The 142,545-nt window shown below is 46.7% G+C and overlaps 3 protein-coding genes and 1 pseudogene across 7 annotated transcripts; 3 read left to right on the forward strand and 1 right to left on the reverse strand.

Annotated features, from left to right (window-relative positions):
- The first annotated feature begins 51,968 nt into the window (after positions 1–51,968).
- NFE2L3 (nuclear factor, erythroid 2 like 3) lies at positions 51,969–78,877 on the forward strand. Its single transcript, XM_043965342.1, has 3 exons — positions 51,969–52,748; positions 72,187–72,270; positions 75,533–78,877. The coding sequence occupies exons 1-3, from the start codon at positions 52,167–52,169 to the stop codon at positions 76,781–76,783; spliced, it is 1,917 nt and encodes a 638-aa protein (XP_043821277.1). The 5' UTR covers positions 51,969–52,166; the 3' UTR covers positions 76,784–78,877.
- Positions 78,878–81,366: 2,489 nt separating this feature from the next.
- HNRNPA2B1 (heterogeneous nuclear ribonucleoprotein A2/B1) lies at positions 81,367–91,375 on the reverse strand. 4 transcript variants are annotated; one of them, XM_043965926.1, is made up of 12 exons: positions 90,467–90,668; positions 88,183–88,293; positions 87,734–87,880; positions 87,266–87,476; positions 86,997–87,098; positions 86,837–86,917; positions 86,202–86,264; positions 84,839–84,958; positions 84,484–84,606; positions 83,732–83,816; positions 82,255–82,327; positions 81,367–81,686 (listed from the first exon to the last, which is right to left on the reverse strand). In XM_043965926.1, exons 1-10 carry the CDS (start codon positions 90,518–90,520, stop codon positions 83,755–83,757), a joined length of 1,074 nt encoding a protein of 357 aa, XP_043821861.1. In that variant the 5' UTR covers positions 90,521–90,668; the 3' UTR covers positions 81,367–81,686; positions 82,255–82,327; positions 83,732–83,754. The 4 variants fall into 4 exon arrangements, with proteins under 4 accessions (XP_043821861.1, XP_043821860.1, XP_043821862.1 ...); XM_043965925.1 differs by having other exon boundaries at positions 82,247–82,327; XM_043965927.1 differs by lacking the exons at positions 81,367–81,686; positions 82,255–82,327; positions 90,467–90,668 and adding exons at positions 83,058–83,569; positions 91,047–91,375.
- Positions 91,376–91,871: 496 nt separating this feature from the next.
- Positions 91,872–104,891, forward strand: CBX3 (chromobox 3). 2 transcript variants are annotated; one of them, XM_043966610.1, is made up of 6 exons: positions 91,872–92,020; positions 93,343–93,394; positions 96,374–96,516; positions 101,103–101,265; positions 102,270–102,364; positions 103,480–104,891. In XM_043966610.1, exons 2-6 carry the CDS (start codon positions 93,371–93,373, stop codon positions 103,604–103,606), a joined length of 552 nt encoding a protein of 183 aa, XP_043822545.1. In that variant the 5' UTR covers positions 91,872–92,020; positions 93,343–93,370; the 3' UTR covers positions 103,607–104,891. The 2 variants fall into 2 exon arrangements, with proteins under 2 accessions (XP_043822545.1, XP_043822543.1); XM_043966608.1 differs by lacking the exon at positions 91,872–92,020 and adding an exon at positions 92,331–92,493.
- A 2,120-nt stretch (positions 104,892–107,011) lies between these two features.
- LOC122729158 lies at positions 107,012–107,840 on the forward strand (annotated as a pseudogene).
- Positions 107,841–142,545: the final 34,705 nt, after the last annotated feature.

The following is a 142,545-nucleotide window of genomic DNA, read 5'->3' on the forward strand; positions in this document are numbered from 1 at the left end:
AAACAAAAAGGAGGGGGAGGGGAGCTTTCTTAACCCAACAATAGTACTGCCTATCTAGGGAACCAGCCAGAAAGACTGAACTACCTCAGACACACGTTGGCCATGTGATTCTGTGAAGGTGTCAACTTCTCAATGGTGCCAGAGTCAGAAAGAAACAAAGGCCTCCAAACCCATACCTAAGGATTCCTGCAGGCTCATATTGACTTAGAAAGCACTGAGATATTAACATTATCTATGTTCTATCCTATTTTGCTTATTTTGTTCATTATTTCCCATTACATTTTTTTGTTTGTTTGTTTGTTTTTGCAGGCAATGGGGGTTAAGTGACTTGCCCAGGGTCACACAGCTAGTAAGTGTCAAGTGTCTGAGGCCGGATTTGAACTCAGGTACTCCTGAATTCAGGGCCGGTGCTTTAACCACTGCGCCATCTAGCTGCCCCTCCCATTACATTTTAATCTATTTCCATCTGCACTCAGGAGAGTTGGGGACAAAATACCTCTTCAGGGCTAGGAGGTTGACACCTCTGCTCTAAACAAACAGGACACTAAGTCTACAATTTGGAGAGAAGGGGCTGATCTATAATGGTAGAGGGACTTCCCTCACCTGAGAGTCCCCTCCACTATTTTTTTTGCAAGGCAATGAGGATTAAGTGACTTGCCCAGAGCCGCACAGCTAGTAAGTGTCAAGTGCCTGAGGCCAGATTTGAACTCAGGTCCTCCTGAATCCAGGGTCAGTGCCTTATCCACTGTGCCACCAGCTGCCCCCCCCCACTAATTTCAGCACAGATCCAAACCATACCTTTATCCTTAAAATATAAAGTTGCTCATTGAGATGGAAACATCCCATTTCTTTTACAAAGCTTTGGCCTTTTTAAACATTGAAAATACTCTCTCAATACTGGTAAGAGATGTACCCCCAGGACATTTTACAATATGCAGGTCTAGATCATTGTATCACATACATGGTAGTTGAGAGATATTTATAAAGAGTGAAGATTCTCCTGGAAGGGTTCCAAGGAATGGTGTGTCTACACATAGCACTGGTTTGAAGGAAAGATGAGTTAAAGAAGAATGTAAATCCCCTGAGGGCAGGGAATCTTGCGTTTTTTTCTTCATATCCCAGTCAAACATAGTGCCTGGTACATTATGGGTGTTTAATAAATGCTTATTGCTTGCTTGCTTGAAGGGTTTCAGAGTTGCAATACACCTCAAAGACCATATAGCTCAGTTTTCAAGATTATTTGGGAAAAGAGTCCCAAGGGGGAAGTGACTTGCCCAAGATTTCACAGACAATTAAAAATACAAAACAAACAAAAAAACCAAAGCAAGCATTCAAACTCAGGCCCCCATTCCAAATCTAATTCTCTGTCCATGGTGCTACACTGCCTCTTCAGGCTGAGAGAGGCAACACACCTCAATATTGGTCATCAGATTATCCCTGGGATCTTCAGTCCAAACCCACACAGAACTAGGCAGAATCCTGTGACCTCAGGTCTCCACTGCAGTCTGCAAACACAAGTCTTAAGCCAAGTGGCTCATTTCCTCCATTAGCCCCTGGCTATGAGGACAAGCCCAGCATCCTCCCCTTTTCAGGAGCACTGATTAGGGCCTCAGTTTCCCTGACTCAGCAGAACATGCTTTAATAATGCAATCCCATTCTTCCACATTTTTCCTAATGTTATTTGAGTACTCTAATATAATTTGGTAAGCTATTAGAGTTGTTACAGCTGCTTGTTTTGCCCTCACTGCTGATTTCACTTATGACCTCAGTCAGAATAAGATTTAAAAGTTTGAGATGATGTAAGTGAATAAGGATTATTAGATTTATTCATATAGCAATTTAAATAAGAAACTGCCTGGCCTAGAATAAGTGGTAAATGAAAAATGCCTGTGATTTATAGACCTGTCCATTCAAAAGATTTATACGCCGTGTAGGATGATTAAGTAAGAGACAGACCTGATTATATGAAATATGTAATTTTTGTAATGCAATTTTGGAAGCAAGCTGCTAACCAGCCCTGGCATACCAAGCCAATGTGAAGCCATTCTTATAACCCCTGCCTTATACCACTGCTTGCTAGGTGGACTCAGGCTAGAAGTGGATACAGAGTTTTCTCCCCATTTCCCTTTTATTGAGACCAGTGGTAGTACATCCCTGGGCAATTACTTGAACTTCATTCAGATCAAATCAGTCACTGGGGCACGGGGGCAGACTCACAGTTACAAAGCCAAATTGAGAACCACACAGCCCTAGATCAATCCCTTTTTCCAGAAACAATTTGACTCCCCTCCCTTCGGGTCTTAACACCCCAATTTGTAAAACAGAGATGACCATCCATCCTTCTTTAATGGTACCATTTGGGGGAAGAAAGCCATCAAAAAGAGAAATGGGGAGACCCTCAGACCACCTCGCCTCCCCCAATCTCACCTCCATCCATCTCTCAGAAACTGTAAGATCCAAGAAGGGCTTGGCTGTTTTTCATTTTCCCTTTCCCTTTACGATCACCACAGAATTCTGCCAGGCATCTAGGCAATGGATATTAAATCCCTTGTCTTTTCACAGGGCTCCAGAATCAGCTGAAAACATGGCTGTTTAGGAAAGAGGGAGGTTCAGTTCAACTTAAGCATTTATTAAGTGGCATCTATGTACCAAGCATTGCACTATGCAATGGAGATACAAAGACAATACCTGAAAATGGTCTCAGCCATTAGGGACCTTATATTCTACTGAAAAAATTAACAAAGAGCATTTACTATGTGCCAGGAGAGACAGCAGGAAGTAATGTTCAAAGGGCTGGCTTCAGACAAGAAAGACCTGAATGCAAGACCCACCTCTCACATGTGCTGGCTGTATGTCCCTGGGTAAGTCCCTCCACCCCTCGGTGTCCCCAGGCAATGCTCTAAGGCTCCAGAAGGTGCTGACTTACATTCAAAAGAGATTCCCCATACAGGAGTTCCTTGTATCAAGGAAGGCACAAGCCCGATTCCCAGCCCCGTCCTCCCTTTCAGATGATGTGCTGGGGACACCAATACTAAACCAATCTGTCCAGGCCCTCTACCAAGGGAGATTGGGTCTGGGAAGTCCCAGGGATAGTGAGAGAAACAATAGGACAAGTAGCAATGGGAAGGTTCATTGGATAATGTGATAAATTATTATAACATGATGGTGTTTAGTTGTTTTTTCAGTCATATCTGATTCTTCATGACCCCATCTGACGTTTTCTTGGCAAAGATACTGAAGTAGTTTTCCATGTCCTTCTCCAGCTCATTTTACAGATGAGGGAATTGAGGCAGCCAGGGTTAAGTGATTTGCCCAGGGTCACACAGCTAGTAAGTGTCTGAATCCAGATTTGAACTCAGGTCTTCCTGACTCCAGGCCTGATGCTGTATCTACTGCACCACCTATAACATCACAATTACCTATATTTAGGAGTGGAGAGGAACTGGAGGGTTGGGGTGGGGAGAGAGTGCCCAGGCTGAAACATGGTAGGATGTCTTTGAAGCAGTCAGGTTTCCCTGTTCATTCCTTCATTCTACTGGGAGAAATAACATGAACCCAGAGAAATAAATAGCAAATATGTATGAAAGAAATCAATCAGCTATAACAACAGCAAGAGACAGAGACAGAGAGAAAGGGAGAGAGGGAGAGGGAGAGGGAGAGAGAGAGAGACAAAGACAGAGACAGAGACCAAGAGACACAGAGAGAGACACAGAGAGACAGAGAGACAGAGAGAGAGAGAGAGAGAGAGAGAGAGAGAGAGAGAGAGAGAGAGAGAGAAGCCTCCTGGGAAAGCAAGACTTGAGCAGACCCTCTAATGAGCTCAGGATCCTGAGAGACACAGAAGAGAGGAGGGAAGACAGTCTAGGCATAAGGAATGATTTAGGCTACATTCATCATTTCTTTTAAGAGGTGTGGGGATTTTCTTATCCTATCACTGTGTTCTAGTGACAAAAGCACTGTACTATGAGCTAAAAGATCTGGGTTCCCGGGCTATCTCCACCATTAATTAGCTGTGAGACTTTTTGCAAGGAAGTCATTTAACCTTCCTGAGTAGTTTCCTAATATGTAAAGGGGAAATACCAGTCCCCCTTAGCTTGCCTTCCAGGCTTGTGAGGAGCAAATGAGCTCATCTCTCCTTCTGGTTACAGAACAGACTCATCTTTTCACCCCTGGTTTGTCTAAAAGCTGAGGAGCCTGTGAATGCTCTGGGTCAATTAGTATTCTGGTAGCCCACAAATGCTCTTAGTAAGAAAATGACAGGGGCAGCTAGATGGCGCAGTGGATAGAGCACCAGCCCTGGAGTCAGGAGTACCTGAGTTCAGGTCCAGCCTCAGACACTTAACACTTACTAGCTGTGTGACCCTGGGCAAGTCACTTAACCCCAATTGCCTCACTAAAATTAAAAAAAAAAATAAGAAAATGACAGCAAAAGGGACAAAGATGAGAACAGTGATTTTTTTTTAAAAAGAGAATGAAATACCTTTATTGAAATAGAAAGAAATACTACCCCCCAAACTTGACACAACTGATCATTTTGTACAATTATTTTCAACACCGCCTAGTGTCCCTTTTGCTCCCGTCCCAGGTAGCCATTCTATATAACAAGAAGAAGGGAAAAAATCAGCAAAATTGAGCAGCACATAGGAGAAGTCTGAAAATATGAGAAATGTACCATGCTCACAGCCCTCCCATCTCTGCAAAGTGGTGGGTGTTTGGGGGTGGGGGAGTGCCTTCTCATAACCCTCCATTGGAGCCTGGCTTGTACCTTGTAATTTTGCAAAGAAAACAATTTTTGTACCTTCATGGTTGTTCTTTCTGTTTATATCACTGGTCATTTTGTCCATTGCTTCCTTGGCTCTGCTGACTTACCCTTGCATCAGTTGATCCAAGTCTATTCCTACTTCCCTGTTTTCATCATATTCATTGTTTCTTTTTTTTCTTTTTTTATTGTTTCTTAAAGCAGAGAATTATTTCATTACATTCAGGTAACCACAGTTTGTTTAACCATTCCCCAATCAACAGGCATCTACTTTGGGCAATTATTTTTCCAGGGTCTACTTGTATTTTTTTCTTCCTTTCAAAAGAGATCTCATTTAGGGTTTGGCCTTATATTTGGGCCAACACAGCATGTGAAAGCATTTTGAAAACTGTAGAATATTATATACATTATTGTTATTATTATTATTACTTAAGGGGATCATCAGAAAGAAAATATGAAGAGAAATCCTACATCTAGACCCATTAGGAGCAGAGGTGAAATAGATGGCTCTCTATACCATGGGAGGAGAGGGAAGGGAAGAAATATAAGTATTTATTAAGCACCTACTATGTGCCAGGCACTGTGCTAAGTGCTGTACAACCGTTATCTCTCATTTGATAGTCACACCAACCCCGGGAGGTAGGCACCATTATGTTTCCCATTTCACAGTTGAGGAAACCAAGGCATGCAGAGGTGAGGTGTTCTGCCCAAAGTCACACAGCTTTGATTTGAACTTAGATCTTCCTGACTCCAGGTACCAGCTGGTTGCCTCTTGGGAAAGAGGAAGATGACCTGGTCTCTAAGGTACACATCAGCCACTCATTTTGTCACAGGACAAATGTAACCCTCAAAATAGCCTGGAGAACTCAGCCAACAGTCTGCCAAAATGGAACCAGGATCACAAACAGACTCTTGGACAGAACACTGAAGAGCTTTTACAAAGATGTCACCATCCCAAACGCTCATAACCTGGAAGCTGCATGGAACAAAAGTCTTCCAAAAATCAGGAGAAAGCACACGTCCTCCCCTTCCTCCTGTCTGCTCTGGAGTCATCCCCAGGATTCCCACAGCCATCCACAGAGAGAGGAGCAGTTAATAATCCCAATTTGAATTCTTTTACCAAAAGCAGCCACTTTACCCCACCCTCACCCCCCATGCAACAGTCCGAAGAACATTTTATTAAAAAAATAATAGAGGGGTGGACAATTGTCTCAGAACCATTTCTAGATGACCTTCTCTGGACAAGGTGAGAAAGATGTTTTCCAATAATAATGATGGAAGAAATTAAAACCACATGGAAACGGGACAAGGGACTGTCCACCAGGGAAAGAAGAACACTAAAAACCAAAGAGATGAGGAAAGACCAAGAAAAGGAGGAGGCTTTAGAGCTGAGCCTTGGGAAGAGGTAGGGATTCCAAGAGAAAACTGTGAGGAGAGAGAGAGAGACAGAGAGAGAGAGAGAGAGAGAGAGAGAGAGAGAGAGAGAGAGAGAGAGAGAGAGAGAGAGAGAGAGGGAGGGAGAGAGCACATTGAGGCAGGTATGTGGTACAGTGCATAGAGCACTGGGCCTGGAATTAGGAAGACCTGAGTTCAAATCTGGCCTCAGACACTTACCAGCTCTGTGATCTAAGCAAGTCACTGAACTGCTGTTTGCCTCAGTTCCCTCATCTGTAAAATGAGGATAAAAATATCACCTTTAAGGGGGCAGCTAGGTGGCGCAGTCAATAAAGCACTGGCCCTGGATTCAGGAGGACCTGAGTTCAAATCCAGCCTCAGACACTTGACACTTAGTAGCTGTGTGACCCTGGGCAAGTCACTTAACCCTCATTGCCCCCCCCCAAAAAAAATTAGCACCTATGTCCCAGAGTTGGTGTGAGGATCAAATGAGATAATAATTGCATAGTACCTAGTATATAGTAAGCACTGTATAAATGTTGTTGTTCAGTCATTTCAGTCATGTCTGATTCTCTATGACCATTTCCTTCTATGGCCATTTTCTTCTCTAGTTCATTTAACAGATGAGGAAACTGAGGCAAAGAGGATGAAGTGACTTGCCCAGGGTCACACAGCTAGTAAGTGTCTGAAGTTAGACTTCACTCAGTTGAGTTCACTCAGATGAGTCTTCCTGACTCCAGGCCCAGCCTAGAGCCATTGTGACTCCACCTAGCTTCCCACAACATATAACATAACCCATAAATGTTAACTATTAGTATTAGCTATTTTTCCAGGCATGGAGAACAGCCCACCTCTATACAAAGGCATGGAGGAGGAAAATGTAACATGTATAGGGAGAACAGCAAGTAAGTCCATTTGGCCAGAGTGGAGAGAAAGAAAATAATGTGAAATCTGTTAGGAAAGATAGATTGGAGCCAGATTGGGACAGGCTTTGAACACCAAAATGCTTCAGCGACTTGCCTATGATCACACTATCAGCATATGTCGGAAGAAGGACTTGAATCTACACCTCTCTTCTTAGCCCAGAATCTCGCTGCTTTTCATGATCACGTACTTTTGAAAACCTCTTAATGGGGGCAGCTAGGTGGCACAGTGGATAAAACACCAGCCCTGGATTCAGGAGGACCTGAGTTCAAATCTGGCCTCAGACACATGATACATACTAGCTGTGTGACCTCAGGCAAGTCACTTAACCCTCATTGCCCCTCAATTATAGACTCCTTAAGGGGCAGCTAGGTGGTGTGGTGGATAAAGCACCAGCCCTGGATTCAGGAGTACCTGAGATCAAATCTGGCCTCAGGGGGGCAGCTAGGTGGTGCAGTAGATAGAGCAAAGGCCCTGGATTCAGGAGGACCTGAGTTCAAATCTGGCCTCAGACACATGATACATACTAGCTGTGTGACCTCAGGCAAGTCACTTAACCCTCATTGCCCCCCACACACACACACACAAACCCATCAACATTCTCAAAAACAAGATTTAATAATCCTGGTGCTTTTTTTTTTCGTATTCAGATATTAAATTTTTTCTCTGTCCAAGTGTCTTGGTTTGCCTATTGTGGTTTCTACAACAATCTTATTGCCCATCTTGATTAATATGACAGTTTAAAGTAATCCTTACAGACTCCCCCCCACTTGTGATAAATGGGTCATATTTTTGGTAACGCTTAATCCTGGTCCCTTTTAATCACTCCACAGCCTTGCCAAGAAGAGAGACAGACCCACTCCAGGACACCTAACAAATCGTGGCTCTTTGCAGTCAGAGAAGAGAAAAATATCGCAGGCACTAAATGGGTACATTTGCCATGATGCTGATTGGCTCGTCAAGAGACAGAAGAGTCCGTTAAACTATGGGATGCATCCGCTGACCAGAATGAGAATGCCTGTTTGTGTTTACAAGACCGGACCAACGGGAGCAGAATTCCAATGTGCTGCTCGCTAGCGACGGAATTGTCAAAGGCGCTAATCCCATCTACATCCGTTTTGATGAATCGATTGACAAAGGGATCGCAGTGTGGGACAGCTTTTTAGATGCCGTTTGATGTGGATCCCTTCTATAAAAAGCTCTCTGAGTGGACACCTGGAATCCCAGTACGAAAGCTTCGGACATTGCCAGCTGAGAAATATAATGACTCCTTTGAGTCAGCTTGCGATGGCAAAAAGCCCCTCGAAAGGGTGCCCCTCCCTCAAGCTCGGTGACAGTGGAAGTCATCCCCCTGAATGCCATGTGACCGCAGAGGCAGAGGTAGGTAATGACCTAGAAATAAGTTACATGAATTAGGAGGGAAGAACAGGTGGCAGCAGCAGACTCTGGGCACCTCGTGATGATGTAACATTGCAGGCACCGGCCACTTTCTCTCTTGGTCATGGGCTGACTCCTGGAAAGGAAACTGAGGCACAGAGAGGTTAAGGGGTTTGCATAGTGCCTGAAGCAGGACTGGAACTCTGGTCTTCCTGACTCCAAAGCCCCAGCATTATGGAAATGCTTTTTTCTTTCATAAATTTAAAATAAAATAATTTTTAAAAAATAAAACCACCCACTCAAAAGAGATGCTCATATCTTACCCCCAGCACACACACACACACACACACACACACACACACACACACACACACATTCCTAGCCCCAAAGCCTACATTTCAGTTTCCAGAGGCAGCAAGCAGCTGTTTTCTAGCTTCACACCAAGAATTATGGAAAGGACACGTCAACCCATGATGAACGTGAGGTTTATGTTAGTGACAGGACCGTCTTAGTCTGGCCATGAAAGAACCTTGCCTGCCACTGACTGAGAGAAGCCAGAGATCGTGGATCTAACAGGCATAGAACATCAAAAAGGATGTTTGTCCCCAAGGGACTAGAGGTTACCATGCTTTGGAAGCCTGTCCTAACTGTTGGCTGGGAGGCACATTGATTGGATAGAGTGCTGGGCCTGAACTCAGGAAGATCTGAGTTCAAATGCTGCCTCAGATTCTTACTAGCTGTGTGACCCTGGGCAAGTCACTCAACCGTGGTCTGCCTCAGGCTCATCAACTGTAAAATGGGCATAAGACAGCACCTCCCCCACCTCAAGGTTTATTTATAGACTCTTTAGGACAGTGCTAGTTCTCTTCCCTTCCCCCTTCAACAAGCTTAGTGTTACATCACCCAGTAAAAAGGAATTCCTGAGTGTGTCCAAAGGTTGCCAAAATTACAGGGTCCGGCTGGCTGTATATTTTGCCTGTGACCCTGACAATAGCAATAATATTTTGGCTGATGAGAGGAAGTAATGCCTCTCAATCCAAGTAGAACTTCTTTTTAATTGTGCCTCTGCATTTCTCCAGAGCCACAACTAAGGCAGGGCTGCTAGACCATTGCCATAGGGCACTGAAAGGTAGAGGGGGCTGGTAGCACTTACTCTCCTTCAGTATTGTAGAAACAACAGAGCCCATTGCTTAGCAAGAATAATTAGTTAAAATAGAAAGCTACCAGGGAGTTTCCTCCCTGCAATCATCCCACCATAGACTCCCTAACTCTATGATTTTATGGTTATGATGAAGCTTAAAAAAAAAAAGGCAGAGGGGCAGCTAAATGGCACAGTGGATTGAGCACCAGCCCTGGAGTCAGGAGTACCTGAGTTCAAATCCAGCCTCAGACACTTAATACTTACTAGCTGTGTGACCCTGGGCAAGTCACTTAACCCCAATTGCCTCACTTAAAAAAAAAAAAAGGCAGATCCCCTCTTCTTACCCAGAACTCCCTCTGAAAATCACTTCAAAGCCACTAGGAACTATTTGTAACTAAGACTATGGAATAGAGTCTATAATACCCAATACATTCTCTAATTCCTGAACTACTCCAACATAATTTCCAACCACCAAGATGTCACAGCAGAGATTTCAATGTGCTCACCTTCTGTGTTTCTTTCTGTTTTTTAAAAATTCCAATTTAACTCAATTGTGTTCAACAGAAAAATAACGTTTCAAAGGAAATGTACTTGAAGTGCTTATATTCTGCCAATGGAAACATATATTAGATACAAAATATGCCCAAAAATCATATGAGAGAAGTTTTTGGTAGATAGTGAGTGCTGTTTGATGGAGACAAGGGGCTTCAAGAGGCAGAGATGAGGAGGAGGGGGATGGCTTGTGTGAAAGAATCTCAAGAAGACCAGGAGGGTGCATGATGAGGAATCATTTGTGGCAAGTCTGGAAAGGTAGGTCTTTATCTTTTTTTTTTTTTAAGTGAGGCAATTGGGGTTAGGTGACTTGCCCAGGGTCACACAGCTAGTAAGTGTTAAGTGTCTGAGGCTGGATTTGAACTCAGGTCCTCCTGAAACCAGGGCCAGTGCTCTATCCACTGCGCCACCTAGCTGCCCGGTCTTTATCTTTTAAGTGATAACACACACTGAGTTCTCCTCTTCCTCTGCACAGCCAACTATGATACTCATTTTCCAAGTGCTGCTGACATCTTGGATCATCATTTCCTCCCTCCATATACTTTCCCTGCTTTGAATCCCTTTCCTTTTCTCTTTCATGGAGCCAAAATTGCAGTAACACATTCAGCAAAACTGAATTTCAGCTCTTCAGCTAATGACATCGTAACCCATCCTGAACTGATTGATCGAGCACGCTCGTGGTGCCACCTGCCAATGTAGCAGGCAGCCAGGGTCACAGAGAACATAAATAATGGAACAGATGAGAGACCCAATAGCAGGCACTCCAGGCATGCCAGACCACATGCTATGTCAGACAAAGAATCAGAGATCCCCAAACCACATGGGGAAAAATCCTCATCATTATTACATGACTTCCTCTATTGTACTGAACACCCACAACCACGACTAGTCCATTTGGCACCTGGGAGGAGGGGTACATCAAACAGATCTTCCGATCAATACCTTAAAACCAATTCAGTTAAGCGGGGGCGGGGCGGGGGCAGGGGAGACACCCTGGGACACCACCAGGGCTGGGGAGATAGAGACCCTAGCACCCTCTAAGGCTGCTGGGAAGGAGGAAGAGAGGTGGACATGGCCAGGTGTGGGATGAACTCACCTTGGGTGCAGCCCCCTGGAGGTGAGGCAGGGGAGAGAAAGTCTTCCATCTGATTGCTTCCTCTTTAAGACGGTTGTGAATGGTGATCCATCCACAGGGATAGAGTCATTTGTGGCTGCCGTCTCTGCTGTTCTCATTTGTATCAGGCAAGTCACTCAGAGTATTGGGGATCTTTTTGGAAAAGGAGGCAGGGGATGCTAAGAATCATCATTTTGGACAGTCTGTAAACATTAACTTAGTTGTGGCTGGTTTCCCATTTTAACTAATTTTTCCTGCTGACTAAACTCAATTTTTAAATACCACATAAAGATCTTAGTCATAGATTAAGACCTGGAAGGACCCTCAGAGGTCATCTAATCCAATCCCCCCATTTTATGGATGAGGAAACTGAGACCCAGAGAGATTTAGGAAGTTCAAATGCTGTCAGCACTAGCTAAATTTTAGTGCCGGGGCAAAGTGCCAGAAGCCTTGGCCTAATTATAGCTCAGTAGCCACAACTAACCACCATCCTAAATTAGGATTCTCAGGCCCTTATGAGAACACCAACTCCATTAACCAGCCAACCAGTTGAGGTAAGTAGAAAAATACTCCAAGTTATTTAGGATTTTAGAACCCCAGATCCTGGATTCAAATCCTTATTACCTGTGTGACTTTGGGTGAGTCACTAAATCTCTGTCTAGCTTTCAATCTATTATCCTGTGATCTAATGAATTTACATGATGGAGGGGGAGGGATTTTTAATTAGGGCTGAACAAAGACAACACAGATTCCTTTTTTAAGATTCATAGAAAGGAGAATGGATTGGGGGAGGCAATAGTCAGAAGCAAAACACTTTTGAAGAGGGACAGGGTGAAAGGAGTGAGAGAATAGAATTAAGGGGGCAGGGGAAAGAAATAGGATGGAGGGAATACTGGTAGCATAACTGTGAAAAAAATTTTGAAGCAAGTTTCTCTGATGAAGGCCCCATTTCTCAACTATATAAAGAACTGAGTCAAATTTATATAAATAAGAGCCATTCCTCAATTGATAAATGTTCAAAAGATATGAACAGTTTTCAGATGAAGTCATCAAAGCTATCTATAGCTACAAGAAAAAATGCTCTAAATCACTATTGACTGGAGAAATGCAAATCAAAACAATTCTGGAGTACTACCTCATACCTATTAGATTGGCTAAAAGAACAAATATTGAGAGGATGTGGGGAAAATGAGACATTAATACACTGTTGGTGGAGCTGTGAACTGATCCACCCATTCTGGAGAGCAATTTGGAACTATACCCAAAGGGATTTAAAACCATATATACCCTTTGACCCAGCAATACCACTACTAGATCTGTATCCAAAAAGAGAGAAAAAGCAAAAAGGTAAAGGACCTATAAGTGCAAAAATATTTATAGCAGCTCTTTTTGTGGTGGCAAAGAATTGGAAATTGAGGGGATATCCATCAATTGGGGAATGACTGGACAAATTGTGCTAGGTATGTGACTGTGGTGGAATATTATTGTGCTATAAGAAATGATAAGGGCAGCTAGGTGGCACAGTGGATAGAGCACTGGCCCTGGATTCAGGAGGACCTGAGTTCAAATCCAGCCTCAGACCCTTGACACTTACTAGCTGTGTGACCCTGGGCAAGTCACTTAACCCCAATTGCCTCACCAAAAAAAAAAAAAAGAAAAAGAAAAAGAAAAAAAAGAAATGATGAGCAGGATGCTCTCAGAAAAACCTGGAAAGACTTATATGAGCTGATGCAAAGTGGAATCACTGTGTACAAAGTAACAGCAATATTGTAAGATGATCAGCTATGAGTCACTTGGCTATTTACAGCAATACAATGATCCAGGGCAACTCTGAAGGACTTAGGATGAAAAATGCTATCCATCCCCAGAGAAAGAACTGATGGTATCTGAATACAGATTGAAGCATACTTTTTTTACTTTATTTTTCTTGAGGTTTTGTTGTTGTTGTTCTGTTTTCTTTCACCACATGACCTAATATGGTAATAGTTTTTGTATGACAACACATGTATAATCTATGTTGAATTGCTTGCCTTCTTGATGAGGGAGATGGGGAGGGAAGAAGGGAGGGTATTTTGAATTAAAATTTTTAAATGAATTTTAAAAATTGTTTTTACATGTAATTGGGGAAAATAAAATACTAGATAATTTTTAAAATTAAAAATTCATAGAAGGGGGCAGCTAGGTGGTACAGTGGATAGAGCACCGGCCCTGGATTCAGGAGTACCTGAGTTCAAATCCACTTCAGACACTTAACACTTACTAGCTGTGTGACCCTGGGCAAGTCACTTAACCCCAATTGCCTCACTAAAAAAAAAAAAAAATGACACAGCACAGTATACATTTATATTAAATGTCTTCTATGTGGAAGGTGGATAGCTGTACCAAATCTGAAGCTCTACTATAAAGCAGTAGTCAGCAAAACTATTTGGTACTGGCTAAGAAATAGAGTGGAGGATCAATGGAATAGGCTAGACACAGAAGACACAGTAGTAAATGACTTTAATGATGTACTGTTTGATAAACCCAAAGACTCCAGCTTCTGGGATAGGAACTCAGTATTTGACAAAAACTGCTGGGAAAACTGAGAGATAGTATGGCCGAAACTAGGCATAAACCAACATCTTACACCTTATACTAAAATAAAGTCAAAATGGGTACATGATTTAGACATAAAAGGTGATACCATAGGTAAATTAGGAGAGGAAGGAATAGTTTACCTTTCAGATCTTTGGAAAGGAGAACAGTTTATGACCAAAAAAGAGATAGAGAATATTATGAAATGCAAAATGGATGATTTTGATTACATTAAATTTAAAAGTTTTTGTACAAACAGAAGCAATGTATCCAAAATTAGAAGGGAGGCAGAAAGCTGGGAAACAATTTTTATGGCCAGTACTTCTGATAAAGGCCTTATTTCTAAAATATATCAGGAACCAAATCAGATTTATAAGAATCCAAGTCATTCCCCAATTGAGAATTACTAGCTGTGTGACCCTGGGCAAGTCACTTCACCCTCATTGTCTTGCCAAAAAAAGAATGGCTGGAACAGTTCATGGTTCCACCATCAATGTGCCTACTTTCCTATAACCCTTCCAGAATTATTCATTTTCCTTTTGTGTCAACTTTACCAATCTGATTACATCAAATCTCAAAGTTGATTTAATTAAGGAAATTCCTCTTATTTCTATAAATATGAATGTTTCATGTGTATGTGTTTATTGATATGTTTATTATGTCATGTTTATGTTTGACATATATTTATATAGACACTGACATATATTTTTGTTTAAATTATGCACCCGTTTGGAGCTTATGCTGGTATACAGTGTGAGATGTTGATCTATACCTAGTTTCTGCCAGACTACTTTCCAATTTTTCCAAAAGTTTTTTTTTTTAATATTGAGTTCTTACCTCAACATCTGTGATCTTTGGATTTATCAAACACTAGGATATTGGCAACAACAACAACAAAAATTGTGTACCTAATCCATTCCATTGATCAACCTCTCAATTTCTTAACCAGTACTAGAACATTTTCATGATTATTACTTTGTAGTACTGTTTAAAATCTGGTTCTGCCATTGTACACAGTATCATCAACATTGAGTGTTGATCTACTGTGATGGACTATATTCTTCTCACCAGTGCAATGGTACAGAAGAGTTCCAGGGAACTCATGATAGAAGAGGATCTCCAAATCCAAGAAAAAAAAATAAAAAGAACTGTGGAGTATAGATGCTGAATGAACCATACTATTTCTTTTGGTTTTGGTGCTGTTGTTTTTTTTTTCTATTTTGAGGTTTTTCATCATTGTTCTGATCTTTTCTCTTATAACAAGACTAATGCAGAAATAGGATTAATGTTATTATGTGTATATATATATATGTGTGTATAGATATATCTATGTAGATATATAGATATAACCTATATCAGATTACCTGCTGTCTAGGGGCGGGGGGAGGGAGGGGAGGGAGGGAGAAAAATCTGAAATTGTAAAGCTTGTATAAACAAAAGTTGAGAACTATCTTTACATGTAACGGAAAAAATAAAATACCTTATATGTAAAAAAAAAAAGAAACAATTAAAAAAAAATCTGGTTCTGCTAGGCCCCCTTCCTGCCCACTTAGCTAGATATTCAATATTTATATTTATAGTTTTAAAATGTCAAGGACTACAAAAACATAGCTATAGGCTGAACTGATTGGAGATAAGCACAGCATTTCCAGAGAAATTAAAAAGTACTTCATCCAGTTCATTGGTGCTGGGTGGTTCTCCAAGATCTCACATACAACTTACCCATTTATCCATCCAAAAATAAGCCTTGTGACTGTGGAAGGAATTTTCTCTGGGAAAATTCCAGCGAGTGCCCATGAATACAAGCCAGAAAGTAAAAACCTCTCTTGTTCATTTTAATTCATTATTTCTTAAATGTGCCCCTACCTCAAATTCTACCTCAGACTATCACAGTTAGTGAAGTTTCCTTTTTGTGTCAAAAGATTTATAGGTTTTTCCTCTGATTGTTTTTTTCTTTCCTCTATAACATTTTTTAAAATTTTGTTTCATTGATGATTTTTGCATTTTTCTAGACTTTTTTATTTTAAGAAATGTATTTAATTTAAAACAATTACTATTTCTCTCATTGCCCCCTCTTTCAATTGAAGAATACAAAGAAAATGCTCATAACAAATTTTCAAAGGCCAGAAAAAAACAATTTCCCCATTGGCCATATCCAAAAATGTGTCTTATTCTCCATTTTTAGTCCCTTGGCTCTCAGATATTTCTTCTCAGTCCTCTAGCCTCATGGTTGATCATTGTATCAATCAGACTTCTAAAGTTTTTCAGGGTTGTTTTTCATGTATAAAATCATTGAAAAAATTGTTTTATTGGTTCTGCTCATTCATGATTCTTCTCACTCTGTATCAGTTCACATGGGTCTTCCCAGTTTTCTCTGAAACTGTCCATTTCAATTGGAACACTAATGCATTGTTGGTGGAGTTGTGAACTGATCTAACCATTCTGGAGAGCAATTTGGAACCATGCCTAAAGAGCTATAAAACTGTGCATACCCTTTGACCCAGCAATACCACTAATAGGTCTATATCCCAAAAAGATCATAAAAGAGGAAAAAGGACACACATGTACAAAAATATTTGCAGCAGTTCTTTCTGTGGTGGCAAAGAATTGGAAATTGAGGGGATGCCCATCAATTGGGGAATGGCTAAAAAAAATGGTGGTTTATGAATGTAATAGAATTTTATTGTGCTATAAGAAATGATGAGGTGGATAGTTTGAGAAAAAATCTGGAAACACTGAGATGAACTGATGCAGAACCAAGAGAACATTATACATAGTAACAGCAACATTAAGTGATGATCAACTGTGATAGACTTAGCTCTTCTCAGCAATATAGTGGTCCAAGACAACTCCAAAAGACTCATGATGGAAAATGTTCTCCATATCCAGAGAAGGAACTATGGAGTGTGAATGCACATCAAGGCATACTATTTTCACTTTTGTTGTTGTTTTTTGTTTGTTTATTTCTTCTTTCTTGTGGTTTTTCCCTTTTGTTCTGATTCTTCTCTCACAACATGACTAATGTGGAAATATGTTTAACATGATTGTAATGTATAACCTATATCAGATTGCTTAATGTCTTGGAGAGAGGGGAGGGAAGGGAGGGAGGGAGAAAAATTTGGAACTCAAAATCTTACAAAAATAAATGGTGAAAACTATCTTTACATGTAATTAGAAAAAATAAAATACTACAAAGCAAAAAAAGACCCTGTCCATTTCATCATTTCTTCTGGTACAATAATATTCCATTCTATTCATCTACCATGATCTGCTTAGCCATTCACCCTTAGGCTTTGTGCTGCTATGAAAAGAACTAACATCAATATGTTCCCATAAGTGGGTCCTTTCCCCCTTCTTTGATCTCTTTGAGGGTCTAGGATGCCTTTTATTTTTAATCCCAAAGTAATTTCTGCATACAGAATTCTGGAATTCTTTGTCATTTTCCTTTTTTTTTTGTCAGCTCCACCAATCTGATGAGTATGAGGTCAAACTCAAGTCCTTAGAAGGAGTAAAACAAGTGAGCAAAAACTGTAGTGATGATAACAAACAGGGTATACAGCATGTTCCCCCATAGTCCCCCACCTCTCTGCTAAGAGGATGGAACATGTTTCATTATGTGGACTAGGGTGCAGACTGACCATTATAACTTAGAATTCGGGTCTTTTAAGACCTGAAGTTACACAGGAGGAAGAGGGGAGAATATGCATTTATGTAGCACCCACTATGGGGCAGCTAAGTGGCGTAGCGTATGGGTGTCAAGAGAGCCTGAGTTCCAATGTGGCCTCAGATACTTACAAGCTGTTAACCCTGTTTGCCTCAGTTTCCTCATCTGTCAAATGAGCCAAAGAAGGAAATGGCAAACCCCTCCAGTGTCACTCCTGAGAAAACCCCCAATGGGGCCACAGAGAGTCTGACAGGACTGAACAACAAAAACACCCACTATGCCCCCAGCACCGTGCTAAGTGCTTTCCTCGGATTATATCACCCTTGTAGGGATATCGCAGACCCAAGTTGCTCCCCCACTAGCAATTTTTCTGCTCTCCTGGGCGGCTTCCCTCCCTCGCCTTCCTGTTCTTATGCCCTGATGGAGTTCCTAGGCTCGTAGGCCTGCAAGCAGCAAGCACCAGGCCCAGAGAGCCACAGGCTTCCATCTTGGGCCTTCAAAGCCCTACAAGAGCAAAGACACCAACCTGCCGGCAGATGTCGCTGCGTCGTCCTGAATGACTCAGGTCTACATTGCACAACCACCCCCACCCCCCTCCCACTTTCCCAGCAGGGGCCCCACCATCTGCTCACAGATGCCCGGAGGCTGCCCTCCTCCCACCAACGGCAGGTGGGGAAATCCTGGTGGAGACTCGGAAAGCCGAGTCCTTCTCTCATCTGCCCACGTCTGCTTTTTAAAAAACAAAAAACCTCTTTTTAAAGAATCCGAATGGGCTTCTCTCGGCACGGCAGACCGGATGTGAGCCTGGGCCCTCTTGGGCTGACTCAATTAGCTTAAGAGGATGGGGTTTTAACTGGCAGAGAATTTGAATCCTAGGCCCCAAGGTAGCAACTTCCCCATGGACCCTTTGTTAATGTCCAGAGAACTGGCTGTGCCAGAGGTGGGGCCCCAGCCTCCTGATACTGGGGCTGCTTGAGCTGGATGGAGGGGGTGGTGTCTGTCTAACCACTCATCCGCTGAACCAGGAAATCCCTTCCCTGCTTCCTCAGTGGGCCTTCTCACTTCACAGAATCACAGGTTTGCAGAAACACAGAGCTTCAAAGAACCCCAGAGGCCCCTAGTCCAACCCACACCAGACCAAGAATCCTCTGTCCCGAATACACGCTGCCAGGCTCTGCTTGGATACCCCGGGAGAAAAGAAACCCATCATCTCCCACATTTGCCCGCTGCACTTTGGAGGGCCTCCAAGAGGCCTCCGCAGTTTAAACTAGTGCTGTTATTAAGAAGAGAAATCTACTGTGCTTTAATCCCCGACCTGGAAAAAACAGGGGGTGGGGGGCCTCAGCAGTTTGAGATGCAGTCATGTGTGTGCTGGGAAGCATCCTTCCCATGATTCAAAGGTCCCAGTTCTTCCTTAGCTCTCCTTTGTGTCAGGGTTCAATGGGCACAGGAATGGCTCCCACAGGGGAAACTGGCTGCCAGGCCCTTCTCACAGGTGGGAAATACCAAAGGACCAAAACTCTGCCTTTTACTAAACATGTGAGTCTCCCGCTGAGTGCTGCCATAGGAATACACATTCCAGCACTGAGCAACAAGCAAAAAACTGCAGTTTACTATTTTTTCCACCTATCAATCAAGTCAAATTGATTTTTCTTTTTGATGAGGCAATTGAGGTTAAGTGACTTGCCTAGGGTCATACAGCTAGTAAGTGTTAAGTGTCTGAGGCCACATTTGAACTCAGGTCCTCCTGAATCCAGGGCCGATGCTCTATCCACTGCACCACCCAGCTGCCCCCTCAAATCAATTTTTTTTTAAATTAACTACCTACTGCATGCTAGGCACCGTGCTAAGCATTAGAAATATAAAGGAGGGAGGAGGAGAAGAAGGAGAAGGAGGAGGCGAAGAAGAAGAAGAAGAAGAAGAAGAAGAAGAAGAAGAAGAAGAAGAAGAAGAAGAAGAAGAAGAAGAAGAAGAAGAAGAAGAGAAGAAGAAGAAGAAGAAGAAGAAGAAGAAGAGAAGAAGAAGAAGAAGAAGAAGAAGAAGAAGAAGAGAAGAAGAAGAAGAAGAAGAAGAAGAAGAAGAAGAAGAAGAAGAAGAAGAAGAAGAAGAAGAAGAAGAAGAAGAAGAAGAAGAAGAAGAAGAAGAAGAAGAAGAGCAAAAATACAGTCCTGTCCTCCAGGAGCTTACAGTCTAATGAAGGAGACCAGGTGTAAATAATGGGAACACACAAAATATATACACTGTAGACAGAAAGTAATCTGAAAGGGGAAGACCCTAGAAATGCTGGAAACCACTAGGCAATGCAGTGGATGGAGTTCTGAGCCTGGAGTAAGGAAGACTTGATTTCAAACCTGACCTTGGATACTTACTAGCTGTGTGGCCCTGGGTATGTCATTTAACCTCTGTTTGCCTCAGTTTCCTCATCTCTAAAAGGGGATTAATAATAGCACATACCTCCCAGGGTTCATGTAAGAATAAATAAGATAATATTGGTAACAAGATCAGAGTAAATGCTTATTAGAGGTCTATTCCCTTTCTCCCTCTTGGCAAAAGATAGCATCTGAGTTGCATCTTGATAGTGGGCAGATATGCTAAGAGGAAGAGGTGAAGAGAGAGGGCCTTCTGAGCCTGGAGCACGTTCAATGAAAAAGGGTAGAGGGGGTGGCTAGGTGGTGAAGTGGATAAAGCACTGGCCCTGGATTCAGGAGGACCTGAGTTCAAAATCCGGCCTCAAACACTTGACACTTACTAGCTGTGTGACCCTGGGCAAGTCACTTAACCCCCATTGCCCCACCCTCCCCCCCAAAAAAAGCATAGAGAAGGAAGGAGAAGGGTCATGTTAGGTTTTATTTTGGGGGGTGCAAGATGTGGAGGGGGGGTCATGTTCTAAAAAGGAACAAAACCCCAGGTTTTGTACAGAGCTGAACAGGGCAGCACTTTTTTCCTGAGTAAAAATGTTAACATTTTCTTTTTTTTCCACTTACATGTAAAAACAATTTTTCAGATTCATGTTTCAAACGTTTGAATTCCAAATTCTCTCTCCCCCTCCTTAAGAAGGGGAGCCATCTCGGGGCAGTCACACGAAGCCTATTTCAGGGCAGCACTTTTTTTTCCCCTTTTTTTTTTTTTTTTTGCGGGGCTATGAGGGTGACTTGCCCAGGGTCACACAGCTAAGTGTCAAGTGTCTGAGGTCTGATTTGAACTCAGGTCCTCCTGAATCCAGGGCCGGTGCTTTATCCACTGTCACCTAGCTGCCCCCAGGGCAGCACTTTTTGAAGGAACTTAAATCAACTTAAATAAAGGCTCACAAAACAGACAGTGGTTCTTCCCAGGAGCCATGCACTTCTTTCTCTTGACCTGATAAAACGGGACTGACTGATTTCTGTGGTATCGACGTTTAAAAACTGAAGCTGTAGCTTAGGGTCCCGCCCCTTCCTTCTCCAGGTCAGCGGGTGAGTATAAGACTCACATCACTTACCTCCCTATGCCAGGGGAAGGGAGTCATCTTTGGAGCTGCCATGGGTCCCTTACCCTGGACCAGGTGGGGTGAGGCCCCGCTGTTGGTTGGATGGCATTTGCCTTTGGTTTTGGAGGAGATGCTGCTGCTGCAGCCCACTATGCCCTCCCAACCGGCCGAAGGAGTGGCCCAAGCCCCCGCCCTGTGGGTGCCAGCTCGCTGAAGGTTTCCCCATGGGCAGAAGAGCCTGTCGATCAGGCAGCAGCTTGCCACCGATGATGTCTGGCTCTAACCTCCCCTTTTTTTATTTTTAGCTGGAATGTGTGACAGGTGAATGTCGCTTCTTTTTCTCGAGGCTTTTGTGTGAGATTCCCGAGGGAGGGAGATGCACACTCGCCTTCTATGTGATGGGGCTGCCAGGGAGGCGACCACCTGAGCAGCGGCGCTTTGCCCCTTCAGCTAAGAAGGGACGAGATGGCACAGCATGGGTAGCCTTTTGTCAGTCCCAGGGCGAAAGGGAGAAATGAAACGTCTATCGCGCCGAGAAAAAAAGACACATTTTAATGACTAACCCTGGTGTCTCTGAACAGATAAATGGGGACGAGGGTCGTGCCATGCCACTTCCTCTGGACAGTCCGTCAGTCAATAAGCATGGCTACTCGGTGCCAGGCTCTGTGCCAAGCGATGGGCCCTGCCCTCAGGGAGCTCACAATCTAATCAGGGCAGTCCACTTTGCCTTCGTTACCAGGGAACATTCAGTGGGGTCCAGGCATGGGTAAAGGAAAAATGGCTTTGTTGTAAAAAGCATGAGACTGATCATTTTTTTTAATGGGTAAAAAGGCGTGGGTAACCATGGCTGCAGAATATTGCGTGTACTGTTGGGCTTAATAGGCGGTTTGGCTCGTTTTACTGATCTGCCTTTTTCCTTTGTTTTTGTCTCAAGAGATGGCCCAAGGGGCAAAGGGCCTCGGAGATGATTGTAAACGAAGGTGCTTCAAAAGCAAGAGTGTAATTATCTTGTTTAAAAGCACAAAATTGTTTGCCAAAGTCCATAGAGAAAGGGAGCAGGAGATGGGGGAAGGAGGGGGAAGGGAGGAAAAGAGAAGGAAGGATATGGGGAAAGAGAGGGATGGAGAGGGGAGAGAGAAGGAGAAGAAGAGGGGAAGGCAGGAAAGGAGGGGAGAAGTAGAGGAGAGAGGGAAAGGGGAGGAAAGGGGGGAGGGGAGGAGAGGGGGAAGGGGATACTCAAGGCAGCAGATGGGCAGAAGGAAGCCTTCTGGAGTCAGCAGCCGGTGGAAGGAGATTGGCTCCTCAGGTCACCACAGGGCTAGGCTCTTTCTGCGGGTCTACACTTACGCTCCCTAATGGAGCAATTAGGTTCAACTGAGCTCATCTTATTACTGCCCCCCAGCCCCAATTACCCCCAAGCCTTTGGCCCAAGATGCTTCTGCCACTTTCCTCCAGGGAAATAGGACTGGGCTCAGCTGGAGCTACCAGCTCAATTAAAGAAATCAGAGAAACCCCATGAAGTGGGGGGGGGGGAGTTGTTTTGTTCTTGAAAGGTATTTTTCCCCCAAAATCTGGAAAGTGGGAGGGTGATGAAGTCTAAGTAGCTGCTATTTATACAGTGCTATAAATAAGGTTTGCAAAGCTGTTTATATACATCATCTCACTGGATTCTTCATTTTACAAAGGAGGAAACTGAGGCACAGCAGGGTTAAATGATTTGCCCAAGGTCATACAGGTAGTGTCTGAGTCTGCAGTTGGGACACTACCCATTACTCTAAGCTGCCCCCACATGAGTAAAAATAACCACAGAAATGAAAACAACCACATGAAAATGTTGGCAAAGAAATATAAGTTAAACAATCGGAACCTATATAAGCCGAGGTGGCATTTTCCCAGAGCTGGCAGAGGGGCCCAGCAAGGGGACGAGTGTGGAGGGGACTAGCAGAAGCACTGGCTTGGGGGACCTTGGTTTCAGTAACTTACTGCCTGGGTGACTTCAGGAAGTCACAAAAATCCTCTCACCCTCAGTGCACACATGCATGAAATGAATGCCACCCTCCAAGTGACAAAGTGCTTCTACCTTTCCCCTCCCTCCAAGACACAGTGGAACCTAATTAACGAGATGTCGTTGGGGTTCAGTCCTTTCAGAAACCCCCATTTGGTTTCAGAAAATCTCATTCAGGTCCTCTTGGCAGAGATCTACTCCAGCTCATTTTACAGATGAGGAAACTGAGGTAGACAGGGTGAAGTGACTTACGGGGTAAATACCAATGAACTGGAGCCAGGCACAGAGTCTCAAGCATCCCAGCAGTAATTATTAAGCACCTACTATATGCCAAGCCTGTGCCGGGCACTGGGTTTTCAAAGACAAAACCAGAGTCCCACCCCTCAAGGAGTTTGGTTAATGATTTTCTGTTAACTCAATTAAGTCCTGACACTTTCCCTTCAGCCTTGCCCCCATCTTCACCACTGACTATTGTAGTGTGTTCTGACCCTCAGCATTCCAGAACCAGGCCGGCTACATCTCCCCCTTTTACCTAATGCCATTGGCTCCAGCCCCCACCAGGTGTGTTTCCCGACTAGTTGAGGCCAGTGATGACCCAGTTTCACTGTCATCACTTAACATCATTTAGCATTTACAAGGGACCATTTACTTTCAAGACATAGGAGGAAGGAAAGGACTAACATTTCCCCCAATGTCTCAGGGGCACATTCTTCCCCATCCCACTGTGGCCTGGGTCCCCTACTGCCCCCAACTGAAATCCCACTGTCCGGTCCCTTTCCCACCCACTCCCCTTCAAGTAAAAAGAGCAGACTAGAATGCCCACCCCATGGATGCCCTAGATGGGGAGAGTGGGCAGAGATGAGCAGAAGAATCCTGTCGCCAAGTCCCTGAGGGTCAGGGACCTGCCTGAAAGGTCCAATTCTCCAGCTAGACCAGAGACCAGACCAAGAGCCAGGGTGTCTCTCTGACTGACTGAATTGTCTACCCTCCCCCAGAATCGGAGAGGGTAGGTGGAGGGCCCCCAGCCAGCCCAGAGGGGTCTGCACAGCTTTGGGGAGGGGGGGGAGGGGGGTGGGGCTTCCAACAAGCCACTTACACTCCCTCTGCCTCCACCTTCTCCTCTGCTAAATGGTGCTAAGGAGGGTGTGGAGAAGAATAATTATCCTTTATGGAGATCTCAGATGAAGGCTTTGGAGCTTTGCCAAGTGGAGGGTGCCTGCCATTAATGGAAAGGAAGAACAAAAACCCACCCTGGGCCACCGAGGAGTCCTGGCTCTCCATCACATCCCCTGTACCTTTACTCTGAAGAAGCCACATGAGAATCTTCAGTTCTGTCCATAGGGCCTCCAAGCCTCCTCTTCCTACTGCTGCTTCATGGCTGGTTTTGAGGTTAGAGGAAGCACCCAAATTGGAGAGAAGACTTAATCCCAGCTTTTGTCTCCAGTGTGTCTGCCCCTCCTCCTTGTTCAGTCATTAAGCCAGGCCAGAGGACTGGGCCTCAGAACAGAAGTAAGGGGAGGAGGGGCAGCTAGGTGGCATAGTGGATAAAGCACCGACCCTGGATTCAGGGGGACCTGGGTTCAAATCTGGCCTCAGACACTTGACACTTAACTAGCTGTGTGACCCTGGGCAAGTCACTTAACCCTCATTGCCCTGCCAAAAAAAAAAGTAAGGGGAGGGGGAAAGAGACAGATATATGAGAAAGAGAAAAGAAAAGAAGGAAGGAAGGAAGGAAGGAAGGAAGGAAGGAAGGAAGGAAGGAAGGAAGGAAGGAAGGAAGGAAGGAAGGAAGGAAGGAAGAAAGAAAAAGGAAGGAAGGAAGAAGAATGGATAGATGGATAGAGATAGGTAGCTAGATAGATAGATGGGCAGACAGACATATGATAGGTGGATAGGTGGAGAGAGAGAGAGAGAGAGAGAATTTCCTATAACTGGTAACCAAAGCATTCTATTAAGGATTTCCCTTCCATCACAGATATGGGACAATTAGAAGGAGTACAAGTATTGCTTGGATGTCTCTATAGACCACTCACTCCTTTGAAGTTCTCACAGACTCAAGTATATTCACCAACAACCAAAAACGGCAGTCTCAATCATGTGTATTGCTAAATGATATCTGTTTGGTGAAGTGACTCTCTTTAAGCCCCAGAATCCAGAAGCCCCCAGATGTTCCCAAAGCCGTTTCCGTGATCATGGTAGCATAGAAAGGTGCAGCTTCCCAAGGTGACTTGCTGTGAAAGACAGTTTTCCTGTGGCTGGGTAAGTGCCAGGGCACATCCCTTTATGGCAGCTGTGTCTAGAAATAGTCTCTACTTCTGCCAACAAAAATGAAACATGGGCACAATTTCTGAATAATGCCCTCACTACAATAAAGTATATTTTAGAATACTTGACAAAATGGTGAATGGAAAGCAATAATCCTCAGTCTTCCTGGGGCTCCGGGTGACCCCCAGCCAAGTCTCCCAGAAGCCAGAGCAGCTTGAAGGCAGATTCTAGAATGGAGGGTGGCACGGTGGTCACTTTGGGTTGACTCCATTCACATAGGACTTCACTGCTTTCTTCTTAGAGGCAGAAACCAAGAAGGAATCTTCCAAGTGAGCTATGCTAGGCCTGGCTAAGCCCCTCAGCCGCGCTCAATGGACAAACCAAGCAGTCAAATGAGGGGAAGAGGGAACGATTCCTTTCTAGTAGTAGTCAAAGAATCCATCCAGGCAGGGTCAGGACAAGATGGCTGCAGGGGGTCCTTCCAACGCTTTGGTTCAGTGGCTCTGGATGGGACACTCTCTGTCCACCATAAGCAACCATCAGAACATCCCATTTGGTGCCAGTCATTTGTGAAGTGCTGACTGTGCCTGGCACCGTACCCAGTGCTAGGGAGACAAAGGAAGTCGAACACATAACCCTGAACACAAGAAGCTCACATTCCAATAGGTGAACATGCAAAGAACAATATAGGCAGAACTGATGGAAAGTGATCTCAAAAGGGAAGGCACTGGGGCAGCTAGGTGGCGCAGTGAACAAAGCACCAGCCCTGGATTCAGGAGGACCTGACTTCAAATCTGGCCTCAGACACTTGACACTAGCTGTGTGACCCTGGGCAAGTCACTTAACCCCCATTGCCCTGCAAAAAAAAAAAAAGAAAAAAAAGAAAAAGGGAAGGCACTAACTAGCAGCTGGAAGCACTAGGAAAGACGGGTCTGCCCTGAGAAGGAGGGAACAAGCATCTATTAAGGGCCTAAAGTGTCAGGCACTTTACCAATATTCCCTTATTTGATCCTCATAACCCTGGGAGGTAGGTGCTAGTATTAGCCCCACATTTTACAGTTGAGGAAACTGAGGCAGAGGCTAAGTGCTTTGCTCAGGATCACACAGCTATTAAGAGTCTAGAAGTGCAGTTAGGTGGCACTGACCTTGGATTCAGGAGGACCTGAGTTCAAATCCAGCCTCAGACACTTAACACTGGGCAAGTCACTTAACCCTCATTGTCCTGCCAAAAAAAAGAAGAAGAGTCTAGAGCTCAGGTCTTACTGACTCCAGGCCCAGTGCTCTAACCATTGCACCTCCTAGCTGCCTCTAAGCTGAGCCTTGAAGGGAGGTGGGAAACAGAGGCAGAGGTGAAGAGGAAGCACAGACAGGCAGAAGACACTGAGAAGGGGACAGCGATCAGGCCAAAGTAGGTGGGATCTGGGAGGGGAGTCAAGCCTATGAAGACAGGAAGAGTGGGATAGGAGCCAGGTCACAAAGGACCTTAAATTAACTTTCTATTTGATCCTGGAGGGAAGAAGGAAGCAGCAGAATGGCTTGCTTCTCCAAGGGAGGGTATGGGTGTCATTGCTCACTACGAGGGGCCACCAACTCCATTCACCTCATAAGAAACACTTGGGTTCATCATCATCGAAGCTCACCTCAGACCCTCCTGAGCGGCCAATATTAATCACATCACAGTGGAGTAAGGCCAGAGAAAGAAAAATCCCATTTACTTAAATCAGGACACAAGGTAAGTAAGAAGAAATTAGAATAAGCCGAAGTCACTGCGGTCCCCATTCTGAAAGCCTCGGTCCTCCTCAACCCCCAGGGACCATGGTGTGGGATCCTGTGCACGTTCCTTCCTGGAGAGAGGCCGAAGGAAGCCAAGAGAATGGGCGTTGTCTCTCAGCAGGGAGCTAGTGTAACCTTGGGACGTCCAAAAGTGGTCTTGATGTCAGTGCTGGGTCGCCTGCCGAGACTCTATCCCCAGCACGCCAGTCCCCACAGGCTTCTGGCTTCTCTGTCACCCGCACTTCCATACACCAGACACATGGCTGACATTCAAGCAAATAACTGAGCAGCTGGATGCAGGAAGAAAAACATCACACAGGCACGAACCTGTCAGGAGTACGGCACGCAGCAAGCCCATCCTTGCAACTACCAAAGGAAAGGAAGAGTGGTATGATTTGGGGGCTGCAATTTTAGAGGAACAGGGGAGGCAAAGCAGAAAGGTAGTGAGCCATCATCAGTTGCTACAGGAGTCACAGGTAGCTCTGAGACCTTTTGTTTTCTTCCTTGGGAGAAAGATCAAGGTTTTACCACATCTGGGGAGAATCAGTCTGTCCCATCCAAGTTTCAGAACACGGAGACAGAAATGCTGTTGCCTTTTAAAATGGATCCCTTCCAACCACACAATGCTGCCTCTCTGGGTAGAGAATGGAAATGAAAGCTGTGACATTTATAGCTTCTTTTCTTTAAGAATGAATGACTGAGGGGCAGCTAGATGGAGCAGTGGATAGAGCACCGACCCTGGAGTCAGGAGGACCTGAGTTCAAATCTGGCCTCAGACACTTAACACTTACTAGCTGTGTGACCCTGGGCAAGTCACTTAACCCCAATGGCCTCACTTAAAAATAAAAAAAAGAATGAATGACTGACGGCAAACCTTTGGCAAAGAACAAGAAACAATCAGAAGAGAACATTGAGCACTTTGCATCAAGACCAAACCATCAAAATGTGTTTAACTCCGGTTCAATCTAAACCAACAAACATGGCGGCTCCCTCCAGTCCTGGGATGCTTTCCCTCCTTACAGGACCTCTGAGAATCTCTAGTTTCCTTCCAAACTCAGTTCCAGCACTCTCTTCTATAGGAAACCTTTCCTGCTCCCTCAGTCATCGATGCCTCCTCCCTTCCCATGCACCCAAAACCTCATTTTGATTTTCTAGGACTCTTCTAGGACCACGTCTGTGATCCTGTGCATCTCTTTCCTCCTCCGCTAGGGCACCTCATCCAGGGGTTAGACTGCATTTGCAAGTGAACGTGGGAAGTAAAAGACATTGGCCCCCCATCCCCCCTAGACTGAAGCGGCATAGGGGAGAGGGTGCCATGGTTTATCCCATGAGAACCCCCCAGACTGGTGTTCACCGGTTCTGGAGCTTGGGCTGATGGCGTTAGAGACCCCCCAGACCTGCAGGGATGGCCTCGGAAGCCTGAGGGGAGACAGCCTGATTCCTGCTGGGAGCCTGGCTTGCTGCTACAGGTGAGATTTCAGAGAAGTCCCCTGGAGTCTATCTAGGCAAATTAATACAAGATGCCTACTCTGTGCCAGTCGTGGGGCTCGGTTCTGGGGAGCCCTAGCCGAGGGAGACAGTAGGAAAGGTTTCATGGAGAGTTGGGATTTGGGCCCAGACTTGAAGGAAACCAGGTATTCTGAGAGGTGGAGGTGAGGAGGAAGACCACTGAAGGCAGGTGTGGGGGACCAGGAAGAGGAAGAGGAAACATTGGGTGTGGAAAACAGCAGTCAGCCCCGTCTGGCTGGGCCTTGCTGAGGGCATGGAGGGGAGAGACAAAGCAGCCCCTGGAGGGGGAGGGAAGGACCCCGAGGAGCCCGGAGCAGAGTCAGCTCCTCACCAAGGCTGCTCTCCAAGCATGTCCCCTGATGCTGTGTGTCCTTGTGGGAGAAGGTGCCACGGACTTTGCTCCTACTGTATCCACCTCAGTAAGAGCCCTCTGGCAGCACACTAATTATCAACGGCTGATTAATTGAGCCCCCAAGTCACTTCCCCCTGTTGGCCTCAGTTTCTTCATCTGTAAAATGAGCTGGACAAGGAAATGGCAAACCAGGGTCATTAAGAGTCAGACAAGATGAAAAAAAAAAAACAACTAAAGATTGATAACCAATAACAGTCAATGGGTGAAGCACTAGGGTTAGCTCATCAGCTAATTGGAGTACTGGGAAAAAAAAACCTCCCCCAGCCCCTCGAGGACTCCCAGCCCCTTGGGGGAGAAGGATGAGCCACCTTGGGAAGCCAGCCCTGCCACAGCAGGTCCAGAGAGCAGCCCCAGAATCCATGCTCCAAAGAGATAACTGTGATGGGGGGAGGAGAATGAGAGGAGGGGAAACAGGCACCAAGGGCAGCATTTTCCAAGGCGTCACTGAGAAGGGAAGGAGAAGATAGGACTGTCACTAGTTACTTGGCATGTTTGTGGTCACAGGGAAGGGGACAGTAGAGAAACAGAAGGTGAGAGGGGGAAGCAAGATAGTGGGGGGCCATCGATGGGAGGGAATGGGATGCCAGGTGCTGTGGATGAGGTAGCCTTGATGAAAAGCAGACAAATAAAGGAGAAAATCGTTTAGGGGGTGATACCAAGGGTCATGATGCCAGATGAAAAAGGGGGAGAAGAGGGAATTCTCAGTGATTTTTTTTGGTCAAAAATAAATTGAGAAGAGGGATGCATGGCATTGGAAAGAGTTTCAGGCAGCTAGGTGGCACAGTGGATAAAGCACCAGCCCTGGATTCAGGAAGACCTGAGTTCAAATCTGGCCTCAGACACTTGACACTTACTAGCTGTGTGACCCCGGGAAAGTCACTTAACCCTCATTGCCCAGCGCAAAAAAACAAAAACAAACAAAAACAAAACAAAAAAGAGAAGAGGGATGCATGACATTGGAAAGAGTTTCAGGCAGCTAGGTGGCACAGTGGAGTCAGGAGGACCTGAGTTCTAATTTGCCTTCAAAAAGAAAAAGGGGGGAAAAAAAGGAAAAGAGAGTTTGGAACAGCTTCTGCGGTCAGAGGTAGGGAGGAGTAGGAACAGCCATGAGGACCCAGTCAAGTTGGGTCGCACCTTTGTAGTAGGTTTGGATAGCAGCTGTGAGGCTGTCTCCAGCCCTGTCCTTCAACATCAGTAGGAGCAGAGATGGAGAATGGTGGAGTCTCCCAAGGTGGAGGTTGTCAAGGAATAAGCCCCCTCTGAATACCAAACGTAAAAGTCTATGTCGTGGGGCAGCTAGGTGGTGCAGTGGATAGAGCACCAGCCCTGGAGTCAGGAGTACCTGAGTTCAAATCTGGCCTCAGACACTTAACACTTACTAGTTGTGTGACCCTGGGCAAGTCACTTAACCCCAATTGCCTCACTAAAAAAATTTGAAAAAGTCTATGTCGTTCTGCTTGTGGTCTCCCCACTCCATAAATTCCTGTGGTTCCCAAAATTGAATATAAAGATCTCTGTTCAGCGTTTCAGGCTCTTCCTAACCTGGCCCCTTCCTGCCTTTCATCTTTTTATGAATGGTTCCCTCCATGCTCTTAGATCCAGCTTTATGGGCTTTCTTGACGTTCCTCCCACGCGCTGCTCCATCTCCAGACTCTGGACCTTTATACTGGCCATACCCCCTGTCTGGAGCTCCTTCCTTCCTCACCTCTGCCTCTTGGCTTCCTTCAATACTCAGCTCCAATCCCACTTTCTGCTAGACACCTTCCCTGTTCTCCCGCTAGCACTGACGTCTCCTCTGAAATGACTTTCCCTTTACTCTGTCAATACCTTGGATGTAGCTGGTCTCCCCCATTAGACTGTGAGACCCTTGAGGTCGGGGCTGGTTTTGCCCCTCTGTATCCCCAGATCTTACACTGTAAGCTGAATGATTGATTTAACTCCTTGAGATTCAGTTTCCTCAGCTGTAAAATGAAGAGACTGAACTAAATGAATCCAAGGCTTTTCCAACCATAAACCAAGGCTCCTAGAGTCGACATCACCCTCCTGATGTCATTGGTCCTCTTCAAGAACCAAGGACGGCCAACACCACCCAGCCCTTTGTCCTCTCTCCCCAAACAAGAAAGAAAAAGAAAGCATTAACAATTCCAAGTAGGCGTTTGGCAGGAGGGTGGGGAGCGCTGGGACCCGTTCAGACACGTTCTGTGATGGGGTAATCTCCAGTAGACTTTCACATCGTCATTTGGGGGTTTCTTCCTCCTAACCCTTCCAGACCAATTGGGAGTTTGCATCTAAAGGTTCATTGAGTAGCTAAGAGTTTGTTGCGGAAAACACGTCCCTGCAGGAGTCGCCCCTGAGTTCCATGATGTCTCTTCACAGAGCCAAACTTATCCAACTTCCCTTTCTTCCCTCCATGCTTTCCCTGAGGCTGTCCAGGGGGAGATGGGCTTCAAATTAATTTTGTTTCTGGGGGGCCTTGGATGAAAGCCCTCACAAGACCCCTGTCCTGAGGGCAATCAGTTAGACATTGAGAAATCTATGCAGGGACACTGGTGGTCACCGGCTGTTGGAAGAAGGCTCATCTTTAGCTCTCTAATAAATAATGAAAGAGCCAGAGGGAGGACCAGAAGAGCCTCCTGGAGACTGGTGCATAATTTATAGATGATCCATTTTGGTTTATCCTGCTGGAGAGAAGAAGACTGGCTCAGATTTGTCTTTAACTACATCGTGAGCACTGGATCCCTGCACCGGAGGTTTCTCTGGTGATGGTGGATCAAGGGATGAGCCAACTCAGGAGTAAGAGAAAACAGGCCGGGCTGAGTCAACCCCAGGGCTCCCAGCTCGGCCGGATCTGGCCTTGCACGGGATGAGTCACTTTCCTCATGACACATCTCTTAAAGGGAAGTTTGGATCTTTGTAGGTCACCAGGAACTTTGGCTCTGCCCAGCTGATTCTCCCACAAAATCACAGGAAGACAGTTTGACTTGCAAAACCTGACCAGGAAAGGCAGACTTTCTTCTAGAAGGAGAAGGGGAGATACAGAAGGAGCTTTTCCGCTAGAGTTGGGAAAAACCAGAATGTCCACTCTGACCGAAGAGGAGCAGCTCAGCTGGGACGTCGTGATTAGGGTTAGAGGTCACCTAGGGCACCTGAGGGTGAAGTGACTCGTCCAGTGAGTGAGGCAGGCGTAGACAGGAGAACGCTGGACCTGGAGTTAGGAAGACTTGGGTTCCAATCCTGCCTGAGACACTCCCTAGATATGTGACCCTGGACAAGTCACTTAACCTCTGTCTACCTCAATTTCGTCATCTGTAAAATGAAGTGGTTGGAACTAATCCAACTGACCTCTGAGGTCCCTTCCAGATCCAAATCCATGATCCTGGGATCACACAGAGGAAGTGAAATAGTTGTATATTTATTATAGTATTATGTGTATACACATGCATATGTGTGTATATGTGTTTCTATATCACTATGTGTGTACTTCTATATCTTTCAGGCTTGCAAAGTATCTTACTTATATCATCCTCATAACAACCCCAAGTTGGGTGCTATTAGTATTTTCATTTTACAGATGGGGAAACTGAGGCAAACAGAGGTTAATGACTTGCCCAGGATCACACAGCCAATATCTGACACCAGATTCAAACTCATCTCCCTGAGAGTCAGAAGTGAGACTTACACCCAAGCCTTCCTGACTCCTAGGCATTCTCTATCTACTCTGACATGCAACAGAATATGGAAATATAGTTTATTTAGATTTTTTTTCAGTTGTGTCCAACTCTTGGTGACCCCATTTGGGGTTTTCTTGGAAGAGATCCTGGAGTGGTTTGCATTTCCCTCTCCAGCTGATTTTTACAGATGAAGAAACTGAGGCAGGCGCAGGTTAAGTGACTTGTCTAGAGTCATACAGCTAGTAAGTGTCAGAGGCTAAATTTGAAATCAGGTTTTCCTGGCTTTCTATCCACTGCCCTACCTAACTCAAAAATACTCAGAAGAAAAAGAATTCAAAAGAAAAGGAGAACACACAAGTAAACAGAACTTTTGAACTATTCACTTAAAAAATCTGTTTATCAATTGAAATGTTTTAAATGTATTTTATTAGTTAGTAGCTTAAGTCCACAAGCTCTTACTGTGTGCCAAGCACCCTGAAAAGTGTGGTGAGGTCTGGGGCTGGGACTAGTGATACAAGGAAAAAGAAAGACAGCCCCTGACCTCAAAGAGCTTATAATCTAACAGGAAAGACAATACACAAAAGGGAACTGAGAAGAGGGAGAGAACAGAGGGTGCCCAGGCATGGCAGAACAAGTCCTTTGGAGAATCAGGATTATAGCCCTGAGAAGACTCGGCTGGCCTGGGCGTCCACCGTAGCACAGAACTTCTGTGAGAAACGCATCAGTCAGAGGAAGAGGCTACGGGGTGGAGGGTCCTTCCAGTGCGAGAAGTCCCTCTTGCCAGAGTGAAGGAGCTTCTGTGGCGTTGTTGAGCACAGTCTTTGGAGAGCCAGGAAAGCAGCCTGCAAAGGAACATTTGTTTCTGTTGCTGTTTATTTGTTTTAAAACAGAAAACAGGTTTTCTAGGGGCAGCAAAGTGGCTAGAGCACCCGCCCTGGAGTCAGGATCTGGCCTCAGATACATGACTAGCTGTGTGACCCTGGGTAAGTCACTTAACCCTGATTGCCTCGCCAAAACAACAACCAAAAAAGAGTGAAGAAACAGTCCCAGTCCTCTGGCTAGAGAGGTGGGGGGCTATGGGTGCAGAATGCTGTATAAACTCTCAGCTGCTTTGTGGGCTATTTTACTTAACTGTTTGTAGGAAAGGAAGGCTTTGATGGGGAGGGGGGTGATGGAGACAGGCATCATTAAAACTAAAAAATAAATACATGGGGGCAGCTAGGTGGCACAGTGGATAGAGCACCGACCCTGGATTCAGGAGTACCTGAGTTCAAATCCAACCTCAGACACTTAATACTTACTAGCTGTGTGACCCTGGGCAAGTCACTTAACCCCAATTGCCTCGCTAATAAATAAATAAATAAATACATACATACATACATGGAGGAATAAATGCTGTGTTTACACTCATGTGGAAGGGGAGAAAGTTGGCTTTGTTCTTTCTCTGGCCAATTTCAGTTGATCCTGTTTCAGTTTAGGGGTGGAGATAACGGGTATTTCAAGGGGAAAAAATGAGCACAAACTCAAACTTCTTCCAAAGAGAGCCAACCACAGGAACCTTTCTCTTTATCTAAAAGAACATCCAGAGAAGAAGAAGAAGATCCGGGCTGTGGGACAGACTTAAGCCAGACCTGCCCAATTAGCCGTGAAAAGTACCAGGATGACAAGAGGCACCCGACAAAGTGCTCACCAGAGTGTAAAGGACTGTGTGTCCAGGCAGAGGCGCAGGGGCTCATACATCCCTCCTCTGTCCCCCTTTCACCTTTCTGTTGGCTTGGTTCATGGCTGGCAAGGCCCACGGCAGACCCCCAGACCTGTCACTCACTCACTTATGGTGAGAGGCAGCTCAGTCTAGTGGCTAGAGAGTGGGTCCTGAGGACTGCCGCTGGCCTGTGGCTCTGGCTCTTGGCCTCTCAGTGTCCCCAGATAAGACCAGAATTGGCAGGACAGGTGCCAGCATGCATTGGTGGAGGGAGTTTCGTCCCACAGAAGCTGCCCAGGCCAATGAAATCAGACATCCCCATCTTACTGAACCAGGGGAATAATCAAAGTGGGGGAGAAAGGCAGAGCGTTCCCCTTCTCTCCCCATCCTCTCCTCCACAAAGCCCTGCTCTGACACCCCTTCCACTTGGGGCTGGGCTCTTGAAGGGCAGCCTGGGGAACTCAGGCCCTAGCAGGCCTAGCCAAGTAGGAGAAGCCTCAGAGACCTGCAGGGACAGCTTTGGGGCCTCCGGAAGAATAAAGGGCCCATGGGGAGGCCTGCAGGACCCTGCCCAGGCTCAGCTAGAACTGAGGTCCCAAAGTTCTGCTGGATCCGTGTTTGTGGGCCTTGCCCAGGGTCCGCGCTCTGATTGTCAACACACAGGACCTCCAGGTCACCCCAGCTGACCGTCTCTCCTGGGGACCTTGGTTGGCTGGCCAGCTTTCCTCAGGTTGGAGGAAACAAGGGATTGGCAGAGGGGAGAAGAGGAGAAATTGCTTAATGAATTCACATCACCCCTCTTCCCAGCCCAACCGACCTTCTGGCTGGTCGTCACATACAACACTCCATTTCCCCACCTTTATGGGCAGCTAGGCAGCTCTGCAGATTTAGCGCCGGGCCTGGAGTCACAAAGACCTGAATTCAAATCCTGTCTTAGACACTTCCTAGCTGGGCAAGTCACTTAACCCCATTTGCTTATAAAATGAGCTGGAGAAGGAAATGGCAAACCTCTCCAGTATCTCTGCCAAGACAACCCCCAAAGGGGTCACAAAGATTCAGACACAACTGAAAACCACTAATGACTTTGTACCGGAAGATCTCCATGCCTGGAATGCACTCTTGGAATTCCTTGTTTCATCACATCATCCTAGCTAACATTTGTATAGCACCTACTGTACTCCGGGCACTGTGAAAAGTGCTTTACAAATATCCTCTCATAAGAGCCTCTTGTCTGCCCTGCCAAGGTAGATGCTGTTATCACCCCATTATACACATGGGGAAACTGAGGTTAAGTGTCTTCAGCACGGGGACAGAAGTGAAATCTCCAGTTGGGCTGGACCTTAGGGTGAGGAATGGGAGGGATTCTGGGTGAGCCCCACTTCAAGAAAACCTCACATGCAAAACCACAAACCACAAAGCAGATAAACTGTGGGTGAGGCGGCCATGCACATTTTTAAAGGTACCTTCAATTGGCAGAAGGTCCTTTGAAAACTGGACATGTCTTTTCCTGCCCGCATGCCAGGAAGGCCCTCTCTCTCTAACCCCAGCTCTAAGAATTTCTAGTTCCTCCACAGGCCTTCCCCAATCCAGCGTCTCGTGGTGCCCCCACCCCCCAAATTTGTATCCGTTCTGTGTAGACGCTTGTGTGCTGATCATCTCCACCCCATTCCATAGAGTGGCAGCTCCCTGAGGCCCAGGCCTGTGCACAGGAGGCATTTAGTAAAGGTGTGTCCATTGCCTGACCGCCTTCACCCGGAACACCTGTCAGCAGGACGGTGAAGAGAAGTGGCGGCGGCAGCCGATGCCTCTGTTAGACCAGGTGAGCCCCGGGCTCCCAATCGGCCGGATGCAAGGGGACCCGGCCAAGCCCTTCTTCTCCAGAGATGGAACCCTGAGGTTACTTATAATTGACTTCACACAGGAAGGATCCTCTGGAAAGGGGAGGAAAGCCCAGAGCTCACCTGGTCCAACTGCCCCATTGTACATCCCAGAAGAGGCGAAGGGCCTGGCAAAGTCCCATGAACGGGCTACATAAATGGCAGTGACTGCCATGACTGCTGACATACTGGAAATGTATGACATCATTTGGGCCTCACAACCACCGTGAGAGCCAGCTAACACGGGGGGGGGGCTCATCCCCTGCTGTGTGTACCCCAAGTCCAGAACCCTCCCATCCTTCCATGCTGGGCCTACGAATGTTGGCTCCTCCTACCTAGAGTCTCGCTCTTGTCCTTTTATGCCTAATACCCAGCAGAGGGCGCGGCACTCAGGAGGCAAAGGTGATGTGCACGTAGACACTTTAAAATGATACTGACCCCTGTTTGGGCCTCACTGGACACCAAATGCTCCTCGGAGTGGCCTGGGCTGGGCAGAGGTCCTCTCAGCAGGCCTCGAAAGCCCGTCCATTCCTGCCCACTCGCTCTGCAGCTGCCTTTCATGGAGGCCCCTGGGATCCCCAGGTCAGGACTGATGCAGACAGATCTCTCCTGTGCTCCTCACCACAGCCACGTGGCAAAGACCACAAAGAAAGCCACTGGCTCATTGCGTGTCTCTTTAAAACCTCAGGGTGTGGGATGAAGGCTCCTGAAAGACTCAGATCAAGATCAGAAGCTGACAGATGATTCCTGGGCCCTGGCAATTGGCATTTGACAAGGACCTGTGGGACCAGGGCAAGCTATAAGCTGACGTTGGACCCCTCTGGGCTCTTCCATCCTCCTGGTGTTTTTAATGGAGAAGGAGCAGGGTTGGGAGTCAAAGGTGAGAGTTTGAACCCCAGTGCGACCACTGACTACCCCAGGGGCCTGAGGAGGTTCCTCAAACCGCCCAGGCTTCTGTTCCCCATCAGTCAAAAGAAGGGGTTGGGAGAAATGATGGCCAAGGTTCCTTCCAGCTCCAGAGCAAGGATCCTAACGTAATTATCAGATGTGACAGATCTAAGCATATTTGTCACTTGTTACGTAGATGGATATAATTACACATATGGATGTCAGCAGAGATTTGTCTGCAGCTACAAGTACACGCACCCTCCCTCTCTATGTAAAGATACGTATATAACCTATGTAGATTAGATATATTTATATCATTTATAGTAGACAGAGAGAGAGAGAGAGATGCGCACAAGAGGACAGAGATAGAGACACACAGAGAGAGGACAGAGACACACAGAGACAGAGACACACAGAAAGAGGAGAAAGACAGACACACAGAGACAGCAGAAAGAGGAGAGAGACAGATACACAGAGAAAGAGAAACACAGAAAGAGGAGAGAGACAGATACACAGAGACAGAGACAGACACAGAAATAGGAGACAGACACACAGAGACAGAGACACAGAAAGAGGAGAGAGACAGATACACAGAGAAAGAGACACACAGAAAGAGGAGAGAGACAGACACACAGAGAAAGAGACACACAGAAAGAGAAGACAGACACACAAAGACAGAGACACAGAAAGAGGAGAGAGACAGATACACAGAGAAAGAGACACACAGAAAGAGGAGAGAGACAGACACACAGAGAAAGAGACACAGAAATAGGAGACACACACAGAGACAGAGACACAGAAAGAGGAGACAGACAGACACAGAGACAGAGACACACAGAAAGAGGAGACAGACACACAAAGACAGAGACACAGACACAGAAAGAGGAGAGAGACAGAGACACAGAAATAGGAGACACACACAGAGACAGAGACACAGAAAGAGGAGACAGACAGACACAGAGACAGAGACACGCAGAAAGAGAAGAGAGACAGACACACAAGAGATAGAGACACAGAAAGAGGAGAGAGACAGACACAGAGAAAGAGACACGCAGAAAGAAGAGAGAGACAGACACAGAGACAGAGACACAGAAATAGGAGACAGACACACAGAGACAGAGACACAGAAAGAGGAGAGACAGACACACAGAGACAGAGACAGAGACACACAGAGGACAGAGACAGAGAGAAAGTAAAGCTTGTAATGAAGTCTACATTTGAATTGCGCGGCAAAACTGTGGGGATAAATGGTGCTGAAACTATTCTCTCCATTTTAAGGGTGAGGAAACCAAAGCTCAGCAGTATGTGGTTTGTGCTCGGGGTCACCCAGCTCACAAGTGCCTGAGGCTGGGCTTTCGCCAAGGTCCCAGTGACTCCAGTACCCCCAGGACCACGGTCCCACTGGTGACATCAGCGTGTAAGGAAGACGATCAGGGCAGCAGGTCTCCGCTGGGGCCTTCCTTGTCATTGCCAGAAGGAGGTGGGCAGGAAGGGGCCTCAGCGCTGATCAGCGGGCAGCCCCAGGGTCTAGGTGCCCCTCCATCCTCGGTGAGGCTGGGGAGACTTCCTGGGGTGGCCTTCTGCTTGGGCTAACCACCCTGGCCCTGGAGCAGCTGCTGGCCTCCATCCACCCGGAGAGCAGGAGCAGGTGCAGTCACTTTGCCCCCACCCTCGCCCAGTTCAGGGCCCGCCAGTTGGCCCAGGTGCGCTTCCTTCTTTCATCATCCAGGCCTTTCTCAACAATGTTGGTCCCATGCCCAGCATGACAGGGACTGGTTGTTTCACTGCTGACATGGGCTGACTTATCAATGTATTCAAAATCATCCTTCCCTCTTCACACTCAGTGGGGCCAGGGCTAAGACACCAAACCAATGGTCTGTTTGAAGGCCATTATAAAAGCCAGGAGGGTCGTTTATTTTGCCTCCATCAACATCAAAGCCTCTTCTTCCCTCCCCTCAGACTGCTGGATCCAGAGATGACACACAAGCAGCGATAATAATAGCTGGCATTTACAAGGGCTCTGTTTTAAGAGCTGCAAAGCCCTTTATAGGCATGGCCTCATCTGACCCTCCTGGCCACCCTGGAAGGTAGGTACCACAGGCATCATTATCCCCAATTTACAGGTGGGGAAACTGAGGCTCAGAGGCACATGACTTCACGTGGTCATAGAGCCAGTAAGAGTCCAAGGTAGGATGCTAACCTTTCCTTCCTGGAGTAAGGAAGACCCAGGATCATATCCTGTCTCTGACCAAGCATTTATTAGGCACTTGCTACATCCTCAGTGTCCTTGGCTGTAATGTGAAGGTGTTGGGCTAGATGGGTGCTGTCTCTAGATGAGATGCCATGCCAGAGGCTAGGGGCAAAGACTAAGGTCCTGGACACCCTTACCCTCTCCTCCTGACTCCAAGTCCAATGGGGCCGCAGTTCCATTACACCTTAGAGACGGAGGGCAGGGGAGGGGATGGAGTATCATTCATATAAGGAGGAAACACAAGTCAGAATCCAACCGTGTCCTCTGACCTCGAACCCATCTTAAGAAAGCCCTGGGGGGGGGGGGGCAGCTAGGTGGTGCAGTGGATAGAGCACCGGCCCTGGATTCAGGAGGACTTGAGTTCAAATCCGGCCTCAGACATTTAACACTTACTAGCTGTGTGACCCTGGGCAAGTCACTTAACCCCAATTGCCTCACTTTAAAAAACAAAACAAACAAACAAACAAACAAAAAAACCCTTCATAGGCTGGAGGGGACCCAGAGAGGAGAAGGCTCTGAGCGTATGGGGGCAGTCCACACCATGTGAGGATGGATGGGAGGAACCGGCCATATTTAGATGGGAAGGGAGACAGGGAAGACGTGAAAAGTTCTCAAATATATGAAGGGCAGCCCTGGTGAAATAGACTTGTTCTGCTCAGTCCTACAGGGCAGAACTAGGAGTCATCTGTCAGCATTGATTAAGCACCTACCTTGTGCTAGACACCGTACTAAGCGGGAGAGATACTGAAAACAAAAGTGAAACAAGTCCTCCTCTCCGGGAGCTTACATTCTAGTGGGGGGGGGGAGAATAACAGGTACATAGAACTATACAGAGGCAGAGGCAGAGACATAGATATGGGTATATAGGTATACAGGGTGCAGGGCGTTTCGTGTATGAAGAGTTTCTATTGGATCCTGGAGATGATAGGGAGCCACCAGAATTCTCGGAGCAGGGGAGGGACATGGTCAGACCTGTACTTTAGGAAAGCATTTGGCAGCTGAGGGGTTTGGCACGATGGAGAGACTTGAGGCAAGGATACCAATTGAGGGATATTGCCATTGTCCGGGGGAGAGGTGATGAAGTTTGGAAGTCAACTGGTGGCTACGGGAGTAGAGAGGAGAGGACGGATTGGAGAGACGCTGTGAAGACAAAACTGAGATCCGGCAGCTGATTGAGGGTGTGGAGTAGGCAGGGCCAGCCCACTCTTACTCAAGGTACTTGGTGAGTTTGAGACCTCCCCCATAAGCAGTTCATTTTCCAATGGCCAGCTTCTGGGTCCGAATGATTCCAGCAGGGTGAGTACCTTCCTCTGCCCTGGTGCAGGTGGCAACCCTTCCGTGGTGGAGGAGTTCATTTCATGAGTCCATGTGACCCAAACACTGACCAGCTGCCCTGTAGGACTGAGCCAGTGTCTGGTCCTCTGACGACTGTCCCCAGGCTCATCCTTGAAACATTCTCTGCCCAATGAGGGCATCCAGAGTTTCATCTTCAGTTACCCAGGGTCACGTCCATGCTCTGAGGAGACACTGGCGCTGGGCTTAAGGGGAGACAGATGACGTCAGAGCAGAGACAGGAAGGCTTTGGTCTTTGTTTACCCATCCCACCACATTCGTGGGCAGATAATTAGTCACTGCCAGATGGGATTGAGAATAGCCAGGCTCAGAAAAAACAGGTCCTGTTCACCTTCTGGCACTGGGGAGTGTATACACCCCCCCCCCACGCTGATGGGGAGTCAGGCTTAGCCCATTTAGGCCAAGAGGCAGCAGCAATAGCTGCTGCCTCGATTTCAGAGGATTTACGGGTTTCTCAGCCCATCTAGGAGGAGGAGAAGGAGGGGGGAGGAAGAAGAGGAGAAGGGGAGGGGTGAGGAAGAAGAGGAGGAGGGGGGACAGAAGGAGAAGGGGGGGAGGGGGGAGAAGGAGGGGGAGGAAGAGGAAGAGCAGCTGCAGCAGCTCCAAAAGGCACAGTTAAATAGAACCTCTTCCAGGGGAAATGTGAGCTCAGATGAGAGTCAACCCAAAGGGCAGGAAAGAAGATGGAGCCTGGGAAGACCTGGACAGAAATTAGAGAGAGAGCCGGGATAATTGGAGCCGCCAATTGGTGAGATTATCGTCATCAAACTCTCCAGGAGACTAGACTCCCAGTGGAGCTTTCTCAGGGGAGACCTGAATAGACTGAGACCTTGTCAAGCCAGGTGAGAGGTGGGGAAGAAAGAGGGCTTTCAGGTGTAAACTCCCTATCTATCAGCCAGTCCAGTTGGAAGCGTCAATGAGAATGAATAGACTCGGTGCTTGAAAGTTTGCAAAGGGCTTTTTCCTCCCACTAATTCTGTGAGGTGGACAGAGAAATATTATCTTCCCCAAGCATTGAGAAGGTAAGAGGGTTGTCCAAGGTCACACTGCTGATGAATGGAGAAGCATTAATTAACCTCTGACTGCGTCCCAGGCATTGGGCTAAGTCATCAGATAAGTGTCTGAGCTGGGAATCTGAGGCAAGACAACTACCCCCACGACCCCCTCTCTCCTGTTCATCTGGAGAGAGGGAGAGGTAAAGGAATCCAGGAAATCCCAAGACTTGGAGATGGAAGGATCTTTAAAGACCATCCCCACTTCACAGATGAAGAAACTGAGGCCTACAGAAGGGAAATAACTTATACAAGTTCACACAGGGAGCAAGTAGTAAAGCTTAAGATTCTCATCCCGATTGTACATCTATCTCCTATGTCAGATCGCTTGCTGTCTTGGGGAGAGGGGAGGGAGAAAAACTTGGAACTAGAAATCTTATAAAAACAAATGTTGGGGGCAGCTAGGTGGCACAGTGGATAAAGCACTGGCCCTGGATTCAGGAGTTCCTGAGTTCAAATCCAGCCTCAGACACTTGACACTTACCAGCTGTGTGACCTTGGGCAAGTCACTTAACCCCCACTGCCCTGCAAAAAAAAAAAACACAAAAAACCAAATGTTGAAAGCTATCTCTAGGGGCAGCTAGGTAGCACAGTGGCTAGAGCACTGGCCCTGGAGTCAGGAGGACCTGAGTTCAAATCCGGCCTCAGACACTTGACACTTAGTAGCTGTATGACCCTGGGCAGGTCACTTAACCCCAATTGCCTCACCAAAAAACAAACCAAAAAAAACCCCTATCTCTACATATAACTTGAAAATAATAAAATACTTTAATGATTTTTTAAAAATATTCTTATCCAGATCCAAAGTTCTTGCTTTGGACAGCTAGGTGACACAGTGGATAGAGCACAGGCCTGCAGTCAAGAGGACCTGAGTTCAAATCCAGCCTCAGACACTTACTAGTGGTGAACCCTAGACAAATCACTCAATCTTTGCCTCAGTTTCCTCATCTGTAAAATGAAGATTATAATGGCACCTCCTTCCCAGGTTGTGGTGAGGATCAAATGTAATAATATTTGTAAAGGTGCTTAGCCCGGAGCCTGGCACCTAGTAAGTGGTACATTAGTGGTCACTATTATTCTGTATTATTATTCCTGCCCTCCTCCAGCTGGCTGGGCTAGGGCCCACTAGGGGCTTTTTGTCCTCCTGAGGCTCACAGAGGAGCTTTGGGACCATCATCAAGCTGAGGGAGCGTGGTAGAACGGAGCAGGAACAGAGCAGGCCCCCTCCTGAGGAGCCCCTGAACAGTGGGTGGGGGAGTGGATCCATGGGTGTTCTCACCCTAGCTCACCAGGGGCAGCCCAGGAGAGGACCTCCTGAAGGCCCAGTGCTGACGCCCGCTCAATGGAGCTGATGGTTAAATGTTCCACAGGAGCAAATCAGCCAATGTTGGGATCCCCAGAGCAGCTGTCCCAAGTACAGTCCAGTGACCACCTGCCGGGCAAAAGCAGTCCTGGTCCTCAAGGGGCTTATAATCCCATGAGGAAAGAAACAGGGTTCATGGGAGAACAGCTTTTGCTGATTTGTTACAAACCTGCTGTCTCTTCTTCTTCCTTTCTTTTTTCCCAACAGTGGTGGGAAGAGTGAGATAAAGAAAAAGGTTTGTTAATTTGAAAAATTAATTTTTAAACGGCATGGTAAATGTGGGGTTGGATAGACTAAGGGTGTGAGGTGAAGGTCCAGTGTTGTTGTTCATCCTTCATCTTGGAAGTGGGCCAAGGGCATTCATCACAGGGCGACGTCTGGACTCCCAGGTGAATCTCATTGAAGCCGGGCCAAGCCGCCCAAAGTCGTCAGCCTCACTCTCTCTTCTGGAGGACCAGGGATGAACGCAAAGCAGAGTTGGGCCCGCCTGAAATAGGGGCCCGGAGAGGTAGTCACCAGGGCTGACATCAGCCTCACCCCCAGGGTGGGAGTTCTGGAGATGAGAGGGTGAAGTCTTCCAGGGCATGGATGGTCTCTGGATCTGGGCACAGCCAATGTTACAAACATGCCGAACCTCAGGCAGAGACAGCCCCTCATCACTGAAATAACATGGGATAGCAAATAAGTGTAACAATGGAAACTGGGCACTGTTTGAGGAGTAATCCACCCCCACCCCAAGCCAAAATCACATGGAACCCAGGATAGCAGTGTTGAGGCTCATCAGGGCCAGCCCCTCGAGTTTACAGATGAGAACATTGGGGCCCAGAGAGGTGTGGCCTGCCTAAGGTCACATGGGCAGTATGCCTAGACCCTCTGATTCCAACCCCCCACCCCGCCCTGACCTGAGCCCTCCATACTCCATAGGGCTGTGCCCCTTTCCTGACTGCTTCTGACCCCAAGGACTTTGCCCTCCCTCCCCAGCTCCCTCCTCATGCCAGAATATCCCTCCTAAATACCGGCCCCTTCTCCTATCGATGAGCTCCCAGCATGCTTCATGCTCCCTCCTGGGTCCTTCCCCTCCTTCCTTTTGTGGCAGAGCATCCCCCACCAAAATGTAACCTCCAGGCATACAGGAATTGTCTTCAGCACATGCTAGGCACACAGCAAGCACTTAATAGATGCTCACTGCCTGCCTCAAAGAGGCTTGCTGACTATTTGGGCACATGCATGCAGCAAACCTGTCTCAGCTGTGGCAGCTTCCCAGGCACAGGGACAGATGGTCCTCCTAAGAGGGGGCTCACGGGCACTTTGTTTTAACAAATATTGACACTTGGGTAGGAAAATGTCCCTGTCCTTCCTTTCCTCCCTCTGGCTGCTGACCCAACCAGCTAGGGAACAGGTATGGCAGCAGAGAGAGCCCAAGGGGAAAGGTGGACGAGTCAGGCCGGCCAGGAGAGCTCCACAGGCTCCCGCTTCCTTGGTACTTGGGCCGATCGCTGACAGAGGGGATGGGAAGGAATTTCAGTGGTCATTTTACAAATGAGGAAACTGAGGCCCACATAGGGCACCTCTCCGAGGTCACACCAGTCCTAAGTCCAGGAGCCACGGTTGGAACCTGGGGCTTCTGATTCTGAAAACAGGACCCTAACCACTGTAATTCAGCTGGGGATCCTGCAGCCCCAAACCTTCCCAGACAGAAACGTAACCGGGGCAGAAAAAGACAAGTTTGACTAAAGTCACTCACATTGAGCTGGACCCCCCCTCCCCCGGCTGTCCAGTCTGGCCTCTCACTTCCAGTTGAGGAAACGCACCCCCCAAGGGTTTGTCCAAGGTCCCTGGGGGCGCCTGCTTTTGGCCCCGGCCGTCCACAGCAGGCCTGGATTCTTTGGTGAGGTGAGACCAGGGTGACTCATCAGCTCCCTCTCTGGGCCTCAGTTTCCCCATCCATCAAATGACGGGCTTGGACTGGCTACCCGCCCAGGTTCTTTCTGGCTCTAGCTCAAGCAATAAATGGTGAGGTTTCAACCAGCAAAACCCGACCTCACATTATGTTGGGACCAGCAGTTACAAAGTACCTGTTGAAAGGCTCCCACCTGGCAAGTGGGGCAGGGACCCAACTGGGACCGAGGAGGTCTTTAGAATGTCATTTGCATGGATGGGAAATTCCTCTTAAATCATTTCCTCATGCAAATGTATGTTTAGCAACGACTCCCGCTGGTGGAGGGGGTGGGTGGGAAGGGCGCCCACAGCCCTTCTCAGAGCCCATGGGGGTTCAAGTCTAGGCAGTGCCATCCTGAGGGGCACAACCAGCCCCGGGAAGGGCCTCGAGTCTGTGCCCTCTGTGGATGGTTCGAAAGAACTGGGATGTTTATCCTGGAGAACCCATGGGGCAGCTAGGTGGATAAAGCACCAGCCTTGGATTCAAGAGGACCTGAGTTCTAATCCGCCTTCAGACACTTGACACTTACTAGCTGTGTGACCCTGGACAAGTCACTTAACCCTCATTGCCCCGCCCCCCCCAAAAGACATGGAGGGGAGGGAGGGGGGGTGAAGCCAGGGATTGCTGGAGCAGGGGCTGAGGAAGGACAGCATCACAGAGGGGGGACACGGGATGGCATCACATAAGGGAAATAGCAAGGGAGCCACTTTGGCTGCAACAGGGGAGGGGAGGGGAGCAAGGTGTAACGGCCAAGATTCATGAGAAGGCCTGGGATGGAGGCAACAACAAGTACAGGACTCTGCTGACTTGGGGAGGGGGAGGGAGCACAGCACCTACATGGGCCGGCCCGATCTGCTCCGGAACTGTGGGGACAGAGCAGCCGCCTGATCCGGACTGAGCCCTCAGCGCCATTCCCAGATCCAGAAGCTTCGCCAAATACACAAATTCTGATCTGCCTGCAATGGAAAAAGCCAAGTTAATTCTGCTTACTATTTCCAGTTAGCATAGAGGAGAATAGAGCCAATTTTAAGAAAACCCAGTCCTTGGCTAATGTAGAAATATGTCTAATGTGATTGTACATATATAACCTAGATCCGATTGCTTGCTGTCTTGGGGAGAGGGGAGGGAGGAAATTTTGGAACTGAAAACCTTTTGAAAACTATCTTTACATGTAACTGGAAAATAATAAAATCCTTTTATGATTTTTTTGGTTTTTTGGTGAGGCAGTTGGGGTTAAGTGACTTGCCCAGGATCACACAGCTAGTAAGTGTTAAGTGGCTGAGGTCAAATTTGAACTCAGATCCTCCTGAATCCAGAGCCAGTGCTTTATCCACTGTGCCACCTAGCTGCCCCAAAATCCTTTTTTTTTTTTTTTTTAGGCAATGGGGGTTAAGTGACTTGCCCACAGTCACACAGCTAGTAAGTGTCAAGTGTCTGAGGCCGGATTTGAACTCAGGTACTCCTGAATCCAGGGCTGGTGCTTTAACCACTGCGCCATCTGGCTGCCCCCCAAAATCCTTTTAAGATTTAAAAAAACAAACAAACAAAAAACCCAGTCCTTGGGTGGTAAGGTGGGTAGAATGTTGGACTTCAGCTAGGAAAACCTGGATGCGAATTTTGAATTTTGCCATGTGACCCTAGGTTAGTCACTTGCTCAGGCCTCGGAGTCCTAATTTGTAAAATGACGGGGTTGAACTTGATGACCTCAAAGGTCCCTCTTGGCTCTAACTCTGTGACCCCAAATGGATCGTAATTACCTTAAGCACACTGGAAATCTGGATTGGAATCCTTGCTCCACCTGTGACTGAGCAAGGTCCCTTTCAAGTCTCCATCCCTCATCTTGACTTCATTCAGCAATTATCCCTGCCCAAAAAAATCTAATACAGTCTCAGTGGCAGGGAGAGCTAAGCACAGGAGATGTCTCTGGAGGGCAGGGGCCGCCTCTCAAACCTGTACATCCCCAGTGCCCCAGACTCAGTGGGTGTTGACTGTTGACGATGCAGCATGGTAACATCATCACACCTGACACCCTAAGTCTTCCCACCTCTGGGTCCAGCACAGAAAGGCTGCACAGGCCAAGGTTCAATTCTGGGCTGCCCCCAAGTACAGCCTTGTTACCCCCACGACGGGGCTGGTCCCCAGATCCACTGGACACTGCCTGGGCAGCCCCGGGGGAGCCATATCCCCCATCAGTCCTATCTCCAGGTCTGTTTGCTCCCTTCTCAAATAATCAGTTTGGCCTAAACCCCCCAGGGAACCCCCAGAGCCCCTAATGGTTCTAGGTCCTGTGAGATCCAGGGAAGTACAACCCTTGACTGGGATGAAGATTGGTTCTCCTTCATCAAGCTTCTAGCAAATGAGGTCATTCATAAACTTTCCCCTTTCGCAGCCGGGCAGACGAGTGCCTCATCCACCCCAGCGGTGAGCGTCTAAAATGTAATCATTTACATCCCAGAGTTCTGACACCCACCTATGCGCTCCTGAGACCAAACAGACTTGTTTGCCAATTTACAGGTATGGTTAGTGTGTCTTGGGTCTTTAAAAGTGTCCTTTGGTCTTTTCATCAAGCTGGAAATATGACCTGTAGACTCTAACGCCTCGGTGGCTTAACTGGGAGGTTTGTCCTGCCAGTTTGAAAGGAGGGAGGGAGGGGACTGGGGATGGAGGGATCTACACCTCCCAGCAGAGTAAGGAGCTCCTGGTTATGATCCCTTTTGATCAGTGTAGACTGGAGCCTCCTCTGAAACATATATTTATTAAAAGCTGCTGGGACACACCAAGTGGTGAAGTGATTTGTCCGTGCTTATACAATATATCGAGCATTGATTATACGCCTTCTGTGTGGCAGGGACCAGGCTGGATGTTGGGGATTCAAAGACAAAAATGAGATATTCTCTACCTGCTTACATCTAGTATGTATCAGCAGCAGGATCTGACCCCAGGTCTTCCAGACTTCGAGGACAGTGCCTCTCACTGTGCTGAGAGGAAACAACACAAAACACATAAAACTTACAAAGACAGTCCCTGCCCTCAAGGACCTTACAGTTTAATGGGGGGGAAACACAGAGGGAAGCTGAAAAGCGGGTGAAGGATGTTCCTGACTCAGGGGTTACGTACTGTGATTGGAAGAGGACTGTGACATCAGGAAGTGATGTCATGACTGGCACTGAATTGGATTTAATGAGGGAGGGATGTGCAAGGTCACCAGCCTCACTCTCTCCTCCAGAGCCATCTGGGTCCAGTGGCAAGATAGACATCAGGATGACTGGAGATGGCCCCAGATGTTTGAGGCAATCGGGGTTAAATGACTTGCTCAGGGTCACACAGCTAGTATCAAGTGTCTGAGGCCAAATTTGAACTCAGATCCTCCTGAATCCAGGGCTTGTGCTTTATCGACTGTGCCACCTTGATAGATAGGTAGATAGATGATGGATAGATAGAGAGAGAGATGATAGGTAGATAAATAGATAAACGATAGATAAAGGGATAGATGGATAGATGATATATAGCTACATATATACATACACACATATACATAGTCACACCTGTAATATATGTGTATGTGTATGTATCTATATATACATCCATCCACATATGTTTGTATATGTATGTATATTTGGGGGCAGCTAGGTGACACAGCGTATGGAGTGCTAAACTCCATGGTCAGGAAGACTCATCTTCCTGAATTCAAATGTAGACTCAAAAACATACCCTGGGCAAATCACTTTACCCAGTTTGCCTCAGTTTCCTTATCTGTAAAATAAGCTGGAGAAGGAAATGGTAAACTGTTCCAGGATCTTTGCCAAGAAAACCCCAAATGGGGTCAGAAGAGTCGGACCCAACTAAATATATATAATATAATAATAATTGGTAACATTTATATGTCATTTCATTTGACTCTCACAACAACCTTGTGAGGTAGGTCCTATTATGATTTCTACTATACAGATGAGGAAGTTATGGCAAACAGAGAGGTAAGTGACTTTTCCAGGGTCTGTCTGAAGCAGGATTTGAACCTGGGTCTCCCAGGTGACTCCCAAGGGAGCTCTTTCTCCTCTCCACTTGCTTGCTTTGGTCAAAGAATTATGCTGGGTATTAACATTCCCAGTGTCTAGTGCCCCTGCAGAACAGGAGACAGCAGGCTTTTAAGAAAGGCATGCCAAGGTGTTGGCCCCTGGGGGCGGGCCACTGTCCCCAGGCTCTTGGCTGCTCTCCAAGGGGAGCTTTGGCACAGGTTACAGACCTGCAAGCCAGGACTTGATATTCAAAGGGTTAAGACAGACAATCACTTCTAGGCTAACAAACATTCTCCTCCACCGGCTCCTTTAGGTGCACAAACCAGTCATTAGCCTGTCCTAACAACCCATTCATGACAAAAATAGCTGGCCTTTATCAGTCCTTGCACATAGTAGAGATGGGGACCCATGACTCCACTGATACAGGCAACTCCCAGGTGAAGAAATTCCATTCACCAATATAGGTCAGTTGCACCTTCTCTGAAGTTTAAAGTCTATTTTACATTATTTTTAAAAGATTTTATATAGTATTTTATTGTCCCCAATTACATGTAAAAACAATTTTTAACATTCATTTTTATAAAGTCTTGGGTTTTTTTTTTGGGGGGGGGGGGTTGTGGGGTAATGAGTGTTAAGTGACTTGCCCAGAGCCACACAGCTAGTGTCTGAGGTTGGATTTGAACTCAGGTCGTCCTGAATCCAGGGCCGGTGCTCTATCCACTGCACCACTTCGCTGCCCCCCTTTTTTGTTTTGTTTTGGGGTTTGGGGAGTTTTTTCTGTGGGGCAGTGAGGGTTAAGTGACTTGCCCAGAGCCACACAGTTAGAAAGAGTGTTTTTTATGAAGTTTAAAGAGAGTTAAGAGACTTGCCTGGGGCAGATTCAGAACCCCCGGTCTGCACGAACCAGATTAAAATGAAATTGGGAAATATTTAATAAAATAAATAAAAATAAAATAAAATGTGGATAATATTAAAGTTTTAAATAAGTCAATATGCGATCCGCTGGGATCTTTATGTATCGATTAGCGGCCCCTGTTTCTATTGGAGTTTGACGCCAGTGGTCTGGGTCAGAGAATTTCGACTTGCCCAGACAGCCACTATGTATCCGAGGCGGGATTTGAATTGAGATCTTCCTGCCTCCAGGGCCAACTCTCTCCATCCATGCTGCCTCAAAACCACCGGAGTCCCCAAGAACATTTCTTCTTAAAACAGTCCTGTCTCTGTGAACGACTGTTAGGTGGAAGGGGCAGGGGGATGGCAGCCACCGAGGATCAGGGAGGGCTTTCTGCAAGAGGCACCCCCTAACGGGACTTGAAGGAAGAGGTTTCAAAAAGGCAAGGGAGGGGGCAGCTAGGTGGCCCAATGGATAAAGTACCGGCCCTGGATTCAGGAAGACCCGAGTTCAAATCCGGACTCAGACACTTGACACTAGCTGTGTGACCCTGGGCAAGTCACTTAACCCTCATTTCCCTGTGCAAAAATCAAAAAACAAAACAAAACAAAAAGGCAAGAAGGATGAAGTTCATTTCAGGCAAGGGGGTGGGGAACCTGTTCACCTGCCCGGAGGTGGGAGATGAGCGCCGATTTCAGAAACCGGCTAGGAGTCCAGTCTGGCTGCCACAGAGAGTGCAGGAAGGGGACTGATGTGAGCTGGAGCCACCCACGGACGTCAGCTCTTCCCATTCTTCTTTTTTTTTTTTTTTTTAGGCAATGGGGGTTAAGTGACTTGCCCACAGTCACACAGCTAGTAAGTGTCAAAGCTCTTCCCATTATTGATCTGCGTCTGGTTAGCTCCAGCTGGTCTAACGGCCCAATTCTGCAAGACGACCATCTGGACCACTCACTAGCTTTTCTTCAACCCCCTTTCATTCCATCTGTGGTGAGAACAGTAAGATCTTTGGAAGAACCCATCGTTCAAATGATAGTTCAAATGATAACCGACCTTTATAGGGCGTGTTAAGGTTTTCACACTCACAAGAATCCTGTGAGTAGGAAAATATGGGTAAAGTCTCCATTTTACTGATGAGGAAACTGAGGCTCAGAGATGTGATTTGCCCAAGGACCTTCAAGTGGCAGGCAGAGTCAGGATTACGGGGCTCTCTCCCCTTCCTGGCCCCAAGTCCAGCGCTTGACCCCACCCCCCAACAGGCAGCCTCCTAGACGGCTGGTTGAGCTCTCGGCTTCTCCTCTCCCCCCACCTCCCCAAGATCGCTGCCCCCCGCCCCGCCCTTCCGGACACCCCAGCCCAGCTTCAGCTCAGGCTCTCTCAGACCGAGCCACAGCTGGCACCGGGAAAAACCTAAACCAACCCCAAACTTCCTCGAGGCACGCTGGGCAGTCCCCCCGGGGGGGAGGGTCCGGTGCCCCGAGTGCGTCCTCCCGCTGGGAGCCGGACGTGGGGGGGGGGGGGCGGGACGCACGGATGCAGAGGGAGGTGTCCTACGAACCGGCTCGTCTGAGTACGCGGGGGCGCGGGGCTCTCTAGCTGTGGTCAGACGGGGCGGGGCGGCCCTCTGGCTCCGAGGGTGGGGTTCGGACTGGGGCTGAGCCTCCCGTAGGCTCGCTAGTGGGAGGGAAGGCGAAGGGGGCGGGGCCTCCAGCGGCCTCGGGGGTGGAGAGAGGCTAGACGAGGCGGGGGCTTTCGCGGGCTCGGGGAAGGGAAGAGGCTGAACCTGGCTGGGTCTCTCGCAGGCTCGGGGGTGGGGGAATGGAGGGAGGCTGCACGGGGCGGGGCCTCCCGCGGCATCGGGGGTAGAGAGAGACTGAACGGGGCGGGGACTCTCGCAGGCTCAGGGCTGGAGGGAAAGGAGGGAGGCTGGACGGGGCGGGGCGAGCTGGCGGCCGGGGCTCCAGACTCCTCCTCCGGTTCCTGCTCTTGCTCTTGCCCCTCCTCCTCTATGTTCGTCTTCCCCGCACTCCTCTCGCCCCTCCAGTCGCGGTTCCCCCGCCGTGCCCCGCGCTCGCCACCCCGAGTGGTCGGTCTCGGGGCGCCGCTGCTGGACGCCCGCCCACCCGTCCGACGCCAGCCTGGGTCGTGGGCTTTCTCTTTCTCTTCGCTTCCTGCGTTTGGGGAGGCTGTGAGGAGGCGGCGGGTGCGGCTTGGCCCGGGAGCCGTCGGGGAGCGATGATGATGTACCTGAAGCCGTCCTGGGCGCACGGCTGCGGCGGTCTCCTGCACCTGGCCGTCCTGCTGAGCCTGGCGGGGCTCCGCATGGACCTGGATCTCTACCTGCTGCTCCCCTCGCCGCCACCCCTGCTCCGGGACCCCTGGGCGTTTATGGGGAACCCGGGCGGCGCTGCCTACGCGCTGCCTCCCTTACGAGGAGGAGCCGTCGGGGGCTCGGACCAGCTGCACCCCAAGTGCTGGGACGCGGACTCGGCTTTGCAGCCCGAGGGGCAGCACCTGCTGCAGGAGGTGCGCACTCTGGGGGGCCCCTTCATCCCGCGTACGCACGTGGATGCTTGGCTGGTGCACCGCGTGGCGGCGGCTGGGGGAGCCGACGGCGCCCCGAGACTGCTGGGGAATGGTGCCCCGACCGAGGCTAGCGGGGGCGGGGGCCCTGGAGACCCCGGCGGCAGTAGCAGCGGTGGCGGCAGCGGGCCGGCCCGGGGTGAGGACAAGGACAAGGAGGCTGAGGAAGAGAAGTCCCCGACGGCTGCCCCAGCCTCAGGAGGCGTCGAGACCAGCGGATGGGCGGTTCAGGAGGTAATTCACTTCAAGGCATGCACCCCTGCGTTCCTGGGACTTAGAGAAGGGCCGAGCCCTTACAGTACATCTAAAGCCAACCTCTTCCCTTTTTTACGAGCTGAAGAGACTGGCCCAAGGTCACACAGGCAGCAGAGCCAGGATTCCATGGGAGAGGCTTCTAACTCTGGGGGCTCTTTCCACTTCCTCACTCACCCTGCTGCTAGACATGACAGTGTAGACGGGATTCCGGAGCTTCTCTCTGCCTCACTCCTAGCCCCGGGCAGGGATGGAGATGGGAAATGGGGAAATTAGAAGCGATGCCAGGGGTTATCTAGGCTAGGAAGGGATGAAGAGGGATCATTCCCTTGGCCTCTGGACCCTCGGACGTCCTGAGGATGCTTCTCTGCTGGCTGCTCCCCGGAGGCTTTGAGGAATAAATCAAAGGACCCTTAAGGCTGCGGTCCTTCGGAAGATGGAGCATCGCCTCCCTCCCCCCCTTCCACTTATGCCCTTCTGGGATTTTAGGATACCTCGGCCCCAGCGTGGGGAGGGAGCTCTTTGATGCTGGGGAGGGGACTAGATAATAATTCCCCCTCCTGCTAGCTTTCTAATGTGGATATTTCTAAAGAACCTACCCATGTGTGCTTTAGTCTACCTGCCAGACTAGAATGTTGTCATAAACAAACACCCTGGGTGGTAGACGGTTTACAGAGGGGGAAACTGAGGCACAGGGAGGTTGTGATTCATCGGGAGTTACAAGCCTAGTTCAAGCCAGGACTGGAAGTCTGGCCTGGGACTCTCCTTGACTACCGGTATAATCCTGGTGGAACAGAGCAGATTTCCAAAAGAGTCCAGTGTGGTTGAGGTCTGTCTTCTCTCAACAACACCCTTGTCAATGAAGAAGGTGGACCAGTTGGCCCCTAAGGACCCTTCCAGCTCTAGAACTCTACTCCCCATGACCTGGGTTTGAATCCTGCCTCTGAGGAGCCTGGCCAAGTCCCCTGACTTTCTCTGAGCCTCATTTTCCAACTGTCTAAAATGAGAGTGGGTTGGATGAGATGGCCTCTGAGACCCTTCCAGCTAGATCCTATTCTAGAGCTCTGAACTTGTGGGGAAAAGGAAATCTTGGAGTGCTTTTTCCTCTCCTCATAATAACCTTCCACCAAGCCTTAGGCAAGTCACACTAGCCTGGACTGACCGGTATTGCAGGAGAGTAAGAGCCCTAGGCTAGGACCCAGGCCAGGGGGAGTGGGCCCCTCCAAGGTGAGTGGCTCTAGAACAGTCCAGTCCTTCCTAAGGGTGGTGCCCAGCCCTCGTTAGCGCAAGGACAAGACAGGCACAAACTGTCTACTCTCAGGAGCACAAACAGGTTTCCTTTTGTCCATGAGCCTTTTCCAGTGGGGCTTCCTACCCCCACCCCTACCCCCATCCCCTGCTGCTCTGAGATAGACTGGGGAAGTGGACTGTGCCCCGTGTATCCACAGGGACCACGATGGGCAGTTAGGCCCAAGGACGCAGGCCACCTTCTGCAGCCTGACTGCCCAGCCTCATCTTTCATGCCAGGACAGTCCAAATGCCTTTAAATGATTTGTTTCCCCTGAAACCTGCAGGTTAGAGATTAGTATCAGTCAACAACCGATCTGTTCCTTGGATATTGTTTTGGCTGAATTGCAATCTTATGCAAAGGAGGGGAAAAGTTCTGGGCTGATTTAACTCTCTGTGGGCTTGCTGTTGCTGGACCAGCTTCTCCACCCTCACCTAAAGAGAAGCTTGTTTCCCAGTGGGTAATGACTCACCCTTATGCTAATCTAACCCCGATCCTCCTTGGATGGATTACAGTCATCCTCAGTCTACCCACACAGAATCTCTGAAAAGTTCCCCCCACCTCACTCACACTGTCATGGCCACGTTCCATCATCATCCTCTTGTCTTGCCAGGACTGCTGTCCTTCCTTTCTGCCCCTTGATAATCCATCCTCTGCACAGCTGCTGCTATTAGTCAGATTTGTACCCTGGAAGACTGTTACTACCTTGCTCAAAAAACTTCTGTGGCTCCCTGTTGCCCCTTGGTTAAACTGCAACCCCCTTGGCAAGGCATTTAGGCCCTCTACCATTAGCTTCCGCCTGGTCTTCCAGTGCTCTGCTGTCTAGCTGTGCTGGGCTAGCCGTTGCTCTGAGTGCCACACTGCCCCATCTCTGGCCCGTGAGCATTCTCTCAAACCATGTCTCATAGTCATGAACTCTTCTTCAATCTCTCAGAATCCTTATCTGCTTTCTCATTGAAGCCTTCCCTGATTTCTGCTGTGCTAGGCAGAGAGGAGAATCTGAAACTAACTAGGTAGCATTTATATAGTGTTTGAAGATACGTGATGTACTTTGAAGACAGTGAAATGTATAGAGTGCCAAACCTGGAGTCAGGAAGACTCATCTTCAGGAGCTCAAATCTGTCCCCACACACTTCCTACCTGTGTGACCCTGGGCAAGTCACTTAACCCTCCTTGCCCTGCAAAAAAAAAAAAAAAAAGTGACTTGCCCAGAGTCATATAGCAAGGGAGCATCTGAGGCAAAGTCCAGCTCTCACAGAGTCAGAGGACAAAGAGCGAGGGGTCTTGGAGACCAATGAGACATCACTTTGAGCTGGAGGAGTCAGGGAAAGCTTCAGGAGGAGGTAGCACCTGGGCCCAAAGGTGGAGGTGAGGAAGGTGAGAGCCATAGACAGTTACAGTGCCCAGAGGTGGGGTTGTAAGGCCTGCCTGCCTAGCTCACCTGGTTATAAAAATGAGTCAGACTGTGCAACAGCAAAGGCCCCTGCAGAGAGCAGTGGTCCAAGGCAAGCCCCAAATCCCTCTGCCCTTTGGGGCCCAGACAGAGTCCCTGAGGGAAGGCCAGAGGGGTCTGGCCAGCAGCCGGCCAAGGCCCCAAGCCTTCATAAATGTCCATGTTTCTATTTCCAGCTCAGCCTCCAACCTACAAAGATCTGGGTTCAAGGCCTACTTCAGCCACATACTATCTGAGTGACCCTGGGCAAGGGCTGGAGCCAAATATAGACTCTGCATAGAAAGCTCAGGCCTAAAGCTCCCTTTACAAGTAAAATGGCAGGCCCCGTCTGTGCCCAGGGCCTGTCCCTCAGGACCCCTTGAGACCAGGAGTGACCAGGGAGGTGCCAGTTTGCCCTGGTAGAGGAAGAGACCTTCCAGAAATGAAGTCCTAGGTCTAATAGTATATTTTTGTAAATGTTCCGTGTCTCAGAGTTTGAAGGTAAAGTGAAGCCGGTGTTTCTGGGGGAGGTGGGGGGGGCCTGTTAATGGCTGAGAACCTCACTAGTAACTGACTTTTATTGAGCCCTTTGAAGTGTTCAAAGTTCCCCAGGGGAGCCTTGTTATTTTACAGCCAAGGAAACTGAGGCCCAGGAAGTGGCTTACCTCCAGGGCCGAGGGGCTCCTGTCAGAGACAGGATAAGAACGCAGAACTCCCATGTTCAGCTGCTTTGTCCCCCTGTTATCAACAAAGAGAATTCGTGGGAGGGGGCACATGGGTGGGCATGCCCTCAGTGACTGTCACAGTGCAGTGGAGAGAGAGGAGCTGGGTGGGGATCCTGCCCTTCTGCTTCCTGGGCCTGTTTCCTTAGCTCTAAAAGGAGGGGCTTGCACTGGGCAGCCCCTGGGGTCCTGTCCACCTCTAAGCCCATGACCTCTGACACTCAGCTGGAGCGGATGGTCACCCAGCCTGCTCAAAGAGAGATCAAGGAAAGGCAGGGGCTCTCTTCTTCTCCTGTCTCCAGCTTGGTGCATAGTAAGCATGTCATTATGCTTATTGAGATTAATTGGGGAGATCTCCTCCTCTCCTCCCAAGTTCTGTTCCCCAGAAACATTTTGGCTTGGGGGTTGGGGTGGTTCCTTAGTAGCAAAAGTACAACTTGGTCTCTCATCTATCTGAGTGGCTCCAGCTTCTAAAACAGCCTTGGGAATCCCCTGATAGCCAAGCTGTCTCTCAGAACCCACACCATAAAAACAAAACCAAACCCACACCGTGACCAGAGAGCCGAGGACGCCCCTTAGGACCCCAAGCTCAGCCCCCACAGCCCAGTGACGGCACCTCAAACCCAGGGGCCTGTGGGGAAACTCCCTCCCCCAGCCATCATCATCTCCTCTATAATCCGTGTGAATGTCTGAATGGCCCCAGAATTGGCTTCCTTGCAGCCATGGGGCTGGACGGCCGGTGACATCTCCGATGCCCTGTTTGTGATTCCCATTTTGCATCCGGAGAAGGTGTGGTGAAAGTCTAGGCCATGGATCAGATGCCATCTGGTTCAGGGTCTCCATTTTACAGATGGGGAGGCTGAGGCCCCCCGTAGACTTGCCAAGGTCGCCCAGGCAGGGAGGCAGATCCCCTGGCCGTGCCCCCCAGCCTAACCCCAGGGCTCTGGGCTGACTTCGGAGCTTAAATCTCGCAGGCATTCTGATGCAGACAGAAGCCAAGGACTGGCTGGCACAAAGCAGGCGTGGGTGCTGCGAGCCCGTGTGGGGGTGAGGCCTCATCAGCCTCCGAGCTCGGTTTCCAGACTGGCGATCTCATTTCTAATGCCCGGGGTAGATGAAGTTTCACAGGTGTGCCTGTCCAAGGCTCTCCCTCCCCCTGAGGAGTTATTACACGCCAGGAGACCAGCCCCTGGTTACTCAGCAGATTCGAAGATTCGGTAACAAGAAAAGGGTTTCACAATCTAAGGCACATTCGCCAAGGAAAAGGCAGCGTGGGCCCCAGGACTTTTCAGCCAGGCCCTTCCCCCAGAACAGCGAACCTGGCTGACGATCCAGGGGGTTCAGCAGGGATTATAGATATGATCATTACAGATACAACAACAGTAAGAGTGAGCATTTACCTACCATTGGAAGGTTTGCAAAGCACTTTACTGGTGAACTCGTTTGATCCTCAGACGACCCTGCGGAGGTAGGTGCTATTATCCCCATTTGACAGGTGAGGAAACTGAGGCAGGGTGACTTGCCTAGTGCGTGTTTGAGACTGGATTGGAACTCAGGTCTTCCTCAGTCTAGGCCCAGCAGTCTGTGCAATGTGGGGACACCCCAAAGCCTCTGGGGCCCCAGGGGGTCAACCCCCAGGGAAGAGGCCCAGAGAAAGGAAGTGATTTGGTCCTGGGAAGACAGGGCATCTTCTCTGGGCTTGGGTGGGGTTTCCTGGGCTCTGTTGAAAGGTCCCTTTGAAGGACCCTCAGTCCTTCCTGGAGATACCTGTGAGCTGAGAGGGCGAGCCTGCTGCTTCTGTCCTCCCATACCCAAGCTGGGGGCGCTAAGAGGATGGGTTATGGTGTCCTTTGCAGGAAGGGCATTAAGCAAAGAAGCCTGGGGGGTGTGCCTACCTAGAGGGTAATGGGAGGCCGTGCCGCCTAGAAGGGGTGTGTGCCCTTCTCAATGGTAGTGGGGGTGCCCTCCTTGAGGGTAGTGGGGGACCATGCCCACCTAGTAGGGGTATGTGCCCTTCTCGATGGTAGTGGGGGTACCCTCCTTGAGGATAGTGGGAGGCCATGCTGCCTAGAAGGGGTGTGTACCCTTCTCAATGGTGGTGGGGGCCATGCCCTCCTTGAGGGTAGTGGGGGGCCGTGCCCGCCTAGAGAATAGGGAGGGCCATGCCCCTCTCATGGGGCTCTGCCTACTGGCCCAGAGCTAGAAGTGTTTAGCTTAGGTAAGAGATGACTTTAGGGAAGAGCAGGGAGGGGGGGCATCTGCCTTGAACGTCCTAGGGAAGAGGAGAACATACTCCCCACAGTGCTCTGGACGCCCCCAGACCCGTCCCTGGAGGATGACCCAGAGAGCCTGTGGTCACGGCCCAGAAGGGAGCTTGGAGCTGGTCACGTCGGGCCGCAGGTTTGGCCCCTGCCGTCCCCCTGAGCCAGGCTTGGCCCTCCTGCCGGTGGAGGGAGCGGCTGGCATGGCGAAACATTCGGGATTGCCTCACATTCCATCAAGTTCAAGGCCACACCAGAGATAGCTCCCTCTCTGTTCTCAAGCTGCCTCCTCCCTCCCACACGGACCTCACAACAAAAACAAGCCTCTCCCAGGAACACCAGCCTGGCTTGTGACCTCTAAAGCTGGGCTGCCCCAGGACCCCCGTCTGAGGTTGCCAGCAGGTCAGTCCCAGCCTGGGACAGGAGCATGAGCGGCTGCTTCCTGTGGTTGGCCTCCCCAAAGAGCCTCCGACCCGCCTTGGAAATCAGCCCAGGAAACCTTTGGAAGCCGGAGGCCGAAAGAGTTGGTGTGGCATGGGGAAGCCACCGTGAGAAGTTCTAGCCTGGCTTTGCCGGCCCTCCCCCGCCTCCCCCATAGTAGGGCTACAGCCTTGTAGATGGTGGTCCTGTACTCCCCCAGCTCAGTCTTGAACTGTCAGAAATTGGGGCCAGGGTCAGTGCAGGCCCCCTGACCCCACCAGAGGCAGCCATGCCTCCAGCCAGAGTGAGGCATCTGGGGTCCTGAGCCCCACACTTTGATCTCTCCCTTCAGGGATTAAATAATTAATAACCATAAGGGGGCAGCTAGGTGGAGCAGTGGATAAAGCACCGGCCCTGGAGTCAGGAATACCTGAGTTCAAATCTGGCCTCAGATACTTGACACTTACTAGCTGTGTGACCCTGGGCAAGTCACTTAACCCCCATTGCCCCGCAAAAACCAAAACAAAACAAAAAATAATTAATAACCATAAATGCTCAATAAACATGCTGCCCCCAATTACAAAAGTTTGTTCCTCCCTCCTCCCCCTCTAACTTAGCTGTCACTCCCTCCTTCCCCGTTACATGAACCACAATTATTTCATTCAATTTAATCAAACAAAAACATTGTGTATTAATGATGTGCCGGAGATAGACAAAAATGAAACAACTCCTATGGGAGGTGCCTGCCTTACAGCCTTTGCAGGGAGGCGTTTCTGGGCAAAGCAGGTTCTTGTATGGGGAAGGACTTGGGTCCCTCTGCAGGGCCTGCACCTGATTAAACTTCAGTGGTCCGGCTGTCTGTCTGAACGGCCTAACCCATACACCAGGTGTTTGTACTCCGTTCTGTTTTTCCTGTGTGGGTTGTGAAGTCAAGCTCTTTTGAGTAATCATGGGTCTCACTGATGAACCCCTGTAACAAATAGTAACAAGAACAACAACATGGGAGGCATCCGTGGAAAGAAGTCATTACCAAGGAAGACTTCCTAGAAGAGGTGACCTTTGCCTTAGGCTGCCCAGGTATAGGAATCTCATAGGCAGAGAGTAAGGAGATCATGCCAGGCACAGACAATAGTGAAAGCTAGACCGTGAGAAATCAAGCCCCGGGTACAGGGGATGGCAGTTAGGCCAAGTTTGTTGGGAGCATGGAGAGGGAGGAGCTGTGTGATAAAGAAAGGGCCTTGAATGGCAGTCTAGGGTGCTTGACCGCTCTTCAGGAGACAGTCAGGAGCCATTGCAGGGTCTGGAATAGAGGAGTTACCGGCCAAGTAGCCAAGGAAGCCAAGTCTGACCCTGCTATAGAGGAGGAATTGGAGAGTATAAGAAGAACTGTCAGGCTGTTGCAATAGCCCAGGTGGGTGTTGGAGAGAATTGTGTATAAGGGTGTTGGCCGTGAGAACCAGACCTGGAAAGGAAGGAAAGAGAGGTTGCTGAGGAAAAACGGGAAGAACTTGGAGCTTAGAGCATGGATAGGAAACAGGAGTTCCGGCCTCCCTGCCTTTGTCCGTGCCGTCCCTCATGCCAGGCATGCCCTCCCTTGTCACCTCGGCTCTTCAGAATCGAGGCTTAATCCAGGTGCCACCTCTCACCTCACACTTCCCAGGCGTTGGATTCTTTTTGCTTGTACTTCCCCTCTCCCAGTGCAGATCACATCTGCACCTTGTGGGCTTAGCAAGCTTCCCCAGGCCCTGAGCCTGTAGCGACCACCTTTCCACCCATTAAGCTCCCCAGCTCCTCCCGTGACTTTGTCCATTCCTCTGGTTCTCCCCCAGTAGAAGAGAAGAGCCTTCACACCACAGATGACCTTGGTGGGTGGTACATACAGTGGCAAGAATGCCTTTTGTGGAATCAGAGCACGGGTTCAAATCCTGACCAGGGTTAGTGCTCCAGCCCCATACTCGCTACCTGTGTGACCTTGGCAGCACAGGGTGATGTTTCTTCCCATCCTCCCTCCTCAGCACCGAGGGTTGGGTGTCCCGTCCCTGGCTCTCCCCACCCACACCCCCCATTCTGACCATTCTCAGACGCTGACAACACACCATACTTCCCAGAGGTGCTCCCTGCCCATTCACACAGTGCTTATTCCCTCCCACCCTGATTGCTGTGAAAGTCTACTGGACTTTGTCTCCAGGTCTCCCTGTTCTAGTCTGTCCTTCACACCCCCAGCCAGAGAGGCAGGATGGTGGCGTGAATGGAGCCCTGAACCAGGTCAGGAGGGCCTGGGTTCAAATTGCATCTCAGATGCTAATCATGTAATCCTGGGCCTGTCACTTAAACCCTCAGACTTTTAGTCTTAGTGACAGATCCCTGGTAATCCTGGGAAGGGCTCCCCAGTCTAGACCAAGGTCTTCCCTCTAAGGGGGAGAATGCTCCAAACAGCCTCACCATTTTACCTAGTCAGGGTCACACAGTTGGAGTCAAAGTCAGGATTTGAACTTGGGGCTCCCTGACATCTTAGAGGGAGCACATCTCTGGATTTGGAGGGTGTATCCCCCCCAGGGGGCTTCTGATAAATCTGCCCCCTTCTGGAAGTGGCCTTTCCTTCCTCTAATCTCCTGTTATTTCACCCTCTCCTATGCACTTATGGGGGTGGGGGGGAGGGGCTTCCCTTAGTGTAAGCTCCCTCCACCAATGCAGATTGACAGCTGCTTTTGCAACTTTTCAGGTCCTGGTTAATTGACGGTCTGGGGTCCCACAATCGCTAAAATAGAACTTATGTCACACTAATTTGTGCCTTGTCTCATTCCGCCTCCTGGAAAGGGTTAGCAGGTGATAAAATTGTGTGTCATTTTTATTAGGTTGGGGATGAGGCCCCTGAAGAGGAAGGAGACTCAGCCCAGGGAAGGAGAAGAGAGGGTGCCTGGGATCGGCTAGTGAGGGCGGGCTCCAGTGACACAGACAGACTGCCTGGAGACACAAATGAGGGGCTGAGGGAGTGAAGGACTCCCCAGGAGGAGAGCCAGTGTCCATTGCCAAAGCAGCCTCTTCTCCCGAGTCAGGTGCGACCCGATGAAGCATGCAGGGCGCAGTTCCCATTCTTATGTTCTGCTGGAGGGAGCCAGCCAGCATCACCATAGAGGACATTGATATAGCACCTACCCTGTGCTAAGCACTGTAGTTATTACCTCATTGGGTCCTCACAACAACACTGGGAGGAAGGTGCTGTTATTATCCTCATTTTGCAGTTGGGGAAACTGAGGCAGAAGCTAAGTGACTTGGCCAGGGTCATACAGCTAGAATGTGTGCCCCAAAATGTATGTCAAGTATTTGGGGAGGTGTGATATATTTTTTATTTACTTTATTACATATCAATTACATGTAAAACAATTTTTAACATCAATTTTTGAAAATTTTGAATTCCCAATTCTCTCCTCCTTTAGAAGGCAGGCAGTTTGATATTGATTGTACAGACATGTTATCTTCCATGTATTTCCTCTACAAACTACACCAAGACCTGGGATTTCGTTAACCTAAGGGCTCCATCCACCAGTGGGTATCCCATTCCTGAAATAATCCCTCAAGTTGTTGAGGGTGGGAAAAAATCTTCTGGCCTGGACCCACCTTCTAACAATGTAGAGCTGCTAAGCCTAGCTTGGCTGGCCTTCAGGAGGCAGGCACACAGTCCATCCATCACTAGGCCTCAACTTGAGGCCTTCTCGAGTTGAGAGGTTAGGCTTGAGTTTAGCACCCCACCCTCTGTCAGTTCCCCCCAAGATGCTTCTGCTCCTCCATTACACTGAGATCTCTAATGCAGTAGGGGGTGGATCAGGGTAATGAATAGTACAGTGATTAAGGACCCACTAAATGGGTCACTATGCTAATCTCTATGGACACAAAAAGAGGCAAAAGACAGTCCTGCCCTCAAGGAGTTTACAGTCTAATGGGGGAGACAATAGGCAAATAAATACACCGAATAAACAGGAAACCATTAACAAAGGGAAGGCACTAGAATTAAGAGGGGTTGAGAAAGGCTTCCCAAGGAAGGTGAGATTTTATCTGCAATTAGGGCTACAGCAAGATCTCCCCCGCCCAGCCAGATAAGAGAAGGTGTTTGTCAACATTATAATAATATGATTTATAATAATTATGTAATGATTGTGATGATAATTATAACACTATAATAGAATTTGTCCCTAATTAGTCCGGTTCCTAATTTCCTAAAAGGAAATTTGTTTAGAAGTCATAGGTAACTTTTTTGTGTGTGTGTGTGAGGCAATTGGGGTTAAGTGACTTGCCCAGGGTCACACAGCTAGTAATTGTGAAGTGTCTGAGACCGGATTTGAATTCAGGTCCTCCTGACTCCAGGGCCGGTGCTCTATCTACTGCCACCTAGCTGCCCCCCCCCCTAGGTAACTTTTGAGAGAGCAGTTTAGTTGAGTGATTGAGCTGTTTCTGCAGAGTTCATTAATGGATTGTCTTTTTGCCTCCTCTTCCCATGATGCTCTGTATATTTGCAGGAGAGGGAGGCTCAGGTTCAGGGTGGTTTATAGTTACTGTTCTTACAATACCATCTCAGTAAATGCCTTTACTTTGGGCTAATTCTGTCCTCTGGCTGACTGTTAAGGGAGTCTCTGATAGTGGGGGCTTGTGAGTGATCGTTTTAGGAATGTAGACTTGAAGAGGACCTTGAGTCTGGGACAGTCCCCCTGCTCAGGACTCAACCTTCATCTTTGAGTTAAGGGGCTGTCAGTAGCTCAGGCTGGGGTCCAACATGGAAATACACCTTCCTGTTCTGAAACCCTCATTTCCTAACAGGACACCATCCAGATTCCTTGGTTTTGCACTCAAGGCCCACTGTAACCTTCCTTCCAGCTTACTCTCCTAATGTTTATCTCTTCGTGAGCTTCCTTGTAAGCCTCTTCTCACACCATTTCTTCAGTCCCTGTCCCAACCTACCCTCTAATTCCCTGGTCCCTCCAGCCAATGGTTGTCTTACCATACTGAATGTTCCAGTAGATCTTTAATCTCTTCAATGTGGATGTTCCCTCCAACGTGCAGATTTCCACCCATCTAGGCCATCTTTGAGTCCTCTTGACATCTTAAAGATGCTCCCAAGCGCTGGATGGGGTATTCATGTTCATTCTTCAGAGAAAGTCCTGGCCGGTCACAGACTTGCTCCCAGCCTATCCTTATGACCCACCAGGATGGGTCACATCCTCTTTCAATTGTTTTTCTTCTCATCCCCTTGTCACCCGCTCTTTCTGCCCCCTTCCCCTCTACTGTAGAGGGGCATCTCCTTAGAAAACGACTGCTCTCATCCATGGCCTCCAGAGGCCAGTGAGCAGTGGTGGTCTGTGAGCCCACCTATTGTCCAGCTTCCTGGCTGTCAGCCCCTCAATCCAAGCTGGAGCAATTCCCGGCTCTTCCTCTTTGAGTCTAGATCTATTTATGCTCATGACACTCCTCTGTGATTTCATTATGTTCACTTGTATTTTAAACACCATATATATACTTATGTATATGTGTGTGTAGTGGTAGTAGTAGGCCTCCACCAGTCAAGGACAACCATGGATCAGTGCCTTGAAGAGCCACAGGCCACAGTGTGGCTGTGCAGTCCGATAACAGGAGCCACAGCTCCCGAGTGACTTATAACCGGTAACTGCCACATCCTGTGTTGTATCTACCCCATGAGGAGTAGCTGGAGTGTCCTCTCCAGGGCGCTGGCCTGGGCGGATCAATATGGAAAACAAGCTGTTGCCCATGCAGCAGGTTTTCCCTCTCCTTGACATTGGTGGATCCAAAGGAGAGGCAGAGCCAATACAGTTTGGCACCAGTGCCACTGAAGGAGTTGCCAGAGGGATGTGATGTCCAACATCCAACTGCCTAAGGGACTCCAACTCCTGATTTTTCCTTGGGGTTAACTCCCGAAGCCTTGTGTAATACATATAGATATCCTACTAGTTATGTGACCCTGGGCAGGTCACTTTACCCTGCCTCAGTTTCCTCTTCTGTAAAATGAGCTGGAGAAGGAAATGGCAAACCACTCCAGGACAATCACCAAGAAAACCCCACATGGGGTCATGAAGAGTCAGACAGGGCTGAAAAAAACGAACAACAAAATATAAAGCCAGGTTTTTTGTTGTTGTTGTTTGTTTTGTTTTGGGTTTTTTGGCGAGGCAATTGGTGTTAAGTGACTTGCCCAGGGTCACACAGCTAGTTAAGTGTCTGAGGCTGGATTTGAACTCAGGTACTCCTGACTCCAGGGCCAGTGCTCTATCCACTGTGCCACCTAGCTGCCCCTAAAGCCAGTTTTAATTAAGTTAGCAAGCACTTATGGAGTGTGCCAAGCCCTAAGCCCAAGAATAAAAATTCAAGCAAAAGGAAAGATAGGCCCTTCCCTCTGGGAGTTTACATTCTAATGGGGTGAGAAACACATGGGAGGAAGCTGAAAGGGGGGAGGGGAGGAGAGCTGGTGGAGGAAGTAATCCGGACAGTCAAAGGAGTAAACATGGGGGGGGCGGGTGTGCCTAGAGCTCCCAGGAGGAACCAGCCAGCCTAGAGGAAGAGCCACAGACACTGAGCATCTTCAGGGTCATAAGTTACTGGGTAGGGACAGCTAGGTGGGGCAGTGGATAAAGCACTGGCCCTGGATTCAGGAGGACTCGAGTTCAAATTTGGCCTCAGATACTTGACACTTACTATCTATGTGACCTATGGGCAAGTCACTTAACCCTTATTGCCCTGAAAAAAAAAAGATAATAAATTCTTCAATTAATACATTTAATAATTATATATTTATATAATATATTATATAAACACAAGTATATTATGTTCCATAAATTTGTGGCAACTATATAACTTTATATTATATATAATAAATGCATGTTAACATATTGTATTGATAATATTAAATATAATAAATTCAACACCCCAGTTTCAAAGCTTTCCCACTTTTGTCTCCTTCTGAACCTCCTTCCTTCCTTCCTTCTCTCCCTCCCTCCCTCCTTCCTTCTCTCCCTCCCTCCCTCCTTCCTTCTCTCCCTCCCTCCCTCCTTCCTTCTCTCCCTCCCTCCCTCCTTCCTTCTCTCCCTCCCTCCCTCCTTCCTTCTCTCCCTCCCTCCCTCCTTCCTTCTCTCCCTCCCTCCCTCCTTCCTTCTCTCCCCCCCTCCTTCCTTCCTTCTCTCCCTCCTTCCTTCCTTCCTTCCTTCCTTCTCTCCCTCCTTCCCTCCCAGAGTCCACAGTCCACAGAAGTCACAGTTCCAGGGAAGTAGAATTGGCTTCATTTCTTTCCACTGTGGCTTTGCCCCCTGGATGCTCTTCACCTGTAGCTCCCATTTGGCTCAATCAGGATCTCATTTATTTGGTGCAGGAACTCCCCATTGATGTGGGAATTCCTTTCCTGCTTTCAAATGTTTCCATACTGAGGGCTGAGAGGTTTGCTAGAGGGGCCAAAGGGCTTATCCTCATGTGTGGGTAGGTTTGTGATAGTGAGTGAGTGGGTGGGTGGGTGTGGGGGGAGGGGGTGGCCACCTTTCTGGCTAACTCAGCTCTGGTCCCCATCTCCTTCCCTTTGAAAGTGTGAGGGGAAAAAAATCCCCTTCTCAATAATTCTCAGGAACTCAGCAGCAATGTGACAAAGGCTCTTTTATTTCCTTCTCTTGAGGAGGCAACCTAGTGTGCAGCTAGTAGGTGCCCAGAATGGAGGCTCGCAGGCCCCATTTTATCCCCTAGTCCCTAGCGCAAATAGACCCTTCCCTTTTTCATCACTAATTGATTACTCAAGGGTTACAATCTACCTGCAAAGACTAGCTAATCAGAATGCAGTATTCCCAACGATAATTATTGACCTAATTGAGACCAGCTCCGGCTCCTAGAACCATGTGATTTTCTTTGCTGGAGGGGGAGGAAAGGATCTGAGACCTTTGTCCTACAAGCAGGTCAGGAGGGGTATGACTGACTGTTCTATCCTCATTGAGAGGAGACGACTACCCTTTTTCTCACAGAAAGTCACTTTCATAGCCCCCAGTTCCCAAGGGTCTGGTAGCCAAAGGTCTCTGCACTGATGTTGAGAGAAACACCACATTCACAGGTGGATACTCCCTGATCCATGGGGTGGACACAGTCTCCAACAACCCACCCACCCTTGCTTCCTCATCCTGGAGATTCTTGTCCAGAGATCTCCCCAGTGCATTTTCAGCCTTCCTCAAGGCATCAAAAATTTTATTTATTTTTGTCTCATACTTAATATCTAACATTTACATAGCACCTAGCAATTATTTCATTTGATCCTCACAATCAACCTGGGAGATGGTTGTTGTTGAGTCATTTCATTTGTGTCCGACTCTCTGTGACCCTATTGGGGATTTTCTTGGCAAAGATCCTGGAGCGGTTTTCCATCTCCTTCTTTGGCTGATTTTACATATGAGAAACTGAGGTAGAGTTTACTTAATTGCCCAGGGACACACAGCTGGTGTCTTCTACTGGATTTGAACTCCAGGCCCAGCATTCTGTCTATATCCAGTATAGAGGAGAATAGAAAGAGAGGCTTGTACATGAAACTGTAAATATACCCTCTACAGATGGCAATTTTTAAAAGAATATCGTAGTCAATACTTGCTGCAAAAATGTTTCCTAGTCAGCTGTTCCCCTTCTAATCTTAACCACGCTGATTTTGTTTGTGCAGAAGTGCTTCTCATTTTAGGGAATTAAAACTGGCTACTGTATCACCTGCGATCTTCCTTGGGAATGAACTCTTCCTCTTGGCCCAAACCTCACAGGGCTTCAGTTATCCCAGCAGTTTTCGTCATGTTACCTTGGTGCTGCTGCTCTTTTAATACTCCATGGAGGGGCAGCTAGGTGGCACAGTGGATAGAGCACCGGACCTGGAGTCAGGAGTATATGAGCTCAAATCCGGCCTCAGACACTTAACACTTACTAGGTATGTGACCCTGGGCAAGTCACTTAACCCCAATTGCCTCACTTAAAAAAAAAAATACTCCATGGAAGCCAGGAGCATACACAGGCTGCCCACCCACCCATTGCTTGTCCCTGCTTCCTGACCTGGTTCCCTGTTCAGTCTTAGTTGGTTTTGACAATGCATTTCATCCTACTTATTGCTTGTAATTCAGCTCAAAAATATCATCCGTATAAGATCTGAAAAATTCTTAAGGTAGCCGTGAGCTCCATCCTGTGACTGAGGCCAGGATGGGCTCTCCCAAACCTCACAGGATTGTTTGCATCCTCTGGGGGCTAAGTGGGGTGCTGCCTTGTGCCTCTGTTTACCTTCTCTTGTGAGTTTCTCTTTCCTTTCTAATTATGTTGCAAGCTCCCTAGGACAGGACTCGTGCTTTCTACAGCCTTGTCTCTATCCTCTCTTCTCTATTAGAATTGAGGGCAGGGTCTGTCTTTTGTATCCCGAGGACTTAACACAGTGCCTCAAATATAGTAGGTGCTTAATACATGTTGATTGATTGATTCTCCTCCCCTGGGGCTACTAGGTACAGGTGCTCAGGCTGTATGGGACAAACCCATGAGCTTCCCTCAATCCACTGAAGAAAGACTTCAACCTTCAGACAGGAACCTTTCTCAGGAACACGTGTATAGGCATGGCCCAAGCCCATATCTCCCACCATCCTTGTGCCCTTCCCTCTGATCCAACTCTTGGGGTCCTTCGTGCCTCACAGTTGCTGCCTGTGCTTCTGTCCCCAGGCTCCATTCCCTCCCCCCATCCCCGGTTCCTGTGGCAAACACACCCAGGAGGTGCCCCCATGCCAGCCCTGAGAGCCAGGCTGCCCTGCCCTCCCTGCCCAGGAATCCTCAGTCATAAGAGTCTTGTACTTTGGGACCAAACTGGCCAAGGGACTCATCTGGCTGCTCATTAAATATTTAAAGAGAGTGAGCCCCTCCCTTCAGTCTTCTGACTTTGATCATTAAGTATCTAATTATTTGTAGAGATCATTGTTGGTCACTTAGCCATTAATTATTTGTTTTAAGGCATTATCTCAGCAATTTAATTCTTGATTAATTATTTTAAGTTCAGTTTTAGTAATTTAAGTATTAATTATTTAATTATTTTTCTAGTTAGTTCTCCTTGCCTTTTTAGTGTCCTTGCTAAAAGGTGCTCTCAGAACCAGACAGGAGGGAGCAGGAAGGATGCTGGAGCTGGTATCATAGGACCAGGGCTCAAATTCTGCCTCTACCATTTTCTTATTATTATCTTAATATTGTCATTGCTACCTTGGTGGCCTTGGCTCATTCGCTCCTCATCTGTAAAACAGGGATCATAACACCACCTCCTTCCTAGGGTGGTTGTGAGGATCAAAGGAGCTGGTAATCACGAGGCACTTAGCACATGCCTAGCACACAGTAAGCACTATATAAATGTCAGCTACTACTATTATTAATGATGTGTTTTTATTATCATCATATAGTCATCCATCATGGAATTGCATTAGATGTTATTGTAGACTTAGCTACTCTCAGCAGTGCAATGATCCAAGACAATCCCAAGTAACTCATGAGGAAGCTTACTATGCACCCCTATAGAAAGAATTGATAAAAAGAACACTGGTGGATTGTACATATATAACCTGATTGGGATCTTGTGGAGGGGGGAGGAAAGGGAGGGAGAAAAATGTGGAACTCTAAATCTTATGAAAATGAATGTTGAAAACTACCCTTAAATGGAAATGGAAAATAAAATAAATGTTTGTAGATGTTATTGTATACAATTGTAATCAATATAGAGATATAATTGATGTTATGATGATAATTATAACATGATGTTTAATATATTAATAATTGCTAGCATTGATATCGTTATGGTTGGCAAAGTACTTTAGATTTCCTATCTCATTTGACCCTCACAGTAACCCTGGGCAATATTTTACAGATGAAGAAACCGAGGCAGGCAGAGGTGAAAGGACTTGCTTAGGCTCACAGAGCTAGTAAGTGTTTGAGGCAGAATTTGAACTCAGGACTTCCTGACTCCCAAACCAAGTACTGTCCCCTGTACCACCTGGCTGCCCCAGCTGTTCAAATATCTGCTGAATGATCCTGCTTGGACCAGGTTGGGATACAGCTGGACGGTGACCTCCCTCATTGGAGGATCTTGCCTCTCCCTGCAGCCGCCAAGGTCAGCACGCACTGGCTTTTTAGGGGTGTCGAGGCACCCCCATGATGCACCTGGAACCTGGTGCCCACAGAAAACATCTCCAGATTGTTCACACAGACGGCTGTCTTAGTGCTATTGGGATCCTGGTGCAGGACTGGACATTTGCCCTTGGTGCACTTCAGCCTCCCTCCAAATAATCATGTCATTTCTCTGTAATTGTGAATAAATACTTGTTCCCTCCCCCCCCCTTCCCTCCAACCTGCGGGAATCTCGGGGCCCTGACTGCCCCACAGGGTCAGGGAAAGCCTGGGGAGGCTGAGACTGGCGTGAATAGTCCAGAGCCCATTCCTCCAGGATCAGTGTTCTCACCATGGAATGAGACCCTTGGGAGGAGGAGGAGGGGCATTTCCCGCCCTTTTAGCAGTCAGCCTGTTGAGAAAGGAATATTGATACAACCCCTCTTCATTTAATACTCCAAACAATGATTAAGCGCTTACTGTGTGCTTCCTCAAATCGCACCAGTGTTTTTCAACATGGCCCTTGGGCAAACAAATTCCTTTGCCTTTCTCAGCCTCCATTATCTAGAGGAGACAATTATAGAAACAATACTGATAATAATAAATAACATTCACAGAATGCTTACTGTGCACCAGGCCTGGTGCTAAACACTTTACAATTATCTCATTGGATCTTCACAACAACCCTGGGAGGGACTGTTGTCCCAATTTTACATAGGAGGAAACTGAGGCAAGCAGAGTCTCCACGGAGAAAAGCCAGGCCGCAGAGTATGGCGCCTCAGCCTCCTCAGAAGAGCTCACCCTTGTCCTGTGCCTTGGCCCAAAGGCATCCTTTGCTCCTTGGAGTGTGCCGAGTTCTCTGAACGCTCCAAGTGGACTTTGATGCGCTCTGAAAATAGCGCCAGGAAAGACACGTACCACGAGAGTTCTTCGGGCTGGTCCATTACTGAGAAGGGGCTGCTCTTCTATGGGAGAGAGAGTTTGGGTTCGGTCCCTATCCCTGGATCACACAGGCCCAAACCTAGAGGAACAGGGATGTGAGACCTTGTGCATTGTGGGAAGATCTCTTTGGGGGAAGAGCCGTGCACAGGACACTGGAAAGAACCAAGGGGCAAAGAGTCAGTCCACACAAGTCATCGAGTGCCAGGCTTGGGGCTGAGGACCGGGAGGCCCTGCCCTCAAGGGGCTTACACTCAGGGGGCAGATGGATAGAGACATAGAAGATATGCAGCCTAGGCAGAAAGTCACTTAGGGCCTGGTTTTCTCATGTCGGAGATGTGTGAGATTTAAAATTGGATATTAGATCATAAATCTCCCCTACTTAACCTTTCCCTTAATTTATCTCCCAGACTAGTAAATGGAAGAAGCTTTTGGTTTTCTAGATAGACCTTTTATTGTTATGGTAGTCACAAGGTGGTGATGATTAGAAGGATAGGAAAGTAGAAACACAATACAAATCGTCTTAAGTCTAAGCTTAGTCTATATTCCTTATAAAAAACTCACCAAAACCGAAGGCCACCTTTGGAGAGAGAGAGACCGTCTGTGCAGCACAGTCAGGAGACCAGCAGAGCAGGAAAAAGCCCCACTTCGGTTCTCTCCTTGCCTTTTCAGCTCGTACCCCGGAAGTCGAGTGCATAGCAGGCAGTCTGACATGCGCAGCAGGCATACTGGCGTGTATAGCTCATGCCATTGGTCTCCTCCCCGAAAGGGTGGTCCTTAAAGAAAAACTGGCATCTTTCAGTTATCCTAACCGACTGTTAAAAAACTTTCATATTTTTTTTACCACAGATGAAAGGCTGAGGGAAGCCTATGGGCCCTTTCCTGTCATACACAAAAAGGTGATACAGAGTATGGCAAAGTTACAATGGAATTGATATCAAAATGCTCATGGACCCCCACTTGAAGAGCCCCTGCCCTGCACGGCCTCCCAGTGTCAGTCTATGAGCCGCTCTGCAGGAAGAAGATGGCAGGCTTTTTCCCATGACCCAAGAGATGAGGAACCTAAAGGAAGCCTCACTTCCTAAGGGCTAGAAGGGAAGGGAATCTGGAAGCTGGCTGCTCCTGGCCACGGAAGCCGGGTCAGAGGATCCTGGGGCCCTTCTGCCATTGAAGGCAGCTCCTCTGGACCAGGGGCCTTGAAAAATCATCCCTCTTCTTGTGTCTTTTACAGAGCAGTGGGGATGAGACAGATGTAGGCTGGCCTCTGGAAGACATCTTCCATCTGATGGCGCCCCCGATGGAGAGTCCCCCGGAGGTAAACGGGGACCCTGAAGGGCTGGGGAGGGCACCCAGTGGTTAGCCTTGTGTCCTCCCTCACAGGCAGCCTAACCAACCTCCCAAGGGCAGTGGACAGGGCCATGGGGAGGAAGCGCCTCACCCAGCTCTTCTGTGACCTCATGACCCATGTGACTGTGAGCACATCCCCACCCTCCCTCCCCTGGAGCCTCAGTTTTTTCATCTGTAGTGAATGGGCCTGGTTGGTCACTGCCAGCTCTGAAGTCTGTTCATCCCTGGGAGCCGACATCTGTGGGACCATTTTTACAAAGTGCTTATCGTCTGTTAGTTCCTGCCACCATCCTGGGGAAGCAGGTGCAAGGATTATGGCTTCCTATTTTAAAGATGAAGAGCCTGAGGGTCAAAGGAGTTGAATCCTTTGCCAGTGGTCACAGAACCAGCAGCAGTATTAGAAGTGGGACTGGGCCTTTCTGACACCAGTTAAAGAGCCCAGCAGGCCTGTTGATGCTCCAACTGTCTGTGGGATTGTCAGTTGAGGGCTGAAGACAGACGACAACTGGTCCCAGTCCCACCCCCCGACCCCTCCCCTGTAGCCAGGGACAGGGCCCTTCCTGGGCTGCTCTGTGGAAGAGAGATGGCAGATATCCTCTCATTACCTGAGTTGCAGGTAAGGAGACAAGTGAATAAAATCTCAGCTCACCTATTCTAGCCTCCCCCCAACAAAAACTGATATATTCCTTCATATAGCACCCTGACAGGACCTCTGCTTGAATACCTCAGACAACCTGAGTTCAAATTTGAGCTCATATACTTATTAGTTGGGTGACCCTGGGCAAGTCACTTAACCCTGTTTGCCTTAGTTTCCTCATTTGTAAAATTGGGATAATAGTAGCATCTACCTCCCAGCATTGTTTTCAAGATAAAATAAGATTAATAATAATTAAATAGTAAGCCAATCAAATAAGATTTTTGTTTTTGTTTTTTGTCTTTTTGGCAGGGCAATGAGGGTTAAGTGACTTGTTCCACGGTCACACAGCTAGTAAGTGTCAAGGGTCTGAGGCCGGATTTGAACTCAGGTCCTCCTGAATCCAGGGCCGGTGCTCTATCCACTGCACCACCTAGCTGCCCCCAAATAAGATATTTTTAAAGCGCTTAGCACAATGCCTGGCACATAGTAGACTTCATAAATGTTGTTACCCCTTTGATAATGCTCTTCTCTGAATCAAGGAGTTTGTGATTAGAAGGGAGATAAAAATTATTCATTCGGTGATTGAAAAGGGTGGGGAGGAGGATTTCCTTAAGAGTTTCCCATTTTGGGCCTAAATACCTTTGACCCAGGAGAAAGAGGAAGAGGCCCACTTTGTAGTGCCCTTCTCTATCCCTTAGGGCTGGGGCCAGGCAGGGGGCAGGGCCGGTCCCCCACTCCACCTTCAAGTCTCAGCCCTTGGGAAAGAGGAGAGAGAAGTGTGGGAAACCCCAGGCACCCATTTGTCTACCCTGGCCAGGACAGAAACCTTAGCCACCCACGGACCCCCTAAGCCCACCTCCTGTCAGAGGCAGGAGATGGGGAGGATCACCTGTGTGCTGCAGAAACAATGTGCTTTGGAAGGGAAAGTCTCAGTCGAGCACCTACTGTGTGCCAGGCAGACCAAAGACAAGCAGAAGCCACCCCCCCCCACAAACCAGAAACAGGGAAGGGAGCGGGGAGACAGAGACAAGGAGGGAGCAGTCATGGGGAGCAGCTGGTAGAAAGGGCCCAGAGCTGGGCAGCAGAGAGGCCAGTGTTGAAGGATTTGAGAGGAAGGGGGGCCCCTGGAGTTCTTATGGAGAGAGGAATGATGGGGGGGGGGCGGGAACCTGTGCTCCAGGAAGGTCATGTGATGAGTTGAGGGGAGGACAGCCTACAGTGGGGAACATCTTGAGGCAGGCAGGCCTCCCCCCGCCCAGGCTATAGCAATAGGCCTGGGGAGGTGAGGAGAGTTTGTACCAGCTTGGGGGGGGGGAGGGTGGGGAGCAGGCTGTCCCTGAGATGTCACAAAGGAAGAAATGAGACTGATTGGAGGCATGGGGTGAGTGTGGGGGAAGAGCCCAAGGTGCCATCCAGGTGTGGTCCTGGAGGCTTGGGAGGAAGGAAAGATGGGACTGACTGACGTGGAAACCCAGGGGGCCCCCAAGTTGAGCCATCTAAGGATGAGCCATGGCAGTGAGACTGGACAGCATTTAGGAGAGAGGTCAGGGCTGGATATTTAGACACGATCAGACACATGGGGCAGAAGGAGCAACAGAATTGTTGTCCATCTGAGGACCTGGGGCCAAGCCCTAGCTCTGCCCTTTCCATGCCTGTGTGGGGTCATCCCCCGTCCCTTCTCTGAGCCTCAGGTTCCGCATGTTACCTGGGCACTCAATTCACTGCTTGCTGAGGTCATTCAAGTGCCCAGGGCAACCGTGACCCCTGCTCACATGTCCCCGGGGAGTGCAGTCTTTGGAATGGGGGTCGTGTGACCTGCCAAGGCAGGTGTGGGGCCCCAAACAAGGTTACAAGAGGAATGTTTAACCAATTTAAGGGAATCGGTTTTGAGCCACAACCCTCAAAGTACAAACAGTGAATAGCGGAAGGGATTCCAATCTAGACCCCAGGAACAAGAAGTTTCAGTTTTAGTTTGGGGGAAATCCTGTTCGTTTTTTCTATAACTCACAGTTTTAGCCGATTCCTTTTCAGAGGTATGGCCTAGGCAGCAGTGGGTTGGGTCCTCTCCCAGCCCCAGAGCTGCGTATGATGCTGTGATGTCGTCACCTCCCCACCGTGGGCCTCAGTCACTCACTCATCTTCCTTACGGGTTCTTCAAAGAGTCAAAGGAGGTCATGCATGTTACATGCTTGTCCAGTGGCGGCCCGCTGTATGAATAGCACCTCTGTGCTGGTTTTCCTAACATCGGAATGAATTGTTTTCAATTCAATTTCACCATTGTTCCAAGGCTGAACTAGGCCAACCCTGCCCACAAGGAGCTGACATTTTGCAGGAAGGATCTCCCACAAAGCAGGGAGTGAAGGGGGCACTGAGGACAGGGACCCTACTTCCAACTTAGCCACCAGGCAGCCTTTTGCTCTTTGGGTGGAGCCCCTTGGGCAAACATAGGGGTAGGGCAGGAGTCCCCCGAAGATGACAGGGGGTGGTGGGGCTCAGTGCCTTGTGAAGTGTCAGCAACTAAAGAAGGCTTGCTGATGAACTGATGGATGCGTTGGCAATCTGTGGGGGTCTCTCACTTTGTCCTCTCTTCCAGGGCATCTTGGCTCGCCCCCCGATGCTTCTCTGTAACAACAGCTGTGATGGCGTGGACGATCCTGGGCAGTACAGTGTGAACTTCAGCCAAGCAATCAGTCATGACGTTAGTCTCCACGAGGCCATGTTGTGGTGTCCAGAGACATCCAGAAGAGACCCGAGGGCTAGGCAGCCTCAGACCCTGGAAACATTCTTACCCCTGAATTCCGGCGGTGCCCTTCCTCTTCCAGGGATGGATTGGGCAGGGCTTTTTCCATCTGCTGAGAGCAGGACCAGGAACCTAACAGCCCAAGACCTTCTCTTGGACCTCGATGAAAACATATTTGATGAGATAAATCTGATATCCTTCGCCATGGAGGAGGGCTTTGACCCGATGGCAGTGTCCCAGCTTTTTGAAGAGCCAGATTCTGATTCTGGCCTCTCCTTAAATTCCAGTCACACCAGCACATCTGCAGCCAACCCTAATTCCTCAGCTTCCCTGTGTGATGACGAAGGTGCTGTGGGTTACAGTAGTGACGCTGAATCTCTCTCCCACCGGGGACTCGAGGGCGCTGTCGGAGGTCACTGGCCGGAGACCAGTGAGCTGTGTGGTTCGGATGGTGAGAAAGGTTTGGAGCCTTCCGGGGAACCTATATTGGAACATATTTTTCACAACCACACTTATTACCTACTGCCAAGTGCCCCCTCATCTGAACCTCTCCTTCCGTGGTCCCACCAGTCCCAGAACGTAAAGAGGAGCGGCTATCACAGGGACCACGACAGCATCCTGAGCCAGGATGACCACCACGCCAAAACGTTGTGCCTTCCCTTCTCAGTGGATGAAATCGTCAGCATGCCCGTTGACTCCTTCAACAGTGTTTTAGCCAAGAGTTATCTGACGGACACACAGGTGTCCCTGCTCCGGGACATCCGAAGGAGGGGCAAGAATAAAGTGGCTGCTCAGAACTGCCGCAAGCGCAAACTGGATGTGATTCTGAGCCTGGAGGAGGACGTGTGCAGCCTTCGAGCCAAAAAGGAGAGCCTTAAGCGGGAGAGGGCCCAGTGCAGCAAGTCCCTTCACCTCATGAAACAGAAGCTACGTGACCTTTATCGGGATGTTTTCAGTAGGTTAAGGGATGACCAGGGCAGGCCTGTCAACCCCAACCTGTATGCTCTTCACTGTGGCCGGGACGGCAGCGTTTTGATTGTACCCAAAGAGCTGATGACTTCCAGTCTTAAAAAAGACAACCAAAAGGAAAAGGAGAGAAAATGAGGGGAGGAATTCTATTCAAGGGAATTCTCTGGAGGGAAGGTTACCTTGGTCAAGGAGCCTGGGGAAACGGGGTCACATGAAAAACCGGAATAGAATCATGACCTATCGAACCTTTGTGACTTCTAACTTGGCATGGCCTGGCCCTAGGTGGTTGCTGCTATCCCAGGGTGCTCATACTCTGATGAACAAATTAATTCAACAGATGAACATGTGACTGGGTCAAAAGCTCAAGCGAGGACTTCCAATTTAGTCCATTAGGAAGTACTGCTATACGGACTGGCAGTGTGATTTCTTTTTTAGCAAGTCTTCAGATGGTACCATGCTAGCAACCACCAACCTCCCCTTCCCTCCCCAAAAAAGGTGATAGACCAGAATTTGAAGTCAAGTGGAGAGTGTGAAAGCATGGGATAGGACAGCTACCAAGGCATTTTGGGTAGTGGCCACATTTTATAGTAAGATGGATGGTCACTTTTTTTTTCTTTTCTTTTTTGGTTAGGCAATTGGGGTTAAGTGACTTGCCCAGGGTCACACAGCTAGTGTCAAGTGTCTGAGGCCGGATTTGAACTCAGGTCCTCCTGATTCCAGGGCTGGTGCTCTGTCCCCTGCACAACCTAGCTGCCCCGTGGTAACTTTCAAAAAAAAAAAAAACCCCTTCATATTAGAAGAGGATTCCCTGTTTTCATTTGGAGTAGCCTCTAGAAATTCCAAGTGATCTTTTGTTCTCATTCAGTTGTATCTTGACCCTTCATGACCTTCATGACCCCATTTTGGAATGGAGCAGTTGGCCATCTCCTTCTCCAGCTCACTTTGCAGATGAGGAAACTGAGGCAAACAGGGTTAAATGGTTTGTCCAGGGTCACAGAGCTGCCCCAAAGTGACCTTAGTTTGCCAGATTTTTTTCATTTAGTCTGTTAGCACTGGAACCCAGATCAGCCTTTCCAAAGCAATTTGTATTTAGAATTTTGTGAATACTTAATTTATGTATTTTTCTTGCTATGAAAATAAATTATTTGTAGAAAACTAGTTCCCCCCCCCTTTTTTTTGTTCTGAAGATGTCCTGGTGGCTTTTCAGACTTTTTATCTATCTATACCAAAATCTTAAACTGTCATTGTTGATTCATTTTGTTACTTTTAGTTACTTCTTTTAAGCCTGCTCTGGAAAACATCTGTAATGTGTTTAATTATCAACCAATGACTTTTCCTCCTAAACCCTTAACCTGATTTCTTTGTTGCTCTGAGACAGAAAAATCGTCCTGTCAGTACTTGAGTGGTCTTTGGCGTATGGTTTTATCTGGAAAATCCTTTGTAAACATTTTGAATTTTTAGTTTAAACCTAGGAATTTTCAAAACCAAAAACTTGCTTATAATTATGCAATTGAATTCGGTTGAAATAGATGGATCAACGGAGCTAAACTGTTCACCTATAAATGGTAGGGCATCCTTATTTCCAAAATTTTGCTATGTATAATTTCAAAACTTTTTGCTACCTGCCTGTTTAAACTGTTTTGTCTTAAATTAAGCAGTCTCTTCAAGTAAGGTCCAGGAGTTTAGAAGTATGCTCTGAAAGGGTGCCTGTTTGATTAAGGGTACTGGGCCTGTTTTAGGGAGAGGATGGGGCCACCATGATGATAGTCCAAAGGCCAGTATGATGGTAATTGGGAAACCCTGCGCACCCAGCAGAAAAGCCCAGATGAATTGTACTTTTCTTAATGGAATAAACATGTAGTGATTTGTATTTTTGGTCCTTCCCATCGATGTTCATGAAACGGCCAGACAGTCGAGTCTGGTCCTGCCTCACTGTGGAGGGGGGCAAGGCCCACTGTGCTTCCCAGAAGCGGGCATGATGCCCCTGGCTCAAAAATAAAGTGGCTTCCCCACCTCTCACCTGACACCTGTGCCTGATCCAAGAATCCTACCAAGAAATGCTCCTAAGGTTGTTAAACCAGCCTTTCTTCCTTCAGAGGTGGCCCCCCCCTACACCTCCCAGTATGTTTATTCAGGAACCTTTTCCCCCCCTTCTTTGAAAAAGCAATCATCAGGTTCAGGGTGTTCATTCCAGCAATGCTACCCAGGTCTTTGATCACTCAAGTGTGGACTAGAGTCAGAATATAACAAAATATTAACCAGGAGGGAATTAAGTGTCTTGAACGAAGGTTAGGCACAAACTATGACAAAATAAAGGATTGTATGTTTGATGGGAAAAATGACTAGTCCAGTGTCATGGTATGCACACATTCAACAAGTCTGAATGGAGTGGGCTAGCCTGAGAATCAGTAGTTATTGCCTCTAGCTCTCTCAATGAAGCCAAGAATGGGGAGAACCTCACTCTTGCTCCAATTCCACTTGAGTTGAAATTCTCATTCTAGTTACTCTTCCTCACAGCTGCCCTCCTTGGGGGATTGGAACCAGTCTTTCTGCCTCATTGTCCCTAGGCATCACCCTCTGGGTGCCCATTTCCCCCTACACTCTAGGGTACCTATAAATAGCATTCAGGAAAAACGTCTGTCACATTTGGCATTAACAGCAGTTGAAGTGGGATGATGTTCTCTTGCTGGGTTGGGCCAGAAGGGCACTGTCATGTTGGGCCTCCCTTGGAAGAAATACTGGAGTAGTTTGCCATTTCCTTCTCCAGTTTATTCTACAGATAAGGAAACTGAGGCAAACAGGGTGAAGTGACTTGCCTAGGGTCACTAAGCTCTATCTGAAGCTCATGAATGAGCTTCCTGGACCTGCTATGCACAGCACCACCTAGCTGCCCTTCATTGCCTTGGCATGAGGACCAGAGCACTGATACAGAGGTAGTTCAATGAAAATAGGGAGGTTCTTGGCCATGGTTAACAAATACTAACTTTCCCTGGACGCTGACCTGGTAAGCCAGGATGCCTGCCCCCCCATCAGCCCTATCCAATACAGGTGCTCCAAAATATGACTAAGGCCCCTCCATCGTCAAAGTTCCTGGTAAGTGTTCAGTAGCATAAGCTTGGTGGGACACCTTTTTGGAGCATAGACCCACATTAGCAAGCACTTCTCTTCTCCCAGAGTCCTTAGACTGCAGACCATTTTGAATGTCAGATCAATTTACTTTGAACCTGATGTTCAAGATATACCCAGACAATCAAGGCGACCATTCAAGGGAGGTAGACTGTTGCATAGTGTTGGATAGCACTGGCCCTGGATTCGGGAGGACCCAAGTTCAAATCTCACCTCAAACACTTGACACTTACTAGCTGTGTGACCCTGGGTAGATTGCTTAACCCTCCTTGCCCAGCAAAAAAGCAAAACAAAAATAACCTATCTCCATTTCTTAAGGAAATAGGCCTTCCTTCCAATGTGTCCACTTTGGTCAAGTCTCATGCAATACTTAAAACCTTTAGTGTCTGGCATCTCCCCATGCATTAAAACACCATGAGATTCTGAAGCCCAATATCATGGCCCCACCCCTAAAAGCAGCTGCTCAAATCTGTATGAAGGGCACAAGCAAAATGATTCTCTTTAATTTAGAACTGCCAAGACACTCCTTCCTGGGCAAACCTGGAAGATGCTAATTATGACCAAAAGAAAAAATACATGTGAATGGCTTTGGAAACATTCAATCAGAAAAGCCCTTTGTCCCAGCACTTATTTTGGCTCACTACTGACAACTTGGCCCACTTGCTTAAAATGTCAAAAGCACAAAAACAAATTTTGCTTTCCAGCAATCATGAATTTTAAATACTTATCACCTCCCTTTGAGCATGTTTTAGATAGATTATTTGAAATGTTTCTCTTCCAGAGTTAAAGTTCATTTGCTGTATCATTCAGGCAAGGTCCATCAACACAAGGGTAAAGAGATCTTAGAATATGGCACAGTAATGGGCACTTTCTCCTTGTACAGCAATTGGTCGTTTTACATGAAAGCCCTATACCAGACACCATTTTATCCACCCAGTCACATGGTTCCACATATGCCCCCTTCACAACTATACTCTTTGCAGGTCAGTTTTCTCCCAGCCTTCCTCCAGTGGCACACCACAACCAAACCACCCCAATCTGTTTTCCATTGTGTATTTTGAACAGGAGGGCACACCCACAACCTGAGATGTACTGTACTTGTGCATGGAGCCTGCATTGACCCCTCAGAATGATTTCTAGCAATGACTAGAATGCAGAGTCAAACCCAGCCCCTGTACACCTTATTAAAAACCAGCAAGTGTCCTGGGTTATACATTCTCACATTGATAGTTGACCTTGGAGGGTAAAGAATAGTTTTTCAAACAAGTGTTTGACATTCTGTAAGTACAAATCTAATTACAACGTTCAGGTAAACTTGAAGTGATTCACAATGTTGGTGTTTCAAAAGGTTTTAAAGGAGCAATTTCTCTGAAAAGTTAGAATTTGTCATCTAACATTAAGAAAGCCAGGTAAACAGAAAAACTAATGATTAAAAATATTTTTAAAAATACAAGCAAAACAGAATCCACATTCTTGTCAAATGTGAAGGTTTTAAGTGAAGACTTAAGGAGTAGCAGCATTTCTTTTAAACAGCTACAAGCCTATGAAACAAAAAATGCACACATTGTGTGTGTAATCATCACACAAAGTACTTGGATACAAAAATGTTTATTTTAAAAATTTTTAAAAAAAGGTCACCTTTGTCTGTTCACAAAACCTGCTTTTAAAATACCATACAGTTTTAATGCTGGCTAATAAGTGGAATTTTTCATGTTTACAGACAATTGTCATCACCATGATTTGAACTAATCGTTTTGTATTATCATCCAAATACATTTCCCTTTCAACTAAAGTGCTTTTAAAAGTGAAGGCACCAACAGAAATATATTCAGATGGCACAGAATTTCTGATTTCTTGGAGACATTCTGTGGTTGGCCACTTCTTCATTAGTTACCTGCAGCAAGACACATTCCTGCCAAAGAAAAAAGAAGTATCTGAAGAGGGTTATCAACGTGTGCTCCAAAGTGACTAGCAATCATCTCAGTGGCGGTTGGAAGTTTGAATAGGTTGACTGCCGAGAACCTAGTCATCTCTTGATGGTCATATATCCCATCACAGGCAATAAAGCCTAGTGTAGAATCACAGAAACTTTCCAAGTGCTATAGGTGTAAAATGGAAAGCCCCCTACATCATCTACTTCTACAGCGGTATTAGAAGAATGTCTGCCTGCTACCGGTTAATCCAACTGCATTTGTGCTGTGTGGGATATGGGAAAAGACGCATGGTTTATATACACCACAGACATATCCCAAGACACATAACTGGAAAACTTTTAGGCATTTGGTTATGGGGGGGAGGGGGGAGAAACCCTGCTTTAAGGTGTCCTCAGAGATACTTCTTTCCTTCATTGTGACTTGAGAATCAGTGTCAAGATGGGATATCATCACATGGTTTCTTGAATTTTTTTGAAGTCTACCTTTTTGCTCACCACTGAAGGAACCCCAAGAAAAGCTTTATTTATTTAATGATCACCTGCTTGCCTCAGTTGTTGAAAGGTAGCACTTTACAGTCCCTGTGGCAGCAGATAATGCTTGTCCTTGGTTCATATCAATGCTAAATTCCAGCAGGGAAAGAAATGATATGTTAAAGTACCAGAATCTTCATAATGAAGAGAAAAAAACCAAAAATCAAAAAAACCCCAAAAACAAATGCCCTCCCCCCAAAGCCCCAAAGAGCCCCCAAATGTCAATTTAATATATTGGAAAACAGGGTTCACAAAATTATTTGAGTTGATAATGGTTAACTCAATTTATTGCTATGTTAAACTACATATAAATAATCACTATACTGACACAGTAGACTGTCATAATAGTATTAGTTTATCTTGTTTTGGAACAATTAAGAAAGGAAAAGTAAATAAGATCTTACCTAAAGCAGTTTAACTGAAGCTTAGAACTATTTCTCTACACACCCTCAGCTTTCGATGGCATCCTTCTAAAACTACGGCAGTTAAAAGTTTTGTAGAAACAGCTCAGTTTTTTAAGACCGGCTGATTTTAGTAGCCGTCAAGAGTTCTCTTGTACTAGACCTGTGTCCCTGGAAGAGTACCTCGCTGGGGATATCTCCTTGCATTGAAGAAGCAGCATCTAAAAGATCTAAAAAGGTGTTTCTCTTTGCAGAGATATCCCTTCAGTTATCTAGATACTTTTATCCTGATGAATTGCAGACAACACACTTTTCTGATCAGCATTAAAATTTACATATGTAACAATAGCTTAGCAATGGACTTAATTATATACTACCCCCTCCTTAACTTTAAAATAAAAAGTCTATAATTACACAATTTCCTTTAGAATTATTTTATTAAATCATAAATGTACAACAGCTTCTTAACTCTACACACGCACTTAAATTTTTTAAAGGAAAACGTTATGTCTTATTACACCATGATCCTGGCTAATAGCTTTTCAAAACTTTGAGAAAAATCTTAAAAAAGAAGGTTTCACATGTCACCTGAAACTTACAAATTTAACATTATCAAAGAAGGAATGCTTCTACACTCTTACAAAGACCACTAGAAAGAAACAACAATTAAAAAGCTAAGAAACTGTCTCAAAGGCATTTTTTTGTGTTTTTTGTGTTTTTTACAATCCTTCCTCCACAGTAAGGTAATGTTATTAAATAATCCAATCCATTCACAAAATGGCTCTCTGCATCTGCTCTGGTGTCTTCTGCCATATCACTGCATATTTATGCATGACTGAGATAAGAGTTTCCTTAACATTGTTATTTCGATAACCTGAAGCTGTTCTGTTACCTCTGGGCTCTCATCCTCTCCTATTTATACAGTGAAGCCTGTTTCAACAGAAGTAAAGAGTAAAAAAAAAATAGGTTATGAAATTATCCAGCTAACCAGTTTTTAAAGGAAAGATAACATGAACCTACAAAGCTTTTACTCCTGCAGCTAGGTCTCCCAAGAGAAATAGCAATCGTAGTACTCTCAAAAAATTGACTTACCCATGGCAAACAGGCAGAAAAGCTCAATAGCGGCTCCTCCCTCCATAACCCCCACTTCCTCCACTGCCTCCTGGACCATAGTTTCCTAAAATCGAGACAGGAAGAGGAAATAAGCTTCATTATCTTCAATGAGTATATTTGCCAAAACTTTTAGAGCAAACAACATTGTAACTTCTTACTTCCAATAGAAAATCATGAGTTCAGTTTTTAAAGCCACTTCCTAACTCATTACATTTAGGCACAAACTTCAGAGGAACCTTTCCACATACATACTTATCACAATCTCCAAAAAACGTCACCACCATCTACTATAAATGATCAGGGTTTTCCAGTGTTGAGGTTGAGGGGGCTCTTTTTTACCTCTGCCAGTTACTTGAGTATTAATTGCCACAAGTCAAAGTGGGAAGCTACCTGTTCAGATCAGGGTTTCCAGGGTTTCTTTACCGAAAAAAAGTGGTCTGGCCTTCGTGTTAGGACCCTGATAGTTTTAAGATTTCACATTAGGGAAGTCAGTTCCTTTCTCAAATTGCTGACTCATGAAAAGACTGCTTTTAGCAAACATCTTTTCTGGAACCCAACATTTAGAATGGGGGCAGTAGAGAGTGAGGAAACACAGAAGACATTCAGCTCTAATAATGGCCTCCAAGACAGACTTCATTTTAAAAGAGGCCAAGAACTCAAATCATTTCATGACACAAATGCCTGCTTACAACTTAAGGTCTTATTAGAGAGGTTAAAGTTATATTCAGTACCTCCACCATATGGTCCCCCCATGTTCCTGCTACCACCAAAGTTTCCGCTCTTCATTGGACCATAGTTTGAAGGTTGCTGATTATAGTTTCCAAAATCATTGTAGTTTCCACTTCCATAATTTCCTGTTAAACATTAGAGACAATTAAAAGTATAGTAGCCCTGTACACTAAATAAATTTTAACATTAAAATGTGCACTACACAAACTTAAATATTTACAAGACAAACCTCGAAAAATTAACAATAGTAATACCTCTCTACACTTTTAAAATGACAATGTTAAATTCAAGTGTTAAGTCATTTTAAATCTGAAATTCATATTTTCCCCACATAAAGTTTTCACATGAATTTATTACCTCCTCCATAGTTGTCATAACCACCTCCGTAGCCCCCACCCTGGTTGCCATAGCCAGGTCCTCCACCACCATATCCTCCTCTTCCTCCTCCATAACCAGGACTACCTCCAAAATTGCCACCTATTATAAAATAAGCCTTTCAGTAATTGCTTAATATCTTCAAAGTCAGAATTTCAATCTGAGGAAGCATACCATCTACAACAAAGGGCTATTTGAAGGTTTGCTAGTTAACTTTTGAAATCAGAAAATGTGACTGTGTGTGTTATCTCTGCTCTTAAGCATAATAGGCACCTAAGAAATTTTTCCCTTGCCCTCCAAATAAAATTAAACAGAAAAAAACAAACCACCTTCCTTGTTTTGGATAGGATAGCAACTGTATCTACCAGATGTCAGCAGAATAGGCATGTTTTTCCCCAAAGTAAAGGGTTAAAAAAGGGGTGGGAATGGGGTGGGGTACTGGCTTCCAGTTACTAGAATTCCTTTCTACTCAGCTCTGGATTTTTGACTAGAATATTGTCCACCTAAGAAGCATTAAACATCCAGATTCCAACACTTTCAAATCTTGAGTTTGTCATTCTCTAGTACATTATCTAAAGCACAAAGAACTAATACTAAATAACAGTTTCCTACCAAAATATGTAAAATAACTCAAAAGCTGAACTCATTTAAAAAATACACATTGTGTAAAAATGAACTTTTTAGAATTAGGCCAGATGCAGCACTAGACAAATACTCTACAAGAACCACTTTGCACATTTACCATGAAATCCTACAGCTGAAAAAACAAAACAAAGCCTAAAACACTAAAGGTAGCTAAAAGCTTTCTATTAGAAATTTGTTAACAAATGTAAAATGAATGGGGGACTATCTTTGCAGAAAAAGACTATCTGGGGGACACTAATCCATGGCAGATCACAGAACATGTCCTAAATACAAAGGATGAAAATAAGCTACAGCTGTAATACAAATGGACTCTTCTCAGGAGCCTTATATCAATATGCAAAAGAAAACCAAGTTTTGTCACAGCAGCAGCCATGCTCAGGCTCAGAAAGTAAATACAAGTATCAGGAATACAGAACATCCAAACCTCAGTCACATGGGTTGGTAGAATTTTCTTTTAAATCACACACTAAAATAATTCACATCTGAATTGGTCGATGGGGCTCTTTTAACAGTATCAGGATGGTTAAGTTTCAAACCTTACAAAAAAATACTTAGACTTAGTTGGGGAAAAAAGCAGTTATGGGAAAGCCTGGTCAGAACATAGCCTACCTACAAGCAATGTCACCTTAAAAAAAAAGAAAAAAAAAGGTCTTTTTCTTTGCAGGACCCCCACCCCCCTCACCACCATCTTTAAACTAACCTCCCGGTCCTCCTCCATAGCCATTGTAACCATCTCCAAATCCACGGCCACTTCCGTATCCATCTGTTGGGAAGGAAAAAAAAGGTTCAAGTACTCCAGGAGCTACAAAGTGTACCGGGCTTTGCAGACTTCCCCACACCCTTCTCCGCTTCCAGACTCTTAACACATACATATCTTCACATACATATCTTATCTTCTCAGTCTATGTTTTGTAATTCTGCTTTCACCCACTAAAGGCTATGCAGATGTAGAATGTCTAATGAGTCTTAAATATGCAAAAATATCTATATCCTTAATTTTAACTCATCATATGAAAGATTTCTTAGATTAAGACTTAAGTTCTAGGAATTTATTTTAACACCAATAGAATGTTCATCTCCATTCATTTCAATAGCTGCTGGGCTAAAAGGGCAAGGGCACTTTTAGTTAAGTTAAAAGGCCATTTCTTGATCCCAGGGAGTCCTAAGCAGAGCTACTGACCTAATGCATATCCAGTCATTACTTCAAATTCTTACTGAGCATACAAATAGTCACATGACACTAAGGAGATGGGATACTTATTAGACTGGCAGAGTCAAATCCCTTTTTGAAATTCAGCACTTTTGTAGCGTAAGCATCGTTATAGCTGAACTTACCAGATCCCCCTCTGAAATTGCTTCCTGGGCCTGGTCCAAAATTTCCTCCACCACCACGGGAATCCCCAAAACCAAAGTTTCCTGCAAACAACAGCTTCCAATTAGCAGAGCTTCCTACACCCAACAGCAGTGAATCAGATGGAAACAAGAGCAGCACTACCTCCTCTTCCACTCCTAGAGCTCTGAACTTCCTGCATCTCTTGTCTAGATAAAGCTTTTCTTACTTCTGCATTATGGCCATTGATGGTGTGGTATTTCTGCACTGAAACACAAGGTTCAAAATGTAAGAATCAGCCAGCATCCTGTATTATCTATCTTCTTTTTTTTTAATTTGGAGAAAAGTTCAATGCTTAAAAAGGCAAAAGGGCAACACAGCAAAAATTTTCCAAAGACACTACATAGAAAACAAAAAGATTGTAATTTACTTACATACAATTTTATCCACAGGATCATGGTCATCAAATGTAACAAAACCAAAGCCCCTTTTTTTACCAGACTGTCTATCTGTAATTATTTCAATAGTATCAATTTTCCCATATTCCTCAAAGTAATCTCTAAGGTGATGTTCCTCAGTGTCTTCTTTAATTCCACCAACAAACAGTTTCTTCACAGTAACATGAGCACCGGGTTTTCCAGATTCCTAGGAGGTAATGTTGATAAAAGACATTATCTTAACGGAAACCGTACAATTTCATTTCATCAGAATTAAAGTAGGTAGTACATCGCCTTTTGCACCCTAACTTGTGGCATTGGACTATTGGAAAGACAATACAAACCAATCTAACAGCGTCCTACCCTATCAGAAAAGATATTTTAAAAAGAAAAGTCTGGGAAAGCCGGTGGAGTCCTGAAGACTCCTAACCTTGTTAGACCTCAGACAAGCCTGTCTCTGCTCACCTCTCTGGCCACTGCTCTCTTAGGCTCAACCACTCTTCCATCGATCGAATGAGGTCTTGCAGACATGGCTGCATCCACTTCAGCCATAGATGAAAATGTTACAAAGCCGAATCCCCTTGATCTTTTGCTGGCAGGATCCCTCATAACCTAGAAAGCAGAAAAACAATGACCATTGACACTATCATTTAAAGACAACCTGGGATTACCTACTTTCAATAGGTCAATCTTTGGTTTTTTTGGTTTTGTTTTGTTTTGTTTTAGTGAGGCAATTGGGATTAAGTGACTTGCCCAGGGTCACACAGCTAGTAAGTGTTAAGTGTCTGAGGCCGGATTTGAATTCAGGTCCTCCTGACTCCAGGGCCGGTGCTCTATCCACTGCGCCACCTAGCTGCCCCAATCGTTGGTTTTTAATGTTTGCACTGGCAAGTAGGAATTCAAAGACAATTTACCACACAGTCTGTGAGTTTCCCCCATTGTTCATAGTAGTTTCTCAAACTCTCTTCTGTTGTTTCAAAGCTCAGGCCTCCAATAAACAGTTTACGGAACTGTTCCTTTTCTCTCTGCCAAACAAATACAGGAAACAGCGTTAGGATTGATATTCAGGTTCATGTAATACTTTATAAAACTCCTAAATGCTTATTTCCTACGGAAACTTTGAATCCTATGACTAAGATGTTTATAGTTACTGGTATTGTGAAAAGGTTTGTATTTTTGGAGTATTCAAAACTAGTACCAGTATCGTAATTTAATAGCTGAAGATTAATTTCCATCTCTATTTCTATCTCGTCTGCCCCCTAGCGATGGTTCCAATAAATCTCAAGACGGGCCAAGTGTGCGCCATAAATTAACTGAAAAGGCCACCTTTCATTATTAAGTTGAAGACCAGTTTAGGTGGGAAAAGTAACAAACGACACAGGCGGCTAGTACCTTCCAATCTGATATTCAATACCACTCCCCAAAATAAGTCCTAGCAGCCTCTAACCTTGAATAACTCTTTCTTTACAGCTTTCCAAAAATGTTATTGCATTTGATCCTAAACTACTCCTACAACATATGTTGCTGTCTTACAGATGAAAACTGCTTGAGGTGGGATTTAAAAACAATTTTAGTTGACTACTGTTAGTCAAGTGAATTAGAGTGTATTTCTGCTCTAGTAACAAATCATTGAATGCTTTAAAGTTGTCTGATTTTTGCAACTTCAACTTGCCAATAGGCAGTATTAGAAGAACCTGAAAATGCTTCACACTCCATCTCAAAGGCAAACAGGACAACTGGAGGAAATAGCGCTTCACCTAAGTCTCAAACTAGATCTAGATCGTTTAAAAAGCACAATGCCAAATATCTGTGGAAATTCCTGACAAAACTCCCTAGAAACTATTCAGATTTGGGTCTTTATTAAATAGTTCAACAAATAAACGAAGCACAATTTCAAATAAGATGGTAAGACTTTAAAACAGTAAAAAGGAAAGGTCACGTTTTAAAAAGTTATCTAAGTTTAGCAAAAGAATACATGTCAATATTCAGCTCTTAAGCTTCGTAGTTATTTCGTTTCCACGTCCAACTGCACGTTCATTATAACTTCCATTTTGTTTGTTTCATCCTTTTTTCATTTATCCAAAATATCTACTTTCGGCTGCAAAACCATTTTAAAATTAGAATTTAATGTGTCAAAAATGACTGTGATGTTTCAAATGCTTAAGTCATTCTTACTGGCACATGATAGATTAAAAAGCGGTTAACACTCAAAAAGAGAACTGACTACCCGCCATGATTAAGGAATGGCCACGTGGTAGGTATAAAGAAAGAACAGGAAGATGGAGAGGGCCAGTCTCCCCTCATTTTTTGTGACCTTGGCCAAAAAGTTCTCATTTGTAGAAATAAAGCTCTCAGTCTTAAATTCAATGGGTTTACTACAAGATTAATTACAGTGTGTGGTCCCAAACCCGAGAATGATTTTTTAAAAAAAACCACTAGAAGCTTGGGTTCTCCCAAGTAGAATAGGCTACTTCAGGAAACTAAATTCACCCTTAAACCTGGTTTTTATTAAGCTGTATCTGTGAACTATTACGTGGCATATTTTTTTAATTACGTAGCTCGAAGCCTGCCTCACACGGGGTGGTGCACGGACTAGTAGCAAACCAAGTCTAAGACTGAGAAGCTTCACCTCCTGCCTGCTGGGGGCCAGTACAACACTTACCCCTTCCTTATAGCTAAAGATCCGGAGTTACCTTTCCCCCCTTCTACGGGAAAATGTAATTTTCAAGCATAGAAAAGGATATAATCGAGTCGGAACCAAAGAGGCTGCGGGGCAGGGGCTGGACCTTTACCCCCTCCCCCCACCCCCAATCCCGTTAATTGCTCTCTCCCGGCACTTTTACCGCCTCCAAGCCTTTTCTCCTTCACGGACCGTCTTAACCGAACCGGGGCCTCCGGATAGCGCGGGCCGGAATGCGTGGCCCCCTGGGAGGGGGGCCCGCAAGCGAGCGAGGCTCTCCTGCGGCAGCCCGAGGCCCCGGAGCGGCCCGGCCCCAGCCGCCCCACCCCCCCCCTTTGTACATTACCGAACACGTGGTTCCGCGCGGGAGGGAGCAGGGGGAGAGGGAAGGGGGGGATGGGCCCGGATGGCGCAGTCCGTTTCCTAGCTCCCCCCCCTCCCCCCGGCCCCCGCCGAGGAGGCCCCGCGCCCACCCCTCCCCCCGGACCGGGCCGAACCCGGGGAGCGCCCCCACTCACGCCAGGGTCCCTAGCGGCCGCCCTCCCTCCGCGCTCCGGGGGCGATGGCGCCATTTCGCTGGGGAAAAATCGCCGCAGCCTGAGGGCCGAGCGGGCGGGCGGAGCGGCGGGCCAGGGGGCCGAGATAAGCCGAGAGCACCCGCACGGAGCCGGGCCGGAGCGCCGGGACCGGGCAGGGGAGAGGACAGAGTCCGGAGCAACGGCGGCGCAAGCGGCAGAGCTCGGGAAAATGGCGGCGCTGGCGCTGGGCGCGGCGTCGGGAGCGCGCCGCGGGGCCGCGCCTCCCCCCGCCCCCCGCCGCCGCCGCCGCCCAAACGGCCAGGCCGTGCGCGGGAAAGCGGCGGGCCCGGCCGGGCAGCGGGCCGGCGGCAGCCTCGGGCCCCGCTCGCGTCCGGCGGGGCTTCTCCGCTGACCGGGGCCTCTCTGAGGGCTCCCCGGGCCGGCCGCCCCTCCCCCACCTCCCCACCGCGCGGAGGCAAATGGCGCCCGCGGCCCGGAGGGGGAGGACGGGCCCGCGAGCAGCTCCGGAGGGACCCGCAACGGCCCCGCTGCGCGCCCCCCTCCTTTCCCTGGGGCTCACCTCCATGGCGTTGGTCGCGTCAGGCCGGGGCCCCGCAGCCGAGCGAGATGAGAGGGATCTCCGCGGACGGGCGCGAACCGGACTCGTCCTGGCGCCGGTGGGGGTGCTGCCGTGCCGCGACCCGGGAAAACACACCGCCGCCGGCCGCTGGGCGCAGGGTCCGAGGCGGGAGCTAGGGCGAGGGCGGTCGGAGTGGAGGGCAAGGAGCGAGAGGAACAGGCGGAGGCGGCGACTCCAGCGGCGGCGGCTGCTGCGACTGCTGCTGTCGCTCGCGCGGCTGCCGCTTTTCTAGAACCTTCCCTCCGACCAACGCGTCTTCCCCCTCCGCCTACGTCAGTGCGGCTGCGCAGACGCACTAACGGCCTCCAACGGCGCGGCCGGGCTACGCTCGCCTTACGCCAACGGCGTACCCCGCCCCCGCAGGGCGGTGCCTGGCGCCATTGGCGTCCACGTGGCCTGGGGCCGGGCGCAGAGCTCGAGCAGGCGTAAAGGGCGTCTCAGAATTGCGCACGGCCCCCGCCCCGGCGCAGGGCGGGGGAGAAACGGTCGCGCAGTTTGAAATTAACACAGCCCACGCCCCCGCCCCCGCCCCGGGGCCGCGACGGGCTCCTTCTGGGCCGCGGAGCCGAGGTGCCACCCCCCCCACCCCGGCTCCCCCCGCCTTCCCAGCCCCCCTCCCACCCCCGTTCTGGGGCCACGACTCGGGTCCGGCCCGCCTGAAGTGTACCGACTCCGCTGCCCCATTCTTCCCGGGGTCCCCTCCCCCACCCGTGGCCGACCCCGCCCCCCACCCGTGGGGAGGAAGTCCTGCAGGCCCGCGTTTTGGCGCCAGCGGTGACGCCGGCGCGGCGGAACCCTAGCCTAGCCCCGCTTGAGCCTGCGCGGCCGCCCGACTCTCCACAGCCGCAGCGACCCTCCTCCCCCTCGCCCCAGTCCTGTCTTCTTTTCTGGGGACCGCACCGCGGCCCGCAACGGTAAGTGGAGCCGCCGCACCCACGCCCTCGGCGCGGGGCGGCCCGGAGGCAGCGGTCCGACGCCCCTCCCGCCCCTCCCCCCGCCAGTTCCCGCCGTCTGGAGCCCCGCCCCTGACGTCATCGCCCCGCCCCGGTCTGCCCTCGGACTCCGCCTCCTTCTCCCCTCGCTCAGCGGCGACGGCAGCGGCGGCCCCAGCAGCAGCGGCAGCAGCGGCAGCAGCGGCAGCAGCGGCAGCGGCAGCGGCAGCGAAGCAGTAGCAGCGGCGGCCCCGCGCAGCGCAGCCCGGCCCAGCCCCGCGCAGCCGCCGCGCCCGCCCGCCCGCCGCGGCCCAGGGGCCCGTCTTGCCCGCTCGCTCGGCGGCGGCAGCAGCAGCAGCAGCGGCGGCGGTCACGGGCAGGGCACGAACTCCCTCACGCACGCAGGCAGGCGGGCGGCGGCAGCAGCAGCGGCCCGGACCCGGAGCGGCGGTGAAGTCGGTGCCTTTCTTGCTCTCCCCTCCCCTTCCCCCTAGGGCCCCGGGGCCGGGCGGGGGGCGCCCGCGTCGGGCCGGCCAGGAGCGGGGCCGGATGGCCCCGCCAGGCGGGGGGGGAGGGGGGCCGCGGAGGCTACGGGGACCCTCCACGAACGCCCCGCGGGCCCGTCCCGTTAGCTCCCGGGCCGAAACCGGCGCATCCGGCGCCAGGCCCGGTTCCCCGCGCGGCCGCGGGCCTTTGTTCCCGCCCCCGCTGGGGTCTTTGAGGCGGGAGCGGGGGTTGGGGGGCGGCCCGGGAGGGGGCTTGGGGACGGCCGATGGTCCGCCCAGCATCGCGGCCTGGCCTTGGATGGCGGCCTCCCTTTGGCCTTGGCCTCGGGAGCGTGGGATGGGGGCGGTCGGACGGCCACGTGAAGGCTCTGGCTGCTGGGAGCCCTCGGGGGCCTCGGAAGCCCCAGGGGGGTCTACTCGTTATCTGCCCGATCTCCAATTGGGAGCACCATTGCCCGCTCTCCCCGCCAAACAGGGCAGCCCCCGGGGCTCCTTGCCCCGGGTGCCGGAGAAACAGCAGGCTTTGTGTCTGACCCCTCCCCGCCCCCTCCCCACGAAGGTTTGCGAATGCTAGGGCTTAGGTGAGCATGCTGATGGAGGCTTAGGTGCGTGCTACTCGTAACATGCGCAGGAGATTCGAGTGGGCTCCATTGGATTTGGTCCAAACTCGCTATGTGTCTAGAAAGAGAGGGAGAGATGTGTGTTGCATACTTGGGGGTTGGAATCAGGACCGAACTTGTATTCAACCAGCTTTTTCTCTCATTTAAACTTCCTTTTAACTGTCATGCATTTTTCTAGTAAAAGCTCTTCAAGTCTGCAATAAAAAATGGCCTCCAATAAAACTACATTGGTAAGTTAATAAGCACCTAAAATATGTAAGGATTAACCCAAGTCTCCCCCTCCTTCCCAACAAAAATTATAACTTTGCATCTCTGTGGTTCATAAACACACATCCAACTTTACCCAAGTATAAGAATTCAGGCCACATCCAAAGACCTTGAAGTTAGGGAAAACAACAGGAAAGTCACTTTGTAACAAGTTAGATGAAGTGAGAAATTGATCTCACACAGGGGGTTTTTGTCTTGCAGGAAAGGTAGGTTCACTGAAGCTACATAAAGCAACAGTTACATAGTATCTTCTGAAAAAATAACAGGGTTTCTTTAGCATCCTTTCTTACTGTATCCATCACATAGGATGCCGCCTGTCTGAGAAGGGCCTATGGAATTCCTCAAAGCCTTCTGATTGGCTGTGGCTTCTCTAGAGAAGCCTCAGTTGAAGTGAGGATGAATTGGGGGGGTTTGGTTATCCCTTTATGAATGTTTAGTTTTAAAGCAGGGTTATTCCTCAGTTAATCTGTGGTAAAAGTTAATCATTGAACCACTTCTATTTTTTTTTTTAACTAAGGAGGTTTATCGGCCAGGTTGTAATTTTCTTTAAGAACGTTTTAGGGGGCAGGGAAGGAAGGGCGTTCAATCCCTTTGCATATTTCAAAACAGCCTTTTCTACCCACTACATACAGTGTTTGTATCTGGCCTTTTCGTGATGTTTTGTATTTTGATTTCTATACCAAAATGTGCAGAGGGTTGTATCTACTTAAACTCATATTTGATGCTTGTCAAAAGCAAAACTTCCTTAAGAATATTCATTGAAAATTCACATGAAAATCACGAAATTCAAAGTTATGGTTCCCACTGTATCTAGTTATGTATTGTATTAGTAATATTTTTAGGTGAAACCATGTGTCTCTTTTTGCTTTGGATGCAATCTTTGGGTTTCACACTAAAGAAAGGCAATTGGTGATGAATTGATGTGATCTGTTAGATTGTACACTTGAGTCAAATGCCATGTGGGATACATTGATAGCAGAAATATTCTGGATTCCCAAGCACTTAGGTGTCATTTATGATGTCTCTGGGAAGAGGGCCGAAATGAGGCCTTCTCTTTCCTGGGATTTTTCCTAGGCTTCCTCAAGCCAATCTCCTTGTTGTTATTTGTTGGAATTGACTGCATCTTGTGGCCAAATAAACACAAATGAAGGAAAGAGCTAGCTGTCTGCGAAGTGCAGGGTTGGGGGTTGGTGATGAATGCGGGCAGAAAGGACCTGAGGAAAGGTTGAGTTACTTACTGCCTTCTCTGTAAATTAGCTCTTAAGGCAGCAAAGTCCTGTGCACACACTTGTTTCCAAAACTTGGTGTGCACCTTGCTTTGGTCTTCTCAAGAGGACCGCCACTGGGCAGCTTATGGGTCCACCCCCCCACCCCCAAAAAAAGCCCTAGGAAGAGAGGCCTCCCTTATTGAAGTGCCAGTTGGGCCACTCTCTGCTTTTTAGTTGGTTTTTCTTTTCCACATGGTAGAGGAGAGTAGTGGATGAGGAGTCTAGGGAGACGCCTCCAAGCTTATTGCTGTGGCTGGTTCTAGAAGAGACCATTGGGAGCTCCCCAGGACATTCATTGGGCATCAGGCCTGCCGTGCTGGCCTAGTCTCTGCCTTTGCTCTTCTCTGTCTCCTTCCTTCTGGTTTCTGCATCTGTTGGGTTCCTCCTTTTGCCTTGTTATCTCCAGGGACAGCACTTGTTTTGTCTTCTGTCGGGGGTCGGTGCTCCGTTCTGATCCGCTTTTTTTGGCTTTTCCTAATTTCTCTGTTTGCCCCCCTAACTCCCTCAACCATTCCTAACTTTTCCTGATGCTCACCCAGTGTCCAGAAAGGGAGAATGCTCTTGGACCACGATCCATGCTCATTTTCTCCTGGTACTGATGATTTTCACCCTAGGCATCTCCTTGGAAGTTTTAATAAGACTTAAAGAATCACAAATTTGATGCATTTTGAGCTGTGCCAGGTTCTCTTCCATTTCACATATGGATGTGTCCATGTCCAAAAGATATTCTCTTGGCATCTTGGGATGCTCCACTTTGTTGTGCATTCATGAGATGTTTGGGAGCTTGCCTTAGGCCACCAAGCAGCAGGTTTTCGATGTGTGTTTTAAAAACACAGAAGCCATTGTCTTCTAAGAAAACATATACAAAGTGAACGTTTGATTAGAAAATCTGGGGAAATTGTTTCAGTTGAGTAAAAGAATGATCAGGGGAAAGTATGATTGCTTGAGGAAATAGGATGCTGTCTCTGATTGTGGGTTCCTGCCAAAGTCCTGGAGGCACCATTTTAGGACTTGTTCTCTTAAGGGACAGAGAAATAGGACCCTTTTTTCCCCCTCCTCCACAATTTCCAAATCCTTTGGGCTCTTAGAGTGAGTGACAGCCTTATAGGTTTGTTTCTGTAAGTTAACAGAAATACCTAGTGTGTCTGTCACCTTTTCACTTCATTGTTTGAGCTGGCGGGGGGGCTCTAACCCAGGCACTGCCCACTTTGTTTATCTCTTAGAGACTTTGGGGTTATATTTTGGATCGAGTTTTTAACCCTGCATGGGCTGAGCTACAGTTCTTGTTAACACTTGATTCAGTTACCAGCCCTGTGACTGGCCACATGCATGCATGTCCCCAGTTAACATCTGGTTTCTCAAACAGAAAGGGCATCTGTTTGGTCTGTGTGCATCCTGCTAGGACATTTTATTTGGGGCTCTGCATTAGAAATGTGTGTTTACAATCCTAGGAAGCTGCAAATTGCCACAAGGGGTCAAACTGGCAGGGGAGGGGGGGCAGCTGGCCAGGCAGGCTCCTTTGGGTGCCCTCATCCTCTTGCCAAGGCGGCTCGTCTGGGACAGCTACCACATGTTAGAAGTAAACCAGCCATGACAGTTCATTGAGAAGCAAGGAAACTAAAATGCATGACTTGACTTTTCTTGTCTTTTGTCTTTTCTTTTCCTTTTTTTTAGCAAAAGATGGGAAAGAAACAGAATGGCAAGAGTAAGAAAGTGGAAGAAGCAGAGCCCGAGGAGTTTGTGGTGGAAAAGGTGCTGGACCGGCGAGTGGTCAATGGGAAAGTGGAATATTTCTTAAAATGGAAAGGATTCACAGAGTAAGCAGCACCCCAGCCACCTCTTCTGCTGCCTCCTAGTATCGGTCTAGTGGGATCGTGGGCATTGGAGGGGCTGCAGCACGGCCCAGGTGTCGAGCTTAGAATTCAACAGCCCAGGGAGAAATCCTAGGACGGGGCAGCTCCCCAGCCTCGGGTCCCTCCTCTGTAACCACCAGGGGAATCCACCCCTCCAGACCTGGGATCATCTGGCCTCCCCAGCCCTCCCTGCCTCCACTTCAGAGTATATTCTTCAGTGTAGATTGAAGTTTTTAATCCCACTCAGGGTGGAGACCAGATGATTTCAAGACCAGTCAGCAGGCATTTGTGTTCAGCCCTCAGAACATACATACAGTTAGAGTCAGAAAGGCAGCTGTTTGTGCCTTGGGGAAGCCGGGACAATGGGCACAAAGGGGGGAGATGAGGGAAGGTTGCCATTTGTGGTGTCTGTCCATCCACTCTGGGCAGCAGGCCTGTTGAGCCTTTAGGCACAATATACTTTTTGTTCTTTTCCAGTTACATGTAAATATAGTGGGGGTTTGTTTTTGTTTTTTTTTTGTTTTTTAGTGAGGCAATTGGGGTTAAGTGATTTGCCCAGGGTCACACAGCTTGTAAGTGTCAAGGGTCTGAGGCTGGATTTGAACTCAGGTTCTCCTGACTCCAGGGCTGGTGCTTTACCCACTGCACCCCCTAGCTGCCCCATGGCACAATATACTTTTTAACTCAGCTGCAGAAGTGGAAGCTCACCTTCTGTGCTGTGGTGCTTGGGGGTTTACGTGGTCTGCACAGCAGCCCTGGGGGGAGACACTCCTCTTGTACCCATTTTAGAGATGAGGAAGCTGCGTTCTAAGGTGCAGTGACTTGCCGTGGGTCACACAGCTAGTCCATGTCCATCTTCCTGGCCCAGTTCCATAATCTTTCCCTCACTCTGTGTCTCCCTTTCTTAAGAGCAAGGACCTGGCTTGAGTCTGCGTCATTTACGGGGCCGGGAATGGGGGTGTGGGTAGACAACATGCACATGGGTAGGTTGGTATTTCTGTGGTTGCTTCTGGTTCAAGAGAGACTTTCTAGCCACTGGAGTTGGATCTGGGGGGTGAGAGCCAGGGCCCAGAGTCAGCTGGGGAACTCAGAGGATAGTTCCGGGGCGTTGGAAAGGAAACATACCAGGGAGACTTAGGGTGATGGTAACGTCACTGTGGCTTCCACATGTTGGAATCCACAGGCAAGGGTGGCCTCCCTTCAGTTGGGCTATCCTCACCATCTTTGTAAAGGGGGGAGGTCACAGGGTCGTAATGAGCCTGGTCAGTTTGCATTCTGAAAAGATGGCCTTGCTTGAGGCGCCCCCGGCAGTGAGTGTGCGCCCTCACTCCAGAGAGCACCACAGCTCCTCCACCATCAGCAGAGAGAAGGGCCTAGGATCCAGAGGGCTTGGAGCAACCACAAACGGGATTGTAGGAATGTTTGAAGCCAGAGATCAGATGGAGCCTTTTCTTGGGGGGGGGTGAGATGGTGGGACCTGCACCCAGGAGGGTCACTGCCAGCACAGTGAGAGGTGGTCTGACACCCTCCCGGCCAGCTTGTGGAAAAGAGGGTCTGTACTGGGTGCATGAGATGGTAGAAGGCAGGGTTCAGGTTGGGGGGGGGGACACCCCCTGGGGCCTTGGGAGGATGGTGAGTAAACTGAAAGGTGCGAGTGGGCCCCTTTTCTCCTGAATTATGGGGAAATAATTCAGCCCCTATTGATGCTTGTCATTTACCAGATCAGACGTAGTCTGGTCCTGTTAACCAATTAGAAAATGAGGCTGCTCTTAATGAACCCACACAGACTCATAATCTGTACAGCCTCTAACCTGAATTAAGGTGAAGGATCTCTTGTGGTGATGGTTTTCTCCATCTCTTGGCTGATGTTGCTAAGTCTTTGCCAGGTCATCGTTCCAGGCCTCTGATAGGAAGCACCAGTGGTGACATTCTCTGTCCCAGAGGCAGATAGGAAAAGGGCTCTGTAGAATCGGTCTTAGGGCTGAATAAAGTATTCTTTCATTCGAGTCTACAGGCCCTGGGTTAACCCAAACCCTGCCCCTGAGGATGAGCTGGACAAGCTAGATGCAGGTTTCCTGTTTCTCTTTGAAGGGGGAGGAGCAGCCAGGGGCATTTCCAGAGCTAAGAATTGGGGGGGGGGGGTGGTGCAGTGGAAAGAGCACCGGCCCTGGAGTCAGGAGGACCTGAGTTCAAATCCTACCTCAGACCCTTGGCACTTACTAGCTGTGTGACCCTGGGCAAGTCACTTAACCCCAATTGCCTCAAAAGAAAAAAAGAATTTACCTCTGCATGAATAATAGTTTGCACTTACAGGGCACCTAGGGGTTTCCAAAACAATTGGGCCATAAAAGTTAGAAACAAAAAGTAAACACTTCTGTTACCTGTGGAGTGACTAGTAATTGGGGGGGGGCGGTCCGGGAAAGTCAGAATGACGGTTGTGGGAGCAGTGGCTGGCCTTTACTGTCATCTTAATTGAAAGATGGGGCTCCTCAGCTTGATGGTGTGTGGGGAGGCCCAGATGCTTTGTCCTCAGATCATAATGTTTCTTCCCATTTGACGGCTTTGGGTGGTTTTCTGGGAATATTCCAGACTGTACACAGTATGGCATCCTCCTCTGCGGAGTCTGTTTGGGCGTCTGTGCCCAGGGTGTGCAGACAGAATTGTGGGATCCTTTCCCCCAGAGAGATGCTAGTGAGACTGGAGGAGGGAGCTGGCAGACTGAAGACTGAGGGCTGTAAGTGTGGCTGGCATCTGGAGGCTTTCCTGGGGGCTTCGTAAAGAACAGCATTCTGCCCCATCCCCAGGACCTGCAGCAGGCGGTCCTGGGGCTGGGGAACGGGGAGGTGCTTCAGTCACATGAAGGGCCAGAGAGGTGGCCTTTTGGGGCCATCAGACTAGGCCAGCACTAGTTGGGCTTATTGCCTGGTCCATAGTTCTGCCCTCCGAAGGAGAGGGGGCAGGTGTGAGCCCAGTGCCTGAAATTTCAGTCTGTGGGAAGGAGGCTCCCGCTCCTGGGAGCGGCTCCTCAGGCCACAGGCCATAGTTCAGGGGCCAGGGCTCTTCTGGGAGAGGAAATGCCTTGGAGGCTTGTGTCTCCCTGGTGCTGGGCTGGCTGCCTTGTCTTCTGCTCCTCTGCCCCATTCTCGGTGGGGTCCACACCCTCATCTGCCTTGGGGATCAGCAACAGGCCTGAAGCGCCTCCATCGGCCTCCTGAGCCCCTTTCTTCTCCCTGCCTACCCCCGGGAGACCTCTTGCCTTTGTTGCCTTCACCCAGTTACCGAAACTTGTTCTGCCGTGGGGTCTTTCATGCATCGTCCTTTGAAATCACATCTGTGAGCACTTAGCGCAGTACCTGGCACGCACACACCCCACGGGGGGGGGGGGGGGGCACTTCCCACCCTGCCTGGGCCCTACATTGCCCAGGGAGGACAGCATTCAATGGCACTGCCTCCCTTGAGCCTGCCAGTCAGTGTCCCCATTGTGGCTACAGAGAGCCCCTGGGATTTTGTGGGTCAACAGTCCTTCTAGCTCCTTGCTTTAACAGGTTTCATGGAAAACTGGCTCCTGCAGAAGCCGTCTTCCTGTGCAGCCAACTCCGCCCGTGGCCTTAGTGCTTTTGTCCCTGTGGCCAGTGGACTCGGCCCACACCTCTCCTCCCATGCTGTGTTCCTCACCCCAGCGTCGCTTGTCCAGTGCTGAGGAGCTCCCAGAACACCTCCCCAGAGAGCCATTCCCTGTGGCCATCCTGAGGCGCGCCCCACCTCTTCCTCACTCCCTGGCACTGTCTGACCTGCAGAGGGCATGTGGCCACCATCCCGCCCTCCCCTTTCTGGGGCTTCCTTTTTCTCCTCCCTCCCCTGGGTTGGGCCCGGACACAGCTACCCCTCTGGGCCTTCTCCAAGGCTGTCCTTGGCCCTTTTCTCTCTGATTCACTGAAGGAGGCAGAGGGGCATGGGTGAGTGCCCAGCAAAGGGTGGGATCTGGGCCTCGAGCAGCTCTTGGCACCCTCCCTCCAGTGACAGTCCTCTCCCCCTCACGCTTCTGTGGCTTAGATTTGTCTTGCTTTCCTCCAGAGCCTATGGGGCATCATTGCCTTTGGCGGAGCAGAGGGCTGCCGGACCTCCTTCCCTGAGGACCCTGAGTAGGGAGGGGAAGGTGAGGGTGGCACTCTCGACTCTCCCAGCCTTCCCCAAAGTAGTTAAGAGCTGTACCCGTGGTTCAAGGACTCAGCTGGTGCCCCCAGCCTCTCTTCAAGAGAGGATGTGAGATTTTCAGCAGCATACGTTGGAGGGTGTGTGAGCTCTCAGGCTGGTGTTTGAAGATTAGGGCCTTGAGTAAGAGGCTGGGGGGGGGGTCTGTTGTCTTGTGTAGTGCCCAGGCCACTAGCTTGCTTTTCAGTGCTAACAATGGTCTCCACCCTGGCCCACTCCTGCTAGTGGGGAGCACACGGGGACCTCTGGAGAGGCAGGAGTCTTCTCCATGGATGCTCTGGGCTCAGGGTATATACTGGCCGTCTGCTGAGGCTGTGACCTTGGACTCTCCCAAACAGTGCCGACAACACGTGGGAGCCCGAGGAGAACTTGGATTGTCCTGAGTTGATTGAAGCGTTTCTGAATTCTCAGAAGGCCGGCAAAGAAAAAGATGGCGCCAAGAGAAAGTCCTTATCAGACAGCGAGTCGGATGACAGCAAGTCCAAGAAGAAGCGTGAGTCGGTGAGCATCCTATGCTAGCAGGAGAGCCAGGGGAGGAATCTGTGCAGCTATTTTCTTTAAGGCTGAGGGCACACGTTGGCACCTTTCATGGTGGCTGTGCCCAAGGAGTTTCCTGCACTTTGTACAAAACAGTCTCCTGGACTTGGCTGTCCTGGGCTCTCTGATTCAGACATTGTCCCCCAAAAGTCCCAGAACATCCATGGAGAAGTTATATGAGACCCCATTGGGGACCCCCAAGCTAGCTGGGGTTTATGTAGTGAGTGCACCAGATAGAGCAGGGACCTGCTGTTGTTTTCCCTTGGCTGCCATTACCTTTTCATCTGCTCTGCGAGGTGGGGGGAGATGCACAGGTTTGGTCTACCAGGTGGTTCTATGAAATGTGGCCCTGATTGGGTGGCAGGAAAAGGCAGTCTGAAATCTGAACCACCGCTAACCACAAAATCAAACCAAATCAAGCCATGGGTATCTTTCTAATGGTACTGCATGAACTGTCAGGACAGCCTCAGACATCAGGCCGTCTCCAGCCATCCTGATGTCTATCTGGCCACTGGGCCAAGGTGGCTTCAGAGGAGAGAGGCTGGTGACCTTGCACGGCCCTCCCTCACCTCAGTCTAATTCAGTGCAAGTTGTGGCATCACCCCCGTGTCAAATGAAGGACAAACAAGAGCAGCATACACTGTTGAAGTATTCTGTGTTGAATTCCAGCCATACAGATGATCCATATCATGAATTAATTTTTTATATTTTAATCTTTTTAAACTGACAATTCAAGGCCTAATTTGCTTTGGGCGGGGGTGGGGGGGGGATACCGAATAGGAATTTGGACTTCAGTCACTTAGATCAAAGCCTTTAGAAAGTTCTGTCCCAGCTCTTGGGCTTTGTTCTCATCCTCAAGTGAGGGGTTTGGACCAGATGTTCTGATAACACCCCTCTCTCTAAAGCTAGAGTGAGATGTGCCAGTGTGGAGAAAGAATTTAATGGAACATTGTAACCTTTTACAACAGGCTGACAAACCGAGAGGCTTTGCTCGGGGCCTTGATCCAGAACGAATCATTGGTGCTACAGACAGCAGCGGAGAACTGATGTTTCTCATGAAGTGGTAAGGACCAAAGTGAGAGTTAGTGAAAAGCAATGTTTGCTAAACTAAGCTCTTGGAACCAACCCTAAGAAAGCATCTCAAACTCATTGCAGCCCACGTGATACCACATACATGCACGTGTGTGCTGGGAGGTACTGAGATCATCCAGTACCCTGGGTGGGTATTGAGGGGTCAGGTGAAGGGTTTGAGCCATGGGCCAAACTCTGCATGAGGGAAGTTCTTTGTTCTACTGGACAAGGTGACTTGAGCAGGGCCTTGAAGGGATTAGCCAAGTGTTAGTGCAAAGGTGGAAGAAGAGGCAGGGCTACCAGGGGAGCTGCTCCTTAGCATAGGAGTGGCTTATGGGTGGGAGTCAGGAAATGACCTGAGAGGAGAGGATGGATGCTGGGAAGTAGCCAAAGGTTGAGCACTTAAGATGTTGGCTGTTTAAATTCAAGGCTGAAGGCTGAACTATTTGAGAATATGTTGTTTTAATGAGTGCAAATAAAAGCATCCCTGACAAAATTAATCTGTGTTTGAACATGTTTCATTTTTAGTGGTAGGGGTTAACTTGCTAAAACCAATGACTTCTCTTTTTCTTTCCTTCTCTTTTTTTTTTAAAGCTCTGAGGCTTAACAAATTGACCTTCAGTACTTGGCTGGGTCTGTGAGTCCATTGATATTAGTTACTACTTCAGTGGTGTGAATCAAAACCTCTCCTGTTCAACAACATCATATAATGTAAAATTTCTTGGAGGTCTTTTAATTCTATTTCATTGTCAAGAATATTTGAGTCTGCTGAGATTCATTTAAGTCTGATATTTTATGGAAGGAACAGTGGGATGGAATATGAAGCCAGCTGTTTGTTGCTGCACTCAGATTGTGGAACTGAGCTGCACAGATAGGCTGTGCTGGCTTCTCAGTTTGGGAGAAAACCCCAGGAATACAGCAAACTCAGAGCAGAGACCTCAAGGAGACTCCGGCCTATGAGTTTCCAGTTTGCCTGACAACCCTGAGACCCATCACCCTGGTTTAATTAGAAACCTAATCATCTTCTCTTAATTCATCTATTTTAAATTATGCAAATGTTTTGCTTGGTTTTTTTTGACCCAGCTTTTTCCCCCCCAATCTACGCAGGAAAGATTCTGATGAGGCCGACTTGGTGCTGGCCAAGGAAGCAAACATGAAATGCCCTCAGATAGTCATCGCCTTCTACGAGGAGCGGCTGACCTGGCACTCCTGTCCTGAAGATGAAGCACAATAATCATTGGTGTTGCTTTTTAAAACATATACATACATACATATATATATATATGTGCTTATATATATATATATTATACAATCTGGATCTCAGTTGCATTCTTTGATTTGTTAACAGTGTGAGCACCATCTACATCTAATGAGAACTGAGTTGGTAGGTTTTTAAGTAGGTTTTTGTTTTTGTTTGATTTGTTTTTTGTTTGGGCTGGTTTTTATTTTGCATCAACAGCACTGGTAACTGAACAAGTAAATACAAGCTTTCTGCATTTACTTAACGTTGATCACAGAAGAGCATTTGATACGATGGAATTATTAACTTCCTCCACAGTAGAGAAAAACTTTTATAAATACTGATTAATACCTTCTGTGTAGTCACTACTCTGAATCCTAAGAAATGTTTAGCCCCCATGTATGCCTAAGGTTAGCTCTCCAAGAAAATGTTGTGTCCGTGTAGAATTTTGACATTTCACTTGAAATCCAACTTACTAATTAAAAGCTACATTTTATACCTAGAGGCAGCCATTTCCCATTATTGTTCTGTTCCTCCAGACTGACAGAAAATATCCTGTCTTCACTTTTCCAAACACTAACTGTTTTTAAAGGGAACAGAATGATAATGTGGGCCCTTTGCAGCCTGGCTGGAGTGCTGGCAGTAATGCTCAGGCGCCCAGATACACCCAGGAGGCTGCTCCACATTGATCCAGAAGGGATCCTCTCCCTGAAGCCTTGTGGGTCAGAGCCCCATCTGCCAGGACTTGGGGAAGGCTGACCAGGCTTGTTTGCAGCTGACATCTCGATCATTGATGGTGTCCAGTCCTAGGTTAGAAGCACGCATGGGTAAATGCTGTGGAACTAGAACCATTTTGGCCTTGATTTTCAGAGAGACTCGGACTTCTGCTTCGGTGTCCCATCTTATTTTACTAACCAAAGGTCCTCTTTTAATCATGTAGTAACCCCCCTATCTGCTGGAACTTCAGTATTCTGCCCAAAGGGCAGGCCTTTGCAGCGGGGGTGTTTTCCTAACTATGGGCATAAATGGGGAAGCAAACACACCCATGTTAGGTAGTCTCTATACTCTCAGTGTGCATGTTTTTCCTTCTTTATCCCACCCCATCCCTTCACCATGTAGAACCAGCCTTTTGAGTATTTCCGTCGCTTGGCTCTGTGGGAGTCAGGCAAAAATAAATAACTTTGTAGTCATTGGAATGTTATACAACTGTATATTGTTTACTTTATTGTAAATACTGGTGAACAGTGGTCAATAAATAGTTTTATATTCTTCCTTTACATGCAGAAATTTCTTTCTAAACTCTAATCAGAGTGGGGCAGTGGGTGCCATGACAGCTCAACAACGTTGAAGAATTGTTCCCCTTAAGGCTGGGGGGGAGGGGATGTACTTGGTTTTTTTCCCAACAGGCCTGTGGCGCCTTTGTAGCCAGGGAACTGACCCAGTGAGACTGACAGGACCAGCCTCAAACAGCCTGCGAGGCGTCTGTCCCCAGAGGCTTATCCCACACATCCACTACTGCAATTGGTGCAGTGGCACTGGTTCTGCTTCCTTCACTTTTCCATCAGTCAGTTCATGAAAATCTTCCTCTGTCTCTGAGCCCTAACAGGAATTTGGCCAAGTCATTCACAATTCCATAGGCTTCGGCCCTGTGAGATTTAAAATTGGATACTAGAGCATTAACCTCCCCTTTTAACTGTTTCCCTTATTTTATCTCCCAGATCAGTAAATGGAAGAAGCCTCTGGTCTCTAGTTAGAGCTTTTATTGTTAGGTAATTACAAGGTGATGTTGATTAGAGGGATAGGAAAGTAGAAATACAAAACAAATAGTCTTAAGTCTAAGCTTAGTCTATATTCCTTATAAAACTCACCAAAAACCCAAGGCCACCTTTGGGGGGTGGGGGGGAAGAGCCGACGTGCTGCTAAAGGCGAGCCGGCCGAGTCGAACTCCAGTCAGCGTCTGTCTGTGCCACAGCCAGCGAACCAGGAGAGCCGAACTAACGGTCTCTCCTTGCCTTTTAAGCTCACACCCCAGAAGTGGAGTGCTTAGCAGCCGGACTGGCGTGCTTAGCCCATCCACCCATGGGTCTCCTCCCCAAAAGGGTGGTCCTTTAAAAACTGGTCTTTCCATATTCACTAACTGTTAAAAACTTTTTACCACAGCCCTGAGGGACCCCTCTGGGCCTATCCTGTTAACTGTCCTCCATGAACAAGAGTGGTCCTTACACTTAGCTAGAATTCCCTGGTCCCACGGAGTGCTATTAGGTAAGTAATGTTTTAGAGTACAGTTCTGAGGACCTGAGTTCAAATCCAACCTCAGACACACTAGCTGTATGACCCTGGGCAAGTCACTTAATCCCAGTTGCCTCACCAAAAGTCTGTGTGTCTGTGTCTGTGTCTGTGTGTAAAATGTCTTTATTTTCACAGTTACATTCTTTTTGGGGACTTGGCGTTTGGAAAGCCACAGTCCCAGTTCTGCTGAGGCCATGCAGCACAAATCCAAAGCCTCCTGTTTGTGGTAGACAGCCTTTGGACACTTAATGGGATCAGGGATTTAGGCCTAGAGGGGAGGGGCCTCACAGGTTGTCACAGAAGTTGTGGCTTGTTCAGAGCCACAAGCAGCATCAGGGCTGCATGTAGTGCTTGTGTCAGAGGCAGAGATTTAGGTGGGGAGATGGATTTCCACAAGCACTACATGGAGACCTAGAAGACAGGAATGGAGCAAGAGATAAAAATGAAAAGCTCTGGAGGTAAGAATTACAATAAATAGAAAGTGCTGCAAATTTGTCCCAATTTCCAGACTCCTTGGCTGAGGGGAAGGGGCCCTGGGACCTGAGTCAAGACTAAAAGCCAGCCTGTCCGAGAGGCAAAAGAGACCAGCCCTGGCACTGTAAATTCCACACTCAAGTGAGACTGCTCTTCTGAGAGGCTTGTGGGAAAGTCAAGAATGTGGAGCCAGCTTGTGACTCATTCACCCCAAAATGGTTAATTGGGTCAATCAATACGTTTTTTGTGGTTTTTATTTTTTTGGTGAGGCAATTGGGGTTAAATGACTTGCCCAGGGTCACACAGCTAGTAAATGTTAAGTGTCTGAGGCCGGATTTGAACTGAGGTCCTCCTGACTCTAGGGCCGGTGCTCTATCCACTGCGCCACCTAGCTGCCCCAATCAATACGTTTTAATGATGCAACAAAAACTTGAAAGATTTCCAGGAATGCTACCTACTAAATGACATATGGAGCCAATCATAAGGTGATCGTGAGGATGTTCCTAATTAAATCAATTTGTTTTTATTTCATTTCATCTTTTTGTCTCATAAAGAATGAACAATCCTCTCCAGGCGTCCTCATGCGAGTGACACCATCTTTAAACCCTGCATGGCAATCCCTGAAGCACCTTGGAGATGCCCAGGGAAGACAGGGTTACCTGGAAGTCAAATTACCTCCTCAAGATCATCCAACTTTGGGAGGGTTACCCAAAATGCTTCATTGTGGGAGCAGACAATGTGGGCTCCAAGCAGATGCAGGGAAGGCCGTAGTGTTGATGGGAACAAACACCAGGATGCGCAAAGCCATTTGTGGGCATCTGGAGAACCCAGCCCTGGAGAAACTGCTGCCTCATATCTGGGGGAATGTGGGCTTTGTGTTCACCAAGGAAGACCTAACAGATCAGGGATATGCTTCTGGCCAATAGGGTGCCAGCTGCTGCCCACATTGGTGCCATCCCAGAACACTGGTCTGGGGCCCGAGAAGACTTCCTTCTTCCAGGCGCTGGGTATCACCACCAAGATTTCCAGGGGCACCATTGAAATCTTGAGTGACGTGCAGCTAATTAAGACTGGAGACAAAGTGGGTGCCAGCGAGGCCACCTTGTTGAATACGCTGAACAACTCCCCATTCTCCTTTGGGTTGATCATTCAGCAGGTGTTTGACAATGGCAGCATCTACAACCCTGAAGTTCTGGACATCACGGAGGAGACTCTGCACCTTCGGGTGTCCACAATGTTGCCGGCATCTGTCTGCAGATTGGCTACCCAACTGTTGCATCAGTCCCCCACTCTTGGCTGTAGCTGTGGAGACTGACTACACCTTCCCACTTGCTGAAAAGGTGAAGGCCTTCAGGCCGCTGCCCCAGCTGCTGCCGCATCTGCTGCTGCCACTCTAGCCAAGGTAGAAGCTAAGGAAGAGTTGGAGGAGTCTGATGAAGATACGGGATTTGGTCTGTTTGATTAGCCCGTCTAAAACAACTATTTCAGCCAGTTTATTTGTGAAACAAAGAAATAAAAGTGCTCATTTCTCTGTCAAAAAAAAAAGAATGAATGATATAGGAACCTTTTCAACCTGGCACAGGTGTATAAGGCTACAAAATGACTGCCTTCAATTAGGTTGTTTATTAGGGACCTAGAATGAAAGATGAGAATCTTTGTGTAAGGGAGCAGCTAGGTGGTGCAGTGGATAGAGCACCGGCCCTGGAGTCAGGAGTACCTGAGTTCAAATCCAGCCTCAGACACTTAATACTTACTAGCTGTGTGACCCTGGGCAAGTCACTTAACCCCAATTGCCTCACCAAAAAAATAATAATAATAAATAAATAAATTTGGGGCAACTAGGTGGCCCAGTGGATAGAGCACCAGCCCTGGATTCAGGAGTACCTGAGTTCAAATCCAGCCTCAGACACTTAACACTTACTAGCTGTGTGACCCTGGGCAAGTCACTTAACCCCAATTGCCTCACTAAAAAAATAAAATTAAAAAAAAAGAATCTTTGTGTGAGAAATCACTATTAATAATATCTTGGGGGATCCAGTGATCTCCCCTTCTTTCTAGTCCTTCCTCCACTCCAATGTCTAGTTAGTTCATTTGGGTCAAACAACCCAGGCTTACAAAGAATCTTGGGTGGGACAGATCCTTTTGCCTAAATTGGCAGGACTAATGAGCTTGAACCATACCTAGATGGAAACTATTTTGCCCCAATCATCTTGAGTGGGGAGGGCAGGGTGTGCATTTTTGTGCTGATTTCATTTTGAGTGACCTAAGTCACTATCCCCAGACTGCATTTCAATATAACCCACCTCCAATCAGGTCAACTCATTAGATTTGATTGTTGTTAACCCATTAGATGTAATTGCTCTGTGAGGAACCTCCTGTAGTTGGAAGGGTAGGTGAACAGAGAGTCCACTGCCATTACATGGGCCTTTGGTCTGAGAGAGAACAGCCAATAGACTTCCTTTTATTAATCACCTGCCAGCTTATTAATAAAATGATTAGATTTCCTAGAAACTCTCTGGGTAATGTCTCATATTTTTAATTGTCACACTTTCTAAACTGAATTTAAGGACAACCATATTCCAGAAAAACCTTTAGGAACCCATTAGACTCGGGGATAAAAAATCAGCATTATTACGTGTTTCACGTCCATTGCTTGAACAAGGGGCACTCAGGTGATAACCAGTAAGCCAAGGACTCATGGAGGCTGCATTTCTGCCTATTTTTATGATCATAGGAGCCAAGACCCAGAGTAAGCAGGTGGTCTCTCATCCTCGGCAATCTCCTTTTCTGATCACAAATCTCAGATAATATCTGGCCATTTTGTGGGAGAAATAATTACTAATAATCAATAACGTGGGGGACCCAGAGATCACTTTTCTTAGTTTTCCCTCCCCACCTCCACTGAAAGGCTCTCCTTGAGAGATTTCCTCAAGTCTCTCTAGGTCAAATACTAACCCAGAGCCTAAGCTCACAAAAAGAGCCTTAGGTGGAGAGATTCTTTTTTCTCCATAGCTCCCCTTCCCCCCATTTACTGATCAGATTAAACCACACCTAGATGAAGGGATTTCACTCTAATGTGAGTGGGGGAGGGGGGTCTTGCATTTCTTTTGCTGATGTTATCCTTGTACTTCATTTTAACTTCGAGTCCTGTCAAGCAATTAGATTTGGATAATGTATAATGACTCAATTAGATTTGACTGATGTATAATAACCTACCTCTTATCAAAAAGAGATTAAAAAAACCTTGACGGGGCAGCTAGGTGGCGCAGTGGATAAAGCACCGACCCTGGATTCAGCAATACCTGAGTTCAAATCCAGCCTTAGTCACTTGACAATTACTAGCTGTGTGACCCTGGGCAAGTCACTTAACCCCCATTGCCCCGCAAAAAACAAAAAGCAAACAAACAAAACCTTGACAGGTAGCCATCTCTAGGGACCACATGGTTTCTTGGGGGCCACATGCTCACTCTGGGGACCACGAGAAATTGAGGAGATGCTTGGTTGATCCCTTACCGGTAAAATTGATAAACTGATCATATGCTTACCCCAAACTTGTGTCTCTTTTCTTTTTTTTTTTTCTTGGTTTGTTTGTTTTGTGGGGCAATGGGGGTTAAGTGACTTGCCCAGAGTCACACAGCTAGTAAGTGTTAAGTGTCTGAGGCCGGATTTTGAACTCAGGTACTCCTGAATCCAGGGCTGGTGCTTTATCCACTTCGCCACCTAGCTGCCCCTTGTGTCTCTTTTCACTGTCACAAGATGGATGATCTCAGGCTAGAATGTAGAGCACAGGACAGGAAGTGACTTCCAGTATCTGTAAATACAGTCTGGAGCCAGGCTGGGAAAGGCTTTGAGACCAAATGGTCCCAGATTCTGTATTTTTACCTTTGAGGAGATAGGGAGCTACTGTAGCTCTGTGAAGGGGGAGAGTGGATCCTGTTCTAGAAGAGTATCAGTGTGGTAACCATTTCTTTGTCTCCATCCTTTCATCTTTTTGATGGGATTCACAAGTCACTCTCTAGATCTTATTCAGAATTCCTGGGCTCTGATAGGTGAGCTTTTGCCTTCCCTGTTCTAGAAAAAAGTCTATTCATTACGTATTACTATGGGCCAGGCCCAGTGAATATCGATACCCAGTGCTTGGCACAGCGTTAAGTACTTAATAAAAACCCTAGAAATTCTTTCATTCATATTTAATGTTCTGTCATCTCTTGAAGAAGAAGATAAAATAACAGGAACTGAATAAAAGTGTTGGATGTCAGCCTCTGGAGACTCTCTGAAGGCATCTTGGGTACGATTGTTGTCATTATTAACATCATTAGAGCTGCCTCCGCTGCTTTGCAGTAGAAAGCCAAAGGATGTTCATTGTGAAGACGCCTCAACTTTGGCAGCCTTGCCAGGCTGGAGGGGCTGTCAGCCTCCCCGCTAATGCGGGACTGGTGTCATATGGGTCGCTCCCCTTTCCCTCAGAAAAGCCAGGCACTCTTTTTTTTTTTTTTTTTTTTTTAGTGAGGCAATGGGGGTTAAGTGACTTGCCCAGGGTCACACAGCTAGTAAGTGTTAAATGTCTGAATCCAGATTTGAACTCAGGTACTCCTGACTCCAGGGCCGGTGCTCTATCCACTGGGCCACCTAGCTGCCCCCTATTTGCTGTCTTGGGAGGGAGGGGAGAGAGGGGAAGGGGGAAAAATTTTGAAACTAGAAATCTTATAAAAACAAATGTTAAACTATCTCTACATGTTACTGAAAATAATAAAATAATTTCATAATTAACAAAATAAAAATAAAAAATAAAATGTCTAGGGGCAGCTAGGTACCTTCCTCCCCTCCCCCAGTAAAACCTTACTATGTAACCAATAAGTATACTTAAACAACTCCCCCACCCCCAGTACATTGCCAGTATCAGATACCATATGTCCATTCTAATTTACCACCTCTATCCTGAAAGGAAGGACGAACACTGTTATTGGAGCCAGTTTGGACCGTCTCACAAGAGCCAACTGCTAAATTTTCAGGGTGAGCACTTGCACCTTGAAAATTGGCAAATGCTACAAAACAAGCCTGGATTTATTGTTTTGTTGATTGTCTAGACTTAAGAAAATAGAGGAGATGTTAATTCAAAATTAATTGTGCAGGTTAAACATAAAGGTGTAGCCCACATACATTTTTTTTTCCAGGGAGCCAGTAGTAAAACTTTTTACCAGCACACCCCTGTGTGGTTTATGCAGTTAACAAGCATATGTTAACAAGCACCGTGCTCATCTTCAGTCTTCCCCAAGTCCCGAAGTAGGCAGGACCAAGGTACAAGACGTGTACCTTTCTGCTTCCACTGAACCACCCCAAGGGATGACACAAAAGAACTTTGTGACCTTGCACTGATAATAACTCTGTAACTTTCGTCCTCCAAATTACTAGAGATCTAAACGCAACCAAACACTTGCTGTGAGGGTCACACAAACTACCCAGATTATGTTCAAGTTAACAAAGGGAGATCTGGGCATCAATAGGACTCTCCAGGCAACCTTACAAATAGTATTAGCTGCATACATATTCAGTTAATAAATTAATGGTGATTCTAAATTGGTAAAGGATCTGTTCGGCTGGTTGGGTAACGAACTAGCTTATTGTTGTTTACTTTTATCTCTGACTCTTCATGATCCCATTTGGCAAAGATACTGCAGTGGTTTGCCATTTCCTTCTCCATGAGGCAAACAGGGTTAAGTGACTTCCCCAGGATCACACAGCCAATAAATGTCCGAGGCCAGATTTGAATTTAGGAAGATGAATTTTCCTGCTTCCAATCCCACTTCTCTATCCACTGCACTACTTTGGCTACCACATTTGTGAAAACCTAGATGTGAGCTCTCTCTATAGAGAGAGGCAGCACAGTCCCTGGGCTAAAATCCCCATTCTACTGCCATGGCTTTGGGCACTAACCTCTTTGATCTTTGGCTTCCTTATCTGTACGAAGAAGGCATCAGACCTTTAAGGTCTCTTCCAGTTCTTTAGCTATGTTTAGACTCAGAGATGTCCCGGCATAAATTCTGAGTTGGAGCCACAAGACAGAATAAGTGCTAAACCCTCGGCATTATTTTGATGCGGGATAGAATTTGGGGTCAAACTGATCATGAGTCGTGCCAAAAGAATGACAAGACTCAGTGACTCAGTTTCCCAAGTTTTATTGCAATACTGTGAGTGATCACAGGGAGAGAACCAGAAAAGTGGAAAGGTATCTCTCAAACAAGGAAAGGAAAGACAGTTATATTTATAGCATGGATAAATTGATTATCAGTCTCATTATAACAATCTCCACCATTATGCTGAAGGGCGATAAAGCTGTGCATACCCTTTGACCCAGCAATTCCACTTTTAGGTCTTTTTCCCAAAGAGATCATGGAAGGGGGAAAGGGACCCACATGTACAAAAATATTTATAGCTGCTCTTTGCGTGGTAGCAAGGAATTGGAAGTTGAGGGGGTGCCCATCAATTGGGGAATGGCTGGACAAGTTGTGGTATATGAATACAATGGAATACTATTGTGCTGTAAGAAATGATGAGCAGGAGGAGTTCAGAGAAACCTGGAGGGTCTTGCGTGGGCTGATGATGAGTGAGATGAGCAGAACCAGAAGAACATTGTACACAGTATCATCAACATTGAGTGTTGACCTACTGTGATGGACTATATTCTTCTCACCAATGCAATGGTACAGAAGAGTTCCAGGGAACTCATGATAGAAGAGGATCTCCAAATCCAAGGAAAAAAAAAAAGAACTGTAGAGTATAGATGCTGATTGAACCATACTATTTCTTTTGTTTTGGGTGCTGTTGGTTTTTTTTTCTATTTTGAGGTTTTGCATCACTGCTCTGATTTTTTCTCTTGTAACAGGATTAATGCAGAAATAGGATTAATGTTGTTATGTGTATATATATGTGTGTATAGATATCTATATGTATATGTATAGAGATATATAGATATAACCTATATCAAATTACCTGCTGTCTAGGGGAGGGGGGAGGGAGAGGAGGAAGGGAGAAAAATCTGAAATTGTAAAGCTTGTATAAACAAAAGTTGAGAAATTTAAAAAAAATAAATAAAAAATAACAATCTCCACCTTAGGGAGGTATGGGGAGGGCCTGTCCTACTCATTATAATATTCTCCACCTGGGGTGTTACAAGGGAGGGCTTATCCTAATTTGGAGTTCCTGGGGTCCTAAGCCAACCCCCAAGGCGGGTACCTTTTTCAGTGGAGGTGTGTTTTGGGGGTTTACACATCATAAGGTGAATCTGGGGACAAATTTGACCTTTTCTGCGCATGTCTCTTTCTGATTCCCATGGCTAGTTTCAAAATATCTCCATTTTTCATTAGAATTTCTACACCCCACTTACTAGCTATGTGACCCTAGGCAAGTCACTTAACTCCAATTGCCTCACCAAAAAAAAAAAAAAAGAATTTCTACACCCAGGAGCAGCTAGGTGGCACAGTGGATAGAGCACTGGCCCTGGAGTCAGGAGGACCTGAGTTCAAATCCAGCCTCAGACACTTAACACTTACTAGTTGTGTAACCCTGGGCAAGTCACTTAGCCCCAGTTGCTTCACCAAAAAAAAAAAATTTCTATACTCTTGTCATTTCCTTTATTGTTATTTGACCTGACCTGTTTTGGTCCCGTTATGGGTACTGATCATTGTGGGTACGATAACCTAGCATAAGTTATCCTTTAACTGGGCTCTGAATCCCTTTTGGAGCTAATATCTGAATTAGAGCTTGGATCTTAGGTTTTTCTATTAAGCCCTTTTTGCCTCCTACATCAATTTGAGCTCCAAACTTAGTGTGACTACAGCCATAGGTCCCATACTAATTCCATTCTAAGGACTCCCTGCCTCCTCTCACACATTCTCAATATCGAATTCATTTTGCAACTCACTCTGCATATGGATTTTCTTGTTCCAGTGACTCACTCCTCTTTCTCTTAGGGGGAGCAGAAGAAAACCCATTTAGATGGCCTCTTACATAGTAGGCTTCCGCCAGTCGCAGATGACCATGGATCAGCGCCTTGAAGAGCCACAGGCCACAGTGTGGCTGTGCAGTCCGATACAGGATCCGCAGCTCCTGGCGCAATGAGGACATCGGAAAACTGCGCTCTCTGTTGCCTGTTGGTTCCTGCATCTCATTCGTTTTTCTTCCTCCAGAGCTTGAAGGCCCATCTCAGCTGCACGCAAGCTGCTCCTGAGTACTGAACTCTATCGGTCGTGGTCCTTGACCATCTCCTCCCAGCTGCCGGAGTCTATTCCCAGAGCCCTCAAGTCTTGCTTGCATACATCTCTGTAGGGAAGCTGGGGGAGCCCAGCAGGTCTTTGGCCTGGGGCTAACTCTTCATAGGTCTTTAGGAATGCACCTGTCTTGCATGCGGTGCACATGACCAAGCCAGCGTAGCTGTCTTTGTTTCAGTAGCGTGTAGATGCTCCGAAGTTGTGTGTGTTGGAGCACTTCTGTGCTGGTGAGCCTATCTGACCAAGATATGCCAAGGATGCCCCCAAGGCAGCGCATGTGGAAGCTGTTAAGCTTCTTCTCTTGTCTAGCGTATGTAGTCCATGTTTTGCTACCATACAGTAAGGTACTCAGGTCGCATGCTCTATAGATGGCAAATTTGGTTCCTCTTGTCAGTTTACTGTTTGCCCAGACACGCTTGGCAAGCTTAGACATGTTTAAAGTAGCTTTCTCAATCCTCTAATTGATCTCAGAATCAAGTGACAAATCTGAGATCCAAAACCAGAGTGAGTAGTAGCACCCTTAGAGACCTGCTTTTCGCCAATGATGCTGCCGTTGCCTGTCACTCAGAGCGTGAATTGCAGACCTTGATGGATCTCTTCCCCCAAGCTTTGGCCTAATCATTAATCTTAAAAAGATGAAAGCCACGTGTCAGAGTGCTATGTCGCCTCCACTGATACACATCGGTAACTACCAGTGGGATGTCGTAAGGCAATTCTCGTATCTTGACTCTATTGTCAGCGACAATTTGTCACTTGATTCTGGCCTCTTACAAGGCCACGGTAAATCCCTCTCTTCTCAGTTTTTCTAGAAATATTAAGAAATAAGATTCCCTTTCCAGACTTTTCCCAGTTTGAAAATATGTAAAAGGTAAAGACCAAAGGTAAAATCCCAGGTAATGGATAAAGAGTGGAAAACAAACTTCTCTCCTTTGGATCTGGGATTTCCACAAACCCAGAAGCAATTGGGCTGTGACCCCCTCAAGGGAAGCTCCCTCCCTTGTAAGTCAGGAAGAATGACGATAATGATAACTGGAAAGGAGAGCTTTGAGTCTTTGGTCCCAGTGATCAAGGAAGAAGGGGACAGTGCCTGGTGTATTTAACTCTATTTAGCCTATTATGACCTTTTCCTGACTGAAGATTTCTATAAATGTTAACTCAGATTGTCTTGAGATGGTGAGATGTCTGAAAGCATAGGTGATTATGTCAATTTGAGTATGGGTCTCTGCAAGCTAGAAATGCCTGGATTTAAAATCAGGTTAAACACAATAGAGCGATCTCAGGCAACCTTGTGCCTACATTGCAAAGTTCACTATTAATATTTTCTCTTCAGCACCACTGACCACAGTTAAGTTCACCCATAGCAAAATCACGAAAATTCAAGTCACAAACATTTATTCCATTCCTATTATGAGCAGGAACTGGGCTAGGAGTTAGGGTTAAGAAGACAAAAATGCCCTCAAGGAGGAGATTGCATTCTTCCGGGGTGTATGCCCTGGAATGCCATCAATCATTCTACGTAATTAAATACATAAAATGAACACAGAATAATTCGATGTAGTTTCAAGTTGTAGGGACCCCTTTGATAAGGATTGGGGGTAGGAGGGTACTTAGCAAAGAAAGGTTTCTAATAGGAAGAAGGACCTGAGCTGGGCTTTCAGTGAAATTAGAACCTTCTGATGTGGGAGACTTGTGGTCTGTTCCAAAGGACTGGAGGCAGAAGATAGAAGGATGCCTGTGGCCAAGAACTAGTGGGTAGAGGCTAGTTGGAGATTGGAAGTCAGCAGAGAGATTGGGGCAGGATTGAGGATCATCAGCAGAAAGATGGTCCTTAAGTCCCTGGAAGATGTGATGAAGTTACCCAGTGAAGTAGTATAGAGGGAGAAGAGAAGAGGGCCCAGGACTGAGAGAGCCCTGAGGGACACCTGTGATTGGAGGGCATGATCTGGAGGAGCATCCAGGAAAGGAAACAGAGAAGGAGCAGTCAGAGAGGGAGGAGGAGAATCAGGAGAGAGACAGGCGGGAGGAAGTGTGCCCAAAAACTTGAGAGAAGAAAGGATCAAGGAAGAGAGTGACCAACAGTGTCAAAGGCTGCACAGAGGTCAAGGAGGAGGAGGATTGAGAAAAAGGACATTTAAGAGATCACTGGTGTGTAATTTAAATTTCTAAATGTGGGGGGAAACTGACTAAAATCACTGATAAACGAGTTTAGTTTTTTTAAGGGTTTATTGAAAGGTAGTAAAAGAAAGAGAAAGATCGAGAACAGATTTCCTATAACCTGGGCATCTTAAATTTTCTAAGCTCCCACTTCTGAAGTCGACTGCCACCTCGCCGAGCTCTCTCAACAGCCTCTGCTTCCTCCTTGCTGTTGCCCTCCCAGAAATGGGAGGTTCTTCAAGCTGATTGGTTCACTGGGCTGAAAGTTCAAAGTTGTGAGCTTCTGAGAACAATTACTTTCTTAAGTACCCTTAAGTACCCACCAGATGTGCTTAACTAGAAGTCAGCCAGTAATCTATTCTGGAGTCAGAAGCTTTATGCAATCCAATCAATTTAAATTAATCTCCAGGTGGGCCCCTGAGTATCTGCTAAATCTCATCTATCACATTCCATTATCTTGACACACTGGTCTCTCTGGTGAGAGCAGTCTCAGTGGAATGATAAGGTCAGAAGCCAGATTGTTTTTGGTTTTTTACAGGGCAATGAGGGTCACACAGCTAGTGTCAAGTGTCTGAGGCTGGATTTGAACTCAGGTCCTCCTGAATCCAGGGCTGGTGCTTTATCCACTGCAACACCTAGCTACTCCCCCAACCCCACCCCAAACCAGATTGTAAGGGATTAAGAAGAGAACTGAGGAGAGAAGGTGAAGGCCCCTGTTGTAGGCAGCCTTTTCAAGAAGTTTAGCTACAAAGGGCAGAAGAGATATAGGACCTTAGTTAGCAGGGATAGGAGGATCAAGTGAGAGGTTTTTTGAGTATAGGGGGAGACATGGGCATGCTTGTAGGCCGGAAGAAATGAGCCAATACAAAGGAAAAGATTGAAAATAAATGAAAAGAACTTCTTCCTTGGAAGGATTCTCCCCATTATCATGCCTGCTTGTTCCTGGGACAAATAAACTGGTGCTATGTTTTCCTTTAAAGAAAAAGAAAAGAAGTAAAAGAGGGGGATGACAGAAAGAGGGGACAATCTGGTGAAGGAGACAGGATGTAATGGGCTGGCTTGAACAAGTGGAAGGGTTAACCTTGGTAAGGAGGAAGGCTGCTTCATGTGAAACAGGGATGAATGAAGAGAGAGGGGCAGAAAGCATCTGAGTGAGATGGGAGATGAGGAAGAGGGAGTTCAAAGCAAAAGGCCGCAATATTTTCTGTAGAATAGAAGACAAAGTTCTTAGCTGGCAAGGTAGGGAGAGGGGAGCCATGGAAGGCTTGAGGAAGGATGAGAAGATTTAGATGAGCTGCTGTGGAAAGCCGGTGCCTTGATAAGGGAAGACTGTTAGGCTTGCCTAGCAGCAGTGAGAGCCCACTTGAGGTTACCTCAGCTGATCCTCTCCACAACTCTGTATTGCCTCCAGGATCAAATACAAAATGTTCCTGTTGGCATTCAAAGCCCTTCATAACCAGCCCCCTCCTCCCCTTCCAGTCTTCTCACACCTTTATAACCAACATGTACTTTTTGCTGCAGTGACCCTGGCTCTTCCGTGAACAAGACCCTCCATCTGTCAGCTTTGGGCATTTTCTCTGACTGTCTCCCACACCTGAAATGTTCTCTCATCTCCATTCCAGCAATCCCCCTGGCTTCATTGAAGTCTCAGCTAAAATCCCATCTCCTAAAGGGGCCCTTTCCCACCCCCTCTTAATTATAGCACCTTCTCTCTGTTCATTATTTCCTATTTATCTTATATGTAGCTTGTTTTGAACATTTGTTTTGCTTGTTGGCTCTCCCATTTAGACTGTGAGCTCCTTAAGGTCGGGGACTGTCTTTTGCCTCTTTTTGTCCCCCCTCAGTAGTGCTGGGCACATAGTAGGTGCTTAAGAAATATATATATTTAGTGAGGCAATTGGGGTTAAGTGACTTGCCCAGGGTCCCACAGCTAGTAAGTGTCAAGTGTCTGAGGCTGGATTTGAACTCAGGTACTCCTGACTCCAGGGCCAGTGCTCTATCCACTGCACCACCTAGCTGCCCCAAGAAATATTTATTGATTTTGACTCCAATAAATGTTGATTGGTTGATCGATAGATAATAATTAGGGACAGCTAGGTGGCACAGTGGATAAAGCACGGGCCCTGGAATTAGGAGTACCTGAGTTCAAATCCGGCCTCAGACACTTGACACTTACTAGCTGTGTGACCCTGGACAAGTCACTTAACCCCCATTGCCCCCGAAAAAAAAAAACAACAGATTAGCAGGATAGATAATAATTAAACCTGATGTAGGAGTCAAAAAGGGGTCAATAGAAAAACCTAAGACCCAAGCTTTAATTCAGATATCAGCTCTAAAAGGGATTCAGACCCTAGTTAATGGATAATTTATAAGTCAGGATTCTAGGTTCTTGTACCCACAGAAATCAAAACCCACAATGGAAACAGAGGACCTAGGCCATGGAGACCTGAAGACAATAAAGAAATTGACAGCCTATAGAAATTCAGACTAGAAATAAAAGAAAAATGAGTATGTTTTGAAACTAGTCATGGGAACCAGAAAGAGACATACTCAGAAAAGGCCAAATTTGTCTCCAGATTCACCGTATGACGGGTAGACTCCAAAAACACACCTCCAAGGTGGGTTAGCGGTACCAAACCTGGAGCTTTACTATAAAGCGGCAGTCATCAAAACTATCTGGTTGGGGGTGGCTAGGTGGCATAGTGGATAAAGCACTGGCCCTGGATTCAGGAGGACCTGAGTTCAAATCCGACCTCAGACACTTAACACTTACTAGCTGTGTGACCCTGGGCAAGTCACTTAGCCCCAATTGCCTCACTAAAAAAAAAAACAAAAAACTATCTGGTACTGGCTAAAAAATAGAGTGGTAGATCAATGGAATAGGCTAGGCTCAGGAAATGCAGTAGTAAATGACACTAGTAATGTAGTGTTTGATAAACCCAAAGACTCCAGCTTCTGGGATAGGAACTCAGTATTGGACAAAAACTGCTGGGAAAACTGGAAGATAGTGTGGCAGAAATTAGGCATAGACTAACATCTTACACCTTATACTAAAATAAGGTCAAAATGGATACACGATTTAGACATAAGAAGTGATACCATAGGTAAATTAGGAGAGAAAGGAATAGTCTACCTATCAGATCTTTGGAAAGGAAAACAGTTTATGACCAAACAAGAGACAGAGTATATTATAAAATGCAAAATGGATGATTTTGATTACATTAAATTAAAAATTTTTTGTACAAACAGAAGCAATGCATCCAAAATTAGAAGGGAGGCAGAAAGCTGGGAAACAATTTTCGAGGCCAGTACTTCTGATAAAGGCCTCATCTCTAAAATATATAGGGAACTAAATCAAATTTATAAGAATCCAAGTCATTCCCCAATTGAGAAATGGTCAAAGGATATGAACAGGCAGTTTTCTGATGAAGAAACCAAAGCTATCTATTCCCATGAAAAAATGCTCTAAATCTCTAATGATTAGAGAGATGCAAATTAAAACAACTCTGAGGTACCACCTGACACCTATCAGATTGGCTAAAATGACAAAAAAGGAAAATAATAAATATTGGAGAAACTGTAGGAAAATTGGAACACTAATGCATTGTTGGTGGAGCTGTGAACTGATCCAATGATTCTGGAGAGCAATTTGGAATTATGCCCAAAGGGCGATAAAGCTGTGCATACCCTTTGACCCAGCAATTCCACTTTTAGGTCTTTTTCCCAAAGAAATCATGGAAAGGGGAAAGGGACCCACATATACAAAAATATTTATAGCTGCTCTTTACGTGGTGGCAAGGAGTTGGAAGTTGAGGGGGTGCCCATCAATTGGGGAATGGCTGGACAAGTTGTGGTATATGAATACAATGGAATACTATTGTGCTGTAAGAAATGATGAGCAGGAGGAGTTCAGAGAAACCTGGAGGGTCTTGCGTGGGCTGATGATGAGTGAGATGAGCAGAACCAGAAGAACATTGTACACAGTATCATCAGCATTGAATGCTGATCTACTGTGATGGACTATATTCTTCTCACCAATGCAATGGTACAGAAGAGTTCCAGGGAACTCATGATAGAAGAGGATCTACTGGGGGCAGCTAGGTGGCTCAGTGGATAAAGCACTGGCCCTGGAGTCGGGAGTACCTGAGTTCAAATCTGGCCTCAGACACTTAACACTTACTAGCTGTGTGACCCTGGGCAAGTCACTTAACCCCAATTGCCTCACTAAAAAATGAAAAAAAAAAAAAAAGAAGAGGATCTACAAATCCGAGGGGAAAAAAAAGAACTGTGGAGTATTGATGCTGAATGAACCATACTATTTCTTTTGTTTTTGGTGCTGTTTTTTTCTATTTTGAATTTTTTCATCGTTGCTCTGATTTTTTCTCTTATAACATGACTAATACAGAAACAGGATTAATGTTATTATGTGTGTGTATATATATATATATATATATATATAACCTATATCAGATTACCTGCTGTCTAGGGGAGGGGGGAGGGAGGGGAGGGAGGGAGAAAAATCTGAAATTGTAAAGCTTGTATAGACAAAAGTTGAGAACTATCTTTACATGTAACGGGAAAAAAATAAAATACTTTATTAATTAAAAAAAAACAAACAAAAAAAACCCACCTCCACTGAAAAAGGTACCTGCCTCAGGGGTTGGCTTAGGACCCCAGGAACTCCAAATTAGGATAAACCCTCCCCTGTAACACCCGAAGGTGGAGAATATTATAATGAGTAGGACAGGCCCTCCCCATACCTCCCTAAGGTGAAGATTGTTATAATGAGACTGATAATCAATTTATCCATGCTATAAATATAACTGTCTTTCCTTTCCTTATTTGAGAGATACCTTTCCACTATTCTGGTTCTCTCCCTGTGATCACAGTATTACAATAAAACTTGGGAAACTGAGTCACTGAGTCTTGTCATTCTTTTGGGACAATCAATTTGACCCCAAATTCCATCCCACATCAAACCTATGAGAGCAAATCAGATCAACAAGAAAAAGGATTAAAGCAGCTTCATTCAGTGGAAAGAACATTGGACTTGGATCCGGAGAAATCGGGCCTTTTTTTTTTTTTTTTTTTTTTTTGCCTGGCTCTTTCCAGTGAGGAAGACATGCAGTGAGCCTGGAGGTAGGAAGAAGCCTCAGGCATGTCCCATCTGGGCCAATATGACAACCATGAATATGGGCGTCGGTTCTTTTCTTCTTTGCTTTTAGGTGAAAGAGTAGCTGACTAGTCTGTGACTTTGTGAGCTTTAAAAGATCAAAAGAGTGAGATGGCAGAGTCTGGAAACTGGAATGCTTGCCAGATTCTGCAGATGGTCAAGCCCATCACTGAGTGGTTGCCTGAGGGCACCGAAGAGGGAGAGCAGTGACCCATGCGTTGAACTTGGGGGTGGGGGAGAGGAATACATTTCAGCAAAGATTCTAAAGTTCTGGGAAGATGGTGGTATAAAGGATAGTATGCCTCCAGGTATGTAGAAATGTTTTGTAAGTTTTGTTTTTGCTCTAACTTCTCAGTAAATGTCTCTGTAAAAAGCTAAGAAATTTGACTTGGCTGCATGATACCTGCATGACCTTAAGGTCACCTGACTTCCTCATCTGTAAAATGGCGGGTTTGGACTGAATGACCTCGGAACTCCTTTCCAACTTCAGAGCTATGGTCCATTTCCATTCCAGTCGCACCTCTGTGTGTGTGTGTGTGTGTGTGTGTGTGTGTGTGTGTGTGTGTGTGTGTGTGTATTCCAGGGCAGTGAGGGTTACTTTTTTTTTTTCTTCAAAGAATGACTTCCTCCAAAATTAAATGGATTCCAAGAAGCTGTAGAAAAATCTGACTCATTGTTCAAAGGTACATTTGGAAGCAGGACAAATTATGTAAAAATCTTCCTTTTGACTTTAGGGCTAAAAGCTTCAAATGATTTATTGTCACCTCTCTTGGCACCTCTGGGACATTTTAACTGGATGCTGACAACATCAGTTGAGAAGGGATCAATGTTTACAATATCAGCTCTCTTCTCATTCCCATCTCTCACGGTTCAGTATTGCCATTTGGACTGAATTTTACTTTTGCCAAGTTCAGGTGGAATTGCTTGTACATTATTATTCCCTTGCACCTTTTCTGTGAATCTGGGCTTTTAGAAATGGGTGTGGGGGCAGCTAGGTGGCGCAGTGGATAGAGCACCGGCCCTGGAGTCAGGAGTACCTGAGTTCAAATCCGGCCTCAGACACTTAACACTTACTAGCTGTGTGACCCTGGGCAAGTCACTTAACCCCAATTGACTTACTAAAAAAAAAAAAAGAAAGAAATGGGTGTGTAAATTTGGGGGGGGGGCAGGGCAATGAGGATTAAGTGACTTGCCCAGGGTCACACAGCTAGTGTCAAGTGTCTGAGGTCGGATTTGAACTCAGGTACTTCTGAATCCAGGGCTGGTGCTTGATCCACTGAGACACCTAGTGTGTAGATTTTTTTATTTTTAATTTTTAATTTTTTTTTTAAATTTTTGTAAGGCAATTGGGGTTAAGTGACTTGCCCAGGGTCACACAGCTAGTGTTAATAGTCTGAGGTCGGATTTGAACTCAGGTACTCCTGACTCCAGGGCTGGTGCTCTATCTATTGCGCCACCTAGCTATCCCTAAATTTTTTTTTAGTAGTGTATAGATTTTTAATGGGATGGTGAAATAGAATTTGGAGACAAAGAGGCAGAACCACAAGGGAGAATACCAGGTCCCATCAAACATCATTCTTCTCCTTCTGTATGGTTCACTTGTACATACCCAACCCAGCTTCCCTGGTAAGGAGGAGTTTCAGAGCACACTAGATCTCTTCAGCTACCAGAGGTACTTGGCCAACAGGAGCCATCAGCTATTTCTGGTGACCTTGTGTATCGTACAAAGTAGGGAAAACAAGCCTGAAAACCTTAATTGTGAAGAGAAATATTGGCAATCTCAGATATGCAGATGATACTGCTCCGATAGCAGAAAGTGATGAGGAATTAAGAAGTCTCTTGATGAAGGTGAAAGAGGAGAGTGTAAAAGCTGGCTTGAAGCTTAACCAAAAAAAAAAAAAATGAGGATCTTGGCAACTGGTCCCATCACTTCCTGGCAAATAGAAAGAGAAGAAATGGATGCAGTGTCAGAGTTTATATTCTTTGGCTCAAAGATCACTGCAGACAGCAGATGTAGGCATGAACTTAAAAGGCTCTTGCTCCTTGAAAGGAAAGCTCCAACAAATGTGGACAGCAAACCAATAAGCAGAGACATCACCTTGCTGAGAAAGATCCATATAGTCAAAGCATTTGCTCACTCATAATAAGCAACCAAGAGGATGTATCACCAATAGTTACCTAGCCTTCCTTTCCAGGCTTTTCAACATGTCTGTCCTAACTGTATTCTATGTTCCAAACACAAAGGCATAACTTGATCACACCCAGCATCTCCATTCCCACCTCAATGCTTTTGCATAGACTGTCTCAACGGGTCAAAAAACCAAGCTCTTTTGTCTTTACTTCTTAGAATCTATACCTTTTTTACAGGCTCCACCCTAATACCAAGGGGCTGCTAGGTGGTGCAGTAGATAGAGCATTGTCCCTGGAGTCAAAAGGACCTGAGTTCAAATCTCACCTCAGACACTTACTGGCTGTGGGACCCTGGACAAGTCACTTAACCCCAATTGCCTTAAAACATTCAGGGCTTAAAAAACAAACAAAAAATTGGGGGCAGTTAGGTGGCACAATGGATAAAACACCTGGATTCAGGAGGACTTGAGTTCAAATTCGACCTCAGACACTTGACACTTACTAGCTGTGTGACCCTGGGCAAGCCACTTAACCCTTTTTGCCCTACAAAAACAAAAAAACCCAAAACATTTGGGGCCATCTCCAGTTGTCCTGATAATATATCTTGCCACTGGACCCAAATGGCTCTGGAGAAAAGAGTGAGGTTGGTGACTTTGCACAGTCCTCCCTCACAAATCCAATTCAGTGCAAGTCATGACATCACCCAGATGTCATGAAGGACAAACAACAGCCCTGATATCACTTCCTTCGAGAAGCCTCCCTCTGTCCCCCATCCCTTCCTGTTTCCTAGTATCCTCCTACTAATAATTGCTTTTGTTTTGTTTTGTTTTTTTGTGAGGCAATTGGGGTTAAGTGACTTGCCCAGGTATTAAGTGTCTGAGGCTGGATTTGAACTCAGGTCTTCCTGAATCCAGGGCTGGTGCTCTATTCACTGTGCCACCTAGCTGCCCCTAATAATTGCTTTTTCTGTATTTCTTTTTTTTTAGTGAGGCAATTGGGGTTAAGTGACTTGCCTAGGGTCACACAGCTTGTAAGTGTTAAGTGTCTGAGGCAGGATTTGAACTCAGGTACTCCTGACTCCAGAGCCAGTGCTTTATCCACTGCACCACCTAGTTGCCCCTTAATAATTGCTTTTTAAAAAAAGATTTAATTTTTTTCAATTATCTTTTTTTTCCTCCCTCCTACCTTCTCCCACTCACTGAAAAGAACAAAATAAAGACAGCACTCTAGTATCATATAAGCACAGTCAAACAAAACAAATCCTCCTGTTGGCTATGTCCAGCAATAGGTTTGTCATTCTGTTTATTAGTCTGTCGCCTCATTGTCATAAAGTGGGCATCACTCTCCATTGGTCCTTTGGAATCACAGTTGATCATTTCATTGATTGAGTTCTTAAGTCTTTCAGAATTATTCATTTTTACAATATTGATTTTCTAGTATAAATTGTTCTCCTGATTCTGCTCATTTCACTCTGCATCAGTTCATATACCCATATTCCCAGGTCTTTCTGAAACCATCTCTTTCTTAATTTCTTTTTTTTTTTTTTTGTGAGGCAATTGGGGTTAAGTGACTTGCCCAGGGTCACACAGCCAGTAAGTATTAAGTGTCTGAGGCCAGATTTGAACTCAGGTCCTCCTGACTCCAGGGCCAGTGCTTTATCCACTGCGCCACCTAGCTGCCCCTTAATTTCTTATAATATAATAGCATTCCATTATATTTGTATAGCATAATTTGTTCAGCCATTGCTCAATTGATGAAAATCCCCATAGTTTACCATTTTTTTGCCTTGACAAAATATTTTGTGCATATAGGACTATTTCTTCTCTCTCTCTCTTTTTTTTTTTTAATTTTTTTTTTTTTTTAGTGAGGCAATTGGGGTTAAGTGACTTGCCCAGGGTCACACAGCTAGTAAGTGTTAAGTGTCTGAGGCCGGATTTGAACTCAGGTACTCCTGACTACAGGGCCGGTGCTCTATCTACTGTGCCATCTAGCTGCCCCCTCTCTCTCTCTTTTTTAAATGTCTTTGGGGTATAGGACTTGTAGTGGTATCACAGGGTCATGCACTGTTGGTAATTTTTTGGATAGATGTCAAGAATGCCTAGACTCATTCTCACAGCTCCACCAATAGTGGCCCATCAATGTGCCTATTTTCCCATAGTCCCTTCAGCATTGGTTATTCTCCTTTTTAGGTGGGCTTTGCCATTCTGATGGGTGTGAAGTAGAATCTTAGATTTGTTTTCATTTTCATTTATCAAATTATTAATGATCTAGAGCATTTTTTTTTCATAAAGCTATAGATAGCTTGGGTTTCTTCCCTTGGAAACTCCTGTTAATATCCATAAACCAGTAGTTCTCAAACTTTTTGGTCTCAGGACCACTTTACCTTCTTCTTTTTTGGTGGGGGGGCTATGAGGGTTAAGTAACTTGTCTGGGGTTACACAGCTAGTAAGTGTCAAGTGTCTGAGGTCGAATTTGAACTCAGGTTCTGAATCCAGGTGTTTTATCCATTGTGCCACCTAACTGCCCCCAATTTTTTTTTGTTCGTTTTTTAGGCCCTGAATGTTTTAAGGCAATTGGGGTTAAGTGACTTGTCCAGGGTCCCACAGCCAGTAAGTGTCTGAGGTGAGATTTGAACTCAGGTCCTTTTGACTCCAGGAACAATGCTCTATCCACTGCACCACCTAGCTGCCTTAGTGTGTGTGTTTTAACAGAAATGGGGTAACTTATTTCACCAAAGTTTTTTTTGCATCTATTGATATAATCATGATTTTTTGGTTGTTCTGTTATTAATATAGCCAATTATGGTTATTGTTTTCTCAATATTACTTAATATTATTTCTTAATGTTTCCTAATATTTTTACAAACTAACCCTGAATTTCTGGTAGAAATCAAAACCAGTTACGCTGCATAATCTCTGTGATTTCTTGCTGTAGTCTGTGTTTAAACTGTATTTCAGATTTTTGCATCAATGTCCATGTGGGATGTTGGTCTATAGATTTTGTTTGTTTTGTTTTGATTCTCCCTGGATTAGGTATCAAGATCATATTTGTGTCATAGAAGGAACTTGGTAGAATCTTTTCTTTTGCTATTTTTGCAAACAGCTTGTGTCCTATTGGAACTAATTGTTCTTGAATGTTTGATAGAATTTAGTTCTGAATCCTGGATTGTTGTTATTTTTTCTTTTTCTTTCAGCATTCATTTACGGCTTGTTCAATTTCTTTTTCTGAGATTGGGTGGTTTAAATTCTTTCTTGTTCTGCTAATATTGGGATTTTATATTGTTGTAAATAGCCATTTATTTCATTTCACTTCTCAGGATTATTGAGATATAGATGGGCAAGATATTTTCTAAAATATCTTTTACTTCCTTTTCATTTGTTGTAAATTCTCCCCTTTTTTAAATAATAGTAATTTGGTTCTCTTCTTTTTTCTTTCTAATCAAATTAGCTAGTGGTTTGGTTATTTCTCCTCCCCCCCCCCCCTCATTAGTTCCTTGCTTGTACTATTTCTGATTTCAACTGTTTTTTGTTTGTTTGTTTGTTGTTTTGCTGATGGGGGAAGGGGGTGTTGCTTCCAATTTTGCGAATCTCATCAGATACTTTCAGGATTTCTATTTTGGCATTTAATTGTCTTTAATTTAATGATTAGCCCTCTGTCCCGTTTTTCGGTTACCCAGTTTCCTCTAGGAAATCTTGATATAGCTCATGTCTAGGTCTCCATATGAGTAAAAGGGTCTTCCAGTACTGTGTAAGCATTCAGGTTAACAGCATATATTAGTCATAGAATGACTGTTATACCATTCTGGGGGAAAAAAAAAAGAAAATGCAAAAAGAACATAATGACTTCAAAATTCTAAAGTAATCCATTAACAATTGATCCAATTAATCTTTCCACTGTCCAGCTGGTGACTTCCCCAGTCACAATGGTCAGTGGTTCTCTGTCTATCTCTCTTCCCAGCCTTCCACTCCCTCTAGTAACCTTGAACCATGATCTCAACAACTCTGCCTTGTTCCTGATTGGGGAATACCAATCCACTCCCCCATAAATCTGTTCACAGTCACAATAACTTTCTGGACCAAAATGTCCCTCTCTTGCCACTGCTGCCCTGGAACATCCTCTTCCCCACTAGATATAAGCTTCTTATGGTCCGGCACATTCCTTTGGTATCTGTTATGCCTGATAAATGCTGTTTCATTCATTCATTCATTCACTCATTCACTCATTCATTCATTCATTCATTCATTCATTCACTCATTCATTCTAGTGACTCTCAACTTCCTTGCAGACCCTCGACTAGCATGTCAGCGTCCTCTAGGAAGGGAAACAAAATGAGAACTGTTATTGGGGACAACCCCCTGATATTCTAGTAGCTTCGGGCTTTCCTAAGCTACTACTCTAAAGGACTAAATTTCCTTTGGAAGGAAAAGGAGCTTGGAGACTTGCTAGAGATGCAACCAGCAGACTAGTTCTACCAAAGAATTTCCCCTTCTCCTTCTAGAAATTGGCGTCCCAAAGGTGAGATCCAGGAACTCTCCTCTTAGCTGGGAGGGGCAGGAATAATAATAACAACAACAACAACAACAATAATAGTGAGCGTTTATAAAGCTCTTTAAAATCTGTTGTTGAATCGTTTTTTTCAGTCCCTTCCGCACAATAGTTACAGCACAGGATCTGGTGTCTAAACATTGTTGTTGGGCTTTTCTTGGCAGAAATACTGGGGGGATCTGCTGTTTCTTTCTCCAGCTCATTTTACAGATGAGGAAATGGAGACAAACAGGGTTAAGTGACTTGCCCAGGGTCACACAGCTACTAAATGTTTGAGGCTAGATTAAGCATTTAGTGACTAGCAGACTCAAAGGGAGTTGTTTGTCCTTCCTACTCAGAGAGAGCCATGACATCAGATGTCATGACTTGCACTGAATTGGATTTAAGTGAGGCAGGGCTGTGCAAGGTCACCAGCTCTCTCCTCTAGAGCCATTTGGTTCCAGTGGCAAAATATATTATCAGGACGACTGGAGATGGCCCCAGATGTTTAAGACCATTGGGGTTAAATGACTTGCCCAGGGTCCCACAGCGAGTAAGTGTTTGAGGTGAGGTTTGAACTCAGGTCCTCTTAACTTCAGGGTCAGTGCTCTATCAACAGAGCCAGTTAGCTGCCCCAAGGGGAGTAAAAGCCTTTCCTGATTTCCTTTAATGCTAGTGCCTTCTCCCAGAGATTAACTCCAATCTGTCCAGTCTCTATCTTGTTTGTATTTAGGTGTTTCTAAGTGGTGTCCCTCATTGGAAGGAAAGTGCCTTGAGGGCAGGGAATTTTTGCCCTTTCTTTTTCTTTCTTTCTTTGTTTCTTTCTTTCTTTTGCGGGGCAATGAAGGTTAAGTGACTTGCCCAGGGTCACACAGCTAGTTAAGTGTCAAGTGTCTGAGGCCAGATTTGAACTCAGGTACTGAATCCAGGGCTGGTGCTTTATCCACTATGCCACCTAGCTGCCCCATCACCCTTTTTTACTACCTCTTAGCTTGTGACTTTAATGTAAACAGAGGGTAGGCATACCCCCAGGGATCACTTTTGCTCTCACCTCTGTGGCCTTCCAAATACAGGAAAGACTCCGAGGGTGTGTTGGCTCACCAGTAGGGAGCTGGTGACCAGACAGAATGACCAACCAGTCCACCCCAGGTTAATTCACAACAGCCCCAGCCAATCGCCTCATCCCCAGTAGAGAGGGCTGAGTCACTTGTCCTCAGGGAGCTTGAGTAAATGTCTCTGCAAGTCCACACTCTCCACAGGGAGATATGGAGTGGTACTCTAAGGCAAATTGGGCTTATCTTTCAATGAACCTGGTGCTTAGTTCTATTGGGCAGCAGCCACCGGAAGCTGCAGCTTGGTACTAAGTTTTGGACAGAGTTCAAAAACTCGAGTTCCATCCTGCTTCGGATGAGTACTAGGGGTATGACCAGGGGCAGGTCACTTCACATCTATGTGACTCAAGGTAACTTCCTAGGATTTATCTGCTAAACCATAGGGTGGTCAGGGGAGGGGATTCCTGCACTGGTAATTTCCAATGCTGCCCCAAATCACAGATCCTTCCCCTATTGGGCAACAAAAAGGCTATAGAGACAGGAGGAAAAAGAGGGTTAAAAATTTAAATGCTGATAAATGATGTTTATGATTCTTCTGGGGGAGAATGTTGTCAGGAGGCAGCTAAGTGGTTCAGAATGCAGGGCTTGAAGTCAGGAAGATCTGAGTTCAAATCCAGACTCAAATACTTATTGTGTGACCATGGACAAGTCACTTAACCTCTGTTTGCCTTAATCCACTGGAGAAGGGAATGGCAAATCACTCCAGTATCTTTGCCAAGAAAACCCCATGGACAGCATGGTCTACCAGGTCACAGAGTTGGACACGACTGAACAACGAGAGTGGTATAGTGTCAAACACATAACCCACAGCCTACATACAACAGTCTCCAGTGCAGCCCAAACCAGATTAAAATGGAACTGGGAAATATATAAAAGATAGATAACATTACATCTTTTTTATTATAGAATAGAATTTTATTTTCCAACAGATTTTAACATCAATTTTTTAAAAAAACTTTGTGTTCCAACTTCTCTTCCTCCTCCATTACCACCCCCCCACCCACTAGAATTCAAGCATTTCAAAATAAGTTATACATGAGTAGTCATGGAAAGCATTCCCACATTAGCTAGGTTGTGAGAGAAAACAGTCAAAAAACCCCCAAAACTTCAGATTGAGGAATTGTCAAAGAGGAGGAAAAAAATGGAAAAAGAAATGTGTTTCCATCTGTTTTCAGATACTATTAGTTCTTTCTCTGTAGATGGGTTGCCATTTTCATAAGTTCTTCAGGGTTATATTGGATCATTGCCTTGCTGAAAATAACCACATGTTTCCCAGCAGATCATTTTACACTATTGCTGTTATTTTGTATACAGTACATTTCACTCTGCTTTAGTTCATGTAGGTCTTTCCAGATTTTTCTGATAGTATCCTGTACATCATAACCTATATGTAGTACCTTAAACTTGACAAAGAATTTTCTTCATAATAGCCCAGCAAGGTAGGTACCATACATTTTGCCATTATAATCAATCATCATAACTATTTCCCTCCATCCTATTCCCTTCCCATGATATTTACTCTATTTTCTATCTTCTTTTAACCTATTCCTCCTCAAAAGTGTTTTACTTCTGTCCCCTCCCCCTCTCTGCACTCCCTTTTTTTCACCCTTCCTTCCTTATCCTCTTCCTCTCCTACTTACCAGTAGAGTTAAATAGATTACTCCTCCCAATTGGGTGTGAATATTATTCCCTCTATGAGCCCACTCTAATGAGATTAAGGCCTTTGAGCTAATTCTGTGTTCTAAATTTTCTTCCTCCCTCCCTCCCTCCTCAACTCTCCCTATGAAATCAAGCAATTCAATATGTCATACTTGTGCAGTAATGCAGAACATCTTTACCTTCCTCGAAAATGTTTTGCTTTTTACTGTTCTCTCCCCCAATCTGCCCTTCCCTCCTTCCCCTCTCCCCTACCCCTGCCCTATCTCCTTCCTCTCCCATGTTAGTCCTTCTTTGAGCCAATTCTGATGATATTAAGGTTCACTCACTCCCCAATTCCTTCCCCCTCTTCCCCTCCCCTCCATAAGCTTTTTTCTTGTTTCCTTCATGTGAACTACCTCTCTCCAGACCATCTCTCTTCCCCCTCCCTCAGTCTATTCCTCCTACACCTCAACCCTATTTTAAAGATGTCATCATGGGTTAGTTAGGTGGCATAGTGGACAATGCACCAGCCCTGGACCCGGGAGGCCCCAAGCCCAAATCTGGCCCCAGACATAAGACACCCCACCCTGTCTGCCCCACAAAGAACAAAACATAAATGCTTTACAGATATCATCCCTTCATATTCAGTTCAGACCTGTGTCCTCTGTGAATTCCTTACTGAGATAGTTCTTATGAGTTCAAAGTATTATCTTCCCATGTAGGAATGTAAACAGTTTGATCTTTTAATATCCCTCGTGAAGTCTTTTTCCTGTTTACCTTTTTATGCTTCCCCAGGTCTTGTATTTGAAAGTCAAATTTTCTATTCAGATAACATTACATCTTAAAACTAAGTCAATATGAAGAGATCCTTAGGCACAAATAATCAGCCCCAATTTCTTTGAGATGGAGTGAGTGGGATAGACTCCTGAATGGCTGTCGGAAGGCCTGGGTTCAAATCTCAGCCATGCTGTTGTCAAGTCCTGAAACAGATCAAATGCAAAATAAACTAAAATACAGAGGAAAAGGTATCTTTAAATGAGATAAAGTGGGTCTTGAGCCTGGGGAACTGCCATGTATCTGAGTACTTGACTGTCTCCAGAGAAAACTTACAGAAAGGTTTTTATATGTTCAGGAGGAAAAGGGGCAGGGGGTGGGGGGGACTCATATGAGAAGGGAGGCCTAGTCATAGGTTCTAGCCCCTTCTGGCAATCTGAACAAGAAAATCCATTTCATTCTGATTGTTTTCTCCTTCCTGATTCAAGTTGACTTAAATCTTTTTTTTTTTTTTTGTAAGGCAATTGGGGTTAAGTGACTTGCCCAGGGTCACACAGCTAGTAAGTGTTAATTGTCTGAGGCTGGATTTGAACTCAGGTCCTCCTGACTCCAAGGCCAGTGCTCTATCTGCCCTGATCATCTGCAGCTAGATGGTGCAGTGGATAGAGCACTGGCCTTGGAGTCAGGAGGACCTGAGTTCAAATCCAGCCTCAGACAATTAACACTTACTAGCTGTGTGACCCTGGGCAAGTCACTTAACCCCAAATTGCCTCAATTAAAAAAAAAACTATAAAAAAAAATCTTAATGAGAGGGGGGAAAGTAGTCAGGACTAGCCCAAATTAGTTTTTGTTTATAGGATAAATAGAGTTTAGATTTCCAGGGTGGAGCCCAGTCCAACCTTGTTGGGGGAGGCCTTAAGAGCAGAAATGCAATGACATTCCTAGGATTCTCTAGAGGGGCTTGCTTCTTCTACTGTCAGATAGCCTTTTGACAGAGAAGGGAATATGACTTTTGATATTAACAATATTCAAATTAGTTTTCCGGTCACTATATTGCCTCACCCCTCCAAAAAAATAAACAAAAATAAAAACAAACTTACCACATATTTTCCATTTATTTATTTTTGGCAGGGCAATGAGGGTTAAGTGATTTGCCCAGGATCACACAACTTGTAAGTGTCAGGTGTCTGAGGTTAGATTTGAACTCAGGTACTCCTGAATCCAGGGCCGGTGCCTTATCCACTGTGCCACCTAGCTTCCCCCTAAGTTAACGTTTTAAAACCTTAATTTGCAGCATTCTAAGGCTGCTCCATTTATCTATATTTATAATCATCAATGTACTTGATAATATTAGAGAGGTCTTTCTTCATAAAATGTACTGCATGCATGAGTATGAGAAAGCCCCGCCAAAGCAAAGCCTCTTTGAAAATGTGTCCAAGAATATTAACTTAAAGTTAAACTCCTGGGGAGAAAATGCAATTAAAGTATTAAAAAAAAGGGCAGCTAGGTGGCACAGTGGATAGAGCATTGACTCTGGATTCAGGAAGACCTGAGTTCAAATTTGACCTCAGACACTTAACACTAGCTGTGTGATCCTGGGCCAGTCACTTAACCCCAACTGCCTCACCAAAACAAAAAACAAACAAAACAATAAAGTATAAAAAAAAACCGACCAGGGCAATCTCAGATGTAGCATGATACTGGAATCTTGTGCTGAATCTTCTTCTTTAATAAAGCGATCCCAGGACCATAACAGCTAACAATAATAATGTTAGGCTCTCCATATGTCAGTGATAATTTAACAGGAGAAAACACGACTGTAAGCTAATTCAGCGTTCCAAAAAAAAAGCAGGTGATGGTTGAGCCCCAAACAACATCTGTCCTTATAATCCCCAGGTGGGCTTGCTGTCCCCTTGGTAACCAAAGAGGGAGGGAGCAGCCCACCCTCAGGCACCATTGTTGGTCACTTTGGTTAGCCCAGTTTTCTCAGGCGATAATTCATGGGGGCAGAGCTGTGTGCGTAGTACAAAGAATTTAACTAGAAGTAAGAAGGCCAGGGTTCCAGTGTCAGCTCCTCCATTCATTTGATGTATGAACTTAGTCTCAGTTTCCACATTGGTAAAATAAGTGGAGATTAAACTAGATGATCCCTATATTCTCTTCCAGTTTCAAAAATTCTGATACAGTGTTTGTATTTCTGGTATAAATTCGGGGGGAGCAGAGAGCTGTAGCTGCTGAGCCTTGCCCAGATCAGGAGATTATCAGTTTAGGGCTGGAAGAGACCTTCGAGCTCATCTAGCCTGATTTGTAGGCCAGCAGAGCACACAGCCTGTCTCCTGGTCATTCTCAGTCTCACACTTGACCAGACCCCCTTCTTTTGTGGTCATACCTCGGAGGACACCCTTTATGCAGCATTTTCTAGATAATTCTGGTAATTCTTCTATACAATTGGTAACATGTTGCAATCAGCTGTATTGTCCCCTGGGTCCACCTCAATCTCCTACTTAATTCAATCTAATTCAACAGTTATTAAGTGTTGACTGTGTGCCAAGGCATGTGCTACACACTGGGGATTTTCATTGTTCGGTTGTTTTAGTCCTGTCCAACACTTCCCGTAATGGGGGGAAATGGGGTATGAGTTTGGGTTAGGGGTTGGGGTTCTTAGGAATTCCTCTTTAAAGAATTACACCCTCTTGCATACAAAAGTAGTTAGAATAAGGTGGTAGTTTATTTAGGGGCAAGGGAAGGGAAGGGAAGGGAAGGGTCGGGGGAGGGAAACCATGAAAGAAATCCTTGGACTTCTCATGGGGAGATAGGCACAAAGCACGTGGTGCAGAGGTACCAATCTCCTGGAGCAGGAGAGAATGGCAGGTACTTTTATAGAGGACTGATGGGGGTGGACCATCTGCCCGTGGAAAGTTCCTTTAGTGAGGGAGGACCATCCCCCACTGGCAGTGACTGGAGGAATTGGGTGAGGGAGGTCACTCTTCAGGACACAAAGGCCGCAGCCACACCCAAATTTATCTCCTTGCGGGTAAGGGAGACCAGAATGAAGGGTGGAGATCAAAGCTAGCTCAATCGGAGCTAGCTTCCATTTATCTCTTTAGGCATATCTATCCTCTGGTTTAGTCTCTCAAGGACAAGATTCCTCGGTGTGCCCCAGAGAAATTCTGGGGTGCTCTGCACCCCATGACACTTCCTGACTGAATGGTTGGTCATTTCCTCCTTTGGCTCATTTTACAGATGAGGAAACTGAGGCAAACAGGGTGAAGTGACTTAAGTGCCCAGGGTCGTCACCTAACCAGTGTCAGAGGCCAGATTTTCATTTAGATCTTTCTGATTCCAGGCCCCTGCCCTCAAGGAGTTTACATGCTACTAAAGACAAATAACTGGTACACAGATAATTAGGAGCAGGGATTGGATCAAGTTTCATTAATAGAGAGAACTCTCATATGAGGAAAGTCCCTCTAACAATTCAGGGAGCCAGCTTCTCTACAACTGACAATCCTAGACAGCTCAGCTGCCTGTTAAAAGGCCGAATGACTCACCCATGATCACACAAGCCACCGTGTCCAACTTGAAGCCAGGGATTCTTGGCTTGGATGCCACCTCTCTATCTGTGGCTGCCTTTAGACAGAAAATTAGATACGGAATATATAAAGGAAAAATATGAAGTGATCTGGGAGCTCAGGACAGGCTTCCTCTAGGAAGTACCCCCAAACTGTGCATCGGGTGCATTTGGTGCTGAAGCAGAGAAGAGTGTGGTGACCAGGTTGGCACTGGGAGGAAGGAAATGCCTAAAGCCATGTTGGGACAGAGGTTGGGCTCATTTGTAATGGGCGCCCCAAGGCAGTTTGCTCAGTCAGACTGTGACTAAGCAAAGATGGGAATCAAATGTAGGAAAAGAAGAAAGAGAGGGCCTGGGAGTCAGTGAAGAGGGATGGTGAACTCTCATAGAATGGCCCCCATTGGGGGGAGGTCTGCAACATCCTTTCATGGGTTAATCAATCAAGAAGCACCTGCTGTGATGCGCCAAGCACCCTGATAAGGAAAAGGGAGACAAAAGCAGTCTCTGCCCTCAGGGAGTTTATAATCTAGCTGGGGAAGAGAGCACATGCATATGCAGGCAGGTACAAAATAGATACAGAGAGGAAGGTTGTGGCAGCTGGGGACTGGGGAGTATAGGGAAATGCAAAAACATGCCCTGCTCTCCAGAGGTTCATAGTGTATTGCTGAGGACAACATGCAAACAGCTGTGTGTACATGCATACATATGTGTGTATACATGACATGATAGAGATGGGGTAACTTGGAAGTCATATCAGAGGGAAGGCATCAGCATGGGGAGGAAGGAGACTGCCAAGGAAAGGGGAGGGGGGCAGCTAGGGGGCGCAGTGGATAGAGTACCAGCCCTGGAATCAGGAGGACCTGAGTTCGAATCCGGCCTCAGACACTTAACCCTTACTAGCTGTGTGACCCTGGGCAAGTCACTTAACCCCAATTGCCTCACAAAAAACAAAACCAAAACCAAAAAACAAAACCCAAGGAAAGGGGAGGGTGGAGGAGGGTGAACATCCCGGGCATGGGGACCAGCCAATGAGAAGAAAAGGCAGTGCAGGGAGCTGGAGTATCTTATGTGGTAAGCATCATGGCAGCCAGGATCTCTGGCCTGCAGTGTCAACATGGAGAGAGCTGGGAGAGAAGAGGAGGCTCATTGATGTCGTGGGAAGGTCAGGCTCAGTAAGCAGATGTTTGAGGCAGATTGCAAGGGCTCAGGTAAGTGGAGATAAGGGTCTGAGCTAGCAGGTTACCTGTGTGAATGGAACAAAAGAGCAACAACAAAGCTTTCCAGGTTGGTAACTAACCCTGGTCTTTAAATCAAGCCCAGTTCCTCACTCATCCTTTCAATTCTTCTTACCATCCAGGAAAATGCTATTGGCCTATGATGGATTTGTATTTTCTTGAATTGTATCTGAAGTAATGCAAAGGAAGGCCTCCACTGGAAAGGACAGAAGAGGTGGTCCTTTGTGTCCTGGGGCCAACTATTTCAATGTTCTATTTCAATGTTTTTTGGTTATTATTCAGTCATGTCTGATATGACCCCATTTGGGGTTTTCTTTCTTTTCTTTTCTTTTTTTTTGAGGGGCAATGAGGGTTAAGTGACTTGTCCAGGGTCATACAGCTAGTAAGTGTCAAGTATCTGAGGCCAGATTTGAACTCAAGTCCTTCTGAATCCAGGGCTAGTGCTTTATCCACTGCGCCACCTAGCTGCCCCCATTTGGGGTTTTCTTGACAGATATACTGGAGTGGTTTGTCATTTCCCTCTCTAGCTCATTTTACACAGGAGGAAACTGAGGCAAACAGGGCTAAATGACTTGCCCAGGGTCACTTCTGAAGCTAAATTTGAACTCAGGTTTTCCTGACTCCAGACCCGGAGCTCTATCAACTCTACCACCTATGTATGCCCACATTTAAATGTTTAATCAGTGATTAAAGGACCAAAGACTGGCAACAAAAAGAAAAAGCTACAAAGGTCAAAAATAGGAATTAGTGGATCTGAGTTCTAAACATGGCTGGTATCATGTGGCTCTAGACAAGTTCCTGGAGCTCCCTCAGCCTCATCTATAAAATGAGGATAATAATCCTATTTCACAGAATAGTTCTGAGGATCAAAGGGAGATTAATAGAAGTAACCCAGCACACCTTAGGGACCTACACAACACAGGACGTCCCAAAAGGCTTAGTGTACTTTTACTCCTTAAGAGCTCCAGAAGTAGAAATGCTTCACATTTACAAGGAAACTGTATCAACAGGGCCATTATATAAAATCTTATCGAGCTCTTATAGTAGATAGAATGCCAGGCCTGGAATCAAGAAAACCTGAGTTCAAATCCAGCCTCAGATGTGTGGCCCTGGGCAAGTCACTTACCTTCTGTTTGCCTCAGCTTTTACAACTGAAAAATGCAGGTAATAGCAGCACCTCCCTTGCAGGGTTATTGTGAGGATTGAATAAGATAATTATGAAGTGTTTAGCACTGTGAGTGCCTGACACATAGTAGGTGCTATCTCGATGCTTTCCCTTTAAAAATTTTAAATATTGATACATTTCTTATTAAAATTCAACATAGCTACCATCTTGTGTTCTACATTATTTCAACCATTTCAAACTCTATAAAATCTTTCTTCAGCTGCTTCTTTCTTGACTGAATTTATAATTGTAGCCTTAAAATAATCTAAAGAAGGTTTTGATATGCATGTGCAACAGTACAGAAAAATTCAAATGGAGGAAGATCAGGTGACCCTGGTGACTGAGTGGAAGGGCTTTCTCTACCTATTCACTGAGAAAATGTCATTTAGAAACTCACACACACACCCCATGACTTGGTGACCTAGCTTGTTAAAAGTAAATATTTATTCTTTAAAATGCATAAAACTCCAGACATTGAAATAATTAAACTTTCAAATGAGTTTTTGGTAAGACTGCAGCATGGGGCAGCTAGGTAGCTCAGTGGATAGAGCACCGGCCCTAGATTCAGGAGGACCTGAGTTCAAATCCAGCCTCAGACACTTAACACTTACTAGCTGTGTGACCCTGGGCAAGTCACTTAATCCCAATTGCCTCACCAACAAAAAACAAAAAAAACACCAAACAAACAACAAAAAAAGACTGCCCCATTTATGCTTCTGAAATGATTACCACTGAGCTAAGATTTTGAGGCACCTTTGCACATACTAGCTGTCATCATCATGATCATATTGGTGAGGATTATTCATAGAGCCGGGCCTGTCACCTATTATTGGGAAGATCCTATGAGCCAAGAGGCCCAGTGGCTAGAGATTTGCCTCAGAGGAAGGAGTATCTGGGCTCTAGGTGCACCATGGCCGTGTTTGCCCCTGGGCACTCTCAGTGCCCCCACACCCCCTCTGAGAGTCTGGGCATATGCACTGCCATTCTGCATCAGCAAAAGTTCCCTCTGCTGACAAAATCACAGGTTTGGAGTCCAAAATGAAAAAGAATTGGGTTAGTTAATCCCCTCTCTTCATAGTCTTATGAACAGGGCACACACAAAACCTTGATAGTCCAGAGGGAGGCCTAAAACGGGGAGGTGTGTGATAGCCAGAGCTGCTCACCAGGGTCATGGAGAAGGCAGAGTCCAGAGTCCAGCCAAAGGAACTGGTGAGGCATTCCCAATGGTTCTGTTTAAAGGCAGTGTTGTACTATTCAGAACACTTCCGAGCTGCCTGCATGACACCCACAATCATTCAAAAGATTCTGATGCAACTATCCACACAGGGAAAACCAAGTGGATGAAGAAGGCTGATTATCTGGACTATGCTATACAGTTGGATGGACAAACCAGAAAGATCACCCTTTAATGGATAGGTCTTGCACATTAGATGGACAATGAACTAGGCCCAGAATGGAGCCGAAGCAGGAGGAAAATAGACCCTTGGGGAAATGGTTAGTAATGATTCTAAGCTTCTCCTGAAACAACACTCATCTTTAAAAAGCAAAAACATTTAAGCAGGTATAAGAACAAAAATGTTGTGTGGCTACCAGGCTGTTTTTCATTGATCTGGATTTTTCTGGAAGGATCACACCAGACTAAATCATTCTTTTCTCTTTGTGTCATCTATTTCCATGGCAACAGGAAGCAGAGTTGAATTCTGGCTTCTGCTGAGTAACAAGCAGGAGAGGCAAATCAGGGAGAAAATGAAGCCTCGGAAAACAACATGAAAAAATAAAAAACAAGAGGCAAAGAGACTGTTGTGGGAGTTCTGGGCACCCGCAACGCTCGCTTTTCACTACGGTCGGAAAATAATCTTTAAGAAGGGGGTAAAATCAGAGGAAGGGGGGCGGCTAGGTGGCACAGTGGATAGAGCACCGGCCCTGGAGTCAGGAGTACCTGAGTTCAAATCCGGCCTCAGACACTTAACACTTACTAGCTGTGTGACCCTGGGCAAGTCACTTAACCCCAATTGCCTCACTAAAAAAAAAAAAAGCAGAGGAAGGAAAATTGGTGACCAGGAGTGATATTAAATGATTGAAATGATGACAATGAAAATTCAAGCCAAGAATGAGCACAGCATTGATGTAGGAAGCAAAAAGGGGTTAATAGAAAAACCTAAGACCCAAGCTCTAATTCAGATATAAGCCCTAAAAGGGATTCAGACCCCAGTTAATGGATAACTTACAAGTCAGGATGATAAGTTTACCCACAGTAATCACTACCCATAACAGGAACAGAGAGAGCTAGGCCATGAAGAAGACCTTAAATAAAATGACAGGCTATAGAAATTCAGACTAGGAATAAATGATAAATGAAGATGTTTTGAAATTAGCCATGGTGGGGGGGCAGCTAGGTGGCACAGTGGATAGAGCACCGGCCCTGGAGTCAGAAGTACCTGAGTTCAAATCCGGCCTCAGACACTTAACACTTACTAGCTGTGTGACCCTGGGCAAGTCACTTAACCCCAATTACCTCACTAAAAAAAAAAAAAAGAAATTAGCCATGGGAAACAGAAAGAGACATGCGCAGAAAAGGCCAAATTTGTCCCCAGATTCACCTTATGAAGTGTAAACCCCAAAGACACACCTCCACTGGGTAACCGCCTCGGGGGTTGGCTTAGGACCCCAGGAACTCCAAATTAGGATAAGCCCTCCCCTGTACCTCCCCAAAGTGGAGATTATTATACTGAAACTGATAAATCAATTTATCCATACTATAAATATAACTGTCTTTTCTTTCACTATTCGAGAGATACCTTTCCACTATTCTGGTTCTGTCCCTGTGGTCACTCACAGTATTGTAATAAAACTTGGGAAACTGAGTCACTGAGTCTTGTCATTCTTTTGGGACGACTCATGATCAGTTTGACCCTAATCCCATCCCACATCAGCATCATCCACTGGCCAAGAACAGGCTGGCCACACATCCAGTCTGGGTGCTGGCCTCAGAGCTGCAGATGATTGACAGAGTTGTTTGTTTTGTCCAGCTCAAGAATCTCATTAGAAAGTAAGCCCTTTGAGGGTGAAGACTGTTAACTTTTGTCTATGTTTCTCCTCTACTTCCTGGAAGCTCGCTCTAGCTCTGGGATTCCCACAATGGAAGTGCCTGGCACCCCCCCCCACACACACACCATTGGATATCCCCTCCAAGAACCTCCAATTAACAAGGTCAACCAGGGGAGCCTCAATCTTCTATCCCTCTCCAGGCTACACCCCAAACTTTCTCGCCTCCCCCTCCCTTTATGTCTTGTCTTTCTCATTAGACTGTAAGCCCCTGGGGGCAGCTAGGTGGTGCTGTGGATAAAGCACTGGCCTTGAATGTAAGCCCCTAGAGAGTAGGGAATAGTTTTTTCCCCTGCTTGTTTGTATTCCAAACCTGTCACACAGGGCCTAGCACATAGGAAGAACTTAATAAATTTGTAGCAGGTGCTTAAATAAATGTTTATTGATTGGTTGTTGATCGACCTTGTGGTAAGGGTTGGTAATAAGGTGACACACTTGAGTTGTTTCTTGAAGAAAGAATTCTTTTTTTCCCTTTTCTTTTCTTTTTTTTTTGGTGAGGCAATTGGGGTTAAGTGACTTGCCCAGGGTCACACAGCTAGTAAGTATCAAGTGTCTGAGGTCGGATTTGAACTCAGGTCCTCCTGACTCCAGGGCCGGTACTCTATCCACTGCACCACCTAGCTGCCCCAAGAGAAGAATTCTATAAAGCAAACAGGAAGAGGGATGACAGTCCAGACATGGGGAACAGCCCAGGGCAAAGGCCTAGAGGTTGGAAATGGAATGTCTATTGGGACGATCAGAGAGAAGGTCAGTTTGTCTGGATCAAGAACAGGGAATAACATCCAAGGAGCCCAGAAAGATAAGTTGTGAAATAAAAAGCAAAGGTCGTATATTTGATTCTAGAGGCAGTAGGAAACTCTTGGTGTTTACTGAGGAAGCCAGTGACCAGGGTGACTTGAGGGCACCAGGCGTTCCATCTCACTGACTTGTGGGCTTCCAGAACATGACTAAAGATGTCAGCCATGCATAAACCTCAGCCCACTCTTTTGGACATTTCCCTGGACCAGTTGCCATTCTTTAGGATTTTACGCCTTTGCATTCCCCAAAGAACGTGAGAAGGCTCTGTCAAATGCCTTAATGCCCATCACATTTGTCAGGCAACACCAAGATTGAATTGTCCGTGCTGTTATAGTCGCCCCCTTTGCAAAGCTTTCAGATTTTCTTCCAGGGTCAGTTAGTTAATTTCCTCATTCCTGATCAGGATTTCAAAGTCGTAATTTCTGAAATCACTCTCCTCACCTCATTTGTGCCTGGCCTGGAGTAAACCCTTAGTAAATGCTAGTTGGCAGACTGATAGATAGATTAGAGGAAGAGGAGGGGGATCC

The sequence above is a fragment of the Dromiciops gliroides genome, chromosome 5 (genome assembly GCF_019393635.1).
Source record: "Dromiciops gliroides isolate mDroGli1 chromosome 5, mDroGli1.pri, whole genome shotgun sequence".
NCBI classification, from domain to species: domain Eukaryota; kingdom Metazoa; phylum Chordata; class Mammalia; order Microbiotheria; family Microbiotheriidae; genus Dromiciops; species Dromiciops gliroides.

Excerpts from the sequence above, each read along its gene's own strand:
- NFE2L3 (XM_043965342.1), top strand. The coding sequence starts at position 52,167 with ATGATGATGTACCTGAAGCCGTCCTGGGCGCACGGCTGCGGCGGTCTC. Across the intron at positions 52,749-72,186 it reads GCGGATGGGCGGTTCAGGAG|AGCAGTGGGGATGAGACAGA; the intron begins GTAATTCACTTC and ends TGTCTTTTACAG. Across the intron at positions 72,271-75,532 it reads CGATGGAGAGTCCCCCGGAG|GGCATCTTGGCTCGCCCCCC; the intron begins GTAAACGGGGAC and ends CCTCTCTTCCAG.
- HNRNPA2B1 (XM_043965926.1), bottom strand. The coding sequence starts at position 90,520 with ATGGCGCCATCGCCCCCGGAGCGCGGAGGGAGGGCGGCCGCTAGGGAC. Across the intron at positions 87,477-87,733 it reads AGAGAGCAGTGGCCAGAGAG|GAATCTGGAAAACCCGGTGC; the intron begins GTGAGCAGAGAC and ends ATTACCTCCTAG. Across the intron at positions 86,918-86,996 it reads CTCTAGGAGTGGAAGAGGAG|GAAACTTTGGTTTTGGGGAT; the intron begins GTAGTGCTGCTC and ends TGTTGTTTGCAG.
- CBX3 (XM_043966610.1), top strand. The coding sequence starts at position 93,371 with ATGGCCTCCAATAAAACTACATTG. Across the intron at positions 93,395-96,373 it reads CCTCCAATAAAACTACATTG|CAAAAGATGGGAAAGAAACA; the intron begins GTAAGTTAATAA and ends CCTTTTTTTTAG. Across the intron at positions 102,365-103,479 it reads CTGATGTTTCTCATGAAGTG|GAAAGATTCTGATGAGGCCG; the intron begins GTAAGGACCAAA and ends CAATCTACGCAG.